Source organism: Rhea pennata, chromosome 3, assembly GCF_028389875.1.
Source record: "Rhea pennata isolate bPtePen1 chromosome 3, bPtePen1.pri, whole genome shotgun sequence".
Classification (NCBI taxonomy): domain Eukaryota; kingdom Metazoa; phylum Chordata; class Aves; order Rheiformes; family Rheidae; genus Rhea; species Rhea pennata.
This window is the reverse complement of record NC_084665.1, coordinates 91,285,638-91,408,134: the sequence shown is the minus strand read 5'-3', so window position 1 is coordinate 91,408,134 and position 122,497 is coordinate 91,285,638. Positions and strand designations below refer to the sequence as shown.

General features: G+C 39.1%; 2 protein-coding genes across 7 annotated transcripts; one reads left to right on the top strand and one right to left on the bottom strand.

Annotated features, from left to right (window-relative positions):
* Positions 1–26,047: 26,047 nt before the first annotated feature.
* Positions 26,048–46,530, top strand: MRAP2 (melanocortin 2 receptor accessory protein 2). Of its 3 annotated transcripts, none has more exons than XM_062572799.1 (6): positions 26,048–26,258; positions 35,601–35,724; positions 36,267–36,337; positions 36,609–36,758; positions 42,296–42,395; positions 46,137–46,530. In XM_062572799.1, exons 4-6 carry the CDS (start codon positions 36,632–36,634, stop codon positions 46,528–46,530), a joined length of 621 nt encoding a protein of 206 aa, XP_062428783.1. In that variant the 5' UTR covers positions 26,048–26,258; positions 35,601–35,724; positions 36,267–36,337; positions 36,609–36,631. The 3 variants fall into 3 exon arrangements, with proteins under 3 accessions (XP_062428783.1, XP_062428782.1, XP_062428781.1); XM_062572798.1 differs by having other exon boundaries at positions 26,048–26,352; XM_062572797.1 differs by lacking the exon at positions 26,048–26,258 and adding an exon at positions 32,110–32,214.
* A 5,299-nt stretch (positions 46,531–51,829) lies between these two features.
* CEP162 (centrosomal protein 162) lies at positions 51,830–99,862 on the bottom strand. Of its 4 annotated transcripts, none has more exons than XM_062572793.1 (26): positions 99,783–99,862; positions 95,180–95,318; positions 86,567–86,719; positions 86,118–86,304; positions 85,081–85,133; positions 82,821–82,888; positions 82,187–82,214; positions 81,685–81,807; positions 80,847–81,035; positions 80,273–80,354; positions 79,112–79,376; positions 74,797–75,061; positions 73,080–73,222; positions 72,013–72,240; positions 71,195–71,332; positions 70,302–70,414; positions 69,344–69,449; positions 66,497–66,623; positions 65,567–65,730; positions 63,725–63,829; positions 62,195–62,419; positions 60,311–60,981; positions 59,407–59,548; positions 58,875–58,973; positions 56,135–56,269; positions 51,830–54,115 (listed from the first exon to the last, which is right to left on the bottom strand). In XM_062572793.1, exons 1-26 carry the CDS (start codon positions 99,840–99,842, stop codon positions 53,897–53,899), a joined length of 4,227 nt encoding a protein of 1,408 aa, XP_062428777.1. In that variant the 5' UTR covers positions 99,843–99,862; the 3' UTR covers positions 51,830–53,896. The 4 variants fall into 4 exon arrangements, with proteins under 4 accessions (XP_062428777.1, XP_062428778.1, XP_062428779.1 ...); XM_062572794.1 differs by having other exon boundaries at positions 73,080–73,219; XM_062572795.1 differs by having other exon boundaries at positions 74,797–75,037.
* Positions 99,863–122,497: the final 22,635 nt, after the last annotated feature.

Sequence of the window (122,497 nt, the reverse complement as noted above, 5' to 3'; positions counted from 1 at the left end):
CATATTTTTGCATCCTTTTGTGATGTGGTGCAGTTGCATGAGAAGGGCGGAAAATGCTCTGTTCCACCTATAACCCAGTGGCCAGGTCATGTCCAGGTGGGTGAAAGATGCCATTTTGACACTCTTCAGATGTATGCTGTTGTTGGAACTAAATCTCTCACATTTTAGGACATCCTCTGGCTGTTAAATTGTGGAATTAAAGGGGATTTGGTCCAGGCTCACTCAAACCTACATTCTTCAGCTGCTTAAGCCAAGATGCTGAGATAGTTTGCTGTAGGAGTGGTAGGCAGAGGGGTTGCATACAAGCATGTAGTTGTGAGCAGTCATAAATTGACCTTTGTAGAGGAGTTAAGTGCAAGGATGTTCTCTTTCAAGCTGTGAAATGGACTTTTTGGTAAGATAATTACTGATTTGATTGTTTCCTCCAAGGTGGGTTCTCAAAAACTTCAGGCACTTTGTGAGATTTTTTAAGATGTAATTTAGGACTGATTATTATACCTCTAAAAGCCTCTGATTTTCTTTGTAATTTGGAATAGACTTGATATTACTCATAACTTGCTTTGCACAGAGTATCTTAGCAACAAATGGCCATTTGACATTATTTCAGCTTTCTAATATAGGTATGATATTATATGTTCAAAGTGGCTGAACTGTAACTTTAAATTTTACTTACAACCTATTGTCCTAATACTTGAAAGACTTGGTTTAGATTATAATTTTAGATTATAACAAATTCCTAAAGCAATTGGCATTGGTCTAAACTTCTAAAATAAAGATTAATTTTTATGAGCAAATGAAAATGTTTTTTGGGCATGGTCTGCCTGACTCCGTTTAGTAGTGTCACAGTCTTATGTGGCTGTTGAAGTTGAGTTACTGACAGTCTGTTTTTCTGCTGTAATTAACCTTCTTTATAGCCAGCCATGTGATCAAAGACACAGTCTTGCAGTTGTTTTTTTTTTACTGTTTGAGCTCGTGTTTTATAAGACACTTCTGCAAAATGGCTTCTGTGACTTTCATAAAACATTCTTGAGAAATGAAGTACTCCAAATCTTCATATGAATTCTTCAAAAACTTCTCTTCTTGAACAGGATTTTGATGAACTATTGGGTGGAACAGCCTGCCCCTAACCCTGAGAGTTTTCAAGATCTAACTGGATACAGCTCTGAGTAACCTGGTCTGATACCATAGCTGCCTCTGCTGAGGTCACTTTGCACTTAAGTTTTTCTTTGATTCAATAAATTTATTCAAAATCTTATTTTATTCTTGATAGCAGTTCCTGTTAATCTGTAATAAGACTCTGTACGAAACTGAGTTCCCGGGTATAACCTACTCATAATGTGTTGAAGATCACATTTTTTTTCCGTTTACCATACTTTTCCACATCTTTACAGAATTAATCTGTTTTGCAGTAAGGAAGACTTACAATAGCAGTAGAGTGCTGCTTTTTTTTTTTTTTTTTTTTTTTTCCTTGAAGCATATAGCTATTGCTGTGATAGTTTCAATGCTGTTGTAATATATGTACTTCTCATAAGTTAAAAAAAAAATCTTATTGAATTACTGGACAACATCTGTAAATTTGGATACTTGTGTCCACAGAGTGCAGAATGTATTTTTTTTTTATAACATCTTTTCACTTATGGTATGGTGGTTAGCCTACTTAGGAAAATTACATTTGCTAATGTGCCATGAAAAAAAGGAATTGTTACAATCTAGAGCTCTGGCTATTCAGTGCTGTCTGTTGTTGCTTTGTATATGTGTGATTTTTATACAAATAAATCAAATTAAGACTATATATATATATATGTATATATTATATGTATATATATATATAAAATAATGGCTTTTAGAGGTAGAAGTAGTTAATAGAAGGTTAACTCTAGGGAAATTTTTGGAAAAAATTGTTCATAATTTAAGTCATGTTCTTCTCTATATGTATAAAGTAATAGATTATAAGTACTGTACATTAGTACAAGAATGTATACATTAAAAACTACAAAATATTGATGAAAGGTTTTTTCAAAAATAAGTTCTAACAGACCTGAACTGGGAGACTGCAGGTGAAAGCTTACAGAGACTGTAACAAGATAGCTGGAAAATGTTCTAGCTTACTTTATATGAAACTATATATTCATGCATTAGAAACCAACGAAGAGGAGGGAACCATATTAGTAGGTCACTGGACTCAGCTGAACAGTATTCTCGTGATTAAACAGTGATGGGTACATTGTGTGCATCTCGGACTAGTATTTGGATCAAAACAAAGATGACTGTTGGTAGGAAACCATGTCATTTAGCGGCAACAGATGAGCTGTCCGCATTTAGTCAAGATAGCTGAGCTGATCTAATAGCTAGCTGTTGTTAAAAGAGGTGGTGCTGTCCCCTGTGCCTCTCCCTGAAAGTGTAATCAACTCTGCTCGATGCTTTGGAGATGGTTCAGCTTCTTAAACTAGTGCGTTTTTGATTGTTTCTTTTTAGGGAATTAGTCTTGCTAGTTTGAGTTGAATCAGCTTGCCTAGAGGAGTGAGATGAGTGTCAAGGCTGACGCAAGTGAAGCCAAGTACATGTGGCTGGGATCACGGGGCAGTGTTGCACAGATTCTCATGGGCAGTGTTTTTTTTTTTTTTTTTTTTTTTTTTTTTTTTTTTTTTTTTGTTTTGTTTTGTTTTGTTTTGTTTTTAAGAAACTAATTTATTGAGAACTTGGCATAGGGTAATGCTTGTGTGGGAACTGGATCTCCCAAACAGGATTGGGTGGTGACAGCAGTTTCTGTTGCGATGATCTTTGCAGGAATGTCTTCAGCTGGATCAGATGAGATACTTAGAACCAGTTCTCCTCAATTCTTGTTGTCTGAGCACTCCAGAACATGCATAACTCATTGCTGTTGATTATATCAAACACACAGAAAATATTTCTAAATATCTTAAGACCAAAGACAGTCTTTTAAATAGTTATGTGACCATTTCAGCAGGAATAGTTTCTATTGATTGCTTGTAAATGTTTTCTTTAGGTACAATCTGATCACTTCTGTAGCAGGAACAACCCATAGGTTGTTAATCAGCACGTTTAACCATACACATCACATTTTGCTATCTTTGACAGAATAATTTTCCAAAAATATCTATAATCTGTTGCTTAAACAAGTGGATGGGATGCCTCCTTATAGCAGGTGAAGTGTTGTCTAGATGCATCTCCTTTGTGTCTTTCTGTGACCACACTTGCACAATGCTTTGAGATAAGTCAGGCTTTGAGGCTTTTTTTTTTTTTTTTTTTGGTGACCATCGTCAAGATTTTTTTTTCTCGTTATTTCTTATTAAAAAAGGAGAAATTTAAATATATTATTAAAGAATCAACAATTTATAGTTTTCCTAGTCTTACTTGAGTAAGTCTTACTAACATAACTGGTTTCACAAAATTCAATCAACTAGAAAGAATAATTTTTTCCTTTATGTAGGTATGTAAATCTACTCAGAGGTGAAGTGACTTTTGTAGGTTGGTAGGGTGAACGTGTGGAGAAACTAGCACTAGGAAGGAAAAAAAAAAAGCCCTCCTTAATTGCATTTCAACTTCTTGAACAGATATTGTAAATATTTAATTTGTCAATAACTGAGGAAAAAAATACTCACTTCATGTTTCAATGGAGCTGTCTTAGCGTTTGTGATCAAAGACTTAACATTCCAGTCAGTCCAAATTTACATAGTAAATATTCCCTGGTTGTCTTTCCACGGAGTCGTATGCATATTTAATAGAGTCTCCTCTTAATTAACTGTCTGATTTTCGTCCTATAATTTTCCTTTTATTGGCACAATTTCATGTTTTAGCAAGCTCAAGTTTCAACACAAGCTTGGATGTTTTGTTCCTATGGAGACAGATAAGTGTCTTCAAACAAATTGGACGTGCTGAGTTGCTGTGGCAACAGGTAGGAGTGTGATGGGCACATAAAATTGTTGAGCCAATGCTGGCCAGTAATTCACACTGTGTTGCTTCATGCTTTGCCCAGAGCTGCGTGCCTCATAGGGCAGTGAAGAGTTCCCTAGGATGCCTGTAATGGTTTTAAACATTAAAATGACAAAATACTCCCCAAGCCCCAGCTCACACGTCCTTACGCATTTAATCATGAAGGAGTGCTAGCCTGTCGTGCTTTGTAACTTCCCAATAGATTTATTCATTCTGTTTTATTGACGGTTTGGCTTGTAGAGGTTTAAAAGAGTTTGTGTTTTGTTTTGAACCAGCCTGCAGGTATTTTAATTGAAATGTATGTGCTGGCAAGCCTGTCTGGGTCTGTCCCTGCAAGGCCCCATTGGAAGCATTTTCTCCTGTCTGAAGTAAAGAACCCATTTAAAATGCAATGAGATGACAAGAGGAAGGTCTGGTCATAGTAAATTCAAAAGCAAGTAAAACAAGAAGTTTGATTCACTTGTGGAAGATACAGATACGTATGGACCTGGAGGGAAAGGGCAGGGGGAGCTGGAGGAAAGAGACGGAGGAGTCTTGTACAGCGTGAAGGTTCCGCCTCTGTCAAATTGACTAGACTGTCAGTCATGCTTTTTTGGTTCTGTATATTTAAAATCAGGTGTGTGTGTTAAAGCACAGTATGATACTAGCTGTCTTCTGTGGAGTCAGAATTGTCTTGCTCGTTCCCTCTAAATGTGCAAGAAAGTTCCTAAACTGATTGAACAGCTCACTACTGGAAGATGGAGGCAGACCTACTTGACTTTCTGCCTTTACTGCTTTCACACATGTTCATCTTGACCTAATAGTCTGAGTACAGTGCCCTCAGAGCAGGAGATGTAAGGTGGGTCCATCCCAAATTTTCAGTTGCTGCTCCAGGTAGTGAGTTGTGATTGTAGACTCACTGCCTGTAACCCAGGTGTGGCATCACACATCACAAAACACTGTTTTAAGGCCAAACATAGGGTGGTATGGAGGAATGTAAAGTAAAATTTTGAGCATCAGCTCCAGTGAAGGAAAGGGGGAGACAAACCACTTTCCAGAGGAGCCAGCTGTTCCAGTGAAAACAGTGAAACTGCTCCCCTTAGTGGTGGAGTGTGCAGGAGAAGCCAGGAAGGTGCTGCTCAGATGCATGCTCAAAGAGGGAAATAAGAGATACGTGGACTGACAGCTCTAAGTGTGAACAGATTGGGGGAGATCAAGGGGGAGAAAAGATGCTGTAACATAACGAGGGTACAGGGCTGGGGGAGTTTTTCAGTGATGCTTGAAATTTATTAGACGAGATTTTGAAAACTTAGGAGCCTGAAGGTAGGTGCCTGAGTGTGGGGGCAAAGACTAATTTCCAGCGGCATGAGTGGCAGCCGAGTGCCACGGTGCCTACTGGCTTTAGTACCTGCCATTTGTGTCTTAAGGAACAGATATCTCCTACGTCCATGGGAGTTTGAACTACTATTCAAAAGTGCTTACAATGACTGTGATAGCTCAGACTGTTTGAAAGAGAGGAGCTTCGTTCCTAAAACCCACAATCACTGAGAGTTTTAAGTCAGGTGGTTTTTCCCTGTCCACTGCCCTTAGCCTTTCAACAAGATAAATGATTAGCAGCAGAAGAGATTATATATAGTAGCATGTTAACGTCCATAAAAGTGTTGAAATAACCTGCTAAAATCCAGCTACAGTCCTGTCAAGATCCTATGCAATTTCTCCTAGGAAAAATAAGTCTGTTAACAGGACTTCTCTAGCACACTTGCTAAATGACCAGTGTTCTTTTTCTGTGCAGAAAATCCTGTGAAATTATTTCTCTGTAAAGAATATTCAGTAATGAAGTCTTAAATCATGAATTTCCTGGGTAGTAGGACTTCTATCCACGTACTTTGAAGCTAGTGAGGAGCAGCATCACCTTCAGTAATTTAACAACTTCCCGGTTGTTCTTTTCACAGACTGCAGGAAATTTGACAGCACAGCTTCACGATTTGACAAAATACAGATATGCCCTCGTCTTGAGAAACAGGTAGGCAGCACTTGAACAGCCATCACAAGCATGCGGCCTGGAAGTGATGCAGATCTGCGGAGGCTGCTTTGACTCCTTTCCGATTCTTAACGGGAGACATACTGGCACGGTAAACGCTGCCTTTGGATTTTGTGGATACAATAAAGATGGGCACTGCAAAATGCTTCTGCAAGCCTTTCGTCTCCACTTGTATCTTCTGAACCGTGGTCCGTTGTGTAAGGACAAGTGCCTTGCAGTCTCAAGGGCCGTGGTTCAGTGCTTACGGAGCAAGCGCAGTGTACTTCCGTAGGAGGCAAGTTGATGCTGCAGATGTCTGGTCCATCACATACTCTAGTTTAAGCAAACCACTTAGTCTTTGAAAAGAGCAGACCTAGTGGATTTTCAGTGCTGTCACTGAAAATAAAGAGTCTTCCCCTAATTCCTTCCCCAAAGGGAGATGATGATATTTAAATTTAAAAGCAGGACACTCTGACTGGATTAGGTTTTATTTCTACCGGACAGCAGTAGGAATAAAAATAAAAAACCTAGGCTTTTTAAGATGCTTACTACTGGTGGCTGTTTGGTTATATTCAGCTTTGGTTTCTCAGTTACTTTGTTGCACAGTGTTCTGTGTGATGCAAATTATCATTTCTAACATTATGTCTGGAATAAGCTTGTTCTGGAATTTATCTTGGTTGATGAGGAAGTAGTTATCAAGCTTTTATCAGGCATTTTACTAACATTTTAAGAAGAATTAGTTGTTTTAAATGTAAGCCTATGAGGCTTTGATGGCCTTTTGAACTCGCATCCTAGGCTCTCACAGGGACAATCTGGGAGAGGGGATCTTTTACAAATTATATTATTTAGCTAATGTTAGGTGACAAAATCTTAAAACTTCAGTAGAAGCCGTTCTTGTCTCCTCACATATACAGGACTGAATTCTCTTAATTGGGTAAAAGCCAATTAAGTAAATTAATTGAGTAAATGAGTTGTTGAAAGTGTTTTATGTCCAGCCTGGGAGAGGAAGCAGACTGAAATGACTCTGCAGTCCCTGTGGTTTTGGAATGGTATCAACCCCTTTGAGGGGGAAAGAGTTTACTTTTTCTCCTCTCTTTGTAGGACCATGGTGCTCTACTCATATTAGGATTTTCTCTCTTTACTTGTTGGTATTTGAGATTAAAAAAAAAAAAAAATCAACTGCAGAATCTTTGGTCAGGCATTCGCAATGGTGTCCTGAAGAACCACAAATAGTCAGTGAAAAGGACAAAGGAGGAAGGGGATTTGAGTCAAATAATTTACCAGTTTCTGCTGGACACCACATTGTCCAGTCAGACTAATCTCTAGTTTAGCTTATCAGTGTTGTTGTCAGAAAATGTCTTTCTATATTTACTCCATACAACTTAAAAGTTCCAACCACTTAACGATCATGAACATAGCTTTTATGTTCCATGGCACTGAGTACCTGTGTATTTCTCTGTCCCCTGTGACTAACAGCGTTCTTACCTCTCTGCTTGTTAGTGTGCTCCTCTGCTCAACAGTACCTACTTTCCTAAAGTGCCTAACTGATGAGCCTAACTTGGACCAACTGTTTCAAATTTCAACTTAAAGTCTCCTATTTGAAACATAAAGCTTGTGTACCCTCATTTTTTTTCTAGCTATCTCAGTTCTTCTAATAGAAGAAACAGTATCTCCCAACAAACCATGCCTTGTTAAGATTAAAGAGGGAAATAAAAGTCTGTTGTGTAAGAATGTGAAGCCTTGTGTGTGTAAAGGAAAGGCTTACCAGTTTCTCTTGGTAAGGCCTTATAATGAAGATGCAATTAACCCTGGTGAACACTTAAATCTGTGTAGTTCCATTCCATTCTCTTAATAACAAAAAAAAAAAAAAAAAAAAAAAAAAAAGAAAAGAATAAGTTTATGATAAAATGTGTCAGCATACCTACTAAAGAGCTTTTGATAGCACAGTGGATTGGGATTTTTTTTAACATTTGTAAGTAATAAAAGCTTTGTTATCACATATTTAAGTAGCAACCAAACTTATGTAGTCTCTTCCTGATTTTTATGACTATTCCAAAGTAACTGCAAAGAAAAATTGAGCGTGTGTCTCCTCTCCCTTTTTATTCTCTGTAGGAAGTGAAGAAAGCCCATTATACTTGTGCATAGTTGCTTATTTTTCAATTAGAAATTCTAATTTTGTCTATTCTTCAGGGCAGCTGAAAAAATAGTGAAATTTTTATACTGTGAGCTGAAGATGATTAAAAATGATTAAGAATGCTTGAACTAAAAATGATACGTGGAGAAAACTTGTGATGGACCCTACTTTGATAGCCCAAGGTGTCCTCCAGCAAAAGCAGGTATCAGACTTAATGCTAGTCCTTTTGTCTGTATTGATTTGTGGTGGCTGGTTTTGTGGTATCCTTTTATCATAGTTGTTACACTGAAAGCCACAAGCAAAAATACTTGGCCAGCTTTGATTATACTAGCATAGAATCTAATGGAAAGCCAAAACGTATATCAGAGCAAGATGGTGAGATGTCCGATTTGATAGGCAGACTGTACATACAAGAGCTTTTTGAAGGTAGCTGGCTTTGATCCTCAGCGTTGATTTCTATAATCCAACCCTGATACCAGCTTGCTGCCATAAACCTGGAAAATGCATATAGCCATGCCAGTGCATGTAACAGAGATCCCTTCTGATAGCATGTGCAGATGCTGGGGGGATGCATGTGGGATGTGTGTTTCTTGCACAGGCTTTTTTGCTTTTGCAGTCATGGCTATATAGAGGTTCAGTAGTAGAGAGAATATCTATAGTCCTCAGAGCCTAAGTGTATGTAGTCTTATAAGCAGAGTTTCCTTGAGCATGAGGAAATTAAGAAATAATTGCAAAAGTGGTTTGCTACTCTAGTCCTGTAATAACTGGATAGTTACCACTGTAATGAAATAGTTCATCATAACAGAGAACATAGCCAGAGTGTGTCATGTGTGGTTTGTACAGCACCCAGAAAAACACTTATTTTCTGTACTTCACGCTAGGAGTAAAGTCATCAGAAAAATGTTGTGCTCTGTAATATGGGCACTGCTGAGATCAGAGTATGCCTCAGGTGGGAATAATCCTACAAAAAGAGGCACATAACACAACTTTTGTCTCTACTCCATGCACAGTTGTATTTCTAATGACATGCAGTGTTTCTAGCAGTTCAACCAACTGCCTAAAGGAAAGTATGTTTGCTTTTACTTCCTCTTTCAAGTAGACCAATGTTGTAGCAGTGTTTGCAAATAAATTTTATGCATTCACAAGTGTGTCAGGTAAGTTCAGAATGTATATTCCTTTAAATTATGTACCATGAAACCCAAGATAATAAATAATGACTATATACATTTTTATGCAGTAGAGTCTCCTTGGTAGAGCCATTATAAGTTTATCTAATTTTGAGCACAGCAAGAAAACTTATGAATTGAGTTTGGGGACATGCACAGAACCTGAACACAAGAAAAGGAGCTGACAGAACAAGACCTGGGAAAGAGGGGTTATGTAGGAGAACATCTCAACATGTGCTTATTGATAGATGAGCGTGTGCCTCATGAAGGATAAGTCTAGCAGTAAAGCAGAGGACTTGTACCTTTCCTATTATACCTGGGAGGTACACGATCCTGCAGCTGTAGAAAATCCCCTCATTACTTAGGCTGAGGCTCAAACTCTGAGTCTTTAGGAGAGCAACGGCTGAACCCTACTCTGCATGGGTTTTCTGTCCACAGTGCTCTTACATGAGGGCACAAACAGCAATGCTGGCAGGACATTCCTGTTTCATCCCCAGGCCTAACCTTCTGCCCACCTCTGATCTTTGTTTAATGAAGCTACTTCAGCTGTCTTATACTTGCCTCCTCAAATCACCTATCCAGTTCTCAGAAAACAGAAAATTGCTGGTGGTCCCTTGCACAGCAGATACTGGTGAACTTTGCCAGGATGCAAGAATAAATTGGGATGAAAGGACCCTTTGGCAGCATGCAGAGTGAAAATTGTTATTCTGTCAGTGAAGTTGCACATCTTAAGAATCAGTCCCTAGACAAAGATTTCGATAGAAAGATGGCTCAGCCTTTTGGGAAGGGGATCCTTGAAGACAGCCCTGTTGTGGAGGAAGCTTTTCCCCTAGGCTTGTTAAAGTTTGTTTCTGTTAGCCCACAGGAAGATAGCTGATGTTGTTGCTAGTGAACAATGTTGCCTGTCCTGCTTGTGCTGGAGATACAGGTTGGTCAAGACTTTTGCTAGAGCAGCTATTATGCCCGTTGCTCTGTATGATGGAAGGTTAGGCTGGCCCATATTTCTTCTCTGGCAATGTTTTCAGAAGGAAAACACTTTGTACTTCAGCAGATACCTTAGCTTCAGATTCCTGGAAAAGAAAGTAGGTATAATTAGCTTAGCATACATCTATATCCACTAGTCGTACATCCCTTTGGACCTAAAAATGATGCTTCTGACTGAAAAAAAAGGTTGAGTGAACTCTCCTTTCTTGTCCCGGCTTGTGTGTTGCGAGACTGAAAATTGTTTTGGTGATGGTGACATTACCAACGAGAATGTGAAGTCTTCGGCGCTGGAAAAAACTACTTCTGGCTGACCCTATGGTCATGCCTATCCTAGTACATGTGGAACTGCTTAGTTTCAAAATGCTGCTTCTTCAGGGTGATAAATCTATTGGCCACTAGAGTGCAGCGCACCATCCTTACATGTGGGTGGATGTCAATCAGTCCCTTCTGCTTGTGAAGGAATGGGATTAGCATATGCTCGTTCTCAGAGCAGCTGTGACTGCCAAGCTGTAGGACAACAGTGACTAACCTGTGACCTTAAAGTTAAAATTAAAAAGTTCAAATGTGGCTTCTGCCCTGCGACTGTGGGGAGCGAAGTTCAGGTGAGGCACCGTGTTCGTGATTCCTTAGGGGAGGTGGTGTTCCCTTACGTTATTCATCTTTTGGTGCCTTTCTGAGAGGGGCTGCCTCAATGTGTCTCCATGGCACTATCAACGCATTTCCTGCTGAACACAATGATTTTGGTGAATCCTTTTGGAGAAACACGTGGCTGTATGAAGAACCTTAGGCGTCTGTGCTGGGACTGGGATTTTCACCAGCCTAGTTGGTACATAAAGGTAAAATAATGCAATGTTGAGAGCTGCAGTGCACTTCTCTGAATTTGGCTTAGGCTCTTCTGTGTCTACCACTTCTGAAAATGTGCACTTGCAAATATTTCCTGCTGTCTTGTTATTAGTTTGGCATGACTTCATGTGCTAGTGGAGGGGAAGGGCAACAAATACCATATTCCTACTTTCTTCTTCCTCCACCACAGCCTTGATTACAATGAAAGAATGGTGATATGTAATGAGTAAATACAAGTGTTGAGGAAATTGCAAACCTAATATAAACCCCAGTTTCAATATGCCTCAGAGCATTTCTCTGGTTAGCTTGGCATTTTTTCTAGCAAAAAACTGAGACAAATGCAAACATTTTAATCATTGGCTATTATTTTGTTGAGATGTTCACAAAGTATTTAGAGATGGGAATGTGATGGCCTAAGAAGTGTTTGAAAAATAAAATGAAATTGGCGTGAAATACTATACTGTCTCTGCACAAAATCTGTGAGTGACTCCAAGGTGCAAAACATTAGATTTTTTTTTCCTTCAGTATCAATGAGCTTGAGATCAGGCCCTGAATATTCTAGCACCTCCATCAGGGCCTCCAAGTGCATGTTTTGGTGAACATAAATAAATAGATGCCTTCTCTTCCTCTTTTTCCCATTGTGGAAAATTTTTTTTGGTATGACAGAATTTAATCAGATTACTATTTCTTTGAAGTCTCCTCTGCTTTTCTTATGTAAGAACAGCATTTTTTAAAGTCTAGGTTGTTATTAAAAACAGATCTCCAAAACTAATTTTTAACAAAAAAAATACCTTATCTGGAAAAGCAATCTGTTCTGTACTGCAAAGCCATGTAACCACCTGTGATTACATGTAATTACACTGCCAGAACTGCATAATTTAAGCCTTATTTCACGGACCAAAAGGAACTAATGATTACAAGCATAATATTAGGAAGTGCAGGCTTAAAATGATTTTTGGGGGGTGGGGAGGTGGGGTGGGCAACTACTGTCATCCTAAGGAGCATTGCAAAGCATAATCCTGAGTGTGTGCAGGAAGCTCAGGGAGGAGCCATCAGCAGGTACAGACTTCATTTCAGCTTTACCAGCAGGTAGGTGCAAGGATCTAACTGTATATAGAGGATTTTTCCTCTATATAAATGAATATATAGAAAAAAAGGGGGCTCTTCTACATCATCTTTTAAAATGGAGTCTCTGCTAGTGCAATAAGATCGTAGTATACAATATGTTCAACTGCGTAAGAGGTAGTAAGCAATCTAGGGCCACAGTCACTGGCAAAATATGCTTGCCAGAGAGATGGAGGATTTCTTTGTGTAACGTTTCACCTTACTTTCAAATCTAATCTTGGATGTTCTGTTTTATTGCCGCTGTCAAGAAACCTAGATCTATTAAAAGAGCCTGGCAGTTTGAGATGAATATAACATTTGTGTATTCTCACTACCTGTAGTTGTTCTTCAGCTCATTTAATCAGCATTTGTGCCTCTTCAAGAGGCTAAAATCCAAATGTCTTGATTTACTCTGCAGAGTAGTTGCACCTTCTGAAAAGCTATTTTATATTTATTCCAGCACATATCTCTGTTATGTTCATCTCTCTCACTGAGGTCCTTAACGTAATGTGTCAAGAGCATGTTTACATTGCTCTTTGCCTCTGTAACCCCCTATTACAGCTTTCACTGATGTTATGCACCTATTCTCATTTTGGTCTCTGGTGTGGGTTTTATTCCTTGCATGTGAAGTCACTTTCTAAAACATCTGGTAAATAAAATTACTTGGCAGGTATTGCTGCTAGTTCTGTCCAAGAAATGCCAACTTGATATTTATATTTAAATTGCCATATCTGCTGTGCAGTATGATTTAATAAACCAGCCTTTGATCTGCTGCTGCCTAGTGAGATCGACAAGTTTTCTTTTAGCTAATTTCTTCTGTCCTTTTTCACATTGAATGTTTTTTTTCCTCAAAGTGACCACAAATCTACAGCATGTGCTATTGAAAATTTGCTTATTTAGTCTTGCCAGACTGAAGTGAAAGAGTTCTAGCAGTCTGTTCCTTAGGGAACCTTCAGTGACAAGGTAAGCCTTAGTTTGGAATAGATCAATGTTTCCCTGGCACTGACCGCTATTGCTTCCGATTTCCATCTTCCCATCTATCTTCTACAACGTTTCAATGTTCTACACAGGAAAAAAAGGGTGAGCACAGAACAGATGAGTCTGGACAAAGAGATGGGAGGTTGGCAAGAAAAGGTACAAATAGTTAAAATATACTGAATGCCAGGAAATGCACAACCTTTTCTTCAGCTAGTTTTCAGACTGTCCTGAAGATGTTATTTATTATAAATTGTATGTCATAGTTATTTCCAACAGTTAACATTTGTAAATCTGCTATTGCTACATGATAGGACACCATCCATTAACTTGGTTGATAGATAATCATCCTCAGCGAGCAGACAAGTGGACAACTGCTTGTTTTACTGTTAATTGGAGAGAAAATGTTTGTGTATGAATCTACAAACATCGGGACAATCCTCATACTTAAACATGTTGAAGGAAATGGAGGTTTTTCTTCCCCCATGCCACCTGTTAGTGTTGCTCTGCCACAACTTCTGGCTTAAAAAAATTATCAATGAAAGAAAAAGTATTCTCCCTTTATGTGTAGCTAGTGGTGACAAAGGTGAGAAGCATGATTCACCTTTCTTAACTAGCTCAAAGTCAGGGCTAACATGTGCAGCTAACCTTTCCTTATAGTCTTGGGTGAAAGGAAGGAAAACGACACCTGCAGAGAATGATTCACCTAACTGCCAAGCAAGATATTCTGTCTACAATCTGTCCCATGTGTCCCTCCCCTTTTACCTGTAGAGCAAACCTAAAGGAACCATTCAGACTAGTTAGCTAAACATAGGATTAGGATGAACCACTTCCAGAAGCATTAGTGCTTACTTAGATTATGCCAGTGTTTCAGAAACTTACACAACTCTGCTTCAAAGGTATATTTTATATTTACTTCATAATTTTATTGTTGTCTTCTGCTCTTGTTAGAGCTTAGACCCACACAGAGTAACATTCATCTTCCATGAGGAGAAGACTAAGGACAGTTAAGCGTATGTCCACATGTTTATTGCATACAAATAAGACCATGTTCTACCTGCTTAACCAATCAGAAATCATTCAACCATGATAGAAAATCAACGATCTTGAGCTAATAAAGATATAACTTATATGAACAGTTCACATGCAATCTTCTGGACTTGTTAAGCCCTTGTTAAGAACTAGAGGTCAACATATATGTCAATAATAGATGTAGAAGTTTGAAGTATTCGTTTGCAAGAGCAGAGAGTTCCGTCAGTTCTTAAGACATATTCTGTATTCAGCTGGGGTATTGCTGGTTACAGAATCCACTGATACACTCTTGCACTGAGACCTGATTTGTACTTATTCTTGTTTTCCATGATTTCATCTGTGTGAGGTTTTTTTTTAATATTTTCAAATCTTGCATTTTGTCTCATAAAAGAAATTGCTGAAATTGCATGCTGAAAATTAGGGGGGTGGGAGTGCAAAGCCTATTGCTTGACTGAGAAGCTGATGAGCCATGTTGTAATGACTTCCTTTCCTTTTCAAGTTAGCATACTCAAAGATTTTCAAGGCTGATAGAGAGCTCATGAAAGCCATTCATAAGCAAATACTAGACAACAACAAAGAAAGATTGAGAAAAGATTGCTAAATCTGGGAAGTACAATGTGTGCTTTGAGTTAAAAAAACAGCAGTGAAGAGAGCAAGTGAGTCAGACAATAAACAAGTGATAGGTGAAACACTAAATAAATTTAATCATAGTAAAAATCATGACAAATTTTGAGAAAGATGGGGCAAAGGAAAGTAACAGGAGGCTGGAAATGAACTAAAGCTACTGAGTGAAAGTCATGGTTTAAAATTGCCCTAATTTAAAAATGAAACCATAAGAAAAAGATTATTTGATTGGGGAAAAGATAAAGATCTATCTAACCTCCTTCATTCAGCGTGCAACTTCAGCAAGTCAGCTTCAAACTACAGGACGAAAATGATTTCAAGTCACAATGTGTCTGACTAAGCCTAATATTAGGCTTTTCTGTGGGACTCTCCCACTGTCATACCATTGGAGCAGACTGTGTGGAATTGAGGCAGAGTAGAAGCGTCTTGCCCAAGTAGTCCATGGCAGAGCTAGGAGCGGAAGCCCACTGGTACTTGAAATCATTCTTTCCTTCGTGGCCTGCGTTGACATGACTGGAGGCTCATACTGGAAGTCAACCAGGGCTTTGTAAGTCAGTGTTTATAGCTGCGAGTAGAACCTAGATCTAGGCGTTATGTGCCTCGACGCCTCTGTCCGTTTATTTTCAGGAGCTGTTTTCCATGACCCTTGCCAAAGACAGCTGCTTTGTGTGTGAACTGTCTTTGTACTGGAAGGTTCCAGTCCTGTAAGAACTGACTGGCTTCACTGGTGGGCTTTACTATCTGCTATAGTATTTTTACATGCTAGAGATTAGCATCTAATGTTGTGGAGTGCATTGACTGTTAGGTGTGGAATGAGTTACGTCTGGGACAAGGAAACATCACAGCCATGCTGGTCCGGTCCTGAATGAGGACTAATGAGCCTTAGTAGGAGACATGGCTAATAAGTCAGGTTTAGTGCCATGATGATGCAATTTTGGGGATATAAATTAATGCTGTGTATTTCTCAGCTCGGTGCTAGCTGAAATATGCTTATTATGCGCATGTAGACATACTGATGGGGGGCATTTAAATTTGCATAAACATTGTTTCTTCAGATAAACATTTATTTCTAGTTTTCTCACTGCATAGGGGTGTACAAGCAGTGCTTCAGAAAATCACATACCTCGTTTTGAAGCAGAAGCTCTCATTTCAATGCAGTACTGTTGACAGTGAAATTCAAGTGAGCATTTGGTAGGCTTGTCAAAACTTTCATAGTCAAAACATCCCCAAACATTAAACTTGGCTTGCAGCAAAGGGAATTTATGTGTTATTCTTTAGACGAAGGAGAGAGACAGACAGAGGGAGAACACAAGTAACTTGCTGTTCAAGACTTTTAATGGTAGAAGAGGAGGTACTTGAAGCTCTGAGTGGCCTGTCTGCCCGAAAAATCTGAGATGTTCTTAAGCATGGGATTGTGCTGGTATCTTCAGTCTAATATTCTCCCAATCTGTCTTGTTTTTATGTTCTTGTTACTTCCTTAAAGATAGTAATATAATGAAGTTTAAATATTGTATTTCTGTATTTGACTTGTTCTTTTTTCTCCTGGAAAGACAGAAATATTTGGTACCATATGAAACCAATGTGTGTAGCACAAAGACGGGATATGTCTACCAATAACTCACTGGTATTCACTTGCACACTGGAAGATTCAATCACACTCACAAAGTAAGATTTGGAAAAAGACTTCATAGTGCATATTTATACTTCCCATTTTGGACTGATATTTGGCACATCTGGATGTTATCCTGGCTTTCTGTGGGCACAAGGTTTTCTACTTTGGGTTTCTCTTTCTTTCTTTGGGCATCACACTATTACTCCCTTCTTCCCCACCATTTAACCTCTATGTGCTTCAGGGCCTGCCCCATTGTATGGACTTGTAGTATGTTTAGTACAATGAAACTCAAATATCTGGGGCTACTGCCAGGGTTTAACAGAAGCTCTTCAATTACATTTGGAGTTCCATAGCTGTTTTTTTCCATAGATGTCAAGCTTTTTTATGGATATTTTACTCTTAGAGCTCATAGAGGACATCAGTCACTTCTCGTTATTATCATAATGAGCTTATTAAAAGATGATTACTACTCACCAGGAACTTGAGTCATGGTGGGATTTAGGGATATTATCAGTTTTGTTTTCATTCCCTGCCATGTAATCCAGAAACTATTTTTCTTAAAGATATGCAAAAGGAGGAGGAAGTTAATAACAAACTCTTTTTGGAGACAAGCACCTCAACCTTGATTGTCTCTCTTGTGAAGAGACTTCAGGCATATTCTTTCCACCCACATTAAACATAAAACCACTACTGTGAATTGCCTCACAATTGTATCTCTGTCAAGCTGATGCCAAATTGAATGCTATGTTCTTTTAAAGACTTAAAGGCTGATTTTCTTTTGATGAATACACATGAGGAGTGTTAGTTTTGTTACTGTGATGTATAGTACGATTCCCTAAAGCTGCCTATTATTTATATTATTGAGTTGTTTGAATCACACTTGCAAATTTCCCTCCTCAAAGACCAGTCTTGCATGAGAATTAGCATATTATGCCTATGCCACTAGAGGGCTTTTTCATGTTTGAAACTTTAAACAAACCTGGTACTTAACTGTTAGACATGATTTTTAAACCATGTGCTTGACTATAGTATATTCCTGTGGTGATGGGTTTTGTTTTGCTCTTTCTTGGGAGTGGTCATGAATGTGTTTGTCTGGAGCACGCAGAGTCCTAAATTGTTTTTGAACCTCATGGCACCCACCTCTGTCAATCGCTCTTCTGTTACATTAAGTTCCCTTATAGAACAAGTTGCCAACAAGCATCTCAAATGTAGTATTAACATAGAAACACAGAAGTTTTGTTTTTAGTAGCTCTGGCAAAGGCAGTGGACTGTTTTTGACTTCAGTGAGTTAGAGAAGTGTATAGTAGGTATCCCTCCGAAAGCAAGATTTTGGATGGATGCAAAATCTCCTTATTAACTATAGATCTATACGCTGTGTACTTGTATAGCCTCTGACACAAAAGAGACTAACTGAAATGAAGCTGCATGCTATCTCTTGCACAGCGGGGTTTTGAAAGCTGTGGGGCAGAACTTTTCCATTCTGTTAAGTAATATTTGAACATTTGGATGATTAAAGTACTAAGTTCCAGTGGAGAAAGGCCTGCAGATTAGCAAGTTTAACATTTTGCATATAGTGAAAAGCATTCTACAGTGGAGCCAGCCCTGTACAAAGGAGCAGGAAAGACTGCTCCTCACTTAGCTGCTGGTAAAAAGCTCTGTCCTTATGTTGGCTAGCAGGATTTCCTTGATCTCCATGTTCTACACCTGCTGTGAAGATTTTGCCTCTGGAGCACATTAGTTCTCATGATTTAGAAAATAAAATACTATCTTATCTCAGAGTCTTATCTCTGATGTGGTAGCTAGCTTAAAAAAAATACTCTGCTGAACTTAAGATTGGATTTGAAGCAGGTCAAAATGAAGCCTTCAGGTGAAAGGTACTTTGCTGTTCAGATAGCGCTTACTTAAATATTAACAGTTATTTCTGAGACCTGTTCTAGTACAGGAAGAAAGATTTTTTCTTTTCTTTGAGGAAACATGACTCACTGGGATTAGAGTTGTGAAAGTATTTCTAAAGTTGTTTTATCAAAGAAAACTTTTCATAGCCAAAGGCGGCTAATAGCCAAAAGGTTTTTCTCAGATTTCAGTAAGCTGTGGTATTAATACCAACTGAGGATTTGCAATGATTTTTTTAAAGCAGCAAACTGGTTAAAGAGCAAAATTCTCAGTGAAGATTAAATACGATTTAAATTATAAAATCATGCCGGGAATTTTAAGACCCTTACAAAAATGGAAACTGTTAAAAATTTTAGGAGTGCCTATTAATTGTCTTGAGGGACAAAGGCAATTTCTTCTAGTCTAAGACTAATTATTAAAGGTTCTAGGTACCTAAAGTTATATGAGAAAGATTCAAAAACTGGACAAATTAGTGGTAAAAAAAGTGAGTTATTAACATAATATCGACATTATATTAGTATTCATGAAAATTAAAATTTTTGATGTAGGAAAAAAGTATTATTTGAGATTTTTTTCATCATAGCCATGTTATTTGGCAAAGAAAGAAGCAAATTTTATTCAGTGATGCCATGCATGTTTATATTCTGTTAATATACATTCTTGGAGACAGGTCCAGTCCTTCATCTTCTACATATGGAAAGCGTGGAAGACATTATAACTATTCAAAAATAGATTGCTTTTAAAATTCATTCTTGCTATAGGACCTAAACTAGATGACCTAACAATGTGAGACTCTTCATATAATCTGATGTTTGTGTTGGGGGAAAAGTTTTGTTGCACTCTTTGTCAGTTTAATCTCCTTCAGTTCATGATTTTTGTATTCATGCCAGACAAATTTGATAAATCCTCATGATGTCAAGAGATTGGGACTCCCTTTTTTATGTTAATATGTCAAACTAGCAACATAGCAGGGAGTTCTCATAGAGGTTATTTTACAGGAGAGAGACCACCACGAGGTAGTGTGAGTCAAGCGATATGTTTGTTGAAGACACGTTTCTTCTATTTGATTCTAACCCTCTACCAACTCCGCTACTGTCTGATTCCCGCTTGTGCTTCAGTAAGGATTTACCTGATAAAGTGACTTTTAACTGCTTTGTTAACTGTGGTCAGGGGATAAACCTTACAGAGAACAGTACACAGGTCTCCCTGAACTGCTAGCTTTTGATATTATTCACATAAAATAGAAGTTGGTATTAGTTATATAATGTCAGTGACGCAAGGAAACAAGAGAACAAGACAGCTGAAAGGTAAAGGAGAGTTTTGTAACTACTATGGTCTGTGGATAAAAGCATAGATGAGTTTGTATGGGACTGGTAATTTTTTGAGAGGCCAACTGATAAAGTTAGGGAGAAAAACACAGAAACTTTCAGGCACAGAAGACTTTCTCCTCATCTGAAATAGCAGTGGTAACTTTTAAGCTCAGTGCAAGATGGGAACAATTGCTCTGAGTCTCGTTTGAGATTAACCTATTAAAGTGTATGAAAAGTGTTTTGTAACTGTTGAGCAAATCTGGAGGCTAGGAAGGGAAGGTGGTAAGACGAATAGCATTTCTTAGTACATCTGTACAAGTATATTGGCTAGCTGCTGTTTTTCTGGAAACAAGTGAGTTGGTCTATGAATTACGAAGAAACCAAACTGCCACTGTGCACTAGGCTGAGTTTTCAATCAGTACAGGACAAACATTGCTTACTGTCATACTGTCAACATTTACACAAGGAAGTACTCCTTTCACCTCTCTCATGATGCTCAAAGGAAATAGCTTAACCAGATCAGTCTGGCAAGTGCAGTTCAGAAGTGTGGTGCATACTAAACACCACCAACTGAAGAGAACAATCAGTTTTGTGGCATGCTACTGATTTTTTCTACTTCCTGCTCTTGGTTTACTCTCTACAGATCTACAAGAGATTAACTATTTCTCTTGTGGAGCTTTACAGCCTTATCTCTTTCTGGTATCCATCTCTGCTTGTCAGGTTCTCTCAAACCATTTAGTACATTAACATAAATCAAGTTAAAGTCTTGTACTTGCTTGTACTTAGCTTGGAGGATGTAGCTTCTATTTCATACCACAAGAAGGGTTTCTGTGCATGATAGCTTCTCTGTTCTGTCAGTTTATCATAGAATCATAGAACTGATAAGGTTGGAAGAGACCTCTGAAGATCATCTAGTCCAACCCCCCTGTTCAGCAGGGTCACCTAGAGCATGTTAGACAAGGTTGCATCCAGGCAGGCTTTGAATATCTCCAGAGAAGGAGACTCAACAACCTCTCTGGGCAATCTTTATCCAATAAAAGAAATTGCCTCTTGCAGCTAATGGTGCCTCACTGGAAGTTTTATAGTACTTTTGTATGGTGCATTGTATGGTCACGCAATCATGCTATTTCTCAAGAGGTGTAGCCTTGGTTGATGAAGATCCTCCTTACAGCAGTGGAAAAGATATTGTGAATCTTCTCCTAAAAGCAAATACATTTCTGGCAGAGAGTGATATCTGCTATACGTTATGTGCCCTTCCCTACTACAGGAAAAATCAGCAGGAAGGGAAATACTTGCTACAGATTCTAGGCTAAACTAAAGCTTCACAACCTACTCTGAGTAAAATGTGAGCATGAGGTGACAGAGCTTGTATAGGACCAAGGGATGAATAAAATCAACTCTTATGTCTAAAGGAGTGCCGAAGCATTCTCAGGTCCTGTCTTTGCAATGATCCATCTGTCTGAGCACATTGCCATTTATCCTGGAGAGGAGGCATAGCGCTCAGGCCTGCTTGGATTACGCCTTCAGCTGCAACAGGGAGAATATGAACTGAATGGGAAGGTGGGTGAAATAAAACCTATGATAATCTAAAGTTTTGTGTTAGTATTTGCAGGCATATCAATATTAATATGCCAGGCCAGACATGCCTTCCCATCAAAAGTGTAGAATATAGACCTGTAAAAAGAGATTCGAGAGCCCAGCTGGTAAAAAGAGCTGCCCTTGCTAGGAAATCTGGGGATACTGCTAGTGGAAAGACTTCCTCTCCTCCAGCTTCAGAGCAGTCAGTTCCTTACAGCCATTTTCCGGGATACTTGAATTTCAGTGGAAGGATCTGTGAATATTTGTGAGCCTGAGATGTCTGAAGGCAGAACTTGAAGGTCCCCAATTCCTTTTTGATATAGAGTTCCTGGAAAGATGCAACTGCCTCAGATCGCACTGCAGAACGGCTCCTTACAGCAGAATTAGTGCTGTAAAAATAAACTATATATTTATCTATTTGTAACTCTACAAAATAAAGTATATGTAACTTGGAAGAGCTGTTGCCTAGGGCAGTTACTGGTATTTTTGGTTTCTCCCAGTTGCTGTGACATACCAAATCTAGAAAGTGAACGTGGCTTTCTGATAAGGCTTTAAAATACATGCTGTAGCTTATCAAATATCAGTGACAGCACATTTCTGCATTGTTACTTAGTGATGCTGTGCTCTGCAGGCATTGCATATTATCTTGCTAAAGTATGACTGTATCATAATCTGTAAAATAAACTAGGATATAATGCCGGTAACTTGTGAGTAGTTTCTCTGGAATAAAGCTGCTTTGTATCCAACATGAAATTTAAAGAATACATGGAATTCATTGGAATGAAGTACTCTCATCCATACCCCACTTCGCATATAGAAATAAACTGGAAATATTTTGAGTTGTTTTTACCCTACTCCTCCTGAAAACAGGAACTGTGTTGGGAACAAGGAAAGATACTTCATAAATAAGGGTGAAACATGCTGGCTGAAAAGATTTTATTCTACGATCAAAATATCCAGAAAGAATGATGTTATGCTAACACGTTATCAAAAGGGCTAGTTGAAATGATCTGGACAGCAACAGGCTAGGTAGCTGGCCACATTTGCGCAAAATAGTAGAAAGGCTAGCACATGATCCACCTGAAAAAGAATTAGAACATGGACTATATATATTCTGGATATTTAGGGCATTCTCTAACAATTATAATTCAATTTTTAAATTAGATTATAAGTTTGGTTCTTAAAAATAACTGATAAAAATAACTGAAAGTTGCATGTAATAGCTGCTTGTCACATTCAAATGCCAAATAAGCACGTCAGGTGCAGTCAGAGCTGACTCAAATTCTAAACAGCTATCAGTGAGAAGCTGAAATAGGCATGATATTACTTGATGCCTTTTAATTATTAAGAGGTACTTTAGAACATCCAGATTGTAGAGAAAGGAACATCAAATGAAGGTCACACACAAAGAGAAGGAAGTGTATGCTAGAAATTTGTGATTCTGAGTAAGTTTTAGAGGACCAAACTGTGAATATTATCAAAGAGTTATATTAGTTCTATGCCTTACTTAAAAAAAAAAAACAAAACAAAACAAAAAAAAACAAAACAAAAAAAACCCAAACAGTAACTTGGAATCAGTACAGGAGTGATTTTTCCCTCTTGCGTGGTGGAGGCTGGAATAATGCATACAGTTCTCATCTACCTTTACTGAAAAATTGGAAGGGGTTACCAAAAGGAAAAAATCACTCTGAGACAGTGCTGAAGTCTATGTACCTTATCCAAAGACCATTAATTATAATCAAACAAGTATTATAAGAATATACCAGGAGACATCTTGCTCCCAAACAAGGAAAGTAAGCACCAGAAGCTTACACAGGAACTTGAACAAACTCAAACTGGAAATGAGAATGTTTTTCAGTAGTGCACGTAAGTGAGCACTGAATCGAGCTAAAATGGAAGAAGGTAGAGTGCCAAGTGTTGCCGTGGCCAAAGAGTGTCTCAGAAAGCTATTCTACTTGCACTGCATGGAGTTTCCTAATAGTTTTCTGTAACATCAACTTAATAATAATTCAATCTAAAATGGAAAATACAGACAGCTACAAGATGTGAATGTAGCTGATTACTCAGTCACTTTTTATTGCTGTGCTCTCTATATATATGTCTGTGGATTTGCATCTAATGTATACTAACCTTACTGAACTTAAACCCGCATGGACGGGTTCTCTTAAACTTCATTCTCCGTTCATGGATGTTTTGGTTTTGGATTTAATATAAATACTTAGTTTCATCTTTTAAGGTGCATAAAATGTATTTGCTACTATAATACTATTTCTTTCAAAATATGAGAGGTAACAGAACTCAACATAGATAAAACTGATTTCAATTTTTTCCATTTTTGAATTCTGAATTTGTAGGTCTATTTGGCTATAAACAACACTAGTAAGCTCGTTAGGACAGCCTTTCATAGACCTGCAATTTGGAGAAGTTTTTTGAGAATATAGTGCAGAAAAATGGTATGTATGCTGAAGTTTCAGCTATGTTATAACATTTTTACTAACATACAAATGCAACCAAAAACCTCTATTCTTAATAAATGTAGTCCTAGCTGCCGCAAGTGGTGCAGAAAAGTCCCACTGCCTTCCATTTAAAACATCTGAAGATCTGAGAGAGCTGCAAGGCTCTTAGCTCTGACTATAATGTTCCTTTCAAGAATTCTTTCTTTTTGTCAATTCTAACTAAGCTACAGTGAACAGTGTTCTTTTTTTCTTTCTTCTCCTCCTTTACTCTTGGTTTTTAGATGACTGCTAAATCCTAGGCTGCTACCATATACACATGAATCTAAAGATTTGGCAATGCAAAGGACTGGTATTTTTGTGGAATCTCCGCTTTAATTGTAAATGGAGTCTCTAGTGTGGGTCACTAAACCCTGGACTGAAGCCCCAGCTGCCGAGCTGTAGGAGGGCAGCTGCTGCAGATAAAGTTCAATCCCCACTCTGGTCAGCTGCACTGTGAGTGCAGCGTACTGCCTCTTCTCTTTTTGCAGCTGAACTCCTTTGCTTTTTTAAAATTCCCAGTGCTGGCTCTGCATGGAAGAAAAGACATTAAGGATGTGTGTGATGAGAAAGAAAATGAAACGACAGGAGGAATGAAAAAAGATACTGCAACACCCTTATTTACACTTGGAGTTTGTGCACCTGCAGAGTTCCCCTTCTCATTAGGAAAGAATGCTACTTCTCTTGTGTTGCCATCTCAACCACGTTGCTATTATTGAGTAATTATTAATTCTACATTTTCATTAATAAGTGTTAGAAACTAACTAGATTAAGAACCTAGAGAAAATGCTACAATTGTTTCACTTGTCTAAGCCTAGTTTGTTTTTGTTTGGCCTCTGCTGCATTTGGCATTAAAAAAAAAAACAGCTGTAAAATCTTTCCTTAAAAGACAAAGCACAGGAGACGTGTTGGAAATGTGGTAGTGACTGTTTGAAGCTTCCCTTTTTAGAGGGAATTTGGATGTTAAATCATTTTTAAGGCTAATGTGAACAAAAAGCCTGAGTCATTCTGCCTTTTCAACAGCAGAGAAATTAGTAGGAGAAAGGAGGTTCCAGACTTTTCATTGAGCTTATTTGCTTTTCTGATTGTGATGACGGGATAAACACGTTTTTTTGATACGAAGATTATATGAACCATAGCTTTTATGACTGCCGCTGGAGAGAGACAGTACTGCCTGAGGTCACAATCTTGCCTTGAGAGGAAGGAAACACAAGATGAAAAATAGTGCCTGCACTGATGCCCTGCCTGGATATAAATGGATATAAAATACACAACGAGAAGACTGATGCCAGTGTCAGAGCACTGGCAAGGGCTCAGTATATAATGGTTGAGGGTGGGTATTGCAGCAGGCCCAAGGCTGTGTTAGATATGCATGTGAGACAAAGTTTACAGGCTTATTTTTGCCTAGTCCTGGATTAAAAAAAAAAGTGAATTATGTCACTTATTATACCCCTTGATTTATTGATTGTCATAAAGCTGATGAAGGGATTGAAGCATCCAACATGCAAGGAGAAGCTTAGCCTGGAGCAGGTAGGGGCAATCTCATCAATAATCAGTGTAACTATCTAATGGGAGAGTAAAGAAAGCAGAGCCAAATTCTTCTCCATTGTGCCTAGGACAAGAGGTGATGGTCGTAAACTGAAATACAGGAAACATGAGAAAACACTTTGTTAAGGTGAGCGTAGATGAACAGTGGAGCAGGTTGTGGAATCTCCATCTTTGGAGATGTTTAACACCTGCCTCGACCTGGTTTGGGGATCCTGATCCTGCTGCAGGTCTCGGCTGGAGATCCTGCTCGGTCCCCTCTACCTTCCCGGGGTCCCACTGCTTTCATCTACTCTCACCCGTCCCTCGGTTTCGGCCAGCCGCAGTTCGCGGCCACGCAGAGCGGGCCGGGCAGTTCGAGGCACGTCTGGGCGCCTCTGCCAGCCGGGCGGCGCCCCGCAGCCCCCGGCTCCGCTCGCGCGCGGCTGAGGCAAACGGCTCGCGGGGCAACCGTGACGCGCCCCAGCGGGGCTCCCTCCTCCCCTCGACGCCAGGACGCCGCGGCCCGCCGCGGGCTCGAGGCACAGGGCGGAGCCCTCTCACCGCGAGCCGGCCCCGCCCGGCCCGCTCCCCACCCGCAACTAGGGGCGGTGGCGGCGCAGGGACACGCGGGGCCGGCTCCCGCCCGCGGCGCCCATTGGCCTGGCGGCGTCACGTGCCCGAGCCGTGCCCCTCCCGGGGCGGGCTGCCGCGCGCCGCCGCTGCTGATTCGTTGGCTGTGGCCGCTCCGGCGGGTAGGGCGCGGCGCGGCGGTTACTGCTCCTGCTCCTGCTCGGCGGCGCCCGGGAGGGCGGCAGCTGCCTCCGCGGAGCCGGGGCCGCCGCTGCCGCCTGGGACGCGGCGCCGCGCGGCCGGCGGGTGTTTTGAAACCGAGACCCGGGGATTTTTTCGCGAGCCTGAAGCTACGATTCGCTTCTGTATTTTTTTTTTAATTAATTTATTTATTTGTGTATCTAAAGGCTTTAGATTGCGGAGTTTGTTCGTGTGTTTTGGGCGTCGTTACCTAGGGAAAGGTACGTCGTGCTTCTCAATTTGTAACTGAGTGATTCCCTCTGGTGTTGCTAAATCCACGTGTCCGAAAGCAAAATAAGCAGCTCTGGAAAACAGGTAATTCGTGAAGCACGTGTTAAAATTGTTTTTACTCCCCCCTCTCCCACCATCGTATTTTTTTTCTGTGGTGATTGCCGAACATCTGAATGACTGCTAAATAGAGAAACTAAAATGCTTGTGAAAAATGCGGAGTAACTCCCTTTTGCAGAGGAAATCTCTCTTTACGCCCCCCAGCTGAGGGGGAGAAGGGCATTCCCCCCTGCAACCCTACCTCAGCCCGCCTCTCCTCGGTCTTGCGGGTTTCTCGTTTCCCGCTGTGCTCTGCTGCAGTCCTCGGTTGACTCCTGTACTTCTTCATTTTTCTCCCTCCGTCTTGGCAATCTCCTCCGCGCTCGGGGTGCTGGTGAGCAGCGTCAGTTGGGAGCGGCTGGTGCGGCGGCGCCGGCCCTTGCCCTGAGCTGCCTGCCCATCTTCCTGCTGGAGAGGCCCACCTCGGTGGCCAGGCCGGCGAAGCTTTTCTCCGGGTGGTGGCCGTGCCCTCCCCTCTGCCTTTCCCATCCCGACCTCTCCGTTTGGCCGGTGTTTAGCTGCGGGGTGCTGGCAGCGGGCACAGGCCCACCTTGAGTCTTCCACTTTGGTTGTGTACGGACCAGTTAGAGGAACGGGACGGCGGTGGGAAAACTGCCTCAAGGTGCCTCAGCGAGGCTGGTCGGAGTTTGTCTGGTGCGTTAAAGTGCTCTTCCTTCCAGCTGTGTTTCCCAACATACTGCTCTGTTTTGGCTCACCATTCCCTCTGTTCCCATCCGTTACTCTCCTTAGAGAGGAAATGCAGGTTTGCGTAACTGCTGTGGAAATAAATAGCTGTTTTTGTTTCTTCTCTGAAGTAATCAGATAATTGCCTCAAATACTGCTTGTTTTTCATGTCTGTATATGATTTTCTATTCAGATTTCTAATCAGAAAATCAAGAATAAATTTTTACTATGGGAGTAAATGCTCGGAAAGATGCCAGGGGAAAAGATGTTAACTCTCTGTTAACAGTCTGGCTCTGTTTTTGCCTAAAGTTGTTGGAAGTTATAGGTATACTGATCACGAGAAAAAAAATGTACAAAAGAAATCAAGATTTTGTAAGAGAAATTCCCCTTCACAAAAACATTCTGTAAAGCCAGGAGTTGGGTAAAAGAGTTTATTAATCTACCTGTTCTTTTACCATTTGCCTATGTAGACTTTGTGGTAAAAAATCTTTTGGGATGAAGCACAGATGATATGCTTGCAGCTTGTCCAATAATTTAAATCAGATTTCCAGTCTTTGAACTAGCAATGTGAGCTGTTGCCAGCAAAATTTTAGTACAAATAAGTAAAGGCTGTATTCTGCATACTTGCTCCAATGTGCTTTGGGCTGGGAGTAGTCTGAAAGTGTACTGCTGTTCTTGCTGTTTCCTCAGCCTCTCGTTACTTATTTAAAGCCTGGCATAGTACAGAGACATGAGAAAATTCAAATGTGTGCTTGTGAGTGGTATACTGCAGTACAGTTTCCTCAAAATTTGTATTTGAGGTACTGCAATGAATTTTTTGCCTCTTTGGCAGCACTGGAGGGAAGAATTAGATCTACAGACAAGAAAACACAGATTAATTACACTGACAGTTCTGATTTGGAAAAATCCCAAACTAATTTGCCTTTTAATAAACAGTTTAATTTTGGTGGCTATTTGAAATCTTTACTGAGCTGATTAAGGCAAAATTTCTGCATCATATTGCACACTAACCATAAAAGTTCAGAAAATGTTAGATGGTCCAGCTCAGAAATTTTTGAGAAAAGCAGTATTTTTTTCCTTTTTTTCTTGAGTGTTGAGGAAGTGTAATACATAATCGACTTTCCAAATTGAAAAGTTGAAGCATTACTTAGCATCAGGACAGACTGTTGCCTTACAGGCCCTGTGTGGATGAGAGCTTAAACTATAGATTTTTCCATCCTGAACACACTCAAACCATGGCTATGAAATATCCAAGTGCAAATAGAAATCCAAATAGATCATTTAAGCGTACATGTGCTGTTTTTTTTAATATATCAGTTAGTTACTCAGAAGTCAATAGAAGATAAACTAAGGAGCAAAACTGTTTTCTGTGGTCAGAATCTCACTGAGAAGTCAGGAGAGGCTATGAGCGATGTGCTATGGCTTATATTTCAAACCAGATGGATATCGTGTGAAGATTAGTCTTGTTTTGTGATGAGGGAAAAGCATATACTTGGTTTCAGTTCTGCCTTTCAGCCTCAGAGCTTTGGTGTTTTCGTTATTGATGCAAAGCCAAAACAGAGCTGTGAAATAAGGCTGGAACACAGTCGTCGCTTTTCTTGACTGTGTATGTCTACAAACAGCTGCAGTGCTTTTAAATGCAGGGAACAGTGAATTGTGGCAGGATGTGACACAGGTTTGGTAAGGGTGGCTTGTACAGCATCACCACCTCTGCTGCCAGACCTACAGCGTCTTCGGGCCCAGGTCACTAACACGAAGGGAACTACGATTGTTTCAGCTGTTAATCAGCCCTCAGTCTCCAGAAGCAATCACACAAGCTCTTTAAGCCTTGGCCTTGTTGTAAATGGTCAATTTAGACGTGGTTATTTGAAATATTCCCTGGGACCTGTGTTCTTGAATTCAGTTGTTCTGTTGGCTACTCTCAGCATCAAGTTTTTGGTGTTTCTGTATGGTATGCAGACTAGTTGATTTGACTGAATCTGTATTCTAGTAGTCTTGTACATGTATTGGCAGAAATTCTCTTCACAGAGTGATTTTTTTTTTCCTGTTAAGTTTTATAACTTAAAAAATGACATAAATCTATAATGTTTGTTTCATTCCTACTACAAGCTTCTTATGTGGTAACTTCTATCCAAGGTATTTTAAAATCAGCTCGTAGAACTAGCTCATCTTACAATGGAACCTTCCCAGTTCCATCAGTGACCAACCTCAGATGGGTTGGTCAGTAAGAGGATGGAGTGCAGGAAGCTTTTCTTTCTTCTTATTCAGAATAGGACATTGGATTGATAGATGTTAAGGCTAGCAAGGAATCCAAAACATCTCTGTTTCATTGCTGAGCTTTCTGTGGAAATCGATTTGATAAAAGAAACATTAAATTAAAGATGAACGAAGGCCACTTTACCAAGCCACTATGCCAATTTTCAATTTTGAAAATTCAGGGAAATATATCCGCTTTTGGGCTACGCTCTTTCTGTCCTTTCACTTGAGGCTTTTCTATAGTCTACCACCCAGAATCATATTCCTGTTCAGTGTGGGAGGCTAAAATTGGGCAGTGTTATAAACAACAGAGGGAAAGGCAAGCCTTTCTGTTTGGAAGTGTGGAATACGGTTATATAAGATGAACATGAATGAACTGCGGTGATGATGCTGCCATGCATGCACGTGCGAGAGGGAGGTGACTTATAGTGGGAAGGGGAAGATCGGCTCAGCTGTACCCAGAGCAGCCTTCTGACTGTAGCCTTGCTGTGCCTGCCAGCACACAGGCCTCCAGAAGCAGTTTAGCAACAATAAAATGCTGTGATGTGTCTCGGAAATTATTGCTGAAAGGATAATCTTCCCTCCTTAAAAACTGCTCTGACATTAGAAGCTATTGCTCAGATGTAGTTTTATGTATTTGCTTTGTCTGCAGAAAACTACATTTTTTCTGAGGAAGAAATTTAGTTTTGCTTTCTGTTATAATAACTGTCATGCTTGAACAACTTAAGTGTCCAGTGTTTCTAGACAGTCTTGTAGAGGCATATTTAGGTGGAAGTGTAAATGCTTGCAGTATGTCAGAGTTTGCCATCCTGAATGTCAAAATGAAATGTTTTCTGAGCTCCGTTGAAACTCAACTTTATACAGTGGAGCCTAAGGATAGATTGATTATGTAATCCTGTCCTAGCTGCAGGAAATAAATGGAATTATTGCTAATATTTCTTAATTATCTGTAGATAATACTGTCTTAAGGCAGTATGTCTGGCTGTAATTAAGGTCTTTAATACTCGAGTTATACTAAGCTACTTACTTCAATGTGTTCTGGGAGCAAGTCCTGGCAACTTTATCCTAGCTGGGAAATGAACTTACCATGGGGGCTTTCCCTTTATTGTCAGTGCAAGATTGAAACTTCTGAGAGCATAAGAAATGTATTGGTCGTGTGAAGTCACAGGAGGTATAAATCAACGTTTTTCTCTGCCAATACCGTGTCCGCTCAGATCGTGGCTTTTCAAATCCATATAGCTGTCCAGAGGAAGTGAACTCGTAGTACAATGTGATTTCATACTAGTTTCTGTGTAACTATCAGAGAGCCCCTGTGAGCTGAACTGCTAAACAGGTACTAGTGTTTACATATATCATCACTACCCCTTACTTGGCAAACAAGGTAGTTTTTTACTTCTGCTTTTTACTTTGGAGTAATTGTTTTTAAATGAAGTGCAAATGGTAGCTAGATTATTAGCCTGAAATTGTATGTGCGTACCTCCCTTAACACAGCAGCAAAGCAGCACAAAACAGTAAGTGATGGCACATGGAAAAGCCATTTTCATGAGAATTTATACACATAGCATATGAGCTATTTGTTGTTGGAGTCTAGTTTCTGTCAGACAGTTGCAGGGGTAATAGAATGTATGTTATGTGACATATAACATGGTAGTGTCAGGCATAGATACTATGGTGTGTATATTCATCACTTCTTGTCTTTAGTCACTGCTTATCCTAGCAACGAAAACAGCATTTTTCCTTACTATTATTACAAAGGTGATCTGTGATGAATCCAATATCATTCTTGCTGTTTTAGTGCACATGCAGATGATGCTGTTAGTGAGCTGTTAACATTTGTACTCTCTTCTCTCTCCAAGAAAAGTCTCAGATTTTGTACACTCAAGTTAGCATGCGTGATTGATTTTTAAATTTACAGTCAGTTTTCAATTATCTTGCTGTCTCTTGTGATAAATTTCACCTGATTTATATTGCTTTACTTTTTCCTCTTTCACTGCAGGAGGGAAGATTGTATGTTCCCTTGAAAAGACCAAAAATTTGCTCTCAAATCCTACACATCTAGGATCTTTTGAATTAGCAAGGACCACCTGGCTGAGTATTTCCTGCAGATTCCTTTCTCATCAGTGTTTGGGAGTGGCACAGCTTGTTTGAAGCCCTAGCCATGTGGTACAGTTGTAGAAAGATGGGGACAGCATTACTTCAGGCAGTACAGATTGTGTTTGTTTTTCTCTTTGACTTCTTTCCTTCTAACCTCACTTTATAGTCCTTGGGATAGAATAAAAAGGAATGCAGGGGTGGTGGTGGCTGGTTCCCTACCCCACCACCATGCAGAATGTTGTTGCTGCCATTGAGTACTCAGAGGAACAGCCTGATTTGCTAACTTCTCATTGCCAGCAGCTCCTGGCTTGTTTGTACTGCCTGGCCAATGGAGCTGATGCATCAGACTGCACTGCTAAGCTTTTTCAGGCTAGGACTTTTCACTCTGCGAAGGTTTACTCCTTGATGCCTGGCTTTGGGGACCTTCATGGTTTGCAGGGGGCCAGTAGTTTGTTTATTCTATGAAGTCTGTTAAGTGCTCAGCCTCATTAGCAATAAGCAGAATGGAAGTATGTGGAAAACAAATGTGCTTTTTCATTTTAAAATTTAACATGTAACTTGTGTCTACCATATTGGTAGTTTCTTTTGCTCCAGAAACAAACCATACATTGATCAGTCCACATGGATTTGTTCTTGCGCATGCAGGTCAGGACCAGAGGTGGTCATCGCTGGTTACGTGCAAGGCTAGTTCCAGATGGACACAAAATGACACTTGCTTTTGTGGTCGCAGTGGCAGTTTGAACTGTGAAGTTGTGTGGCAGCTATGACATACGTCTGGTTTTGCTCTTAGTGACCCAGTGTCAGTCGGTTTGGAAGGTAAGTGGTAGTGAGCATTTTGCCAATGTTTTGATATTCAAAGTGGTGCAAGTAGTCCAACTGCAGGACTGTTTGATGCTCTGGTGCTGTAGCTCAGAGATGTGACTTTTGTGCAAATACAGCCAGGCAGAGTCAAACTAGCTTGCTCAGGTACTACTAGCGGGCAAGCTGTGACCTTACAAACTTTTACGCAGATTATAAACAAGTTATTGATGGACTTGGATGTGAACCCTACACTGTTGCACAAGGACTGTTGCCTGTAACTGGTAGTAACCAGCTAGCTTAGAGGTGGCTTTGCTGTCACCCCAGGAGTTGCGGTCGTGTCTTCACCGTGAGTGTCTGGGTATCTGTTGACATCCTTTAGTCTGCAGAGAGACCAAGCCAGTGCTCCAGAAGGAGCCCATGAGCACCTGTCCCTTTTAGGTAATGGGAGGCTAACCTGCCTCAATCTCCTGGTTTGCAGCACTGAGTGCAGCCCTGCTTTGGGGTTTTTTGAATGATCAAAGTGAAGCTTTTCATTGCTCACTTACTTGCTCTTGAAGGAAATGAGCCAGAGTGAGGAAAAGCTGTCTGTGTCCATACACATCGAAGTCAGCAGAGGGTCTTTCATGTTTGCCTTAAACAATCCCCAGCCCCTCCAAGAATCACCTGACAAGGCCAATTAGAACAGCTTCCTGTCATGCCTTAGAGCTGTGGGATGAATCACTGCTGTCCAGTCACTGCGGAAAGAGCACTTGAGTGTGTCCCCTGGGGGAATTCCTTCCCAACAGCTCTTAGCTGACACTTGGAGTCCTTTCCTGACCTGCTGCAGTCTGGTGGATGCACAGGGACAGACTGCTGGCCAGCCATTGTGCCAGTTCACCCTGCTTTAGCTCTTCCTGAGGAGACACAAGGTCTCTGTATTCACTACTTTCACTTTACTGCTTGTTGTTTCCCTCTATTAGGCTGGCTTTTAAAGTAATATAAAGGCTTGTTTTAATATGTTTCAGGTTGAGATTTTAGAGGCATTTTGGACACGCAAAGCTTACAAGTGAGGTCAGAACTAGGATAGGATCATGCTTACGCTTACCTTTACTGGATCATTTAGAGACATATCTTAAATGTCACCCAAAGCCGGAGGCACAGGTTAGCCTGGGAGCTGGAGACCCAGGTTTCCTTCAGCACCTCTCCTTTGATGGTGGCTTATCTACAGCTGAATTGAATCTTGTATTTAGCTTGTATTTAGCCCTAATCTAAGGGTAAAATAGGACAGATTTTTGGTGTTTTAGGAGCAACTGTTTTCTTCCCCAGAGATCATAAATGAATACTAGTGATAAGACTGAGAGAGGGATCTGCTTGTGGCCAAATTAATAACATCTACTCATATATGAGGTGGAAGAAGGAACATTTTTAGGGCTTTTCATATACATTCTGAACTTTTCCACCAAGAGATTCGTATTCAACTTTCTTACAATATTAAAAGGAAAGTGACAGCACTGGTGAAGCCATATAAGAATATTTAAATAGCCTTCTAGATGAATATTCTGTAAAAGAAAAAAGCGGCCCCGAAAGAGGAGTGTGCTAATTAAATTTGATAAGAAACAAGTTATCAAGACAGCATTGAGGAGAAGGAGAAAGACATGCTAGGAACCCTGTACAGTACCATGAGGTCTCTGAGGGCTCAGTCACAAAAATGAAACAAAATCTCTTAAGAGACGAGTGACCGAGCTCCTGAGCTGGGAGAAAACTAGGACAGGAATATTACTTTTCTCTGTGCCATTTGTTCCTCCCAGGAGACAGCAGTTACCTTGGCAGATTAAAAACAAAAAAACTCCATCTAAAGCGTAATTAGAAATTCTCTCTTATTCCAGGAAAAAAAGGAAACAAAAATTTTCTGAGTCACTGAAAAAGCCAAGGAGGAACTTTACTGTTAACACAAGTGCTTAAAATTAGACTTACCTTTTACTATCATTTTCTTTAACAGTTGGAAGTAGAGAATTGAAAACATCCTCAGCCATAAGCTGAATTGTCCATTACAGCACCAAATCTACTTTATCTTCTCCCTTTTCATGCCTCATGCTAGTTAGCCCAGCTGGGAGCTTTCTGAATAGCTGAAGGAGAGTGGGTGTGATGTGAAACACCTTATCCTGTCTCCCTTTTAGGCTTCTCAAAGACTGAAGTAAAAAGGGGGCAGGCTCTCTCTCTCTCTCTCTTTTTTTTTTTTTAAATACTGTTAGTGAGTTGCAAATCCTGAAAACTTGCTAGTCTGAGAAAGAGACTTGTGTAATTTTAAGGCATGTATCGCTTTTCAGCTTTTGGTGAGTATAAAGTTTACTTTTTCAGGTATACTTCAATATGGTAAAATAGTTGCAGAAGCACACAGCTGGTAAGAACTTTTACTTATGAATTTGAAAGACTGTTCATATTCTCCAGGTGAATATGTTCCTTGCTTTGTGCCTGATTCCTGTTCTTTATGCCTTGCCTTCCTAGCACTTGAACAATGTACTTTACTTGCACAGCCTTATTAAATTTAATTATCCCTTAGCTAAAACTTCCATCCTTCTTGTTTTGAGTGAAACTGTGAGTGAGACTGTTTAGGGCCCTTCTGTTCAAGAAGCTTTCTTTGACTTTGATTTTGCATGCTGAAAAGTTCCGTTGTCCCCAGAATAACTAATCACGGTTTTGTGAGCTGCCTGAAGTCTTCAACCTGCTGGCTTTTAATTGAATGCAAAATTACCCAAAGCTTAACTTACTTTTAGAAAAGCATTGCACAGTTTCTCAGAGAATGTTGTTTTGCCAAGCGTTGCAAGTTAGATGTTCTGATTCCGGCTACTACAGCAGATGTGTATGTAGAGATTCTTTTGTTGTGCATGGAATTGTCTAATATTTTTTAAAATTACTCTGCAAAATTCAACTCCCTTGCGCAGTGTTGTGGTAGACAGAAATATCTATCAAGCTAATTTTAATGATGCTAGTGTTGCATTGCTCTTTTTGTATTCTTAATCTGTGAGGAAAATGACTTCTGTTTTATTTTCCTTCTGTAGAAGCATATTGAAACTTCTTATCACAGAAAAATTTAGTTTGGAAGGGACTTCAGGCAGTCATCCGGTCCAACCTCCTACTCGAAGCAAGTCCAGTTAGATCAGGCTGCTCAGGGCCTTGTCCAGTTGAGTTTTGAGCATCTCTAAGAATGGAGATTTCGTAGCCTGCTCTAGTGCTTGACCCTACCCTTACGGTGAAAAAAATTTCATCATCTCAATGAAATTTCCTGTGTTATATAACCTGTGTCTGTTGCTTCTTGTCCTGTTACTGCATCCCTCTGAGAAGAGTCTGACTCTGTCTTTTCTACACCCACTGACTGTAGCTGTAATGTCAATAAGGTCTACCCAAAGCCTTTTCTCTTTCAGGGTGAAGAAACTCAGCTCCCTCGGCCTCTCATGTATCCTGACCGTTTTGATGGGCCTCTGCTGATTTCGTTCCAACATGTATCTTTCTGATATTGGGGAGTCCAAAACTGGACACGTACTCCAGGTGCAGTCTTACTGGTGCTCAGTAGAGGGAAAGAAACACTTCTCTTGACCAGCTGGCTATGCTCTTGCTGACACAGCCCAGTATATGATTAGCCTTCTTTGTCACAAGGTCCTTTTCTGCAGAGCTGCTCCCCAGCCTGTGCTGTTGCTTGTAGTTATTCCCTTCCAGATGCAGGACTTTGCGTTTGCCTCCATGATCCTCATGAGGCTCCTGTCAGCCCATTTCTCCAGCTTGTCCAGGTCCCTCTGAAGAGTGGCCTGCCCTGCGGCCTGTTGACTGATCACCCCTGTCATCTGTGAACTTGCTATGAGTGCACTCCATCTCATTGTCCACGTCTTTAAGAAAGGTGCTAAACAACATTAGCCCCAGTATTAGTTCCTGAAGGACACCACTAGCTGGACTTCGTATGACTGAACGTGAACCTTTGTGCCTGGTAGTCCAGCCAGTTTCCTACTTAGATTTTTATCCAAATATCCATCCTAAGCTGCTGGATTCTGAGGCTGGTAATCTTTGGTATTTACTGTGTTTGTTTGTTTTTCCAGATGTAAAAACTATATTCTGTCTGAGGACCCTGTTTTTGATACTTCATACATTGACAGGAATCTCTGTGAAGGTGAGCATAGATTCTCTGTTTCCATTGAAAAGAAATTTGGTGTTGGCTGGTGGCTGGCCAGCAAGGACTCACAAAGGAGGGGGAAAGGATGTGATGCCTTATCTGATGAGGCAGTGACACTATTTTTTAAAGGAACAAGTGAGAGAGCCTCTGGAAGAGTGAGTGGTTCTTCCTTAGAAAGATGAAGAGTGAATCCCATAAACAAGGAAGGAGTCCGTGCAAAATCAGAAGATGTGCTTGTATTTGCTATTAATGTGTTTTGTATCTGCAGGTATATATTTATTCTGGTTCAAGATGTCTGCCCCAAGACTGGTTTCTAACAGAACCTCCCAGCAGGCCTTGTCTAACTCGGATTACACTTGGGAGTATGAGTACTATGAGTATGGACCAGTGTCATTTGAAGGACTGAAGGCTCATAAATGTAAGTTCAGTAGAGACATCATTTTAGCTGAGCTTTCACATCTTAAAGTTTCTGCTCTGTTCATTTTTCACTGTGATTATTCTACCGAAATCTCTCTTCTAATTTATTGAATTCATAACCATTAGAGTTGTTCTTTTTTTTTTTTTTTAGAGTATTATAATTCCTTTTTATTCTGTGTCTCTTTGTTAACTGTTTTTCTTATGCATAAGAGCACACTGGAGCTCTATGGGTTTCTTTTTTGCCCATGGTACAGATTTATCCATACTGAAGAATCTCAGGCTATTAGGAGCTGTTTATAACAGCAAGTGCAGCCCCTGCTGCTTCTGGTGACTGCTTTGTGTAATCCGTGCTGCTTTGTCAAGCAGTTCTGATAAATGCTAAAAGAGCAATGGTGAACGGCGTTACTGTTTCTTGTTTTTTTTTTTTCTTGATAGAAAATGTATTAAAAACTTTAAAAAGATTTAAAACACAAGCAGGAATTTCTCTTTCAAGAGAAACTTACCATTAGGTTGTGCTTCAGAGGAGACATGCTAAATTCAACATCCTGTTGATACTGGAGCTGTTAAGCTACGGTACAAATAAAAAATGGAGGAGAGGGACCAGAGATGAAAAATATGGTTAGGAATCAAATGAAATTTAGCTGGGGCAAATTAGTACAACTGCAGTGGTATTCATTTAAAAGTTTAGACAATGGCTTTGATCTTTAGGAAATTTCTTTCCTAAATTCATTCCTTTGAACATTTAAAAAAAAAAAAAAAAAAAAAAAAAAAAAAAAAACAGTAATAGAGATGAAGTCAAAATTAATGACTGTTATTTGCAAGCACTTTGTCAAAGAGATACTGGCAAAACAGTTTGCTTCTCTGTTTCTAGGCTGAATACGCTGGGAGAGAGTGCTAGCACGCTCTTTGAAGAAGTGGAGAGGGGCCCGTCCAGTGATGGAGCCCTGATTTGGGGAGGGATAGGTACTTTCTGCCTCATTTGCAGTAAGGATTCAGACTGGGGAAAAGGAGCACTTTCTGTGGCAATTGGTAGCCCCAAAAGGCTCATCTCCCTCGGCCCTATAAAGAGGCTGGGGCGTTTCAGGGAGTCGCTAGAGAGGGTTGGAAGAAACTTCTAGTTCTTAACACTTTTAAAAGACAAGAACTAGAACAGCAGTTGGTTTTTGCCTTGAATTATACCTTACCATTCCAGATTTTACAGAAGTCTGCTGATTACTGTCTGTATTTTTTGCGAACCTTACGAATTTGAAGAAAGTGGATTAGCTGTTACAATGTTCCTCATTTATATTCCATTCTTCCACTTAATCAGAGACCAAACCTGATTACAGAGGTTACTGATTACAAAGATTATGGTGTTACATATGCTACTACTTTTTAGCTCATTGTGTCAAAGTGTGATAGGAGGAAAAAAAAATCCTAGTTACCTTTGGATCGCAGAAAGTCTAGTGGCAAAGCAAATCTTGGGCTGCCCTCAGAGTGCCTGTCATGCTGGGCATAGCAGCTCAGTTTCACCATCTGGTTGTGAGCAGGAAGGGTCTGGGTGGCCCTCATCAGAGAACGAGACAGAAGAAAAACGGCCTTTCAGGTGGAACTTGGTGCCCTTATGAGAGAGAAAGGTAAACAGCAGTATTGAATCAGTGACCTAGGAAATCCCTTTTAGTTGTTTTTTTTTTTTCAGTTGATTTTTGCAAAATTTTTCAATTGCCAAACCTACAAAATTACTTCAGCATGTTTAGAGATGCTGTAGGGTTCTGGACTAATTAAAGGCATATAGCAACATCCAGGCTTGTGTTAATCCTAGTTCAGATGTTGTAAGAAGAGTTTTCTTTGTTTTGGTTTTAACTGATAGATGACTCTATTCACTTCGGTGTTGCTGTGTCTGTTCTCACAGGGTAGAGATAAATCTAGTAAAGGTACGGTCTAGTTTTGTCCTGAGTATATGGTGATATTTCCGTGTTTCTTGCTGCAGGCTGAGTTGGGACTGTCGAGGATCGTGGAAGGAATGTGGTCGGACAGTTAACTTCACTGAGGCGATACCCCATGGGAAGGAAGGAGGAAAGGAGATTACGTTGGAATTGCTTTGTAACGGAGGCTTTCTGAATGCTGACAAGTCTCCATTTTTTGATTTGTTGGCTTTTTTTTTTCTTAAGTCGTGTAAGAAATCTTTAATCTCTGTCTTTACAGCTGTAGGTAGGCAGATTTTCAGCTTTTGTTAGCAAAAAGAACTTGAAATTTTGCAGAGACAGCAGACTGAGGTTGGGGCTTTGTAGACTTGGTTGAATTACTCTGTCCTCTTTGGCTGTGCTATTGTAATTGTTTTCTAGTAATGACATAATTCAAATTAGTGATGTGAACTGAAGCAAAAGCAGTGAGGAGGAATCTGTTTCAGTGATATAGCTTCTAGCATAAAGTTAGAAAGGTGCTGTTGGCTGGACTGTGCGTTGTGCAGTGAACAGTAGTGACACAACATGAGGGAGCCCTGTTCTGAATCATGAGGTAAGATATATCTTGCAAGAGAAAGTTGGAGGCCGCTTTGGGATGAACACTGACTTAATTAACTATAGGCAAGTGAGATTCTTAGTAGTTTAACATATATACAGAGAAATTCAGAAGCTGAAAAAAATATGCAAATTGATCTCTGAAGAAAAATTTTGACAAAACAATCCAATACACACAAATCCACATAAAAAAAAAATCAGGGAGTGAATCAGGGAGCCATAATGTCTCCTGTAACATATGAATGCAAAAAAAGAAAAAAAAAAAAAAAAGAAAAGAAAAAAAAAGAAAAAAAACAACTGTCTTTAAAGCCTTTTCTGGAGAAAACAGAAATTGGAAAATCCAGAAAGGCAGACATTTGACTGTTTTGTAAATTAAAACTTTAGAAAGTAAATAGACAAAGCCAGGAAATATCTATGACTGGCAGATACATGAACCATTTTTTTTGTGGATTAGGAACAGAAGAAAGCGGGGTAACATTAGAGAAAGAAGAAGTAGGAATAATTAGGGGGAGTCAAAGTGTTAATAGGGTGTTACAGGTCTGTATTAGGAAGAAAAGGTGGCTGATGTTCTTGCATCTTGGGAAGGTGAAGAAATATTTCCCCACTCTATTTGTAACTTGGGACTGTATTGTAAATGTCTTACCTACTGTTTAGTTTGAATAAACGTAGTCTTACGTATCGTTTATTTTGAACACATGTTTAGGAATTGGTAGGTTTTGGATAATTTACACCTAAATGGATGAGACCTAAGAGAGATCTCTGGCTTGCTGCTTTAGTTCTAAAGAAATCGTAGGAATATCATTGATGTAGCAGACAGTTGGAAATGCATCAGCAGCCACAGTGGGGCAGAGGAGACTTAGCTTTAGGCCAAGTGAACGTGAGAGTCCTCAGTTAAGGGGGCAGAAAAAACCCGAACCCCAGCCCTGTGGCAGGCTTCTTATTCATGAATTACGGAAGCATATGCCAGCAGATGTGATTTTTTTGAGAAGTAGTGGTTTATCAGACAGTCTTGATACTTCCTAATTGGTGAGTTAAATTTTGTTGAAAGATGTAACCTGATCAATATAATCTATGTGCATATTTTATGTTTTAAAACATCTTACTTGATCAGACTTTACCTTCTGATTAGCGAAGCTGCATATTAATGAAGTATGGCAGGCTGACTGTATTTCTTCCAAGATAAAAATTTGTAGGTAATGCAAAGTGGTAGGATGGTAAGAATAATGATCTGTTGTGTATTAATAAATCTAAATACATGATACATCTTGAAACACTGAGTGCACACTATGCTTACAGAACGAAGAATTGTATTTCTGGAAGACAGTGATTTTTGAAAAGAATTTAGGGCTCATAAGGCACATAATTTTAGGCATACACTCTTACCACTGTGCTTCAAGCAAAAAGGAGAGTTATGAACTTTGACTAAATAAGAGAGAGAGAAGAATGAGTGTCAATGTTGGGCGATTTATTTATTTATTTATTTATTTATTTATTTATTTTCCTCATCATGGAGACCTATACTTGAGCCCTCCATTCCCCCCCCCCCCCCTTTTTTTTATAAAGGATGTTGAGAGGTGGAGATGTGGTGACAGAAAGATGGAAAAAACCTTGCAGTGAGAGAGCTGAAACTTAACCTCCTTAGCTCATCAGAAAAGGGATTAAGGAGTGACTTGATTATGATAAAGTATTTTTACAGGGAGAAAATGTCAAGTTGCAGCAGGCACTTTGATTTCACAGAACAAGAGCAAATGGTTTGAACTGATTTCCAGTTTCCAGATCTGCCTTTAATATAGAAGATATTTCACCTTGGGAGTATGATTAACTATTGGTGCCAAGTAATAGGCAGAATAGCTGATCCCAGGACATCTTTAGTCCTGTACAATACTGAGTATTCAACATGCTACCTAAAGTCCTGCTGTCTGCCTGCCACAGAAGTCAGAGGGTCAGACAGATCATCAAGTAGCTTTAAAGCCAATTGGGGGTGTCTTTGAGGTTCAGAGGTGGCTGTGTAATGAGTGATTGAGCATGTGAGGGTAGTTTGGGTACCTGTCCAGACCCAGATGTGTCTCTTGCATGTCTATATATTAACTATTTGAAATTCTGCAGTGCAATTTTTGAGTATTTGCATAAACAAAAATAAAGAGAATTGGTGAAAAAGCAGCTGTAAACTCTGAATCCTAGACTAGATCGTGTGTTGGGCTGGCGTTCTGAAACTTTGGGGGCATTCTCATCAATTGATCATTGTCCGGTAACATGGCTATATGTCTGCTTTTGTATTGTTACACCATCTCTTGTATTCTTACTCCAACTTTGGCCATTGCATATGTGATGTTTTTATTTTAATTAGTTGTTTTTCTTATTTTTTGTCAGAAACCATTTGACTCCTTATACTATTGTATAGTGATTTTCTGTATGCAAAGTGTAAACTCCAGTTAAAAATGATTTGAAAGCATCTTACCGATGTTGGTTATTGATATTTGTTGCAACAGCAATTTTTTCTGGTTACATTTATTTCAGAACTCTCTATCTTATAATTGAAAACAAAGTAAATCCTTCCAAACCTGCAATGTCAAAGAAATCCATCAAAAAGCAGAAACCTAAAGGGCTCAGATGGGAGCCATTCACAATAACAGATCAGTTCTGTAGTGCTAAGGGGGTTCCACTATAACCAAATAACCTTCTCTCCTAAGCTGTACCATTTCAGTTGGTTCCAAAGCAATATTTGGACACAGGTTGGGCATCTCAGAGGAAGCTACTATCATTTAATGAATCAAGATAATTTTGTCCCTTCCCTCCTTCAGGTAGTTTCCGGTTTGTTCATGAGTCAATAAAATTAGGATTCAAACTAAGAACTCCTTCAATGGCAGCTGTTTAAAACCAGATGAGAATAAATCTGATTATCCTTATGCTTTACCATCTGTATTTTTGCCATGAATAAAAAGCAGAGTCTTTAGGAATTTGTAGTCATACTGCATGTGGAAGGCAACTTCCTGCAGGTGCATGTGAAATACTGATCAGTATGTTTCCTCTTTTTCACCAGATTCCATTGTGATTGGATTTTGGGTCGGTCTTGCAGTTTTTGTCATCTTCATGTTTTTTGTCCTGACCCTGCTGACAAAGACAGGAGCCCCACATCAAGAGTGAGTCTGAAAACTATGCCATTACAAATCCAGCTTGTGAAGCAGAACATGTTCTTTTGCAGCCCCCAAACAAGCAGTGAGATTGCTGACACTGCATGGCTCAATGCAAGCTTGTTCTACACTGATTTTATAAAAGGATGCAGTGTGTCTTTATTTCAAATAATCTGTGTTCCAGGTGTTTCTAGGAGAACAATTTTGTCAAGTGTATATTAATGTGTTTCCCATTCAGCAAATTGTCAGCAAACGTGCGGAAAGAGAAAGGACTAGCCAGTATGTATGTGCTTTTGTGCTAAAGAAGTTGGTAGGCAGATCACCAGACACAAATGGTTTAAGATTACTGCTGCTTCAAATAAACAGGGTCATTCTGGGTTCATCTTATGATGAGAATAGAATGGAGAAACATGGGTGTGGACAAAGTAGATACAAACACAAATAAAACTAAATGCAGAAATTTACATAAGGAAGTTGCAAAAACTGCCAAACCCTTCAAGATTTCATGTTTATGTGTACAAGTCTAGAAGTTAGGTATCAATAGTATTTAGAAAATCCTCCCTTAGCCTTGCAGTTTCCCTAGTTTCCCTTAATTTCTGTTGCAAGATTCATACTGATGCAGAAATCCATATCAGCTCCACACTTAATTCATACCAGAGTCCCCTGAGAGTCACAAAGTAAGTCTTTCTCTGCTTCTGTGTGGCTGATGAGTATGTGCAGGCCATGCTTTACCCCACCCTTTTATCTCCAAGTCTGGGAGATAAACCACTGGAGTAGCATGCAGATTGTCAGTATCTCCCCTCTGAGACGGTTTGAACCCACTTCTCTCAGGTTTGCATCTCACAAACGAGGAATGTAAAGGTCCTCTCTGTGAGGTGAGATTGCTTGCAGGCAGACAGCAATGACGAGAAGCTGATGGCGAAAGGCAGTTGTTTGTGCTTATTGCTTTCTAAAGCAACCTGCCCTTAACTGATCAGTCACATGTAAACTGTGTCTGAAATATATAATAACACATTCCTAGAGGCATGGCTATATTAGGGTAAGACCTACATATGTCATGAGCCCTTTATTTGCTCCTAAATTTTTACTTCTGTGCAAAGGAAAGAGAGGCAAACAAATTTTGTTTCCCAGAATCAGCTTACTGAATCATTTTATAGATAGGATTTTTGCATTCCTTGTAGCAGCTAGATCCTGCTCCCCAGTATATTTACAATCTGTTTAAATGCTACCTTTTCTGCATTGCGCTCTTGTTTGTGATCTGAGTATCTGTGAGTTTGTGTCCCATGTGAATAATAAATGCGGGGAAGAAGTAATGAAGTCAAATATATGACAGTGAGTATTTAATAAGGATATTTGTCAAAATGCATGTAAAGGTGTACTTCTAGGGAGTGGAAAGCTGCCAGATACTGCTTGCTGTGTTTGTGTGTTCTTCATTAATGTTCTTGGAACAGGTTGTGTAGAGAGTTTGTGAAACCCTCATCTTTGGACATGCAAGTCAACCAAACAAGGCTCATCTGATCTCATGTGTCTTTGAAGTTGGCTTTGCTTTGAGCCAGGGCATTGGACTAGAGACCTCCAGAGATTCCTTCCAAACTATTTGCCCAAATACTGCAAAAGGGATTTGTTTGTCCAAGTATCTGCGCTTCCTACAGCAGTTCTCCAAATGTAAAACTGGGTTTTCTGAGGCTCTTCTTCTTGTTTTATGGATGTTGTGAAAAGATACAAACTAAGTTATACCTGGATATTGCAATGAGCAAGACTATGGACGTTTATAGTCTAGTTTAAAAAAGGAAAAAAGCCTCCCCAAAACTCAGAAAGATAGTGGTTGTGAGTTTGAATCTGAAAATATTACTGCATGCTAGATCATGTGTTCTATACTCATCAATTCAGAAATATGCTCTATAATACATACTCAAAATCTAGGTAGTCATATTTCTTTGCATCTTCTATTCCATTTAAATTAGGTTGCCATTGTCAGTGTTGTATGCCAATCTGGAAGATTTCCCATATGGTAAGCCTATGCTCCTTCATAGCTCCAATTGGCATACAGTGGTTTATAAAGCACTTTACTTACCCATGAACTAGTTTTATTTCTCTAATCGATGCGTTTTACACTTTTTCTTAAGTCATTCTGCTTAGACTTTTAATAGCTGTTTTTTCTTTGACTGTTCATTTCACAGCTCATTCACCAGCTTCCTTGTCTGTGCCACAATACTGTATAGTAACTCCTGATGACAGATTTGCAAAACCATGTATGCAACTTGCACTGAGTGGTACTTTCTGTTGCATTATAAATATGTAAATTTGTCAGTCATCTCTTCTGAAGGTTACCACAGTATTAGTCCTTTTTTTTTTTTTTTTTTTGCCTTCTTGTCTATATATTATTACTTAGGTACTGGTCTGTCTTGCATCAATTTAAATGATGTACTTCTACGTGCTCTGATACGAAATATAGAAAGAGCTGAATTTTGGCTGTTTTTTTTTAATGGCAGGACTCTATGTAACAGGCATTAGCATTTGACAAACTAGAGGACTGTTAAGATTTGAAGGCTATGTGTAAGTAGCGTAACTGACTTTGTTAAGAGATAATCCTCATATAATGTAATGAAAGTTAATTAGCATTTGAAAAGCAGAGATCATTATGATTAAATATAGACTGAATGACTATAATGGTAAGTATCCTCTGAACTCCAAGCTTTTAGGGATTGATTTCTTTCAAAAGGCTTGTGGAGCCAAGAGTCATTGCTGTTTCAGGTGCATCTGAAAGGCAGTAGAGGCATTTTGAGATAAGTAGTGAAGAATTTGAACATACTTTCAGAATATAATGGTTTTGATGGAGTAAGTAGCTTGTACAATTTAAATGGGAACATGTAGTAGATGATTCTTGAGCTGAATACTGAACTCCTAAAGGCACATACAGCACCTGCAAAGATTTCACAGATGTGTTATAACTTCATTCCCTACAGCCTGCAGTAGGAGTTACATGCCTACGTGTCTTTGTGTGCTCTCATCACAAAGCCAGCCTGACAAAAGAGTGCGTTAGTGCTCAAAACTTTTGTTGAGCTGATTCTTTTCTCATCCGTAGTTGTTCGTGATTCATGCACAAATCTGGGTAAACTGAAGCTATTTTGAGCTAAGAGCTCTAGAAACCTCCAAAAATATGTGTCAAGATGTTGTTCCTGGGCTATGTTCCTGAATTCTTAATCCTCTCAGTCTTCATAGCAATTCTTTGATCCGGCTCTTGTAACTTGGAAAAATGTATGTCATTGAGGTCAGTGGAAAGGATGGCTTGATGCCTGGACAACCAACCACTCAAACTATGCTTTTAGTGACAGCAGTGCTGCCCTGTGCCTCTAAAAGTTTTCTTCTATGAAAGATTTTTTTTCCAAAGTGTTCTGCAAGCCATTTTTTTTAACGTGTTACTACTCCCTAAGGGAAAATGCTGAAGAGTGTTTCTGAGCTCATTCAGTGAGCTGAGGTGATTATTATTTAAAGGATACTGATTACTAGAAGTTCCATATAAGAGTGTGGGCATTGGTAACTTATTCTCACAGCAAATTATCACTACAAATCCAGATTATAATAGTTCTAGCTGAAAATCTAAAATAGCATAGGCTTTTTAAGCCTATTGTAGATAAACTATTGGGTTTCCTTTCTTCCTGATTAAAATAGTTGCTAAAACTCCATTTACTGTTGAGAATGACAATAATTCTACTCTCATGCTTACTGTATTTTTTTTCCCCTCCCTAGCAATACAGAACCTTCTGAAAAAAGATTTCGCATGAATAGCTTTGTGGCAGATTTTGGAAGACCTCTAGAGTCAGAGAGAGTCTTTTCTCGTCAAATAGCTGAAGAATCTCGGTCACTTTTCCATTTCTGCATTAATGAGGTGGAACATTTGGACAAAGGAAAACAAAGTCACAGAGGTATGGGCCTGGAAAGTAATATGCACTTCCAGGAAGTTCCCAGGAGCAGTGGAAGATTTGAGGAGGACCTAAATTGTCTTACAAAATTTAATATTCCTAATTTTGTGAATACTGAGCAGAACTCTTCACTAGGTGAGGATGATCTTCTCATCTCAGAGCCACCTATCATTTTAGAAAGCAAATCTGTCATGCAATCTTCCCATCAGATCCTTGACTGAAGTTTTTTTTTTTTTTTTTTTTTTTTTTTTTTTTTTTTTTAATACATTAAAGTAAAAATTCTCATAATCCTCCAGTTGAAAGCCCTTCTAAGCCATTCGGCTTTTTTTGACAGAAGCTATTTCAGATCTGTGCCCATGTATTGAGCTTTTTATTGTGAATACTGGCTGTGCTGGCAGAACTCAGTTTAGACCAGAAGTAAAATATTGAATGTTTTATTCTGATGTCTTCTGTGGTCCGAGCTCCTTTCTCAGCATTGTTTTTGCTTCCTTTTTTTTTGTTTTTGTTTTTAAATGACTGTTTATATCCAGCTTTCTTAATACCATAATGATTTGTGGTGACTGTGAAAGCTGGAGCCTGGCTTTGAGAGGGATGTGAAAACTCTCCTTGGTCAAGAAAAGTGCAAAATCAAGACTGAAGCGCGGAATAAACAGGCAGCCCTTGGGGGTGTTCTGTGCCTTCTGCAACCCCCCAAAAGGATGGCTGAAACTGTGAGCAGCATGATACTATCTGTCAGGCATTAATCTCTCCTTCTGATTCCTAACTGTATTTAGATGCAGCTGAAACTCAGTTTACAGAGCATCCAAAGAGACTACCTTGCATATTAAATTGTTTGCTTACAGTGTTTACAAAATGCTACCACCATCTGCTGCTGAATAAAAGCAAATTGGTGCCTGTAGTTACGGTACTTCAGATTGAAATTCTGATAGTTGCACAAAGATGACCTGGAATTAGTGCTCTACACAAACATTAATTTGATTTTATTGCCTGTATGAACGTCTGATTTGGTAAGTGCAGGATTTAGTAACAAAGTCATAAGAAATCAGATGAAAACTATCCCTTTTTTGCCAATAGAATTATTGTGTGGAAGTGGTAGTGGTTGCGTTAAGCTGGCATTACACTTTGCTTGTAATAAGACTGGGCCTCCATAAGCTTTTTGACTCTGGAAGCTGCCCCTTTTTTGACCAGTTGTCCAGAGAAGAGCTAGCAGGCCTTTGAGTTGTTTTGAGAGAGCCAGCTCCAAAAATGTAGTTGAGCTGTGCTTGTTCCGTCATCTTTTTGTACTCAAGTTAGGATGGTATTGCAACCACAGCTGTTCTGTTAGGGAGAGGGCTGTTAAAGAAATGAATAAATGTGGGGTTTTGTTGTTGTTTGTTTGTGTTTGGTTTTTGTGTATGTTTTTAAGACTAAAGTTCTGAACCTTAGTGAAGTACTTAAAAGTACTCTTCAGCTTCCTGCTGAGCTGTGTAGCTGATGCCCAAATGGTTTTACAGCAAGCACCTGGGATGCAGAAAAAACAGGTTCAAAGTCTTTGCTGGATTTGGAGCAAGTGTGCTGCAGGAAGCTCCAAATCAAACTAGTGAATTCATAATACTGTACCTAATCTGATTTTTGTGAAAGTAATCTGCTTTGTACATAACATGTTTTGTGTTAGAGAGCCTGCTGGTATGTGCTCTAGACACTTGATGAATTCTTCCTTTTCCTTCACCTGACAAATAGAAGAATATGCCCAGAGAGGTTGTGGAGTCTCCTTCTCCGGAGATCTTCAAGGCCTGCCTGGATGCAACCCTGTCTAACATGCTCTAGGTGACCCTGCCTGAGCAGGCAGGTTGAACTAGATGATCTCCAGAGGTCCCTTCCAACCTTACCGATTCTATGATTCTATGAAATAGCAAATGAGTTGTGTGCTTAAGGAATACAGGGGAAAGAAAGAATAACTCCTCACTTGTTTTAATGTTCTGTGCCTTAATTAAAAATCACTTATTCCTAAAACTTCTGTTTTCATATGTAATTTCCCGTACCACTTCCTTGTATTTAAAGTAATGGGATTATGGTTAAAGGACAGCAGAGGCTGTTTAAAATGAGCAAGTTACTGTTGAAAATACAATTCCCAAGAGGAGGCTGAAGCCAAATCTTCATGGATTGCAATGCATGGCGCTGCTGTCCTTAGAGTATAGAAAAGGTTGTCTTTTACAGTAAATAGCTAACAATGAGTAAAAAGGATGTAGCCTCAGGCTTTCCTTTTCTCTCCCCAGATTAATCCCTGTCCCTTTTCTTAGCACTTTCTGTGTTTTGGCTTTTGTAGAAACCTGTTGCAACACTTGCTCCCTTGGGCACTGTACTTTAGCTTTAGTACTTCAGATGCCAGAAGGCATCGCGGCATGGGAATTGTCTCTGTGCAGTCAAAAAGTCCATCTCATGCACGTACTTTTAAATAAAAGCATTTTCCAGTGAAGTCAGAAAGTCTTCATCCTCCCCTGTTTGACATTCAGCAGATCAGTTCTCTCAATCCCAAACATTTTAAAGTGCAGTTTTGGAATATATCAAAAGTTTTCATTATAGTCTGTATCTGTGGTGTGGGACAAAATGATGACTCATCTTGCCACAAGCATCTTACAACCTAGGGCAGTTGTCTTTGTCTCTGCAGAAAAATCCTGGGTGGCTCCAGCAGGTAATTCATCTTTGCTCAAGTGTTCAACTCCAGAGAAAAACACTGCCTTCTGAGCAGAAAAACACTGCTTCTACTGAGGGAGCTCAAACAAATGTGAGTTATTTCATGGTTAACCTGAATTAAAGATAGTGTGTGATAAATACTGGTCTGACAAACAAGCTCTCTGCTACTTCTGCTAAATGCAGCTTTTACAGACAGCTTCTGTGCAAGCAATCTGCATTGTGATGTGTGATCTATTTTTTTATTCTTCCTTTTCCATGGTTGAAAACAGAAATACTGCTTAAGTTGGAGAAAACCTGTGCAGAACAACATCTTTAGCTGTCTCTGGATATCAGGGAATGAAACTTCTCATTTTTAAAGCATTATTCCCTGTAGTCTAACCAAAAGTTTTGTTCCTCCTTAGATCTTGATGTTTTTTTCTTTTGGTGCATAACTGCTACTTTTGGGGAGAAAGTAAAAGTATTAATATATATGAATGCTGGTTATGCTTAATGCCTAGATGAAAAGTACTTAAAGTCATCAAGGCATAATACCAAGGCTAAGCCTGCAAAGGTACTTAAGCATTCAATACCTATTTATTTTCTTCTCTGGTGCATCTTAGTTTCTTTCTTTCACTTTTTTCCTCAAATTTATCTTTACAAATTCCTTCAAGCTGTTTTTTATTTAAAGAAAAATAACCTAGCAACCCCCACACTTCCACACAGGTCCCCCAACACTTCAGAACCCTGTAACAATCTGCATTAGAACAGTAGTCAAAGGCAAAAGCAGAAACTTTATGCAATTTTCAAAGCAATTATTTTAAAGCTGTGCTTACCTATTAGTTTGCATAAAGAACAAAAGCTAAGATGCTTTTATCTTACAAAGGTTTGGGGGGGGCTGGTGTTTTGTATAACAGTTTGGAAAAGATGCTGAAGTTCTTTTAAAAAGAAGCCAACAAGAGGCAAAGTAATGAAAAATGTTTTGAATGGTGCAATCCTTTGAAAGTAATATCAGAATTTAACGATGTTCTTATCTTCACCCTTAAATTGATTATTGCAGATTTTCTTAGTTTGGGCTGTCTGCTTCATAGCCTCCTCTCAAAATTCTCTAGTTATATCACCAGTGCTAGATTTAATGCATTTAATATGTAGCTGCAACATCTGTGCCACATTTAACTTTAGGTAGATTTTCCCTAGTTCAGAGTACAGGATGCTACTAAATTCTGCATGTAGGATACCTGTATGTGTTTGTCTCCATAGGCACATACTGTATTCCTTAAGAACACTTGTTAGGTCAAGTTACATATTCCAGTTTTCAAAGACTTTTATTTATTGAATGTTACTCTGCATGAACGAGTTTTACCTGTGTACCTTAAAAAAAAAACAGTACTGAGAGACAAGAAAGGGAATGGTTAAACTGTGAACTTTGTTAAAATCTGGAGGTGTATAGTCTATGAGGTTAAAATGCACAGTGATGTATATTTATCCTGCCTCTGAGCTTTAGAGCTTGAAGTGCTTTAATACTGACATTTTTGCTACAGTGTGATTAAAAACTTCACAGAAAACCATACACACATCTGTGCCACAAGACAGGGGCAAAGGCAGAGTTAAAAAGTGCGCTCTTCCTTCTCTGCTCAGCCGTAGCCCCTGGCGCTGAAAGAGGATTAAGCTAAACAAATCAGCTGAAGGCACTGCGGTCTCGGAATGGATTTACTCAGTAGCTCTGGCACTGATAGACAGGAAGGCCAGCACAGAGCTGGTGCCTTTCACCAAACATGCTGCATGTGTTTGAGGCCTGTGCTTTTTTATTTTTGATAGACAGGTATTTGTATGAAAGGCTGAATGTTACTACTCAAAGTTACCAGAGAACTTTCTGAAATCTCTTTCGAGTGTCATGCAGTATTTATTTGACCCATACTCCTTCCCTGCAAAACCTGAGCAACACTGGATGTACGTCTTTTAGTTAGTTCCTTCTTTTTCAAGATGGTTAAATACATGCCTTAATGGCAAGCTTCAAAAATGTATAATAGCCTATCAAATAAAGCTTTCCTCCATGTTAACATCCTCTTTACTTTGTTACAGGAATAATTTTGATATAAACATTTTGGCAAACTGGAAAGAGAGCACTGCCTTTACTTCTCTGCTGCCACTTCTACGATGAATCTTATTTTCCTCTCTTGAAGCAAATAATAGCTTCTCTGTAATCTAGGTCAATGAGTCACTACACTAGATGCTTGCTAGTATTCTTAAAACCTTCAAATATGACAAATCAAATCACTATGCTCCTAATGCTTACAACTGTGTTTTAAACAAATGACTTCCAGGTAAACACATGATTCAAAGGAATAATTTTTCAGGGTTTTCCACATCCCTTCACAGTAATGCTTTTTGGAAATGTATAATGAAAGTATGGCATGCCAAAATGGGGAGGAAAAAAGTATGGATTTTATAATAAAAATGTATGTTTGTAAAAATACAACTGAATTTCAAGAGGGATTTTTCCAAAGAATCACACTCTAAAACCTTGGGGACCTGTTTTGTCAGCTTTTGCTGTTTCAGGGTATTTTTCCCCTACTACTGTAGAGTCATGTACTAATAATTCCTTTCTTGAGTAGGTAAGTTAAAATTAAGACTTTACAATCTCTGAAAAGTAGCTGTTTAAACACCTACAGATACTCCATCAGTTGTAGAGTGGCTACTTCATGGTAAAGTGCCTTTTTAAAACACAAAAAGCATGCTTTGGTGAATGTACAACTAAAAATGTGAGAAACAGTATAGACCAGTTTTGTATTCTTATGGTAAAGATAAAAAAACACATTATCCCTACTTGGTAAAATAATAGACTGAAATGAAAAAACTTCATTCAAGCCCTTTAAAATTCACCACCATTAAGAATTTTTATTAAACAGTGTGCAAATGAAGTAATGCAAGCAATCATCCTCTCTTTACCTAGGGATTAGTACACTCAGGAAACTTCAGAAGTGACAGTTTGGAAGGATGAGAGCTTCCAGCACCTAGAAATGCTTCTACCAGGCCTAAACGCCTGCATCCAGGCCCTGCATCCCTAAAGATGCACAGTGTGGCAGTGGTTCAAAAATCCCACTTTTGCTTCTACATTTTAACACCACAATACATATACTGTCACCTCTACAGGAAATAATAAATAAGCTGATGCAATTTTTCTTCTTCAGGCATAGAACAGTCCCAAATCTTTGTTCATTAAGAAAATACAACATACTTGCTCAGAGCTGATACAAAATGTAGTTGCATTTACATACTTTATGAATATACATGATACTTCATTATTTGTGAACAAAAATCATTCATATTAAGAATACTGAAAGTAGCTGAATATCAAGCAACCAAGATTAATATATTAATCCTAAACTGACTACCATGACACACACACACACACACACACACACACTATATTTGCACCTTTACTTTCAAAAAAAAAAAAAAAAAAATCTTGCAGTTAGCTACTATCTGTCTGTACCTAGAGGGGATAATCTGGTATATTTTTATTCTTCATGCATGCTCAGTCATATGCTTATAGATACATAAACTAAAATGCATTTTTATTGCTGGGCCTTGAAGAGGCACAGTATACAGGTGTGTGTGTGTGTGTGTGTGTGTGTGTGTGTGTGTGTAAAATGTACACACAGAGCGATCTGGACTGTAGTTCACTTTTGACTTAACTCTAAGCATCAAGTACAACAAATGATATAAAATACAGTGTGAACTGTACAAAATTACAAAAAAAAGATGGGACCTCGGATTACATTTGTGCTTCACCTTTGCCTAATACAAATATAGTTTATTGAGGTTGTAGCACAATATATGCTTTCTATGTAATGTTTAAGGTCTTGCAGTGCCAAGCCTTCAATCTAGTATTTGAGCTTAGTGTTAGAAAACCTGTCCTTTCAGCCACCAAATAGCTCTATTGAATGTACCATACTACAATTTGACTTAGTACCTGTCCTCTTAGCAGCAGGCATTTCATATAAGAAAACTTAACAGCCATCTTTTATCTTCCCTCTATAGTCTCCTTGCCGGAGCTGAGCAGCCCCGCTGTGTCCATATCCTTTTGAAACAAGGAAACAAAAGCTCACCACATAGAGCTGCACCTTAGTGATCCCTGAGGAATTCCTCCCAGGCTGTTCAGTAGTTTGCAGGCTGTACTTAGGTGTATATGTGCCCGTTGGAAGAAAAACAAACATACATACATAACAACACATCCTTCTCCTTTAAAAGGGTACTGCTAACTACTCACACTGTATTTTACAAGCTTTTCTGCATCCATCCCATAACAGGTCAGCCAGACTGCTCTCCCCTCATCCTTACCAGCAGAGTTGGGACTGTCTACAGAGTAAACAAAAAAATTGTTTGGATTTGAAAGTCACCAGAGAACATCTGCTCTGCTCAAAGCCTTCAAGCATTTACAAAGTTGGAGGGGGATCTTTAAAATAATGGAAGGAAAGTTTTATGGATTAGAGGGAGAGAAGGAAAATGTTGGTAAAAAGAGGATTTCATGCCCTACACAATGAAAAATATTGGAAACACTGTATATTAAAAATATGTTATAATGTAACTTTTCTTTAACACAAAGCGATAAAGATAAAAGTTAATCAATCAGGCATGTTCCACAATGTCTGAAAAGCATAAAATGGAATTTTTCAATGGTAACTGAGGTGATGGATTAAGTTCAATATTTGTAATATTTAACAAAGTTTTGCACCGAAACTCATTACTAACAAAATAGAAGACATACATACAGTATGACTGGGAGCATTACTCAATGCGAATCTACGTTTGGACAAACAAGATTTCAGACAAAATCAGCGTGTAATTCAATTTACAAGTATTATATTAATGACTTTCAATACTGTTCTCTATACATAATGTTGTATTCTGCTTCTCTAATCAACTCATATCTAATCATGTCTTCCAACAGCTGTCTAACATGCTGAATCCACTGGAATTAGGCGCTGGAATAACCACCCCTTGTCTCTGCAGTTCCCGTAAAACATCTAGTATTGAATCCAGTTCCACTCGAAATTTCTCCAGTTCTTGATTCTTCCGCTGTGCGAGTCTTCGCCACTTCTCAACTTCATGGGTTTGCCGGGCATCAGTAATATGTTGTGTTAGTTGTGTTGCCTGCAAATTGCAAGCAAGTCAGTAAACAGCAGTATGCAATTTTTAATCAAGTATTTGCTCTTTAGTCAGTGCAGTCCCCTTGCAAAAATATACCACTTCATTATATTTAATGCTCAGTCCCAAAGCCCAGTGCTGATGTTAAACAGGAACAGTTTGTTCAGAATTCAAAAAAGAAATGTTTTGATCGTAGATATAAATCCCTTCAAATATTTGCAGTAATGACAGCAGGGTAGAATTCATTACTGACTAAGGAGCCTCAGAAGAATTTGACTTATTCTCTCCAAAGCAGCACTTAAAAGTTTGAATATGTAAGACAAAGCTGAGCATGTAACATGAAACTGTCTGTACTCCAAAACAAGCCTTTAATTAAAGAATACTCTGCAGCAGAAACAAACCAAATCTGAACTATATATTCATGTGCAAAGGTCCTGTGCAATTTAAAAGCCACGTGAGTTCTATGAATAATCAGAAAATACTCTGTTGTGACAAAGGTCCTGGAGTTACTGCTTATTTCAAATTGTTCATCATCATTAATTTTGGGAAGTGTTCAGTGCAAATAATTAAAGGTGCAAAACTAGAACAAACAAAACCCAAAGCTTTATGCATAACAAGGCTACTATAACACCAGAGAGATGAGATTACTTAGTAGTAATTCTGTTGCTTAGAATATTCTTCCCCCCCCCTTTTTTAATACTTTACAAAAGTATTAGTAACATGGTAGTAATACAGATTAGTATTAGTACTATTATTAGTACTAGTAATATGTATTAGTAATATGGTACTGATACGGTATTATTAATACTGAATAAATATGGCATGGATTTCAGTGGAGCTAGATCACAGGCTAGGTAGCAGCAGATACTTCATGGAAATGTTAGAAAATCATCACATTATGCAAATGCGAATCAAAAATAAAAAAAGCAACTGTTTTACAGTTGTTTAAGCAGGACAGCATGCTAACAAAGATAAAATCATCCATGGCAGCAGGCACAGACTTGTTTTATGCCTGTTTTTTTTTTTTTTTTTTTTTTTTTTTTTTTTTTTGGGGGGGGGGGGAATTACATGTCTGATAGAAAAAGCTGTTTCTGTATCAGATTGAAACCTACTACTATCAATAACAATTCTGTGCAGAAAACTGAACTTCCTTGAGATTTAGTTCAGAATTGCAGAACAAGCTCCACAAACTAAGAATTGCAGCAAGTTAGATCATCTCCCACTCCCATTGCCCTTTTTTGACTTCATCTATTCTATTTAAATAAAACAGAAGTTAAAACTATGTTCTAGAACTAATAGAAGAAACTAAAACATTTTAGTGATGAAAGCGTTGAGAAAACCTACATGAAATGCAAAACTCTCTCTAGATGATAGAAACTGCCCAGAAAGAAAATCAGGATGGAAGCTGTAGCAGAAGATGCAAGAATTCATGTAAAATTGTTTTACCTGTTCAAGTGATACAACTTCTAGATACAAGCAGCTGTGTCAAGATCCAACTCTCAAACAATCATTAGACAATTTTCTTTTTCAAAATTTTTAGTTTATAAGGGATAAAGCAGTTACTTTGTTTAGAGCATTAAAGACTGTGTGGCAAACTGTTGCAAGATGTTTGTCTAAATTTAATGCAGCTTTTCTGAATGAAGCTTCTAGGACTAAAAATTAAAATTACAACTTAGGAAATATATCATAGCTTAACAAAATAAGGTTAGAAGGGACTTCTGAAGGTCATCTGGTCCCTGCTTGAAGCATGGCCTCCTTAGATCAGGTTGTAAGGAGAAATACAGGTACATAAACACCTGATCTGCAAGTCATGTACACATGATCTTCCTTGCCACAGCAAGGAAGTGTTGTTTAGGACTGCATCTACATTGATTTGCATCAGAGCACCAAAACAAAAGTGTAGCTTTATCAAAAAGTCTTTGGCCCCTCAAGCGTGGGATGAATGAATTTGTGAAAGTACTGTAAAACTACAGTTCAGCCAATAAATGACACTTGAGAAGTAAATGCAGATGTGCTCTGGTTTACCTTTTGAAGTTCTTGTTCTCGTTCTGCATGTCTGGTCTCTATATGCTTGATTTTCTTCTCTAGGCACAAGAAGTGTTTCATTTCAGGACTCTGGCTCTCCTTAGCCTCTCTCAATTCTTCTAACAGCTTTGCCACCTAAAATTTGAGATAATCCATGAAAGTACTGATCATTATGTTAACAACTGTATGAAACAGGCTCCTTTCAAAGCACATTTACATTGTTCAGTTATTCCATTCAGAAGGGAGATGTGAAATAGAAACCTCATATTTAAAAGCTTAAACAGGGGCTCATGGATTTAGATTAGGATCTTTCATTTGTAAAGAGTGACGTAACCTCTTATTTTCACCAGGTAACGAAGATATGAAAAATCGAGGCTGTTTTATTAAATCCAGTCCTGTTCATAATATATTATGAAGTGATTATTCATAGTTTATGAACAATCACTTTATAAAAAATTGACAATTTGTATACTTCTAACACATACTCAAATTCATTGAGAACATTGCAACTGAGTGTTCTTATACAATCCCTTCATACATTGGATAAAGATTGCATGCAAAATGCATCAGTGAGGCTCATTTCTAAGGAGTAAATTAAGAAAATACATACTGCAACACACATGATTACAAATTCCTTTCGTCTAATAACTTGCAGGTTAAATCAACTCAACCAATGAATTGTAATAGATTTCATAATCCTCCAGAAATTTTTACAAAGTTTTATTGGTTTATTCTTATTCTTTGCATATTTTAAATAACTTGATGTTTCTTCATTTAAAATCTTAAGTATTTTTGGGGCAATTTCTTGAATATGTATAGGTAAATTAGATACAAAGCTTTGAAATCTTTAATCCTTTACCACAACCCTTAGCTCTCAAAATCCATTGCTGTTGATTACTGCTGACTTTCTTCAAGTCCTTAGCCATCCTTGGCTCTTTGCTGCTAAATTCAAGTAGCTGGAAACACTGAGTCTTTGTAAGATGCTCTCACTTTTACTCAGAAGTGACTCCAAGGTGGCTTACTATTATTTCTACTTTGAAACTTTGTTTTCTAGAATAATAAAGCCTATGTTATTACATTTTTGCCTCTCTTTCTCCAGCAGCTTTGAGCCTGTGGGCCAGTTTCAGTCACATTAGTCAAAGGAGCAGAAGTCTTAATACTTCTAGGTTTTGTAATTTCAGTGAAAATAACTCACTGCTCCTCCTCTGCTAAGCTACCCCACTGAAGGAAAAGACTGCTGCATGAGCTCAACAACATAACTAGACACAAGAAAAATGCAAGAGAGACATTATGATGGAAAAAAGCCTCAGGAGAAAATGTGCTTCATATATTCTGCTACCGACAGAATGCAAAGCTGTCCTACGTGCGAGCTGAGATCTGTTATGTAAGTGCATGCTTAATGACACAGTCCACGACAGCAGTTCTGAGATTATGTTCAAATAACTGACCTCCAGTGAGCCACTCAAAAAAGTTTGCCTGTGCCATCATTAATAATCTGTAAAGCAAACAGGCACAGAAGAAGCAGAACAACATTTGTCTCGTATTCTCACCCTGTTACCCCAGGAGGAAGTATACACACATAAAACAATATACAAAGATCACTGGATTGAAACAAGTTCTGTATGGAAAGGCAGCAGCATTTATTATTAGATTCATAATATGAGTCTTTATTCACTAAATACAGAGCTTATTTAAAGATCTTCCTTCTCTCCTTGCAAACCCTGACTTTACTATAGTAACTTTACACAACAGAGTTAGAATTTTGCATGAATAAGAAAAATACTGAATAGGCTTACTGAGATTCAGATTAATGATATTAAGTATGTAGTGAATGTAGGCTGATACATCTTTAATTTGTTCTAAAGGAGGATACTAAATGAGATTAAGCATCTGAAGTTCTCTGTTGCTTACAGAAAATAATTCATTTTAGCAACACTTGCAGGATAACCGCTACATTATAAAAATAAGTTAGCAGTATTCATACATCAAAGAGATGCTAAATGAAACACGCACAATTCTAGTACAATCTGTATTGTCCTCCTGAACAGCAAGCAGTAAAAATAAGATTGGCAGCACCTCAAAAATGAAACAAGTATAACCAATAGGTCAAAAACCTTGAGCTAAAGACTCAGGAAATTTGAGCAATATTAACTCCAAAATGAAAAAGTGAGCAAGTGTAATTTTTAGATTATACACTATCAAAAGAAGTAGAAAAATAGGAAAGAATAGATTCCTGCTTTGAAAACAGAAGCGAATTTCAGAAGAACTGTGACAATTAAACTTCTCTTCTTAAAGGATCAAATTTCATAGGCAAAGGACAAACCATTTTGCAGCAATGAAGGATGAAGGAAAAGGAAGACTTTGTTCTGTGTCTTTGTGTTCAAAGAATAATGAAATAAAATATCTTTTTAATAAAATCCTGTGGTCTGTTTCTTACCCACCACAGCTCTCAAAGAAGCTGTGAATGTTTGAATCAACTTACTGATCAATTTTCATACAGATGTCAGATACTTTCATGAAAATCAAAGGAGATCAAAGTACTATTGTCTGTGATCTGTCTTGCTTTCCTGTCCACAGTAGAAAAATGTATTGCATTTTCATATTTAACTGATCTAGGAACAACCAACAAATATACTGTTTTTAAGACCTGTTTTACTGTATAGTATTTGAAACTTTAAAAGAACAAAAAGGAAGAGGATTTCTATCAGCATAAGGCACCCCAAGCTAAATTTAAATATACCTCCTTTTGTAGGAGTTCCTCTCGCATTTGTGAAACTAGAAGGGCTTCTTGATTTCTCTGTTGCTCATTGATTTGTTCTTGGAGATGTTTTATTAATATCTACAAGATTAAAAATATTCTACATTAACAGAAATATGCATAACAACATTTGAAAACCTAATCAGGAAAAATATAAAATATAATCAAAGCTGTAGGACTGCAGGTATAAGCTATGTATGTATTAACAGTACTACCTCTAAAGTTTCCCAAATTGTTAAGTAGTACACATTTACACATATAATATCTGGAGACAAGTCTTGACCTTGAATTTATTTCCCTCAGTTAAAGAACAAAAAAGAAAAATCCAAATCTAGTAGCTCTGACTACCTTCATACTATGCACATTTTCTCCCCAAATTTTAATGCACAAATATACAGTGACACAAGCTCATTTTTGAAACTATACATCCTACATCAAAGAGAGGTAAAGTAATCCAGAATCTAGAAACTTTTAATGATTGTGGTGTATAATGAATGTCATTTCTGTATTTTACCTCTTGTGTTGAAATCCTGCTGTGTAGCTCAGCTACTTTAGAAGTAGAATGCTCCATCGCATGCTGACAAAGAATCTTCTCTATTTCCCTCTGATGGGAAGCTTTCAGAGATGCAATGTATTCTGCTGTGTCTTCCTGCATCCTGGACAGGAGGAGAGGAAGATAACATGCAGTGAGGCAGGTACAGATGGTGCTTTCTCACCTGAACACAAAATAACCAGAAAAGTTAAAGGTGTCATATCTTGAAAATTTCATAACCCCACCTTGCAAGGTAACACTATCATTAGTTTTACTGCACTGGAGGGTCAACAGGGTAGAAAGACCACACTGGATATGCATCTCACCTAACTAGAAGCAACTAGCAAACAGGTAACTGAGCTAATCACCTTTAAGGAAATCAACAGACAGAAAATAGGTGCTTTTAAATCATAATTCAGCAGTCATATTTCAGGTATTTATTTTAGGATAAAATGTGATCCAGTCTAAAGATGCTTATTTCCTCTGCTTTGACTATAAAGGGAGTTACTAGAGACCAGGTGAAACAAAATTTCTACATTTGGTCAAGTAAATTCCAGGAAAGAATGTCCCAGTTTGGAAGAAGGCATGGATACCAAATAGTAACGCTATACAACATATGAACATAAAGCATCTAAGATGCAATATTTATACTGAGATGCTTTTGCTCAAAACCGTGACAATTTGTAGCGTTGATAAACAGGATTACTATAGGTCTGCCTGGAGGAGGAATTGTGATGGCACACTGCACTGAAAAAAAGAAAGAGCAGAAACAAAGTTTATAGAGACCATTGGCCACGTATAATGCTAGCTTAACACATGACTCATTACAATCCTGTATCAGCCAATACTTCAACAAGCTTTTTAAAAGAACCCATCAAGCATTTACCTTCTTATATTATTTTCAGAATAAGCCAGTGTTGCTTGAGATTTTACTCTCTGCTGGTTCATTTCTAGAGACAATTTTTCCAGGTCATCTTTTAACTGTTTATTTTCTTGCAGAACTTCTGATATATTAGTATCAGAAAACGTACGTGGCTGGTACGCTTTATCATCATTGAAAATGCCTGGCAAGGGTTCGCTCTTGCAGGATTTCCTTGTATCTCTTGCTAAGGTGTTCTTTTTCAAGATCTCTGCAGAATTTTCCCTATTATCCGTTTTATTTCTAAAATTATCATCAGACAACATCATCATCCTTTCTTTTTGAAGTTTCTCTACAGTTTTTGTAAGGTTTTGTATTTCTCTATTTTTGGTGACCAGTTCTTGGTTTAGTTTTAACACTCTCTCTTTTGTATTAGCTTGTTTCTCTTGAGAGTCTGTTGATTGCAAGTCTTTAGTATCCTTTTTACTTCCAAGTGCTAATTGTGAATTTTGACTTTTAAGGTTTTCAATTTCTGTCTGGAGGTTTTTAACAGTGATCTGATGGCTCTCCTTTAGATTCTGAAGTTCCTGTTGAAGTTCTGTAAAACTGGCTTTATCACTGTTCAGTTTTGGTGATTCACTCATCCATTTATAGGCAAGTAGTTGCTCAAGCTCTACAAGTCTTTGTTCATACTGTACCTGGGAGAGGGGAGTGGGAGAATGGAGAAGAAAGCACTTTCCTCAGCTGTACATTTATTATTATTATTATTAGCTCTTTTTATTATTCTTAAAAAGTACTGCACCCTTGAAGTAAGGTTTCACAACAGAAGATACATATCAGTATTACTAGCAACACTGTGCTCAATCAGTTCAGAAACTAGTGAGTTTTAGTGAATAAATTACATTAAACAAACATATGTCAGCTGCAAGTTTACTACAAGTTCATTTTCCACTCACAATGAATACAGTAGCTATGGGAATGAAAAATTAAATTAACAAGAAACCCTCCCTTTGATTTTTATATAATTGTCTGTTCAGATTGTAACAACTTAGGCATGCAAATTAGCATCTGATTTTAATATAAACAGAAATATCAAAAGAAATCTTTGTCTTTGTTTAAAAACACCATTATGTATTTGCCGGGTGTCAGTTTGCAAATACTACTGTCACATGCTTCAAAATTACACTTCATTTTTTAAAATCATCACAAATTCTAACAGAACAGCTTGTGTTTTTTTGTTTTACCCACCTTTCCAAAAAGAGAAGTATAAGTTCAGGGAAACACAGAATCTTTCTCCCTACTTAACAGAGGAAAAACTGAGAGGATTTTAACCTCTTATTAGCCTGAAGAGCCTCTGGGGAAGGCATGAGAAGTTATTCACATGGGAAGCAAGAACAACTGACCAATGCTTTCGTCTTCTGTTCATTAAACATCTGTGCAGTTTACCTTTCCATAAAGTAGAACGCCAAATTTCAATGCTTCCCAACACAAAGGTTAAGACCTGCTATCATTTAATTTTTGGATAGAATGATTAGTGCTCCTAGGCATTCCCCAGAGCAAAGTAAAGTCAGATGAAATTTGAAATGAAAACCTTTGATACAGCAAGGAAGTAAGCAAGCAGCTTCTCTGATCCACAGAATGAAATCCACATACCCTATTTTAAGGATGGAATTATTAATGCCCCAGGAAAACGTCCTCTCAGTTTCAGTACTAAACTAACAATTTCAGCGCTCTTTATGTTTCAGATGCCCAAGTCATTAATATTCCAGTCATAAAACTTTTGAGCATTTTTTTTCCCTTGAATATGGTCTTTGCATTCAATTTTCACCACTGTTCTGTATTAGACTCCAGTAGCCTTATACCATTACTTGTGGAATAGAGTATGCTACTCATCAAGCATCCAATCTTTACCTTTATTTTCTGAAATTGTTGTTCCATAGCACGGAGACTTTTTTTAGCTTCATCATCCTTACCCTCAAGTTCTGTTTCTAACTTTTTTATTCTTTTCTCCAAGAAGTCAACTGTGTGTGTTTTAGCTGAAAGATCATTACTTTTCTCAGCAGCAGCAGCAGCATAAATCAAAGCAGGCAAAGAATTTGGGTACCTTCTTTTTAGAATCCCTTCCATTTCTTTGATCTACCAAAAAGAAAATTAAGTCAAAGTCAAAAAAGAAAATTCTCATGAAAAGTGAGCTAAAGTACAGTGACAGAACGTTAACATATGTAATCCACTTAAAAGCTGCGTGAAGAATGAGAACAGGAGATACATATTTTAAGGCTTTTCGATATAATGCTTTTTCACATTGCTTACATTTACATTGTAAGAGGAAGATTTTAAGATCAACTTTTTAAATTAAAGTAAACGAACAAGTTCAGAAGAGAGTGGTAAGACTAATCAGAGTTTTAGAAAGTGTCTTATGAAAGTAAGATTGATAAAACTCAGACTGTTCAACATAAAACAGACAAGACTTGCTAACTCTGACTTTTACAACATCTTGTATTTAAACAGAATACAGCTCTAGTCTCTAGACTGTGCTATAACAAATGAGTTTTTATTTACTTCTCTGCATTAACAATATTAAGGGCCAAATAAGACTTAAAACATTTGCTATTTCCTGGACTTACATTCACTCTTCCACATTCCTCTCTACTTTTCAACTATGCTACAGAGATTTCGTAACATTATTGAAATTACTCTCCCAATAACAGATTAATCTCTTTTTTATTTCACTGTATGCTTTAAAATAAACAAGCATCCTGAGTGTAAGGCTAATAAAAGCTCTTTCATCTATGAATAAGATACTTTCTACACTCTCCAAGTTAAAATACTGCAGAGGATCATTTGCATGTCCTGCACCCCCACAGCTTTCCCAACATAGCTCTCTGCTCATACTTCCTAACCATTTGGTTAGGCAAGAATCAGTATGAATAATGAAAAATTTGGATCAAGTGTTAACTGGCTGCCCTCTCTTGAAAATTCAGGATGGCACAGTTCCTCTTGTCTTTTCCTCAGCAGGAACATGGATTTTAAGCTCTCTACTCTTCCAGTGTTCATGAATCTTGTAGGAATTCAGTAAAATTTAGACTCCTATTTTTGAATCATAAGGTTGAAGGGTTACTGAATACAGAGAGCGGAGACTCAGAAGACAAACAGCAAGCTTCTGTGTGCTTTCTTCCTCATACCTTCCAAGGAACTCTATTTTACAGTAATTTAGCATTCAATTAATTTAAAAGGTGTATCAGTAAACTTATCAGAACACAGTAGCAGGAGGACCTTCATAAAATAATTGTAGCTTACTGTGGCAAAAGTGTCCATAGTATAAAAGTTATTTTATCAAGGGGCTTCATTCAATGTCTTATCCTTACAGGAAATCTGGTATACTTTGAGAGAGACCTTATCTGAAGTAAAGGTTAAGCCATAAAGAGTTATATTATTGCATACTTGTCGCTCAAGATCCTGAATTCTTTTAGCATCTGCCGCTCTGTCCCCTAAACGTTTCTTCTGTTGTGCACTCTGATTTCCAGCTTCAGTTCTCAACTTCTCGACCTGTCCAATTTATGAGAAAAACACCTGAACTATATATTCAGAGACTTTTTCCATTACAAGAGTACCAAAGTTTCAAATAAATGCAGTATAATAGAAGCATTCTACAACTTAAGAACTGGTAATAGTAACTTCTACGTTCATTTTTTCTTCAGGTTCCTAAATTAAGTTATAGCTTCTTAAGATCAAAGTATCTGAAACTAGCCACAGGCTAGAAGAGAACTTCAGCTCAAGGGCACTCTTATCTGAACAACAGTAAATCTTGTGCTTCTTTCTCCCATCCTCCCAGTATACAGATTTGGTTAATATGAAATAATATAATGGACTACATTGGTCTTGCACGAATATAGCATCAGTTAAGGAAATAGTTTGTGTTTTGCAGAGCTGTGCTCTGTGGCGAGATACAGAAACAGCCAAAAAATGACATTATGTTGTGCCTACAAAATGACATTATGCTGTGCTGACTCTTGGTATCAGGGGAAGGAACTGGATAGCTGATGTTTCTGCTCTCCCCATAAAATCTGGCCATGAAGACTCAAAGCTTGAATCTAAAATTGGATTTCCTACCTTTATCAGCCACTGCTTTCACAGTATGTTACACCTTCTATAAATGCAAATATACCCATCTTGGTTTCTCTCTGAGCAATCACAGAATTAAAAGAGATCATAGAATGGCAAGGTTGGAAAGGACCTCTGGAGATCATCTAGTCCAACCCTCAGCATAGCCCCGTACGGGGATTGAACCTGCAACCTTGGCATTAGCAGCACCACGCTCTAACCAGCTGAGCTAAACTTGCCATCTAATGCTATATTGGAAATGTGGTTATGAGCAACACTTTTATGCCAGCATAGAGTTTTTGATTCTTTCAATAGTTTCTATGACAGTAAAGCTCTTCACTGTTTTTGAACACCAGCCTGTCCCAGGAAAAAATGCAACTAAAAATATTTTCTCTCACACTAAGGACATATTGTTAAGATTTTAATGTGCACCAATCACATGTTGATAAAAGTTTGATGTGTGGTCTTCAAGTGATCTCCTCTCCTTGGCTTCCCTTTCAGAAACACCTCCTTTAATCTGATCTCATTAATAACATGCCATTAAGAAACTTCCAAGATCAGTGACATTTTATCACTAAGTAAGATTCTTTATTTCTGTGAACCTTAAGTCAACTCTACTAACAGGCAATTCTAATCTCAGAACTATTAAACATTAATGCACTAGTTTCACTTGCTTTGTATGTTGAGCGTTTTTTTTCCCTCCCTCAACCAGAGATGGTTTACAAGAAAAGGAACTTAGAACTGATACTTGTGAGAAGAAAAAATGTTGCTTATGCTATGATGAGTAAAGAGGAGGAAAGAAAAATGACAAGAGAGATGTTCCAAGCTTAGTGTAAAAGTGTACTTGCTCTTGTGAGTCTTAAGGAATCACATTACAATTGTTTCCAGAAGCATCATCAAAACAACCAACACAAGCAAATCAATTCTAAGCATTATGCCCTTGCAATTCTGACCACATAGGCAATAAATAACCATTTTGAATATAAAGCCAAGCATGTTTAATTTGAAGGTTACAGAGAATTCACATGCTTATTCTTGAAAAAGATGGGAGCATTGTGAAGGTCAAAGTTACGTTGTACTCATCAATAAAATGGAAATAATTTTAAGTTCAAACTTCTTAAAAACAAAAAAACCAAGCCCCCACCAACAAAAAAACACAACCCCCACACTTGATATTATTACCTCTAATTTTAGTTTCTCAATTTCCTCTCTCGCCTCTTTAAGACAGGCTGCATCTTTATCCAAAAGATCCTGATTTTCTGCATACCACTGAAGTCGTCTTTTTAAATGAGCAATTTCCTGTTTGTATGAGTCTTCCATAATTTTAAGTTCATATGACTTCTCACCTACAAGGTAAAAAACACTCTCACTATTGTTTTATTGAAGAATTTTTAGAAGCAATTAGTCAACACTATCCTTCTCAGGTACTTTTCGTATATTTATTACTTCGACAAGTCTATTAGTAAAATTTTAAAACAAAACCAAATTAGGATTTTTAATGCAAGTGTATTTCAAAAAAAAAAAAAAAAAAAAAAAAAAAAAACTCAAAACAAACAAACAAACAAAAAAATCAGTGGTTCACAGTTTACCTTGAAAGGTATTTAAAGTAGCATCCTAGATGAACTTACCTTTGGTCAAGTTCTAATAAACAAATAACATGGACGACAGAGTACACACTTATGTATGTATTAACCATACACCTTCCAGTTTGAGATCAAGCATTTTGAAAAAAGTCAGGAAGGAAACTAATACAACTTTAAGCAGCTGTGATGCCTGATACTGGAAGCTGAAGGAGTCCAATTTCTGTCTGCCCTCTCATTAAGAAAGCTAAAGTCAAACTGGAGAGAGTTCAGAGAAAAATACCAAGAAAAGTGATGAAGCATAAATTATAGGTTAAAAACTTATCAGAAAATGTTTTCTAATAGATTGCCAAGGAGATACTATGGCTTCTCCTTCACTGTATGATTTTTTTTAGAGGTTTAGATAGCATTTGGAAGGTCTAGATATATCTGATTCTGGGTTATATTTTAATAAAAAGCAAGTTTTAATTACATATTTATTTAAAGAAACACAGATAAGGCATAATTATTCAGCAAAATAAGGGTCCTTTACCTGATTTAGAAGCAATCTGGACTTTGGCTAGATCTCTCTCTTTCTTTGCTTGTCCCAAGTCTAACTCAAGAGCTTGTTTGTCTTGTTTAAGCCGTTTTATCTCTTCATGTAATTTAGTTTCTTCCTTCTTAAATTTTAGAGAAAATTTTAAGACAACAAAAACTAAACATGATTTTCATATAAAAAATTTTGAACATACCTCTCCATGAAAAGATTAAATCACAACTGTTGCATTGGACCCTGGCAGCAATGAGGTTTCTAGGTTTGGTATTACTCTCAGTGCTTGCTACAGCAGAGCACAGGAAAATTCAAATTAGACACAGAAAAACCTGTAATCTCTTATAGATAAAGCCTTACAAGTCTTACATACCTCTTGGAAGTGGAAAATATTCCAGATCTCCCCTTCGAAAAGGTCAGTAAAAAAAAAAATATATATGTAATTTTGTTTATTTCTAATACTAAAGACTACAGCTTAAATGGTTGGATGTACAGTCCACACTTATTGACAACATACAGTTCATCCCATCTGTCCAAGTTACTGTATCAGTACTACCTTTTCACAAAGCCTCAAAACTAAATTTAAATGAAGCTTCTCTTTCCAAGCTTTTTCATCTTTCCAAGACTATACAAAACAAGTCAAGTCTCAAAAGAGCTGTTGTCTTAAAAGATTTCTGCCTGCTTGTCTTCTCCTACAGCCAACACTATTCTTCGATTTTAAGTGATCCTTCTCACAAAATGAGAAAGTTTTGCCTTTGGAAACATGTGGCCTTATTCTGAGTACAAGACTGAGTTTTGTTCTTTTAATTGCTTAGCCCTGTAAAGACAGCCTAACCTAGCTTCTACAACTTTGAAAGCCTAACCTAGCTTCTACAACTTTGAAAGCCTAACCTAGCTTCTACAACTTTGAAAGTGTAAGGACAGACACCTCCTCATCTCTACCTTTATTTTAGAGAGAATATCTTTACCAAGCAGTCAGGAGTGGCACACCTACTGCACACTATAGAGGTAATTTCAACTACTGATTTGTAAAAATATCCTTAATCAGTTTACCAGGGAGTAGCTATGAACACAGAGTAAGAAGAGAGTGAATAACATCTGCACGAGATGAAAGCAGGCACAATGTTAAGGTGTGCTGACAGATGGCTAGGTCTTGGCCTGAGGTTTAACTCATGAAACTGAAACAGACAGACAGGACATATAAAATTAACAGCCAACAAGAGTGCAGATAAGTCTGGTGATTCATTATGGTGCTAAGTGGTTAAAGAGAGTTATATCAGAAAAGGTCTAACTTGCAGAAAATTGGAGAGGATGTTCGGGAATCTTTTGGGGAATACAACATTGCAAGACCGGCCTTAGCTAGATAATCATGCCAGCAATAGCATACAAAACCAAGATGACCTATATAACGTTATCAGAAATACCAAACTTGGGTACAGATATAGAAAAAGTGGAACCAGTGGGAAAAAGTAATTAGCGGTGTGTTGTTTTATCAGAGAGGAGACAAGGGCAGTGAAAGGGATGAATCAAAGTGACAGTGGAAGAACAAGCATGGGAAAAAGGAGAGAAAGGGCGATAAAGTGGTCTAGTTGAGTGCAAGTACACTGCTGGTCAGTATACTTGGCTGAGCCCTGTGCCCGACTGCAGTTTATCCTATCTTATTATGCTCTATTTCTCAACATTTTTTCTGTGCATCCTCTCTGTTCTGCGTATAGTTGTATAACCACTATCAAACTACAAGTCAGACTAGCTGGTGAGTAGGAGAAGAGATCCAGGTGCGACTGTCTGGAGTTGGGGGGCCTTGGGTCATAGGAGCCCATCAGTCTAGGGACACTAGTCCTTACAGGAGGACTGGGAATTGGGGGCCAGCCACCAGACAGATCAGGTGTGCAGGGCTAGTTGGAGGAAATGCAGGGATCCATATGCCTGCCTGTGTGTGACTGCTAGGAAACCCCTATCCTGATTGCTCAGCAGGATCACGTTGTTTGTGCTATTTGTGCTTCTGTGCATGTCAGCAAATGCACTGTGCTCTGCGTTATCTGATGTCAGTCATGTTAGTGTTACCTGCATGCATGTCTCCATCTTTGGAATATGCCTCAGCCTCACTACTGGCTGGACCTAAAGACAGGGAATTCCAGCAGCAATACTTATTTGGCAGGAACTGGAGAAGCCCTGGGGTTGTACAGCCTAAAGTTAGCTCCATCAGACCAGAAGAACTCCCCTGATCCCTGAAGCCCACTGCAACTGGTTCCCTTTATCGCACACCTTACCATTTAGAAACCAGCTTAGCTTCTGGCCTAACCCTCAGAGAACTGCGTGCCAGAACAGCCCCTGATCACAGTAAGCAAAACAAAAATCCCCCCAAACTCTTAATTTTAACATGAAGCTTACTAAGCACTTTCCCTCAAAAACAAAAGCACCTGTAGGACTACAAAAGAAGTGACATGAGCGAGTAACAGTAGATTCTCTCCACTCCCATGTTTTTAGATAAAACTTATTTGGTAAAGAGTAGTGATAAGCATTCTCCAAGATCTGTCTTTTCAGGTGGAAAGTTATAAATACCTGCAGATCACTACTTTTTGCAAGCTCTCACAAGATATTTCAGAACTGCCACTGAACATGGCAACAGGACACTTCTTTCAGTGAATTTATGACTTAGGGGATTACTTCTGAGAGTCCATTTGACAAGACATTCATAATATTTAATAACTAAGTGTGGCAAATGATTAATATTGTAGAAATAGCAATGTGCTCCACTTTTTAAAATTTACATTATTTACAATACTACTGTATTGATGATTATGTGTTGTTTATATGAACAAGTGAATGATGGGTTTGGTCTATACCTACCTGTGCTGTTCGAAGCTCTGAAATCAGTTCTGTGAAACTCCAATTTCTGGCTGGTTCTGGACCCTGCACTACATGTGACTGGATATAAGTTGTATTCATCTTTTCTCTAAAAAAAGGACAGCAAAGACAGTTATGCAATGTGGCAATTCGGCATACTACAGTTGCTTACTGAAAAAAACAAAAAACAAAATTGGTGTTATAAAGTTAATCTGTGTAGGCTCAAAACAAAGTAGGAAACAACTTCACAATACAGTTTTAAACAAACAAAAATTTTGATCAAAATATGTAAAGTGAAATCTGTTCACCTTACACAAGCTAACAGACTTGTGTGTTGTGACTACTCGACAGCTGGAATCAAAACCTACTCGGCATCAGCAAAACTCATCTAGGGCTTCTCACAAGCAAATATCAGTAAATTAGGAATAAAACAGTTGCTAGGTTTTTTTTCCTAACTACTGGCATTGAATGCAAATTTTTTGGGACCTAGAGCTCTCTTAAGTATCCTTTCATCCTTAAGTGTAGTGAACCTGGTGCTTCCTCCACTGCCAGGATCTGCTGCGACTCCTGATCTACCATACATCTTAAAACAATACCAAGACATTTTGATATGTGAACAGAGCTGTATATCAGCTGTATTACCAGACTGTACAGTACACATATTGCACTCATTCTGATACAAATAGGGATGCTTATATCTTGGTACTGAAATATTCTCCCCTATGTAAGAATGTAGCCTTCCCATGGTCTTCTCACTGATCTTACAGACCTAAGAATTAAGTGCCTGTAATCAAAATAATCAAATCTGAAAAGAAAAAACAAAACCATAAAACCAAGAAGCAGTATGAACAACACCATACTGACAGACTCTATCTGTAGTTAGAGATTCTTCCTAAACAAAAATAAATAAGCATGAATGAAAACTATAGAGACTTTAGGCCAAATATTTAAATAAGCCTACCTTAGGGCTATTAATTCAGACATTAAACATTGATTCTCCTTAAACATTTGTTCCTCGTTTATCTTGTTTTGAATTTGTAGCTCTTTCATTTGTTTGTATAACTTCTCATTTTCCTAAGATGAGACAGACAAAGAATGTTCAGAAGTTATCCTTTTAGCCATTCAAAAACCATTGTCTGTGATGTCTACAATTTGCCTTCTGAAACCTTCCAGTAGTGGAAGCAAATACTAAAAGTTTTATTACCACATTTATAAAATGCCTATCTACTTCCATTAGCTTTTTCCTGAAATATTATAAGGTAAACTCTGCAATCTGAGTGTCTGCTCACTGCAGGAGGGAGTTGTTCTCCTAGGGCAGCTCCTCTGCAAAGCTATCTAACTATACTCTAAAAGCACATACAAGGATGGGTGCAGACAGACCACAGCTCAGTTTGCCCATGCTCCAGTTCTGTGGACAAAAAGCTTCACCAATTTGGGAGCTCCACAGCCATGCTGGCAAGATTTTGTGCTTTTACTACTGAAAGCTGCTGAGCACTACACTGAAAGCTGGTCAAACTAACCAATCTTATTTTACAGCTGTAAGTATTCAAAAAGGTCATTGAAGCTTGCACTATTTCTATATTTAACTGAATGAGTAATATTAGGCATACTAATATGGTTCCTTGCAGTCAATTGCTCTTAATATATGAAACATCTTAAAAAATGGAACACTCCAGAATTATAATATTGCTAAGAAATACTATATTTTTCTACTACATTTTGGACAAAAAGGTTTTGGTTCTTTGTTGGCCGTAAAGTATCTTCCTTTTCTCAACTGAGAAGTCACCTTATTTTCACAGTTTAGAACATTTGCGTGTAATTGGGAAAAAAATTATAATATGCTGTGTAGCATACCTGTTGATAACCTTGAATAATGACCTCTTGATCTTGAATTTCTTTCTGTATTTGTGTCAATTTTTCTTCAGTGATAGGAACGGTCGCTGTATCATGGATCCATCTCTTTCCTTTAGTCAGCTCTTCCACGCTTCTTAACTTTCAGAAAGAAACATACACACAAGCTGTATTATCAATATAGAATTCTCTACAAGATTATACTTTAAATTCAGAGTATGTTATAAATAATTCAATATACATTAAGACCTGAGCCAATAACAACACTGGCTCTTTGTTCTGCTTTCACGCAAAACAGGAATACAATATAGTAAGGTTGGAAAAAATTAACAATAAAATTATACTTCCCTCTTTTCCATTCTTATGTATCTAGACAGGCAAGTATAGTGGAATAACCCTGGGAATATAATTATGCTATATAGTCAGGACACAACATAGAAAAATGCAAAGTAACAAAGGAGGTATAGTATTTACCTACTTCGCCGCAACGAGTGGTACCTCTTAAACAGTTATTCATTTTTTACATAAAATGGGTTAAATATTTGTGAAAAGTCTGCTGCAGAACTCTGAAAATAGCTAAATAAGAGAATCTGGGATAACATAACTATCTCTGTAGAAAAAAAGGTCATGTCTTATGGGCAATAAATGTAACAGACAGTACACGTACATATTTATGCATATATTGCTGATTTGCATTTTCTTCTCATTAACAACTCATCTCAAATAACATCACTGAATATTCTGGACCAATGCTTCTCCTGTTCTACAGTAGCAGAAGACAAGCTTGGACAGAGCACCTTACTCTACTCTGGATAGAGCACCTTACTCTGAAGGACATAGTTTTCTTGACCCAGCTGAGAGAGCTCTTTTTCATGCTGTGTTTTCAGTTCTATTATCTTTGCCTCCATTTCTTGCTTCTTTTGTGAAACTGTGTTGGTCAGCTGTTGAATCAAATCACGAGCTGTACTCAACTCCTCCTCTGCAACTTGTGCTCGTCTTAGCAAATACAGTTCTCTCTCACATCTTTTGATAGGAGAAAACGCTAAGTCCTAGTAGACAGAAATTCAGGGAAACATTATGCTCAGCCAGGTGTTTACTGAGGATTCCCAACCCCTTGCAAACAATTTTGACTGTCTTGTCCAACTCCTGGCAACTATATAATGTGCTCGAGGGGAAAAAAGACCTCACCAAACAAAACCAACCGACCAAGCCCCCCCCACCCTTTCTAACAGCAAAACATCTTGCACGTTTTTCTTCTTAATGAGCTACTTTCCCATTTCCTAAACACATATGTGGGAAAAAAAACCCAAAACAAATAACAAGAAATAAACACCCCTTGGAGACTATAACCACTACAAAGCTATTAGAATTATTCTGCTATACATCTTGCCGATTGAAAAGCAGCAATGATCTAGGGATTCATTAAATAAATGTTTTTAAAATTTATAAGACAGAAGGAAAATGCATCATTGTGCTGCAAATTCAGTCATCTTAGAGTAATCAGAAGATTTTTTCAAAACATTCAATGTAACAGAAGCAGAAAAAAGAAACAGAAGTACTATTTAATAATCTTGACAGAATACTTTTACTTGCAAGTTACATTTAAAATTATGCCCCTCTCAAGATAATTGGTTTTAATAAGTTAAACAAGCATCACAAGTATATAGAATCAATGTAACAGAATTCTCCAAGCAACTGAAAAGCAGTATGATTATACTTGCACATTTTAAAAGCAAAATAGAATTTGATTAAAAAGAAGTCTTTATTCAATATTTCAGCATTTGCCAATCTTGCAATAATTAGATACCTATCAAAAGATCTTGACAAAGTAGGCTTGCAAGCCAAGTTCTTCATACTGTAACTAGGAGTGACACTAATTATCACTTACATGCGGAAACTGCCTGCCAGAGTCCACAACCTGCTGCACATGACTACTAACAACCGACTGGCCAGACGTAACTTTGTTAATACTCTCCTTCGAAGTTGGTTCTTTCGTTGCAGATCTTATAATCCTAGTAGCAAATAAGCCTTCTTCATTTAGGCACGAGGTAAAATAGGATAAAGTTATATTCAGAAGATTGCTCTTTATAACATCCTTGTAAAAATATATTCACCTGACCCATCCCTGTGATCCCTCCCTTGAGCATACAACTAAAGTATTCTGCAGCCAAGATTTTGAATTAAATATAGAAACGTGAGAGCAACGAGGCATCATGAAAAATGTAGCAGACATCAGTTACTTACTAAAAAACAAAATAAAAACAAAGCAAAACAAAAAGATAAAACCAAAACCAAAGTGAATAGGTGCATAATAAATCCTTCATGAAACAAGATTAGTCAGATGTCTGCTCTAAGAATGGTCAACTATTTAAGTATACACAGATACAACATATTTCAAGTTATGGTGAAAATCTGATGCAGCAATTTTTGAAGTGGACTTTGCAGTGGAGATGCTATGCAAAGGGACAGAACACCTACTTGTTGCATCAAGTAGCAACCTGAGTGGAATGTGAAAAAATTAGGAAAGATCACACCTCAGAGAGTAACTAACACATGTAACCATTTATAGCTTAGTCTTCAGAAATATGGATACTAACTACAACTGTCATTTCACTTCTGCCTGCAACAATACAAGCTAAGACTTCCTGCTTAGAAATACCTTACCCTCCAAAACAGGAAAATGATCGTTTTCCAAATTTAATACTTTTTACATTTCTTACACTATCATCTCACAGAGCTGCTCCCTTCATCCTGGCAGTTAAGATCTCAGTTATTTGCTTCAACCCCATTCCCTTCCTAGCCCTAGGGAGTAGTAGTGTCTCTAGTTTGACAGCTGTCACGTTGAAGCATCTCCCTAGGAGGGGTATATAATCCTAAATTGGTTTTCCCAACACTGCTTGCAAGGCTTTTAAAAGCATTACATGATATTGAAATGTGCTAAAACCTCGACACCTGGAGAGTTATTTTCTCATGCTTCCAAGATAGTAAACATGGCCCATGAATATGCTGAGTGGAATTATCAAAAGCAATCCTTAAAGCAAGAGGTCAATAATCAAAAAATTAAAAAGATGAGTCATTTACTTGCAATTCACCTTTCACAAGGCTACACTGGTGTTTTATTATTGTTACAACAATGGACATGAACTTAAGGTTTTTTTAATGCTTTCTTTGTATTCTAGGAAAACAGATAAAAGGAAGAGGCCGAGAACAGGAATTAGAGCATCACGTAGAAGTGTTAATAATATTTGCATTTACTAGAATGAAAAAAAAATGTAGTATGTAGATACTTATTCCTGAACATCAGCTTTTCCTATTGTTTTAGTTCTACTGGTGAACAGCAGGAAAGTTTCGTAGGTAGTGGTGACACATGACTGCAAATCAAACAAGACTACAGTGCAACAGCTTTACTCAAAAGCCTCCTCTCCAGCAACTTCATGCTGATATACTTGGGAGAGTGGGAGGAGGGAGAAATCAACACCTCATTGTGTTTATTCCTAGATTTCTCCAACATTTTGATTTTTTTATTTTTTTGTGCGTAGGAAGCATGAACAGCAAAGTTCTCTAGCTCCTAAAAGTAAAACTCAGACCTTTTAAGACAGAATTACCTTTAGATCTTGCTTTATCTGGTGGACTTTTGGCTTTCACGCTGGTCTTTTTGAAAGTTTCTTTTTGTGTTTTCTTTTCATTAGATGGAAAAGGCTGTTTGGGAAGAGAAGTGGACTTCCTGTATCCAGAACTCCTAACCAATCCATGAGAACCATGTGAAGATCTCTTTTTATGTAAAGGTGTACTTCTGACATTCTTGTACAATGTTTGTTTCGTTGTCATTGATTCCAGTCTTTCATCCTTCAAAGAAAGAGAGTGAAGTGCCTGTAACATAACATACTTTTTTTAAAAACAAATTTTAGTTTTTAATGTTGTCTGAAGGTAACTTCCACTAATACAGCAGAATACAGAACCAGTTACTAGGATTACACAACAGTAAGATTCTAGAGCAGTAGAAAAAATATGAGAAAAAAAAATACTTTTCATCAAATGAGCAGTATGTTTTTTTGCCAAATTTCTTATCCTTTCATACCTCAGGAGTATGCACAATATAAACCAATACAAAATACTTTTTTGAACATTCCGGGAAGTGGCTTTCTACTATAGGGGCATTAGCCTTTAGTCATGCAACCTGACAGCTAATCACAGTGAATACAGAGACACAGCAGCGATCAGCAGAACAGCAAGAGGCAGAGAAAACACCTTCACCTGGATCAGTGAAAACAGAACACACAGCTCTTAAGACAATCAAAGGAGAATGCTGAGCCTGCTGTCCCTGGTGGGAAAGCCACTGAGTTCAGTCAACCAAAAAGGATTCTCCCTGCAATGCCTTGTGAACTGAAGGGATGATTGTCTAAAGCGGCATGGGGCTTTTCATGCAATGCAGGGGGAAGAGAATTTGGGGATTGTGCAAGTCTGGTTATGGGATGCTTTGACAGGATTGTGGGAATGTGTGGAAATTATGGGACATCTAGGGAAAGGGAGGGACTAAGGTTGATCAGGAAAGACCAACTGTGGGGAAACTAAAGGGAAAAGGGGATAATAGTAGCTGTCCACATGTAAATAGGTTGCTGCTCCTCTGACTAGGCCCTACCCTTGATCACTGCAGTCTATCCCGTATTCTTATTGAATTCCATTGCTAACTATCCTCTGCGTGGGTGTGCTCTCCAACCTGAGCCTCTGTATGCTCACATGAGCCCCTTGCACTCTGTTCTGAGCCTTTGGGTGTTCACACAAGCCCCTTCGCAATGGGAGTACATGCTCAGCTTTGCTACTAGCAAGAACTGTGGCAAACTTGAGTGTACAAAGCTGAGGCAGGAGAACCCTTTTGGTGCCAAATTCCACTGGATTTTGCTACCTCTAACAGCAACAAAGGTAACTTTGGGTAGCTGCTTGCTTGATTACCTCTATGAAACGCCTGTACACCAATGCACACAGCACAGGAAGTAAACAGGAAGAACAGAGATCTGTGTGTGGTTGCAGAGCCGTGATCTCACTGCAATTACAGAGACATGGTGGGATAGCTGATGTGACTGGAACGCTGTCATGGATGGCTATGTGCTTTTTAGGCAGGATGAGGTGGAAGACTTGCTCTTTATGTGAGAGAGCAACTGCAATGTCTCGAGCTCTGCCTAGCGGTGAATGAAGAGTAAATCAAGAGATTATGGGTAAGGATTAAAGGGCAGGCTAACATGGGTAACACTGTTGTGGGTGTTTATTAGAGGCCACCTGATCAGGAAGAGGAAGTTGATGAGGCCTTCTACAGACAGCTGGAAGTAGCTTCATGATTACCAACCCTTGGTTCTCATGGTGGGGGAGGCTTCAACCACTCTGATATCTGCTGGAAGGACAACACAGCTAGGCACAAACAGTCCAGGAGGCTCCTGCACAGCACGGATGATAACTTTTTGACACAGGTGGTGGAGAAGCCAGCAAGGAGAGGTGTCCTGCCAGACCTGGTACTAACAAACAAAGGAAGACTGGTTGGAGATGTGAAGGTTGGGGGCAGCCTTGGCTGCAGTGACCACGAGATAGTGGAGTTCAAGATCCCCTATGAAGGAAGCAGGGCAATAAGTAGGATCACAACCCTGGACTTCAGGAGAGCAGACTTTGGCCTCTTCAGGGACCTACTTGGAGGAATCCCATGGGCTAAGACCCTAGAAAGAAGGGAGGGGTTGTCCAAGAGAGCTGGTTAATATTCAAGCATCACTTCCTCCAAGCTCATGGGCAGTGCATCCCTATGAGTAAGAAGTCCAGCAAAGGGGGCAGGAGACCTGCATGGATGACCAAGGAGCACCCGGCAAAACTTGGACAGAAGAAGAAAGTACACAGAATGTAGAAGAAGGGACAGGCCACTTGGAAGGAATATATGAATGTTGTCAGCATATGCAGGGATGTGACGAGGAAGGCTAAGGCCCATTTGGAATTAAATCTGGCAAGGAATGTCAAGGACAACAAGAGCTTCAAGTACATCGGTAGCAAAAAGGAAAAATGTGGGCCCGCAGCTGTGGATGGGTGCCACTACCACCTGCAGGGTGGGTGCCCTGGTAATGAAGGATACAGAGAAGGCAGAGTGCCTTCTTTGCTTTAGTCTTCTTTGCCAAGGTCAGCCCTCAGGAATCCCACACCCTGATGACATGAGAGAAAGGCTGGAGAAGGGAAGACTTTCCCTTGGTTGAGGAGGATCGAGATCTCTTAGGCAAACTTGACACCCACAAATCCATGGGCCCTGATGGGATGCACCCATGAGTACTGAGGTAGCTGGAGGATGTTGTTGCTAGGCTATTCTCCATCTTTGCAAGGTCATGGAGAGCAGGAGAGGTGCCTGAGGACTGGAAGAAAGCCAAAGTCACTCCAGTCTTCAAAAAGGGCAAGAAGAATGACCCAGGAAACTACAGGCCAGTCAATCTGAGCTCCATCCCTGCAAAGGTGATGGAACAGTTCATCCTGGATGTCACCTCTGAGCATGTGGGTGAAAAGAAGGTGATCAGGAGTAGTCAGCATACAGTCACCAAGGGAAAATCATGCTTAACCAACTTGATAGCCTTCTAGGATGGAATGGACTGGCTGGGGAGATGAGGGGAGTGCAGTGGATGTTGTCTACCTTGACTTCAGCAAGGCTTTCAACACTGTCTCCCATAACATCCTACTCCCATAACATAGGCAAGCTCAGGAAATGCAGGCTAGATGAGTGGACAGTGGATTGAGAACTGGCTGAAAGGCAGAGCTCAGAGGGCTGTGATCAGCAGCACTGTCTGGTTGGTGGCCTGTAGATAGTAGTGCCCACCAGGGCTCAGTACTGGGTCCCATCCTGTTCAACTTCTTCATCAATGACCTGGATGAGGGGACAGAGTGCATTCTCAGCTAGTTTGCTGATGATACCAAGCTGGGAGGAGTGGCTGACACACCAGAGGGCTGTGCTGCCATTAAGAGAGACCTGGACAGGCTGGAGAGCTGGGCAGAGAGGAACCTCATGAAGTTCAACTAAGGCAAGTGCAGGGTCCTGCATGTAGGGAGGAATAACCCCATGTACCACTACGGGCTAGGGGCTGACCTGCTGGAAAACAGCTCTGCAGAGAAGGACCTGGGAGTTCTGGTGGACAAGCCGACCCTGAGCTAGCAACGTGCCCTTGTGGCCAGGAAGGCCAATGGTATCCTGGGGTGCATTAAGAAAAGCATTGCCAGCAGGTTGAGGGAGGTGATCCTCCACCTCTGCTCAGCCCTGGTGAAAACACATCTAGAATACTGTTTCCAGTTCTGGGCTCCCCAATGTGAGAGAGACATGGAGCTACTGGAGAGAATCTGGCATAGGGTTGTGAAGATGATTAGGGGACTGGAGCATCATCTCTCCTATGAGGAAAGGCTGTGAGAGCTGGGCCTGTTTAGCCTGGAGAAGAGAAGAATGAGAGGGAATCTTACCAATGTCTACAAATACCTTGAGAGGTGTCAAGGGGATGGGGCCGGACTCTTTTCAGTGGTGTCCAGTGACAGGACAAAAGGCAACAGGCACAAACACAGTAAGATTCATCTTAACATGAGGAAAAACATCTTTCCTGTGAGGGTGACAGAGCACTGGCACAGGTGGCCCCTTTGGACAAGGTTATGGAGTCTCCTTCTCTGGAGATATTCAAAACCCGCCTAGATGTGATCCTGTGCAATGTGCTCTAGGTGACCCTGGTGGAGCACAGGGGTTGGACTAGATGAAGGACTTTTCCAACCTCAACCATTCTGCTGCTTAAGGGTTTCAAGAAAAAACAAACAATTTCTCAACTCCTAAACAGAGTGTAATCTTCAAGTGATAGTTGATCTGAAAATACATTAAAAAAAAAAAAAAAAAAAAAAAAAAAAAAAAAAACACTGTTTGACATTATTTACCTGATTAGTTTTGCTGCCCTGTTGTGAAAGCAGAGAGTCTTGTACCATCTTTTCTCTCAGTGAACAGGGCTGTATTTCATTAGTTTCAGCCTCTTTCTCATTCGTCCCCTGAAGGCTGTCTTCATTCACAGCTGTCTGAGAAAAGATGCTCTCTTTGTTAGATTTTTCCAATAAGTTTGTCTCCCAAACTGTGTTATTCTGATGCTCTTTAAACAGCAAGTGGTTGACAAGTTCATTTGCTGTGCTGCCTGTCAGTTTCACAGGACTACAAAAGAAAGGAATAAAGTCAGTTATAACAAGACTTCTGTCCTTTGCATTTCTACCACGGTAGAAAAAAAAGGGCAATTTTCCCTTTAGGTATCATCTATAAAGACTGCTTGATTTTGAAAGAGACGCTAGCTACTTAAGAACAACATTCTATCTGATTCAGTTAAAAAGCTAAAACGACTACGATAAAGATTCACTTCCACAATGTGGAAAGAGAACCATTTCGCAGCAGTGATGGCTTTTGTGGGTACTGAACTGGGTTACAAGGTGAACACCTGCAAGCATAGAATTAATGCTAGTGGAAACGATGAATGGTAACATCTGCTGGGTGCAACTGCACGTTAAACACCCCAAACTCATTTGCAAAGCATAATCTATTCTTGACAGCTCCAGGGCCTGCACTTTATGCTCTAACATAAGAGCTGGAAAATACCAGGAGGAGGTATGCAGCACACGTTAGCAGAGAGTCACAGTGAGTAGAAGAAGAGAAAGTGATGATTTCACAGATTGTGGAAACTGGAAAGCTATGCTAGAATGCGGCCTGAATTCCAAATATGGAGAACCACCCCCTGATGATTAGCAGAAGGCTGGGAACGCAGTAGGACTGTAGAGAGGACACTCTTCCAAATGATTTGACAGAGAAGACATTGCTGCCACCATTTCTGCTTATCACACGAGGCTGTTTGGAAAAATCTAGTCTAAACAAATTAATACTGTATATTCATTTTACAAGTCACCACAAGCACCATAGTGTCATTGTAAAATATAATGAAATTTCAGAATTTAATTAGTCAAAATGACAGATGAAGTGATTTTGTGAGTTGTTGTTCACAAGGAGTTAATGGATTCAAGTTATTACAATCCTTAAAAAAAAAAAAAATCTGAAATAAATACCTTTCAGGCTCCAAATCAAAACCTTTGGCATTACATGAATCTCCTTTAAAAGGTTTCATCAATTCTTCTACAGTAGGTAAATCTAGTAAGTGCAAAATAATAAATTAAAAAGATCTTATAAAACGCACTTGTAAGAGGTGAATATTAAAAATATTTAATAAAAGGAATATTAAAAGGTACCACTCCTTCACTCATTTTACATCCTTGTATGATGCATGTCTTCCTTCTAACCATTCTGAGACTGTTATTGCTAAAATATGCACTCATTTTACATGCTTATATAATATATGTCATTTTTTCAATTTTCATGTAATACAGAGAATGGAATCAATGTACTGAATGTGAATGATTTGCTTGGTTTACTTTCAAGATTTTTTTTGTTTGATACCTATTTCATCATCACACCTCTCCAGTGTGTAAAAGCTATATATTTTAAGTGAGAAAGCCAGTTCAAAGCTTATTCCTGCTTCTGTCCTTAGTAATGTAATTGAAAGTACTAGAGCTCTTTAACCTAGACAAAAGAATATCAGAAAACAGCTGGGAAATCACAGCTTTGTCTTCCTTTGAGACTTACCTGATTCAGTAGTTGACATATTTTTTGAGTAGATCTCATTTTGTGAAACACTTTGCACTAAGCATTCTGAGACTGCCATTGCAGAAGCATGCACTTTTTGCTCATCGGTGTCTCCCAAAGACTGATTGATGTGATGATACGCTTGGTGTAACGCTTCAGTGTCGCTAGTAGTTTGTCCATAAGAAGTGCCTGCCAAAAAAAATGCAGGCTCATAAGAGATGCTACAGAATTTTCTGTTTTGGGAAGCAACCCACTGCAGCCTATATTATCAGTTACTAGCTCTGACTATTATCAGGTGAGAAAAGCATTTTCAGTTCTGAGAAAAACAACAAAAAAAAAATCCTAGTTTCTACTATAAAATTGAACAGTTGTCTTGTTAACCAGTACATGCTACAGTACCTTAAATAGCCTCATCTACAGTTTGCATGCATTTGTTTACAAATTCTCATTTCTAAAACTAACAGTATATGAGATGACTATTTTAATAGATCCCACAGAGTCGCATTCTGGATGTAAATAGGGTACATTCTCAAACTGATCTTCATACAACAGTTTGATTGTGTTCAACGCTGTCAAAGCACAGTTTTAGCTGTGGTCAATAACCCAAGGAAAGCACATTTAAGTCACCAACAGATTACAACGCCAAAAGCAAGTTTATGGTCATCAAGTATAAAAAGGTAGCGTTCTGGCAGCCTATAGGAACACCGATTTTCCCTGAAATATTTCCTTCTCAAGATTTTTTACTAAAAACTAAACACTTTATGTTCACTGACAATATATGACCTTATTTCACATCTGTTGCTAAAATACGTTTTTTTTTAAAAAAAAGCAGCCTCACCCGTTTCATTCATTTCAATTCCAGTAGCTTCTTGAGGCTGATAATGTTCACCTAGAGCTACATCTGCTGTTTCAGTGACCTTCTGAATTTCTGTAGTTGAATCTTGTGAATCAAGTAATACAACTAAATGCAAGAAGAAAAACGTTAAAAGTTCTCTCATTTATACCTTGTCTACAATGGAAGTAGGAGCATATCAAAGCTCATCTTGATACTCTAATCCTGGAAAAACATTATTGTGATGCCATTAAAAGCAGTAACTCTGATCGCAAGCATCAAAATCTCAGTACTAATTAGATGCAATAGAACAAAAAAACACATTGATGATAACCACAAAATCCTGACATGCAGATTTATTTTTAACCGCTTCAGTCCAATGGACTTTCAATAGAACACAATAAAATTAGACTCAAAAAAAAAAAAAAAATCAAACTAAAAAATCAGATAAGAAAGTTTCAGTACAGTACAATTAGTATTCTCCTACTGACTGAAGTTTGTATTTTACCTTTAGCCAGCATGCCAGTGTTTGCTTCCTAAAGAAAAAAAGAAAAGGAATATTACTTTTTGAACTTCCAGAAAAAAAAAAAATCCCTAAACTTTAAAAGTTGCTCCAAAAACTAAGAACTAATGCAGCTTTTAGTGCTCCAAGAATTTGCACTTCTCTAAAACTCTGCTTGGAATGCCAACAGGTCCTCAATACTCTATACTCTGTACTCTGATACCCCCCTCCTGATGTGTCCAGTCACCCAAAGGTGTTCACTCCAAAAGACCAGACTAAGCTAGTCTGTAGTAATATCACCAAAGTTCTCACAGCGTAAATATCAGGTTCTCTGTCCCAACTGTTTCTCCCTACAGCTTCTATCAGGCTCTACCACTTGCTGGTAGAGATACCACATCACTAGCTCCAAAGTGAGAGGTTAATCATCCCCATCCCGAGGCTCCAATGAGAGCTCCTCGTTTCTGTGCTACCCTCTCCAGTTCTTAATGCAAAGGATGAGTAAGCAGCAGTCCTGTGAAGAACTTAATCTTTTCAGCATCAGATCACTAGAAAGTGTATACTTTTTACAGAACAATAAAGTCTTAGGAAAGTTATACCTATTTAAATTTAAATCTGCTCTTGATTTCGTGTTCTGATTTACCTGACTTTCTTCAGTTTTAAAGGCAGGATTAACATCTGTCTCCTCTTCAAAATCTTCACTGTAGCTGCCTGAAAAATGAAACGAAGCATCAAATAGAGTGAACATTTAAAGAAGATAAAGCAATAAAAAGGCAAGCTATTTCCTCTTGTTCTGCAGTCCCTCCACTAAGAAGCTACTGCTGCTACTATTCCTTTCGTGAAGACATCAGAAGGGTTTTGAGATTGTGTGTGGCATAAAAAAACCACCCACAGTAAAAGTCACACACAATACCTCTACATTCAAATGAAATTTGTCCTATGGTCAGATATACCGTATCTCTGAACCCTCATGGCCTCCTTGCATTGACCTCTTTTGTTCAGTAACTCTCAGTTTAGGGTGAAATAATGCAATTTCCCCACTAGCAGATGAGGTATTCCATGTGTACCTTGACCACTCCAGTATTTTCAGGCACTGTATCTGTAGCTTTGCTCCCTCTGATCAGCTTCAGTGGCCAAACAGCTGCTCTCAAGAGTTAGCATTACTTAAAACCCAAGCATATCAGAAGAGGAATTTTACGAACAAACCAAATGCTTTTCCTACAGTTACCTAGATCCCTGACATCTCTCCTTCACTAAGCTCCCATGTTCACTGGCTTCACTGTCTGTAACCCTTAAAACTAGTGTTGGGCAATGCTTCTAGTTGTATAGCGTATTGGTGTCAAAATGCAGGAGGAAAGCAACTGACCCATCATCCTTCAATAGTGTATGTAAACGCTACACTATGAAGAGGCACTTATTTCAGCATTTGCTTTGGTTTTGGACTGTGAGAAGTTTGATTAGCGTGCTCACAGAAAGAAAAAGCCTCAATGTGAAAAATAGCTCTTTCACAGTGACTTAGATATACATGGTGCTTATACAATTCCTGCACATGTATTTTTATTAATTTCATTTCTAATTCATGAAATCGCAGTTTAGCAAGGCCTCGACCCACCCCCTCCCCAAAACAAAAAAACCCCACCAGACCCCACACACACACAAAAAAAAAACCAAGCTGATCATCTCAGGTATTTAACAGAAGCAAAAATGTTTTCCTAAAAATCAAAAGTATCAGTTTCACCGTACTGACCACAACAACCTCCAGTCATTTCAGCTGTTTCATTTAGAAAAAAGTTGTTGTGGTATTTCTGCTACAACGATCAGAATCACTTGTAATCTAGACAGCAATCAGACTTCAAGAAGAAAAGATCTACTGTGATCAAGGTTTACAACTATAACCTTTCAAATGTCTGGGAAATTCAAGACTGACAACAGGATTTCTTGAAAATGCAGCTTAATTTATGATTTTGAAAAGATTATTGCTGTAATTTTAAGCAACAAATTAACTCTTTAGCATATATTAAGGAGGAGTGGTATAAAGAGAAATGCCAAATGAAAGACAAAGAGGGAGGATGAGAGTAATGCAGTGTGTGGAGAGTAGAGGAAAAAAAAGGACCATGAAATACGGGAAAAGGTCAGGTAGAGTAATGCTGCAGACCACAGAAATTAAACCCAGGCATGAAAACAAGGAACAAAAATAAGAAAGGTGACAGACTTAAAATACTGGAAACCCCCAAACACTGAGAAGTGTTTCAACAACGCGATCATTTTTCTTCAGTTTTTGTTGGACAGCTTTTTTGCTGTTTGTCTTTTAGACATGAGCCAATAGACTAAATATTCACTCCACAAAAAAACTCCCCCCTCCCCAAAACACCATTCTGTCTGCACACCAACTGCACAGTCATAATACAAAAGCAGACAAAATCTGATAGAAGAGCTGCAGATAAATGCAAATCATTAGTGTGAAAATTATATTAGCACTGAGATGGTTTCACCCTCCGTGGTCATAGTGATAAGGGAACAGAAGTCAACTGGTTGAAGTATTTCTCAGAACAGAAAACTTCAGAAAAATCAGAAGTTCAGTAACGATACTATACTGTTTTGTCATTCTGAAACCCAGAAAGAATCAAATTTCCAGACTAGTTCCATAGGCAACACCAAGTAGAGAATACCCTATCAGACTGAGGGATGATTTTCCCTTTCTAGGCCTTCAAATTACATTGAACCATGGTGTACCCTCTGATGCCCTGTTGTAAAATTTTCTAAAGTGTTTGCACTCTGACTGGAGCACTGTTCCTCAGCTTTCTTTTTTAATTCAGTATAATGAAGTTCTTCCAACTCTTAGCATAAACGTGCAAGAAATAGGCAAGAATTTTCAAATGCATAATTTAGAAAGATAGCATTACCAGATTTCTCTTCAGGTACCGATTCCTCTTCTCCTTTTTCATTTTTTTCATTTCTGAGAGAAACAAACTTAAAATGTTACTGTCCTGGACAGCAAATAAGTATTTTTTTTACCCCACAAAATTTTGATATTTCTTACAGTTAGCAATAAAAATAAAAATGTGAATTTAAAACATGATTTCTTCCATCATATCAAATCATAGGAAAAAAAGGAAGGTAAATGTCAGCAGTGATCTAAAAAAAGAAAAAAGTATTGATGTTTTTACAACTGTCCATAGATAAAATTGTCAAAGCAAATCCTAAAGCCACCTCCTTTCTCCATTCTCCCTTACATGTACATTAGCTTCTCAAGGAAAGTTTAATCATAGGTTTGTTTCTGACTTTCTCTCCTTTATCTCTCTTTTTCTAGTAGAGTTAAAGTTTTTGCCCTTATTTAAAACTCTCCAGAACTCTGACCCTCCAAGTACTCTCATGTTGGATGTTTCCTTCATGGTTTTAGCCTTTTTTTTTTTAAGTGATGACAGCCTGAACTGTCTGTTTGCCCATTATTCTTGCAGAAGTTTGAATACAATTACTGGTTATACATCAACTGCCTTAGTCTATGAAGATTATTTTGTATTGTTCTTCCAGATTCATTTGTTATATCATGCCTTAAGGGATCTGTAGCTTGACAAAGCTTCCATTGCTTCCAATATTCCTAGAAAAACAGAATTCCTCCTGATCTACTACCTAGTTACTACCAGTGGATAACTCTTTTTATTTAGTTGCACCTTATAATTAAGAATAAATATTGAATCAACTTGACACTATTGAGTTGCGCACAAGGCTACATAGGTTTGTCCAAAGAGTCACACTCTCACCTTACTCTTTTCTCTTATTTAAGATCACTTCTGTCTCAAGTTACAGAAATAGCAGCTTTACCAATTGAAATTATACAAGATCTTGTCCCACAAGATCTCAGTGACCACGGCATTCAGATGCCCAAATCGCACATGTTCATTAATAAGAGTCTATAACTTCTCTTTTCTCTATACATTACCGTACAAATGGTGCTAGTATTACAGAATCGTTGGAATCCAGCTCTTTATTTAATCTTGAGTAATCAATAGTAGACGATGCTTCTCGTTCAAGTTTGGCAAAGAACGTTTCTTTTTCTTCTTGTTCTTCCAAGGTATCCAATCCAGCTCCCATTATACTTTGATTAGGCCCAGAAGCTACAATTGAATCTAAATTTCAAAACACAGAACAAACTAGTAATGACTGTACAGCACATTTACATAGAATAGCCATAATAGTTAACTACAGCTAGATACAGCTCATAATATATTAGTGGCATGAAATACCACCAGCATCAGAAGCCATCAATTCACTGGATGCAACTGACAGAACTGAAGAATCCTGACTTGCAATGTATTAATGAAAATGGTTTGTAATAAAAACTTGCCTAGGTCTAGCTAATCTCATGAAACGGTTGCTCTCAGTTCTCACCATTTGTCTCCAGGCTGTCTATACTTAAAGAGATAGAAACCCCATTGCTTTTCTGAAACAGCATCTTTTCTGCATGCGTGTTCTCATCAGCTTCCCCCATAGGCTGTGAAGTCTTCTGTAGCTTGACAAAGCTTCCATTGCTTCCAAACATTCCTAGAAAAACAGTTGCAATATTGCTGATTGTACATCTTTGCAGTTGCAATATGAGACTAAGATTGAGGGTTCTGGAAAATGACTAAAAGACTGACATGTCATACAAATAGCTTTTAGATGACAATCTTACAAATCACATTCATTTAACTTTTGTTTCCTTATGAGACATGTATAACCAGTTTAATTACAGCATTCTTAATGTTACATACATTTTCTTTTTATTCTTCATATTTGCACACAAGACTAAAGTTCAGCATGCGGCAGGCATAACATTTGGGAAAACTGACTTGAAGATAACCACACATACAAACTCTGCACAGAAATTAGTATTTCTTGTTTGAATGCAAATTAAACAACCTAAGGAGAAAAACAGTAACCAAGATTACAAGCATACAACTTCAGCTCTTCGAAATTACAACGTGCAGTTGCTTCCAAATTACAATGCTTTCTTTTTGCAAGGGTTCAGTATTACCTTACTAAATAACTCTGTGAATGAATTCTACTCCCAATCAGAACACTGTCTTATACACTTCCCTTAGGAAAAATTACAAATCAAATATTGCACTAGTTAAATAAACACCACCAAGTTCCTTTCACTTGCCCCCAAAACACACACTTTTAGGCCTGAATTCTTAGGAGAATGGCTGGAAGAAAAGATGTTCATGCATTTTATCCAAAGACTTGATTTAACAGTTCTCACAGAAGACAGCAGACACCATCTTTGCCTTCTCCAAGATGAATCTCCAGTCAGTAAAATAAACTCAGACTTGTTCTTGCTCTCTGATCAAGTGATGTTTGGATTGATATGTTTTGCGCAAGGACATAGCTTTAGGAGGAGATACTGACAAAAGCCCATTTCTCGGCAGTAAGGGATTGCAGAAGATGCACATAATCAGTAAACCTTCAAGTGAAGGAAACTAAATCGGTCTTCCACATGCTGGTCAAGTGCTTTTCCTCTAAGCTATTACATACATGGAGCACAACTACTTTCTCTTCCATAGTTAAGCAGAAGTCCAACTCAGTTTCTTTAAACAACTGTTTTATTTGCCTGTATCTTAAGAATGAAGGGCCCTCTTGCTGCAGTACTGAAAAGGTACCCACAGTAAGGGCGAGGTTAAAAGTCGCAACACTTTTTCTCCTTATTTTTCCCTAATGGCCAATGCTTAGCACATGCATTCTAATTAACAGCCTCCTCATTAAGCAGCAGAACAGCTTGTTTCTTGACTTGCAAGCCAATCCTTTACAGTCAGGGTCCCTTAGGCCTACTGGGAGCCTAAGTGCATAATATTTAACATTTTGTAAGTGATTTGCACGTTGCTGTATCTAACATTAGCTTATTCCCCCCACAATAGAGCTGAACTCACCTATGACGCTAGAAGTAAATATCAAAGACTTAAGATCCAGTTCCACATTTATACAAAGCTAACAGTTAAACAAAAATCATTTTGCTACTACACTGAAAACTATGAAATGGAAAGCTCGAAGTGCTGTACGAAGTGAAAAAGTGGAAGTAATTAATTTCTGTGATGGCTAAATGCACAAAATAACATCATTTGAGTGCTATTTGGATAAATTAAGACAGCAAACAGGAGTCTGTTTTCAGCTGGGTCACAAGTTCCTTTCAGAACTTTAAATGAACCAGAATCCTGCTGAACCTTCATCACACTCTCTTTAAACAGGAATATATCAGTGGAGTCTAAGATAAGTTGACACTGCCCTTCCACATAAGATTTACAAGAAAACAGATGGGAATATGATTCAGTAACAAAGATATCCAGAAATTCTAATAGAACAAGATTTTTTTTTTTTGGGGGGGGGGGGGGGGGGGAAGAGGGGGAGGCCAAAGAAGTGAGGAGACACTTTCCATGGGATTTATATATGCTATCTAATATTTAAGTATTTTTTTCCAGTTCCATCAGATTACAGCTTTCTAAAAATAGTATCTCCAACAACAATCTGAAAATGAGAAGTTGTTCTGCAGCCAGCTCAGTCAGCTGAACTAATGAGCCACTCCTAATTCCTAGATAAACTATCCTAAAACACACATTACAAGTGATACTACTGTTGCTCATGAAGGCAAGTCTTACTCAACCTGAACTCTGAGAAATCCATCTAACCTGGAAAAAATATCAAATTAGATGGATTGTAGCATCTATATTTTCACTGTGTTTTTTGGCTATTAGGATGGTCCTACTGACTTCTGAGTGACTTAGAGCGGTTTATTTTACTGGGATATTTGTTACTTATTACAAAAAAAAAAATTCTTGAAGCAGCAGTCTCCTCAAGCTCCAAAGACTTCACTGCCCTTTCCTTTACTGTCAATTTTTGCAATACTTTGTAAGGTTCAGCATATATGTTATTCTTCCTTAAAGTCTTACCCCTTGAAATCAATTAAGAGCCTGATTTTCATTTAGAAAGATATTTCTAACCATCACAATTCCAGAGAAAAGTTTAAGAATGTGAATACAAAAGAACTCAAACATTTAGATATGACAACAGATATCTATTTAAAAAGTAGCTTCCCCCCTCCCGACTTGACCAGAACCTTCAGAATTGAGCAACTGCTGTTTTGTAATACTATAAAAGACACAGTAAATATGTTACCCTCAGAATTGCCTGGACTGTCAGTGAGGTTTCCTTCTTCTTTGTTTAAATATGCATCTTTCTTGTCCATATGAAATTTCTCCAACATTTTGAATTTGGACAAAGCCTTGCTGCGACACGCACTGGAAGAAGGTTTAGGGGGAACTACTTTTAAGCATACATAAAACATTTATGAATATTCATATACAATGGACAGGGAATAAAGAGAAAAATAAGATATGAGAATGCAAATGACCACTTCTCAAAAAGTGATACAATCTAGTTTCTTGAAAATTGAATTATCTACAATTTTGTAGCAAAACTAAAAATTAAGAGTTAAAAGGTTATTGTTATTCTCAGAAGTGATAATTATTTTTAAAGATAAATTACTTCTTATTCCATAAATATCTTGTGTCCAAATACATTGTTCTAGGAACTCAATGTATTATGTGAAGACAAAAATAAAACTGATACAACTACTTCAACAATAAAAAGTTCTGTACTAAAATTTTTTGAAGAAAGCATCTAAGTCGGTTCAAATAAAAGCAGAAAAATTTAGGTAGGTAAGATGTGAATTACTACTGTCTCTATCACTGTCATTTACAAGAACAGCATATCGCTCCCTTAAATTCTTGTTAGGGCTTGCTTAATTGCCACTGCAATCAAATACAGTCCATTCATATTAGTGGAATGTAATTCCAGATAACAGTACCTCTGCTGAGAGCTGCTTTCTCATGGGACCTAGATGGTATTCCCAGCATACATTCCACATACGTTAAGCTGGCCAGTTGCACTGAAAGAGGCTTTCCATTGTTCAAGCGTTAAAGTCGGGGCGGGGGGAAACACTTCTAAATTGGCCAAATCAGAGCAAGCTCTTAGTTACAGACCACCTGAATTTGCCTGGATATGGGAGAGAGCAAAGAGTGTACAGGGGACCTAGCAAAGTACTGCTGCTACCTAGAAACAGGACGAGGAGGAGATATGATCAGAAGCTAATACAGCTCAGAAACACGCAAGATGACTGAAGAAGCTGATAATCATATGGCAGATGTGAGCTGAAAGACAGAAAGAACAGGTATGAAATCCTGCCCAATCCAATACAGGTGTGCTTTATTCCTTTGACCAACACTCAAGTCCATCAAGTGATGCATCGCTCATGTGGGAGCTTTTTATTCTGCCACATTTACTGGGAAACTAAAAAGACTGACAAATTGCCTTTCATTAAAAATAATGCAAACACCAGATCACCATATTAAAATGGTAATTTAAAAGGCAATTCCAAAATTCCTCTGATTGCTAATATTCCAAATGTTAAGCCTAATTTGAGAAACAAACACTAAAACTGAATATATGTCCCAGACTGAGATGCTTTGTAATTATTTTATGTGAAGGAAGCTTATGAAAACAGGACAGCACATACTCTCTAGAAAGCTAACACAAGGGAAATGTTCTATAGGCTAGGGAGTCATCAACATTACTCTAAAGACCAAGCGCCAAGTATTTCTTTGTCATAGCTCTCCAAAATATTATTGGATCTGCTCGACTTTGAAACCAAAGCCACATTTAACCTGGTACCTACTAAGTTAATCATCGATGTTACTAACAGGTTAGTATTAACTAAAATTACTCTGCAGATTGAACAACTTAATTTGTCATTACTACAAGTACTTCATTGTTTCTATTTCAGGGCAGCAGGCACAGAGCAACCTAGTGCTCAACAGAGGGAAAAGAATCATATCAATAATAAAGAAAAAAAATACACAGAACACTTGTCTGACTGGAGACTTTGAGCTTACACAAACAGAACAAAAAACATTAATACTTCTTAAGTTTGAAATACAGAAAACAGATTTTTCTGTATAATAGTTTGTTAACAGTATTGAGCTTTTTCCAGATTTTCATGATTTTTCTCCCCACATTGGCTGACGTTTGATACAGTCTATCCTCCTGCCTCACTAGAGGTAAAGATGATAGAACAAAAGTTTACGTGGCTATTAGTTTCTTTCAGAAATGACAAACGAAGTAAGTGGCAGCTTGCTTTTATAAGAATATTAGGGTTAAATGAACTATGTAAAAAGGATTTTGTGTAAGAAACAGTCGTAATATCACGCTGACTTTAAATAAATTGAGCTAAACATATTCAATCAAATACCAGACTGGAAATCTGAATGGGGAATCTTTTGTTCATTATTTTCAACTATTTCAGCATGGCTTCTCATCATTTTCTTCTTTTTTCCCAGTTTAACAAATCTGGTTTGAAAATCTTGACGAGTAAGACAAACAGCAAGAACAAACAGATAAGACAGACAGGATAGGAATTCTTATTATCCAATTTCTTTTTATCATTTAAATGAAGAAAGCAAGTAGAAAGGATATTAGTTAGAGGTCAGTTTTTAACCTATCAAATACGGAAGACACTATCTTGAATCATAATTTACACATCCTGATTTAAAGCTGAAGAAACAGGAGTTCAAATGTGCCTAGAATGCCTAGAACAAGTTTAGTTAAATTGTGCTTTATTTTTCTCAGCCAAACAGATGAAAATAGCCTCTGCTGTTTACCATTAATCTACCAAACCAAGTGAAAACTGGCTTTATACAGAATTCTCAGCTTCTGCAATAAGATGCACTGGAAATAAGAATCAGATAAACAGATGTATAGTATATGTTTAGTCTTCCGCTCATCTGTCTTACGTTGCTGAGAAAGCACAATACAGATTACGAGGTAGGTCAGAACGAGAACCTCAAACTAGAAACAATTTAGCAGCACAGTGCCTTGTTCAAGCTAGTTAGCCAGCCTTTGTATCGCATTAATACAACTGAGGTAGGATCTCTGTGCAATCCCAACACAACAACTCACCTACATTCAGTCCAGATATATCTAATGCAGTGCTTCACTGGAGGTAGAGGTAAGACTTACACATTCACATGAGTTTGATTCATGATGACAAAACACTTTGAAAATAATAGTTCTATTAGCCTAGAGCTTGTGGTACTAGAAGATAAATGTTGCAGATCTGATGCAGAGAAAGCCTCTGCAGGCTTTAATAAGAATTCTGTCTGCAACTGACCTAAAGGGTCAGGCCTAGGTGGATAAAAAAATCTGCACAGAATTTTAAATATTGCTGATTTTAAACTTTTTAGAAATTAACTTTAGCTTATTTCCATATTTGCTACTACCACAGCAATATTATTTATTTTTCAGCAGGATGCATTTAATAATCTTACCAAAAGCTAAAAAACTAGATCACTTTTTCTTTTTAATTCATCCCTGGACTATTTTATATTGCAACGATGCTCCACCTTCATCTATTATTAAGACATCGCAGCAATGTACTATGTAACTATGTATACACACTGAAGAATATTAGACCTAGCAAAACTGTATTTTACAAAGTACTTACAAGCACACAAAAGAGACTCGCAGGGAGAGACTCGCAGGGAGAGACTCGCAGGGAGAGACTCGCAGGGAGAGACTCGCAGGGAGAGACTCGCAGGGAGAGACTCGCAGGGAGAGACTCGCAGGGAGAGGAAGAAAAGGCAGTTCCAGAGGTATAGATACAGTTAATTACTTGCAATCACTTGAGCCATCTTTCTAAAATATTGCAGGTGTATCTACATGAGTTTAAATCACAGCATGGTTGTAGTGTGAGAACACGCATATAAATCCTCTCTTACGTGTGGGATTCGTCATTCTCAACTATAACCACATAAAAGTCATCTATTCTTATAGCTACAGAGGGAAATTCAGTTTACGCTGAAGAGGTGAAGCTGGCCTGTGCAAACGGCTCTCCTGACTATAAGTGATCTGTGTGACAACTATGCTTTAGTTAGCAAAATGGCATTTGTCATACTACTGGTTGCCTCTATACTACATAATTCCTAATCTACCACTGTACAAATTAATACAAATGGCAATTGCTGCCACTTCTGAGCACCCAGTTTGACAAATATAGCCCTTTCCTCATGGGATCCTGCAATCAAGAGCTCTGCTTCACACCTCAGAGTCATCATCATCTGCTAAGACAGCACCTGGAAAGCCCTCTGGGAAGACTTAAAGGCCTCTTTGCTCCGAGGTTTCAGAAGTACTGGGTAGGATACAGTTCACTACGTATGTCACACAAGCGTGGAAGTCTATGCACGTATGGGTAATGAACAGAGAAGTAGGTGAAGTAAAATTAAATCTGGCTGGCCAAACAGTGCTCAGCGGAACTTCAGAGCCAGTTCTAGCATACTGACTTATTCCTAATGGTTATGGATATGCTCAGTTTTATTACGTCAAACTGGCAAGACATAGTGGACCTTTGATTCAAAAAGCTTCACATATAGGTTATCTTCAACTAAGTTCTAAAAATTAAATTTATGAACAGGTTATCTTCTTTTGCAAGTAAATGGATCTTTATCTAGCAAAACTGGTAGCCTCACCTTCTAAATATTTTCCAGTTAAAGGAGAACGTTGTTTAAAAAGACACCATAAAATTTTACTGGAACTGTTTCTATGTCAATAAATTGCAGATCAAACATATTTCACTTCTAATAGCTTTTCCTCTATCTGCCAGTCCTGGAATTTAACTACTCTTAGCTTTAAAAAAAGTGTTGGAATTGGTTTGGAAATGAACAACCTGGAACGTTCACATAATCTCTTCTGATTCAACTTTGTGTTGGTACTTAACTCACACAAGCACTGTGTTCTATAAAGTCTATTTACCCTGTCCTTTAAGTATCCACTCCAGTGTTTGTGGATAAAGTAGTATGAGCTGTTTCAAAGGGCTTTATGGGTTGCTTCAAGCATCCCAGAAAAACCACAGGCAGAAGGATGCTGAACTTCTCAAGTCCCCAGGAAATTTTCCTTGAATTCTCTCAAGCTTCTACCATTTCAAAATAAAATGAACAGAAATGAGATCATGCTAACTGCTTAATACTCACACTTTGCCCAGCAAGAACATTCTATCCTTCAGTATTTTGAAAACCTGTAAGGAAATCATAGCAACCCACACCTAGTACATAGTTGCACTGTCCGATACTGACTATATCGTGTCCAACGGAGTTTTCTAGCACCATTTTACAAGCTAGAGACAGATGAGCAGTCCAGACAATACCTGAACACCTGTCAAGCGTATGCCTACATGGCACAATTGCTGATTAAGATTTGGCTCCTAACTGTGACAACACTGACAAGACAGAGCCTGTCTTAAAGTCAGGGACTACCAGCAGTACCTCTAACTTCACCATATGAAAAACTGACTTCTGAAACATAAACTTTATGTAAGTCATGAAAATAAGATGCCACCAGTTATTGCAAGAACAAGAGGTGATCAGCCTGTGGAAAAAATAGCTACTAGTAGGGTTACTAGTAAATAGGGTAACAGTGAGGAAACGGAACTGGAAGTGGAAAGCTTGCAAATATTGTATTTTCTTCCACAACTACATGAGCAAATAGACACATTTTTGAACCAGCTGCTGTTGAAAATATTTTCTTTGCTTTCCCAACCTAATTATAAATACAGTGATTAGCATAAGACTATACAAGTTGTCTGTAAGATTTTTTTTCTCTCTAGTTTTTAAAACGGATAAAACAGATTAGTGAAATATTAGAAGCATTTTTAACCAGAGTTTACACCTTACATTTTCTAAGTAATTTTTATTATTTATAATGTATTCACTTTAATAGCTTGAAGGCTTCAGAAAAACTAGCGGAAAACTTGCTTTTATCTTGATCTCTTTTAGATAAGAGAACCACATTTTATAATTGGCAAACCTGCAATGTGCAAAAGCACTTTGTTGCATTGATTTAACCTGAAAGCAAGCACATATGAAGCAAGACGAAGAACTAGTCTGACACCCTGTGGCCAAAGAGTTACAAGACTATAGTATTTACCACCATCATCAGAATCTTCCTCAGATATCCACCATGGCACTGAATCTTTTTTCTTTGATTCCTTTTTCCTGGGCTGTCCCAATGTTTCAAGAATGCTGGATTTTTTCTTTGAGCTTCCAACTGAATCATCTGAAAGAGACTGAGCAAATTGTACACAAGATTAAAGACAGTTTTTACATTTTCATATTAACTGTCTTTAGCTGTAATTGTTGAAACCAATTGTCCTAAAGTGTCTTAAACAACATAGTAATTAGTGTTAACAAAAAGCCATGAAGTGTAAGACTTTCTGAAGAATTCACAAATGAAACGCATCATATTGGTAAACTTCAGAAGCTTCACTTTTTAATAGTCACAAAAAAGAAATATAACAGTATAGTCGGAATACTAGAGGCATCAGAACTGTCTTTTAGCCACTTCTGAGATCAGATGCTTGTCTTTATTCCCCAGGACTGGAAATGTCAGACTTCCTATGTACCTTGATCTTAACATATCTCCTACATGAATATATTCTCTTATTCAGTGTCTGAACAGTTAATTAACTAAACCTACTGTAAGTGACATAAAACTTTATAGAAGGAGAGGAATAGCAATTCTTTTTCTGTTCTTCTTTTTAAAAGACTTTTTATGGCTTCAAAACAGCCCTGTTGTCATATGAAGTGTCCACAAGTCTTTCCCTTACTGCTATTCTGCAGTGACTTAAATTGATAGGATCTTGTAGACCTTTTTTTCCTCCACAGTTGATTCTGACTGAAGACTTAACATGGATGACTAACAAATACATATGAAAGCTTAATAAACAGAGCCAGAGAGGAATGCCTCTGGCATTTACTATTAATTTTCATGAACACAAAATATAAAGTGAATTTCGGAATTCTGACTTGCTGGGAGCTGGAGTGTTGCTTGTGAAGGTTTACTTTTAGAATATTCGTAATGTTGCCCTCTATCAAGTCAGGCCAAACAAAACAGTTTCTGCTCTGCTGTGTACTTTTAAGGGATGTAGTCGGGATTTTGTCAAGTTGTTACACACTGTAACTAACTGAGAGAATAGAGTAGGCGTTTAAATGGACATACACTCTACTGGGTGGTTAACTTCTAACACATTCAATTTCAAGCAGCGGTATTATTGTCAGAGATACCATCTCTTGCACAACTTTGTCATGAATGTACAAAAAAGTCAGAGAGTGGGGAATAAAGAACTGTGTGTACTTACTGTGTAAAACCCTACAGTATGTTTTATTAGTACAGTCCTCTGTAGTCCATTGCCCAATTACTGTTAAATAGCAATCGTTAACATAAAAGTTCACCTCCAGTTTCAATCTAAGCTTAAGTTGTACATGGGCCTACCAGGAAAGCTCATAAGTCAAATATGGGTGACATAAACTTACCATTTAAGAAAAGAATAATTTTAAGGAAATAATACTCTTGCTGATAGCTTTGACCAACAACATCTTCAGAGTTTATAGTTACACTTATAAAACTAAATCCCTGTCATAGAGCCTCAGAAAGAAAATTAAGTGCTCTAAACCTTTCAATTTAATAAAACATAATTTTAGTAAATTGTGAAGCTGCTAGACAACAGGATATACTGCAACTTCTTTCTGCAAGTTGGCTCAGTAACACAGAACTGTTTTAGTTTTACATTTTTAATACACGTTCTATAAATAACAATTTCCTCACACTGCCTCCAGCTAACTAAGAGTACTGACAGGTGCTGGGTGCAAGTTCTTTTATCACTTGCTGTACCTGTTATGACTAACAGCATCTCCTGCTTTGCAAGCAGGACTTAGATGATGCTTATACTCCTTAGGGTATCATAATTAAAGAAACCGAGACTCCAAGATGTCGCTCTCGAGTTCTGGAAACTTTCTACATCCAGCACCTTGTCAACTGCAAACAGTAAAGTTGCAGCAGCTGTGAAAAAAAATGCTGACACAAGAATACCAGCATGTTTTTCCAACAGGTCAACTGTTTCAACAGTAAAACTTGTTTTTTTCTTCCTTAAAAAAAAAAACACAACTTTTTGGCCTGGTAATGGCTTTTCAATGCTTCAACAAGTGGCTTGGACTTCTTCCTTTCTCTCCCCCTCAGACAAGAGTCAGTCTTGCTTTTTAGGAATAAACAATTGACACCTTATTTTTTGTCTAATCTCCAGTTAAACAAAAGCAAAAAGAGTCATTTTTAGGACTGAGATGTCAACTATTTGCTGATTGTTATGGCACTTCAAGCAGGACAACCGGAGCACTGTACATCAGAAAACTCCTCGCATAGCATCTCTCAAGGGAACTTAACAGCCAACACTCCGAATACTCGTATGAGCTATATAGTACGTAGGATGATACTTAAAGGAAATTAACGTGGACAGTAAGGGAAGTACAGTATGGTAAGTAGATTTGGGCAAGGGGGGAAGTAGAAGGATCACAGCTACATGAACAACAGAATAGGAAGAGAATTATAGATGACAACAGACTGTACTGGTAAGTGTTGGGGAATCATTAGAAGACCTAGTCTATATGCATGAAATGTTTTTACACAGAAGGAAACCCAAATGACTAATGACAACAGCTTAGAATATTCTTTTCACTGACAGTTTCTAAAGTTTAATGTATATGTCAAAAGACTTCCTTTTCATTCTAGACATCTAGTCTTTAAGTTTATATATTTTCACCTCAAACAAACATACAACCATCCTTCCTAAGCAACAGCAGTTTCACTAACAATAAGAATGAGCAATTTAAAGGAGGAAACCATTCTGCTCCTTTTCTTCTCTGAAAGATTCACTTAAATAAGTCTTCCTCAAGTTATTAAAAATGTTTTTTGCTGTCCTCCCCCAATTATAATCTCACCACAAACATGACATATACAACTATGCATTTCAAGCAGAGCACACCACCTTCTCATATTTCTAATGTCAAAAGGTTGCACAATTTCTATTACATTCTATACATATATATATATAAAATATTATATTATATAAAAGCAAGGATAGATACAATGGAAGATGGATGCATGTAAAGCAACATGGAGTAGATGATGTCCCTGTTATTTGGGTCTGTATCTAACTAACAAATCATAAAACAATTTCTTAAATATTTAATGACTGGATGGACAGTATATGCATTTAAGCAAGCTTAAGCACTTTACAAAGTTTTTGTTTGAAATGAGGAAAAAAAAATTAACACATTGCCTGTTAAAAGCTACATTCTCTGAAACACACCAAATGTAGCTTAAGATAGTTTATTACAGTTATTCTGATTTTTTTTCCACTCATACATTCTCAATTTGGTGATAATCGAGGAGGGAGAAGAGCATTTCAAATGAAAAACAAAATACTAGAAGTTATCACATGCAGAGTTTTGTCAAATGCAAAAACAAAAGAATAGACCTCTCCTCCTCCCCAAAGCAACTGCCTTCAGAACAATAATAAGTAAAATGCTTTTGAGAGAAAAGTAGAGCCAAGTGTTCCATTTTTACTTATATTAATATAATTCCAGTGAATTCAAGAACATCTTAATCAAGAATGTCAGCCACTTCAAGGCCTACCTCTACCTTTAGGTTACCAGTGTATCTTAAATTTCAGGTGACATTATTATTCTATTCTCTCAATTTAAAATTGCTCAGTGAAATTACACTTATTCTGTATCTGTAAAAAACACCTCAATAGGTGCGTGTTCAAGGCAGAGCTACAGACCGATCTGGGAAAGCTAAAAACTTTGTGAAAAAAAGCCACCTCAGGTTACTAGAGTTCTCTACTACACAGTAGGAAATGTGAAATTTTTATAGAAGTACATTTTTCACAAGTAATGAAATTATAGTACAGTCTTCATGACCCAAAACTTTTAGCATGCTTTAATATAGCAGAGACCCACCTACACTCTTTACTACCTTTAACTATGCTTATATACTATAACAGCATCCAGTAAAGGTCATATATATATGTTTTTTTTTTTATCTTAGGTTTAAGTTCCAAAATTAAAAGTCTATATCCAATGAAAAAAATTTATCAAGTTATGGCATTCTGGCCATTTCTGATAATTGCTAGCTTAGCCACCTCTTTGAATGACTTTGCCTTTACACAAAGGCATCATGCACCATCAGCAATGAAAGCATTCATATTAAATTTTTCCAATCGTTACAGCAAACTTCATTTGGTTAGGATTAAAAAGAATATTTATATAACTCAATTAAATTAGGTATTTCACAGAAAAATATGGAAATTCTTTCTGTAACTTGCAGCTAAATACAGAAAAGTGTTTTGATCTCATTACCTCTATTTTCAGTTATTAACTCAATTTGAAGTCGCTGCTACTGTTACTGAGAAAAATACACATGCCATCAAATTAAAACAAAATCAAGGAGGAAGCGGTCTTTCTGAAGATATAACCTAGCAATAACAAAACATTCACATTTAATCACAGAATTGTCTTCTTGATTTCAATACAGCTAAATAGTAAGACTTAAGATTAGCAATTATGTTATGACCCACACAGATGACCACTGTGCGAATTAAAGATGCAGCTGTGCTTTTATATATTTCATACTCTCTCATAGTCAATGTTTTACTGGAGAAAAGAGTGAGAAAATATAGCTTTCTTCAGAAACATACCTCTTTCAGGAACTGTTCAAACTGCTCATCTAATTCTTCTTTTGAAAATCGATGGGCCATAACGTGCAATTGGATTTCACCTTCTGAAAAAACGAGTTTAAACACTAAGATTTTAAATAAAAATAAGGTTAATTAAAAGCATTCTGAAACTAGAGGCAGTCTAAAGATTTCCTGCTTCCACATACAAAACTGTATGAAGGATACCAAGTTTCAGCCCCTTTTGTAATTCCCTCCAAATCTATATCATTTATTGAAGGAGACAGTCAGTGCCTGGATTGTCTAGATTCCTTAGAATCAATACTAAATTCCAAAACAACAGTGTCAGTATTTTAACTTTTGAGGATAAAAACAATACAAGTCTACTTACCATCTTTACATTTTCCTTCAAAAGACAGCTCTTTTACTCATTAACAATTAACAGTTTTGTCAATAATCAAACAAGAATATTGTAGAGATACTTCCCAAGCAGTCTACAGGTTTTTAATGCCTTTCTGTTTCTTTTCCTAAATTGTGAGTATCTGGCACTATAAGTTTTGTCTCTCATTCTCCATTATGTTTAGGGCTCAGTAAACAAAAAAAGTAAGTCTTTAAAATTAAAGAATTGTATTCAGGTTTGATCTGCCCTGCTACGGAAAAAAAGCCAGTGGTCCTTGCCTTCTTTCCACACCCAAAAGTCTGTACTGGTTATTCAGATATCAAATACAACCTACATTCATAATGCTCCATAGCTTTTTGCATATCACAATGCTCAACATACATGGCTACTTTCAAAAATGCATACGCACAGCAGCATTAAACTACTCTTGGATCTTCCAGGCTGAGAAGTGTTATATACACATAAAAGGGCCAAACATTTGCAGAAATGTTTTTACCATGAAAAAAAAAAAAATCTCCCAAGATGGAGCCTTCTCAGTGCACTGGGCTGTTACCTACCTTGTAAATTGATTTTGACAAGCAAGTTGTGACAACTGCTTCCTGTTTTCACTCTTTACTCATCCATAGACCACCCAACACTGGCAGTGGGGGGGGGGGAAGCAAAAGGTTATAGCAGACTACCCAGACTTTTAATTAAATACGATATCCTTATGTAAGTACTTGGAAAATATCTCTGAAAGCATGGTAAGAAGATTATGAATGTTACCTCTCATGACACACATAATCCAATATCCTTTTATATTTTTACAATCAAGGAACACTGTAAGCACTGACAGGTTAACAGTTTACTAGCCATGCCAACTACTTAAACAAATGGAGAACATTAACTCCAGGCTTGACAGAAAAACAAACCTGATTTTCTTTTTACACACTTAAATGTCTACTTTGTAATCACAGCTCTTGCAAAAATTAATAATATAAAGCTTTACCTATTTTGTTCAGAATAACAACTACATGTCAGCTTATTTCTGTAACAGAAAGTCATGTATAAAGTTATCATTAGTAAATATACTTTCAGTCTTACTTTAAAACAGGAAGCTCGCAAAAGACTTTTTAAGTCATAAAGTGAAGTCAGCTGCCCGGGTATTTGTATTCTACCAGAGCGCAGAAAGCAACACTTTTGAGAAGGCAGAGCTAAACCACGGGACTTCAGGACAACTCCCACAGCCTCGCCGCAGTGTGGCACAGTCAGCGCCTTCCCCGGCAGCTCTGACCTGCCCCCGCCTCGCGCACCAGCCCCACGACCAGCCGCGACCCGCGGCTCCCGCTGAGCCCCCTGCAGCTCTCGCCAAGGCGGCCGCCAGGGGCCGGCCCGCCTCGCCACCCCGCGGCGCGCTCCCCTCAGCCGCGCCGCCGGGGCCTGCCCTCGGGCCGCGGGCTGAGCAGCGCTGGCAACCGGCGGCGAGGCGCCGGCCCCGCTCCTGCAGCTCCCCGCCGCGAGGTACCTGGGTCGGGCCCGGCGCAGCCACCTACCCACCCGCGCCCGGCAGCCGCCGTCGGTTGCCTAGGAAACCCGCGCGGCCACCGTACCGCCCGCCCAACGGTGACCGCGAGGGGCGGGAGGTGGGGTGGGGGGGGTGGGGAAAGACGGCCGGTGTCACGTGACGCCGCCAACCCCGCCGGCTCTTTGCTCGCCTCCCCCGCTGCCGCCGATACGCGTGGAGGACACGTGACCTGGAGGAAGGGGGGCGGGGAAACGCTCCCCAGCGGCCATTGCTACCGTGGCAAAGGTCGCTTGGGTGCGCGGGTGGAGGCGGAAGGCTCCGCGGGGTCACGTGGGGCCGCGGCGCGCCCCTAGCGAGGCGGAGCGCCGGGCGCGTGCGCGGAGCGGCGGCGCCACCTGCTGGGCAGCGGCGGGAGAAGGGCGCGGCCGCCGGGGGGCGCCGCTCCGCTCCGCGCCGCCGCCGGGGGAGGTCACGCCGGGACAGCGCCGCGGCGCCCCCCGGGGCCGAGCGGGGCGGCCTGGGCCCCGCGGCCCGAGCCGGGACGGGCCCTGCCCTGCCCTGCCGCGGGCGGTGCCGGTGCGAGGGCGCGGGCCGCGGGGCCGGGCGGCCGCAGAGGCAGCTCGGCCGTTGGGCCGCCTCGGCAGCGGGAGCCGGGCGGCGGGACGGCTCGCTAAGTGTAGAAGCGCCGCTCTTCTCTTTTTGCTTCTCATTTATTTATTCACTTATTTTCCTAGGAATCTATGGGCAAAGGAGAGGAACAAGAAGGTGCCGCCTGTGTTTGCCTGTGGTGGCAGTGCCAGGCCCTTTGTGGGGATCGTCTGTGCCCCGTTCGCCTCGGCCTTTGGGGCTGCCGCAGGTGATGGCCACCTGCGACCCGAAGCTGCTGGCCGAATTTCTGAATTGGGTGAATTTTCTGCCGAAACTGTTCAGCCAGTATTTTGCACAAGCAAGATGGAAAGAGAAGTGTATAATGTAAACTCTGCAACGTAAAGGACAAAACCGACCTATCCGTTCTCACTCTTGCCCAGAAACCCCCCCTCTCTAACCCTTCTGTAACGTTTCTGCTTTAGATGCCGGCTGCTGCTCATCTCTGGAAATGTTTAAAATACGCAGAAAAATTAATGACCCCTGTTTCCCTGACCACTGTCTCTCAAACAGCCGCAGAACAATTGCGGTCTGTGCTTGCATGTGCTCTGCAGCGAGGGTCTGTCGGCTGTGTTTGTTGTGAGAGTCACGTTGCTTTAGGAATTTTTACACCAGCATTTAGTAAATGGCAAAATAAAACAAGCTCACTTAAGAATACAAATGAACATTGTTCGCACACGCACATTCTGATTCTCTGTTGAGCAGACTTGGAATAAAAAGATTTGGAAGGGAAGTTTTCTTCAGTAGGTATTGGATACTTATTCCAAATGAGAAACGAGTTAAAATTCTGTTACTGTCTCTCATTTCCTGTTTGGTTTGAGAGATAAGGACTGTACTTCCAATATGGCCTTTATATATCCCAGATTGTTTTATACAAGACTAAAGTTTAAATTAAAAGAAACAAAGAAATATGGGCTCTCTGTAGTTTCCATTGAAGTCTATAGAAATTACTTTGCTAGAGGTGCTGCTGTACCTCTTTGAATCAGACCTTTTGCCTGCACATGGGGTATTGTATTTCCATTTGCAAAATGTGGGTTATTTCATTTTATCTTAGTGTGTAACTCCTGCTGCTGTCTATGGGAAATTGGGAAATGTGGGAGCTGATCAAGGACAGGATGCCCATATAAACTAATATACTAGAACAATTTGTTAAGCATGACAGCCTAATGCTGGTGAAAACATCAGTGTCCAGCATTTGCTCTTTTCTCTCATCTCATGAAAAAGCATAGAGTGAGACGTGAGCATTTAAAGAGAAAAATGGAAATTAATTATGCGATGTCAGTCTAATGCTGTATGCCTTGATCCTGTTAAGATTTAAGCCAATGCAAATTTTGCTATTAACTTCAAAGTGATAAACAACATCATTCATTGATCGTAAGAATTGCTTCATATATAATGAAATGATCACATCAAGGGCTCAGTCCTGCAAGCTGCTAAAACACTGTTGCATATTGAAACTTTTCTGTTTGCAGAAATATGTTCAAAGAGGTTTGTACAAGGTATAGAAAAATGTGCAGAGGGATCAACGCTGTTGGAAGCCTCAGTGCCCATATTGGGTGGGGGGAACCCAAACCATTCTTGATGATTGTGGAATAGAGAAGGCATTGCCTAGTGTTGAAATGTCATCCAGTGCATTCAGATGACGTGCACAACAGCCACTTAAAATATTTTCATTTCTTTCTAATGCCAACCAGTTGTAGCAGTTTTCTCAAGAGCTCTTAAGAGTGGAATTAAAAAAAAACCTGAGCGCCATGAAGTTCAGCCAGGAGTGCGGCAATTGGTGTGTGGGTGTTAATAAACCAGAAGTGTCATTACAAATTCTGAAATAGATCCTGCTGAATAGAGAACCTTAATTATGAGGTGAAATTCTGGCCCTACTGACATCAGTGAGAAGCCTTTCTTGACTTCTATGAAATCACGTTTTGCCACTGTAGACACTGGTTTCTTATTTAGATGTGTGGCATGCACATATTGTACACACATGTATCCATTTTTTTCTCTAGCTAGTAAAAATAGAAAACTTCACATATTAGTACAATAATTTCAAACTATTAATGGTAAAATTAGAAAGGATAAAATATCCATATTTTTGTTTTTGCATGTCTTATTTCAGATTCATATCATCCATAAATGTCAATGGGGAAAAAGACATCAAATAAAAAAGAAACAAAACGTCTGCCACATCCACTTTGGCTGAGGCATTGCATTAGATAGTATTTCAGTACTGAACTTGCAAATATGTGAAATACGAGATTATGATAATAAATATTTAGCTATATTCTTGGTTGTGTTTTTTAAAGGTTAGCAGTTTCATACTGAATGAAAAGCAAACAAACAGTGGTGAATTAAGAAGTTTCTTTAAACTGCATTCTCTATTCATGCCCACTGTGATAATACTTCCTTACATGACTATGCAATAAAAATACTGTTCAGTATATTCACCAGAAAAAGGAAGAGAAAAAGCTTTTCATAAAAGTAAGAGCTGCATAGAAAACAGAAAAATTACATAGAACTCCATTTTTTTTGTGAGAGGAAAAGAGAATTTTGCTTTATTAAATTAGAATTAGTTGTAAAATAGCTGACCTGGCTATAACTTCAGTTTAAAAGATCATTTTTAATGCTTACACTTTGGTTTCACTGCAGATCTTATTTTGCTCCACCACTAATTAACCGTAGTCCTCAGATCCCGAGGGCCGTATTTACGGTCGACGGCATTATTGTAGCTACACTGAGCTCAGCCTAGCGTCGCACCCGCCGGGTCTTTCCCAGCATGCAGTTTCTCCACTAGTTAAGAAATAAATTCTACACAGTGTTTTAAAATTATTCCAGAAGCTTAGACTGACGCCTATTCTTATTCCTGCTCCATCCACACGTCCCCTGAACTGAGCTGCGCGTTTAGCTGGTAGTCTGTCTTCTTGCTGACTATTAGGGACTCCCGTATATTGGCCATTTTGCGGGTTCCCAAGTTTCTGTACGTTAGCAGACATGGTCTACTGCACGGTTTCACAGAGTTTTTGAAAATGAATCGTCTTCTCGGCTTATCTGTCTAAATACTTAATTGCCTTAACGCTGTGCGCTGTGCTGCCAACGTTGCGGTTCCTCTGGAGCGGGGGGAGCCAGAGTGGCTGCGATTACTGGCTGCAGGAATCCGCATTTCCCCCCCATCATGGAGGAAACAACGCTACTGCCGGCAGCTATAAACAGCTAAAAGTTTCTTCAGAAGGATAAACGTTTACATTCAGTAACGATAGCTGCTTTTCACTCTCTCAACTTAAAAGAAGTGCATTTGCCAACCTCTAACACTGCTTTTTCTACCATTTCCCGATTCTCCATAAGCCTGCTGGGAAACATTGCTCTACTGGATAATCTGGCCAACGGAGCAGGATTCCCTCCTCTGTGAAAGCTTTCACATTCCACAAATCCCAGGAAAATTATTTAGCAAGGATAGATGCAAATATGGTTCATCTGACCAACCGTAGCACCTTTACACTAGACTAACGATCTTGTCCTATGCCTATTGCAGCTCCCTCTGCCAGTGAAAATTTTCAGTACTTGGCATTAGGCAAAACACCTAAGACTTAATATTTGTGGAGATTAGAGGAACAACTTCTGTTATCTTCCCCCACAGGTTGTTTGAACTGGAAACCCTCATCTATCACAAATATTTTCCTTTGTATACAGAAAGCTATAATGAAATCTTCCCTTTGCATGAAGACACAGCACATATCTTTGGTTTGGTAAAAATGAAGGTAAATATTTTTATAATAAATTCTTAGTGGCTTAGCAAAGATTAAACTCAGAAAACTCATCGAGGGGAAAGTAAGTGCGCTCACTTATTCAAATTATTCAGATCTGTAAAATCTCTTCGTTAATCCTGACAACATCGCATCTTAACACTGGCAAGAATATTAGCTTTGCATTTCAGATTTTCACTCGGTTATTTTTAGTTCTTCTGAAAGCCTGGGAAATAAAGAAATGTGACCGCTTTGAACAGGCTGAAAGAGCCAACTCTAGCAGGGCCTCTGAATCTGATTAGATAAAACAACAAAGAGGTTCTGTTAGGGCAGCGGCAGGAAGAACTAAGGTGGGTGGCAATATCTGTCATAACTCAGGGGAAATGTAGCCTCAAAGCGCTCAAAAGTGGGTGAAAAAAATAACATAAGCAACAGACGACTTTCCCACATCTTCGGTCTGCCTCCAAATGCAGTTTGAAGGATTTGCTCTGCGCTCAACTTTTTTGGTATTTTTCAAGTACAATAAACAGCACATGCATATGTGTTTATCTTGAAAAAGCTTATTTAGGGAACATCACTTCTCCGCAGATAAGTATCTGAAAAGGCCCAACATGGCAACTGCGATTACATTTGTCAGTACAGAAACAGCATAAAATCTTAAGTGATATATTTGCCATTTTAAACAATCTCCCTCCAAAATAAGGTTGCTTTAGGATTGCTGCAGTAGATTTCTTCACAAAATATAACTCCTAAAAACGTGGCATTTTTGCCTACTGGCTGAAGAATGAGGAAACTGTTGTGTTTAATGCACTGGGAGGTCTTCAGGTTTTCCGGGCTTGATTTGAAAAGGGCCGTGCGCCCGCGCGGAGCCCCGCCGGCAGCCGCGTGCCGCGGTTGCGTTGCCGGCGAGGTGCACTGGAGTTCAAGCTTGGCTTCCTTTCTGCCACCGAGCCCGGGGGGTCCGCTGGCCTCGTGCAACCTGGGGCAGAAGGCTTGTTGCCAGTCCAGGGTTGGCTCCACCAGCTGCTCCCGGGCTGCCGACGTGGACGTGCAGGAAGTTTTTTTTTTTGTTTGTTTTGTTTTTTTTTTTTTTTCCCCAAACAGTGCTTTAGGTAGGGATATGACCTGTCATTGCTTCGAGATGTGGGGCAGCTGAGCGGTGGATGTCTGTCTGCCACCCACCTAGGACCAGAAATGCCACCAAGAAATCGGCTTGTTGAAGTGCTAAAATAGGCTGTAAAGCTTAGGCTCAAAGGGCTACGACACCTGCTTTGCTGCGTCTTCTCTTTCTCTCCCCATCTATCCCACTAATCACCTCTTAGCTCGCAAGGTATAAGAAATAAACACCAGCAGCCCCAAGGTCCAGGCAGTGTATATTAAGGCCTGTGAAAACTGCCTTTTGCAAGCATTTGTCTTGAAAATAATACCTAGCTTAAGGATTTAAAACCCGGTGAAGATCTTTGTTGTTTCAGGCTTTCGGGAAGTGTTTTTTTCTTTTTTTTTCTTTTTTTTTTTCTTAATGTGATAAGAAACTGAAATGTTTGCAAAGAAAGAAGAAATTTAGCTGTGTAGCCTGCATGCATTAGTAAGGCTGGAAGCTACTGTTACACGAATCCCTTCATTATGACAAACTTTCTCTGCTGAGCTACTATATTTACTTAATAAAAAATTAAGCTACTGTTTTTACATGTATCCTAAAAGTATTTAGGTGCCCCTGTTTTCTTGTGGTCTAATAATATTTGATTCGATTTGATTTAATTCAAGTTTGGATAGGCTGGGACTTGCTTTTAATTTCCTCAGTGCTGAGGGATAAACCAACGGGGTGCTAAAGCTTTTTGAGAGTCACCAGTGCTGTCTGAGCATGGCATCTGCAACTAATAACACGGACTATGAAACCCTGAAGGGAAATACGTCTAATCATCATGGCACGGGGAAGACGGTTGACTCATCTGCAGCAGTGTGGATTACACGTGTGGGCTTGTGTTTTGGACGGAGCGCTCCAAGATAGCAACACTCCATCAAAAAGACAGTCTTACACCTGTACTCCAAATGGCTGAATAAGGCAAAACACATGCCATAAGAGCACTGTGAAAGAAATTAAAAAAAAAAAAAAAAGGAGAGAGAGAGAGAGAAATGAAAGCTGGAAGAGAAATAAAGACAAGCACTATAACATGGGTGTGTGTGAAGACTTGTTTCTCTAAAGCTCCCTGAGTGATTTATTTATCGCTAAACCTCTGTTCGCAAGCCATGTTTGATTTTGCTTGATGCTGATACAGACACTGCAACCGGATCTTATGGAAAGGGCTGCCAGCGACTGTTTGATCCTGATAAATTACAATAACAGGCACAATTTACAATGAGAAGCTATTGCTGCTCCTGGCCCTAATGTGTGATGAGGTTTAAAACATGGTGGGCCGAAACGCTCGTCACCCTGTGGCCCCCTCAAACCACGTACAGAAGAGCGTAAGAGAGCCACAGAGCAGGGGAAAATTACATTCCCAGCAGGAGCTGGGCACTATTTTATATCTAAGGTATGCATGCATATGTGTGCGTGCGTGTGTATGTATGTGGAGTGAAAGAGATGGTCTGGGGGGGAAAATAGAGGTACAAGAAGAGTCTATAAGCCACGTGTTTGGAAAGTCGTGTGTTAACGGAGCAGTCCATTCCCCTGATTCCTTCTACACGTGTGCTTACACACACTCACACACACACACTTTCATGCAGACGTTTATGCCTGCAACACATATGTGTTGTGAATATTGACATTTTCTCTTTGGAAAGTTAATTGGTGACTGGCTGCTTGTTTGATCTTCACAGTGTCGAGTTCAAAATGTAATAAGCTATAAAAAACACCCAGCAGTTGAACATGTAAGAGGTGCAAATTCAGAAAGGGATGTGAAGTGATACAAATTAGACCCCGGTGTGTATTTTCTTTGCAGTGGCATTGCAGGACACCTGTCCCTGATTTCAGAAATGTATACAAGCTGCAGTCTGCACCCAGAAGAGTAAAGCCAGATTTCTTAAGATATTGCATTGCCTAGAAGCTTTTGATAATCCCCTCAGATATTTCTTTGCCTTTTTAGAGGGTTTTGAGTCTAATTAGACTAACATACACATCCTTACTGACATGCTAAGAATTTGCTGTCTTGGAGGTCAATTGTTAATAAGCCAAAATAGAGGCAACTGAAAGAATGAAGTGGAATGAAAGGGATGTCACAGGGAAAAGAGGTACAAAAAAAATTAAAAAAGATATAATCCAAGTGTGTAGAAACTTGTGCGCCACCAGAGCAGTTCATTGTGCTCGTTCCTCCTGGAGGAAACTGTACAAAGGCCAAAGTAACAATTTCACACATTTTCATTAGTGAGATGCCAAGAAGAACTTTACCACTGGTAATTTCCTGAGAGAGGCTTCTGAAAGTCTCCAAAAGGGGTGGCAAAATCAGGAGTGGCTCAGGATTTGTTTACTGTGCTTCTGAAAGCCTGCAACGTGCTTCTCCCACCACTGGATTTTAGCCTCCAGGAAGCATCAAATGAACCAAGCCCATACAATAGCTCTCGCCTGACCGTGTCTGCTGCTGGTTGGCTCAGCCAGCCGCTGCCAGTTTTATACAGGCTTTGTCCAGAAAGCATGAGGAGATGATATTTTCTATTTCCAGCATGATTCTCCCTTGCTCCCACATACATGCATGCTTGCACGTGAACAGTGGAAGCCGTCCCAATTTCTCCTACAGGAGAACATCCCCAGACTCAGTTAATAGATGCTCTGCGCCCTATGCAGCCTTTAAAACTTTGAAAACTAAAGAGGCCTTGCCATTCCTTTGCTTCTGCTCGCTCATTCTCCATTAAGATGTATGCACTAACCATACCTTTTCTCCTCTGAAGAAATGTAGCTATATGTGCACCCGCCACCCTCTGCTCCCCAGCTTTTATGTAGTATCAGTATCTCGCATGTCATCTAGGGGAGAGAGGGGTGGAGAGGGCAGGCAGAGCTGCTGTCGGTATTTGCGATGTGAGAGCCCATGCATGCACACACATGGGTATAGGTGCACCCCATTGCTGGGAGTGAGGAGGGAGAGGGGAGCATGGAGCTCCCCCTCTGTAGCACGTGGGCTGAGCGGAAAATCTTGGAGGGTATGAAATATAGGTCTTGCATGCATAGAGAGGGAGTAGGGAGAAAAAAGATAGAAGCTTCTGTAATTCTAAATGCAGACAAACATTTTATGACAATGTCTGCCTTCTTCACGTTAAGGTGCAGATATCTGAAAAAAAAAGAGGGGGGACTGTGAAGAAGAAGCTGAGAATCATTTCTCGAGAGTTGCCTATATGGATTAACTATTCTGTAGGGAACTGGGGAGCCAAAAACAAGGTTGGATAATTCCAGGCCGGATGTCTATTAAGCAGGCACATATTAGAAGATGGATTTAGCCATGACAGATAAATCATAGGGCAAAAAACTTGAAGTGAAAACAATCTGACAGAGGGATCGACCTGAAATTATGTTAATGGTTGTAGAGAGTGGTTCAACTGGAAACGCCTTAAATGGCTCTCGTTTTCTGAGAATGGCTGCTCAAATTGCCAAAAATGAGACTGGTTTGAAGAGGTTTTAGTTGGAAATTGCAAAACTGAAGTATTTCAGCTAGCCACTTTTGCAAAGGTATTCCAGAGTTTTTTATTCCGCAGGCTTCTCCTGCACTTACGCCGGGGAAGCGCTCGAGTTTCGTGGTCACGTGTACCTAGGAAGCCGTGTGAAACGCTCCGTTTCCTCCCTGCAGAGCGGAGTGGGAGTTCCTCGCATCCCGGCGTGGAGGAGCAGCCCTAATTGCCATCTTTCTGCACTTCTGTGGAGCGTAAGTGACGTATCCCCCGGGCTGTGGATTCCCTGAAGACAAACAGTGAAGGACGGCAGGCTGTGTGGTCTGATCCGCTGCCTGTCCAAAGCCATTACTTTTATCCCTTATTGTGGCACTGGGACTCGTAACTTGTTTGACTGCGACCTGCCTTCAAGAAGACAACCATAAAGACGTCACTTCCTCCAGTAACTGGTTCCAGTCAGCAAGAATCGTTAATCCTTTTATTAAAAAACATCCAGTTTATCACCGAAATATGTTTGGTGTGAGCCTTCGACTGGCTGGACCTTTCTTTGCTAGATTCTGGAGCCCTGGAGCACGCTCTATTTTGTCGCTGCCAAAGTACTAATATGCTGAAGCCAAACCACTTCTTAATCTCCTTTTTGACCACTTTTTGACTTGAAGCAAGTAGACACGCTTCATAAGACTACCCATGCCTGTTCAGCATTTTAAAACAGCATCTATGATAGTGTTGGAGCAGGATGTGCAAGGAAACAAGGTTTACGTTTCCACCTGTTGGTTCTGACTCCGGGCAGCAAATACCAAGGATGAGAAAGTTGATGATCAGAGAGAGCAGTGCTGGCCACATGCAGCCCCCTTACATCGGCTTTGCTTCAGCTGCGCTGGCATTGCTACACGGGATTTCAGACGGCTGAAGAGAGGCTTTCACGTGTCCCCTCTGCCTTCTCGGTGCAGTCGACAAAAACCAACCTTACATAGTTCAAGTTTCACAGTGATTCGTGTTCACTGAGTTGGCAAAGATAAACCCAGCTCTTTAGGCACATGTTAGCATGAGGAACAGGAATGCCAGCAGTGAGCACATACGGCACTGTTCTTACTCTTAAATTTGAAAGAACTAAACAAGTTAACAAATACAGATGTTTAAAATCAGTAAGAGTGTTTAATGAAAACAAACAAAATACTGTAGTCTATAAAGCAAAACCTGCTTTTCTTTTGCTCCTTTTGACCAGCTGGGATTAGTGTTTTCTGAGCCTATACCCTCCTTTGACATATGGGACGTTTTCAAGGGACATTAGTTTCAGCAGATGCTGGGTGGCGCTTGGGTGGATGCCTCTGATTTTTAGTTAGTTAATAAATCAGCTTTTACAACCATGTGTATGCTATGATTTAACAGATGCACAACAATAATACTGGATTAGGAAGAACAAACTGTTTCTCTGCAAAGGGTATTTTATTTCTTAGTAATATTGCATATAGTATGAGTTTTTCTGCAAAATAAACAAGGATTCATGCTATTTTTTTTCATTTAGCCAATGTCCTTCATCCCCACGGGTCAAATTGTGCTCGGAATTACATTAGCACAAATGCAGAGTACCTCCGCTGAGTTCAGAAAAACTCTTTCCATTCACTTCAAAGGACACTGCTTCAAACCTCATGTAGACTGCTTTCTTTAGGCATCAGGAGACGCTTCCTGCCTAATGAACTCCTTAAGCGACGTTCCTTCAATTAAAGAGACTCGCGTAATACTTTACCTAATCAGAAGGTTCACTGCGGTGTCATGTTGGTTTCCTACAGAAATCTATTTTTCTGTGTATCCTGGGCTGTTGTTTTAGTCAGTAAGACTTTCTTTTTAATCTTCAAGCTCCCGCTTCAGATACGTGCTAAAAGACTAGAATAAATGACATCATCCTTGGCTCCAGCCTTTGCAAGTGAAATGGTATTTAAAAATATGAAATTCTGGTAGCAATGTCACACCCGACATTGAAGTTTAAAACAAAACTGACAATAAAATCAACTGCCAGGAAACTGACTATTTTTTACATTCGACATCTATCATGTCAGCTTTGGGTTAATCTTTGGAGCCAGCTCAAGGATGGATGAGGTAATATTTGCACATGTTATGGATAAGATAGAATGGAAATGGATTTCTTTTTTTCTTTCGAGTAATGTGCTACAAAGATTATGAGCCTGATGGTTGGAATCAGTACGAGCTGTGATTGAGGGGTTATGTGTGAAGCAGCAGATTAGAATGGTTTTAATATGGTGCATGATGGCCTCTGAGAGCCCCAGGCGATGTACCGAGTGTTGTGAATGGGGGCATTTGCAGGAGGTAGGAAGATAAGTGATAAGTGGACAGTTGACACAATCGTGGAAAAAGCTCTCAGAGCCAACACATTTAGCGGATAAGTTTAAGGACTTGGTCTCACACTGCTTTAGTTGGGAGTGTCGGAGATTGAGGCTTCAACAGGGAGTCACAATTTGGTGACAGAGCCAGCTAAAGGAAAGCTGCAGGTAACTTATAACACATAAAAGAAAATGAAATGTTGAATCACAACCTGCTATAATGGCAACAATTTGGGGATTACAGAAACTATCCTAGAATTTGTTTTTGTCTATGTTTATACATTTAATGTGTTTTGTCTGTGTAATAGTGTCTAAAACACACACAAATTACAGCTGGAGAAAGGATTCCATTAATTCCTACTCTGTGTGCTTTTTGTGAAAGTTTTTCTTAGCTTTGTCCACATAGTCTCTAAAGCACATTCCTGTCACAGGCCAACATTTGATCAGCATTTGCACCAAACTGCCTGTGAAAAGTTGACATGTGCTGAAACTCTTAAGAGGCAGAGCTTAGAGAGTGTTGGTCTCAGGTGGCTTCAATCTATCCTCTTCCTTCTTTTTTCAGTGGCCTCAGTGGTTTGTTGCACAGTCCTGGCAGCTCTGGAGGCCCAGTTAAGTTTCGTCAGTCTTTTCTAAGAACCTGCCCAGAGTTTCATGCTGCAGCCTTGCTCCTCACAAACTCCCTTTCACTCTTCGGAGTCTGCTAAGGGTCATTTGGAGCATGGCCCACAATTTGGGTAAGGAAATGGTTCTTCTTTGAGTGCACCAAAAGCTTTTGGAGGCACCTTCTGTTTCTCTGATGCCTTCTGCTGGCATAAAGGGGTCCAAGTGGGAGCAGGAATGTCAGTTGTTTCTAATACATTTCCACATTTTAACCTGCATGCCCCTGAATTTTAATGAACAACTATGAATTGTTGGCCCTTTTGGTCTGGTCCCCAGTCCACTGGAGCCATTTTGCACCTCCTGAAAGTGCAAAGGAGCAGGAGGCTGAAGAGAACATGTAAGGCAAAAAAAAAAAAAAAAAAAAAAAAAAAGAGTCTTGCTGTAAGGCAAAGAAAAGAGTTTTACTGTGTCTTTTGTGCCCATTCTCCTTATGTCCTCTGGTGGAAGAGGGCTGAGGAAATGCAGAAGGCAAGGGGAAAAAACACAAGTTACCTCTAGAAGATGAGTGTCAGAAGAATAAGTGAGATGGGCATCGCTCTCTGAATCAAAGAGTCAAAGGTCTGTCCCATAACTATCTCCGTTCCTTTTGAGAGTTATGTGGACAGGAGGCAGATTAAAGCCTGGAATATCAGGTCTGCAGGTATAAGAGTTGAACTTGCTCCCAGTTTTTTTTTTCACCACGGGCAGCCACGAGTTGAATTTTTTACAAACTTCTTGTAACTCAATAGTCAGGAGGGGAGGGCTGTAGTCTTTACATGTGACTAACTATTACATATCCAAATACAGCATTTATATGGGTAGTGTTGTGTGTTTGTCCAAGAAAGACATACCTAGTGCTGTAATACATTGTTCAAAACAAGACAACGATGGAAATGATGGACTTTCTTGTACATCTTACCTACTGTCTTTATTTCAATCTCTCAACTGTAAAGAAATTATAAGAGTTTCCTTTCAGAGCTGTACTTGATGTTATAAAGTTATCATCATCATCACAGGAGATTGACAAAAATCCCCCACTGGGCATGGAAAAGTGAGAGTTAGCCTGGACAGCAGCAGGACTAAAGCCCACATTTTAATGTCAACAATATGCATTCTAAGAATCATATGTTTTCTCCATCCAGCTGAGCAAAGGGTCTGAAAAGCAGTTACAGTTAGTTGTATTTGGGGCAAAGGCATGGAGCTACAGTATGGTCATGACATCGTTCTCACCGGGCAGAAATTCTTGCAGGAAGCACAGTAGGACTTGTGCCCCACAGGTGAGGAGAGGCTGTGGCTGTTCCCATGGACATTAGTATCTCCTTTTCTCTGCCTCATGAAGATATCTTGAGGAATCAGTGCTAGCAGAGGTGATGACAGTGCCAATTTCCTTGCTGAGATGCTACCTCTTGTCTCCTCACTCTGGGGCATTCACATGTGTGGTTGGAGAAGCCTCTGTCTGAAGGGTTTGTGCTGCTTAAAAGCATTAGAGGATGCTCAGGTGAGAGTCCGGAAAGGGTAAAAAGACTTACGCAAGCCTTGGCTGCAAACACTGCTTGACTGAAGAGCTCAGCTTTCCCCTGAAAAGAACACGTTGCTAAGAAATAAAAACTTCTTATAGGACCACACAGAACAGGACATGACACAGACCATTTTCACAGCCAGCAGCAACTCTGCAAATGGGTAGAGAAGTAAAATCATAAATGGAAAAATCAGTTCTTGTGAAGTTGTTGGGCTTTTCGGTAGAATGTATGTTCCAAAACGCTATTTCCAAAAAGACAGTAATGCCAGAAAATATGAAGTAGTCACAATTGGGGTGGGCAGTGGATTTTAAAAAAAGATTGCTCTTTTCTATGTTTTATTTTCCTAAGAATCTCAGCTTCTTCTGCATTCATTTTGACTGGTGGAAAGCTGTTTACATGTTATTTATGCTGTATACCTCTCTACGAAAAAGTTATACTTAATGTGCCATCAAGCACATCATGTATAGAATGGGCAGAACAATGTTACTGACAATAGCATGAGAATTATTAAGAAACAGATGTGAAACAAGACAAATATTAGCAAAAAGAATACTTTTCATCTAACCGAGCATGACAAATCTTCATCAAACACTTTGATATTGATTGGATTTGTAATAAAGATAAGTATGTGATACTCTGGTTGGAAGCTGTAGGCTGAAGTTCTGGATGAGCAATAGCTCACTAGTGACAGGTCATCTGTATTAACACTAACCAAATGTCAGTCACCAGGTTTGAACTTTTCTTATAACTCCAGAATGCCCCATGTGGGGAAGAAGAGATGACATCCAACTCGGGGGAAAGATGTCATCAAACCCTCAACTGTTTTCTGCTCCACGATCACAGCTCTCTAATGCGTGTGCACAGAGCCTGACCCCGAAGTGGCTTAGCAGGTTCATACAGCAGGCAAAGAGGGTTTGATTCAGTTGCTTGGACTCTGGTGTCTGGGACAGGCCACGATGCTGCAGGGTGTCCCCTGGGTGGTCGGTTGCCGCTGGAGAAAGGCACAGGTCTCTGGCCACACGAGGACGCGGGGTGGTGTAGGTCATGTGCCACATCCACCAACCCCTCGTGGATGTTGCAGGCACTCGGGCTGTGTTGAAGGACACCGACACCTAATGTTATGGAGCTGAATCATGCCCTAAAGTGTCTCTCATACCATTAAAAGGTAGCCAGCTCTGATACGAATACGAACAGCAACACTGTGCTGAGAGTTATAGCAGAAGGTAGAAAACAGCACGACCACGGCATTTCAGAAACAGAAGATAAATTTTCAGGTTGGAATTTACCAGGATACTGGTGCAAGCGTATATAATTTGTTATGCAGAATAATCACATTTTATCTATTTAACTACAGGTAGATTTTTTTTTTTTTAATCAACAAATGAAGTATTTACCAACTGATCAGGTTTCTATTGAGAACAGGCAAGAGGAAACTGGTCTGATTACAATCTGACACTTTTGTATTTACCACTTTTTTTTTTTTTTTTTTTTTTTTTTTTTTTTTTACTTCACATGAGAACTTCAACAGCCCATCTGGCCTCAACTGGTGGTTTTCTAACTTGCCAGCTTTACTTAGGTGTATTGTGATAATATTATTTCAAAATAGCGACATCACTGAGCATCTTTCAAAATGTTTATAAAAATATATACCCTTGTTTTAATTTATACAGTCTTTGTAATTCCTTAACTAGCAAAATTGGGGTATGAAGCTTTTATTCCAATATTAAAAGGGAGATGTAAAGTCATGTGGCCACACTATCACAAGCTTCTGCCAGCTGTAAACCTCATCACAGTTCCTGTAAAGTACATTTCCACAGATCAAGTTACTGCCAGGGAAGACTTTAACAATCTTCTACCCTACTTTCAACTAGCAACAATTAGTATTAGCAAATGGTCCAGGCCACTGCCTGGAATCACATATGATTTCTATTCAAGAAAGACGAACTTTTATTCAAACCAGACCCATAAGCTAAACACATGAGTTTCCTCACTTAAAATAATGAATCTGAAGTAGTTTCTATCATTCATTCTAAAAATCACTCTCACATTTGAAATCAAGTTGGCTATTTTCCCTTGTCTGTATTAGCCATCTGGTAAGGGTGACTTTTCTAACACTGGTGTCTAGGGCTAGGATTTATTCTTTTTTAAAAAAATATCTTCCTCTTCACACTTTTCCCCCCACTTTTGGAGCTTGCCCTTCCAATATGGGTAAAACTCATCCTATCTTTGAAAACAGAAAAAAACCCACACATGGCATAACTTCCTCTACAAGATTCTTAATATATTTTACAGTCAAAATGTAGTTTTGTATGTGATGATTTAAGAAGGCGCACACATGCTTTCAGGTCATTAAAGCTCATTGTAAAAATAATAGAGACACAAAGGACTTATTCTCAAGTAACAATGCACACCCTCTTCGCAATGGAATATTAAAGATCTGTTTCATTTTTCAATATAAGGCAAGTTCATGATGCTGTTTCCTTACCACATACCTCAGCAGTGCATGACCCCAAAAATAAAAAGTGAGTGGATTTATATGCAAAAAAAAAAAAAAGAAGAAAAAAAAAAAAAGAAAAAAAAAGAAAAAGAAAAAGCTTGGCACTTCTTAACATTTTACTCCTCTTCCTAAATAAAAGACCTTGGGAACATATCCTTTTTCTGCTGCTGTTACTAGGTGAGGAGCTTATTGTATCTTAGAGCATATACCTTATCTTCTGTGAATGCCAAACTGAATGAGTCAGGGAGTTTAAATATGTTAGATGCTTCTTTGCAACAAGTGATAGAGATAACTGATAAGCAATTATCCACCATGAGGATGAATATCAAGCAAACACGTAACAGTGAACGGTTGCTGATCACAAAACTCATGTAAATATGGAGTATGAGCCTCTGAGTTAGGAGGCACATAGAAGACAAAACTGAAACCAGTATGAGATGGAAGCACCTGGTAGGTCCCAGAAAAAAAAATGTTTTCCAGGGAAAAAAAACTCCACTTAAGGATAGATTTGGCCCACAGCTGTCAAAGCAGCCAAGTAAAAGAGTGGGGTAGAAGATGCTGTGTGCAGCCATGTGCAACAAGGGGCCTGTCAAGGTCCCTGAGGCTGCTACTGGCGTTTCTTCTCTGTTTTTCTCAAGTGGAAGTGAGGGGTCTGACTAACACCCCCATGCCACAGAGGTTTCATAGGAATGTGGTCTGCCCTGTGACATAGCAGCCACCAGCCTAAGGCTGGTACGCTGCAGAGCCAGGCTAACTCCATATCACAAATGACTGTACCTCTTGGAGAAAACTCCTGTTCCCTATTGAAAGGAGGAGAAAATATAGATATCAAAAGGAAAATAGATGAAAGCAGGCCACTAAGAAGAAACTGACACACTTGCAAAGCTGTGGAAGAGGGATTTACCTATTTTATTGATGGACTAACTCTAAAAGAATTAGAAATAAGATCCAAAAGCCTGTTGAATCAGAGTATTGTTCCAATTAAATATACTGCAAGATCTCTTACAAGGCACATTTTGGCAGAGAGAGGCTGTCTGTATTTTTTGACTTCCTTTAAAAGATATGAAATGTCTTGATACGCAGAAATGGGGACCAATAAATTTCTTCTCTGCTATAGTATATCTTGCATTGTATTTCTGATAGCTGTTGGTCTTGGTTTATTATCTGTCCTTGCAATGGTTCAGGTCTGCATTCTGTGAAGGTGTTGGTTGTCCCTTGAAACAGAGCTCAGAATGAATGGAAAAGAATTCAGTTTATACCACATTACACATCACCTCTGCCTTTACTCCTTGCCTGTTAACAGCTGATTGGTGACATAAATTCTATGTCATATGATAATCCGAAAAAGAAGAACATGATGAAACTTGGTAACAGCAACCCTCGGAGACATTCCTGGAATTGCAGCAGACTGTGAAGACAGTTGGCCATTAGCTCGGATGAGGACCCGAGCTGGGTGCGTGAAGGTGTCTGCAACGGCCCTCTTCTCTGTGTGACTGGAAGCAAAGCAGCTTCAGCATGTCCGGCCAGCTTGGCCAGCCCCCCTCCAGTAATGCCTCCTGGTGTCGATTAACCAGTGACCTCTCCAGTGATGAGGAAAGTAAGAAAAGCAGTCTGGGGCTCACAAATACCTGTGTGCTCCACAGAAGAGCAAGGAAGGGAGGAATAGGTGACCTGACATCTTCGGTGTGGCTGGTGAAAGGCAGCTGGAACCTCGGCTGGGGCAGAAGAACAACGTGACAGTGGCCTCCAGCATGCCGTAAAAAGGATTGGACTCAGAGTCTCTAATGGCCATCTGCATCTCTAACTGGTGCAAAACTGGGCTCTCTGTGCCACAGACTGGAGATAAGAAATTAAAATTTTCAGGCAGAAGAGTGTGACTTTGGTTTCTAGCTAATGATGACATCTCTCTACGGGAGGCTTCAAAACCTGCCCTTCTGATCGGAATAATAAAGTACTGCTGGAAAGAACATTTGCAGCATTTTGGTCAGTCAATGAGGCAAAGTTTGCAAGGGGAGGCAATATCTTTTATTACACAAGTCTGAAAAAACAGGCAAGCTTTCAGCACACAAGCACTTCCTCAGGTCAGTAAAGGCAAGCCTAGAGAGCCATGAAAGTTTTGTTTTTGTAATCACTTTTCTAGTAAAAAAAATAGCCTGAGGCATAAGCAAAATTCAAAGCAAGGTGATCTTGCACAGTGCTCCAAAAGCTTTTCTGAAGCATTTATACCATCTACTGCATTTTTGGAATCCAAAGTAATCACCATTTTTAAACCTTTCAAGAATCTCTGGTTATGTGGAGAACTGTTAACTCATGCATTAGCAAATATTTAAAAAATGTTCAGAAGTATTTAAAAATACTTAAAAATCACGAAATAGTAAATAAATTTAACGGTCATAAAAATAGATGTGTCAAGAGTAGGAAGGACAAGTACTTTCCACTGGTATTCTTCAGCTACACAACGGTTCTTTATTGAGCAGTCATTGCTAGTTGTTTCAAATTGTTTGCTTGTTTATGATCATATAGTCAATATATCCCTACAGGAGGTTACTCTACTGCTATTTTCACCATGATGTCTGGAAGTTCAAGCTCCAGAGCTGTCACAGACTGGAAGAGAGTTGAAGATGATCTATCTGGCACATATTCCTCTTAGACAAGACCTTCTCAGACGGTAACTAGTGGCCTACAACATCTGTCCCATACAGGGAACTATCTTTGACAACACAAATGTATTTGCCCATATCATCTTCTTTGGTCCACTCAGACCTAAGGTGAATTAGGAGGAGGGGGAGAACTCCATTGCACATAATGGCCTATTTTCAGGTGTAGCAGTCTAGACCATTTCCTCATGGCTTTGGCTCACAAAGAGTCTTTCTTTTTAGAGTGATTGCTGGAACATGCATGCAAGAAAGCTGTGCTTGCTTTAAGCGATGCTCTGCATGCTGGTGGTGCACATGGGGGTGTTGAGGATTAGGTGACGTCCACTGGAGTCCCTTTGCTTTGTGCACTGTTGGGGACATGAAGCTGTTTGCTGTCTACCAAGTGGTTGAATTGTCCCGGTATTGCCTCCATGCCAGAGAAGCTGGGACGCCAGGTCCCTGCCAGCCATTGCCCCACCTCGGGGCGGCCGCGTGTGCTCTCTCAGGAGGAGTCAGCAGAGGGGGCTCCTGCAACGAGGCAGCCTGCTCCCTCCCGCATACACACACGAGTATTTTAAGCAATATGCTCAATAGGAAGTATTGGTTTATAAATTATTAACCGTGGTTCTCAGACACACTAGCAGGCTCACATCTGTGCACATTTTACGTAAAAGACAAGTAATGGGAGAAGGTGAGATCTTCAAAGCATCTTGTAACTCAAGAAGGTCTGTATTATATAAGCGCAGAAGGCAGCGAGGGATTAGAAGAAGTTGTGTTTGGGCTACGGCACAGAGCCTCTGCTTTGAGCACTGTTGTTTGATTCCTGGGGCCAGTGATGCCTTTGTGAGCAGCGAGTTTCCTGATCTCGGTGCTTAAGGGAAAACCCCGGAGGGGATGTTTTAGTCTCTTTCTCTCCTTTTGGGTGGGCAGGCTGAGTTAAGCCACTGTGAGCTCCTGCTCACTGGCATGGCCAAAGGCCGCGGGACGTGATGGGGAGGGACGCACATGTAGCCAGAGAAGGCGAAGGGTCGCTCTGCACTTAAGCGTGGACAGGCCCATCGCTGGCGGAAGGAAAACCCGAAAGAATAAAGTGAGAAAATGTGCAGCATCTCCAAACACCTGCTGGCTTCACCACATTTTTCGTTTCATACTGTGATTATTTTTCCAGGCATTTTAAAAACTAAGTAAGCGCCTTGTGTACATATGCAAAGAGGAGGCTGCACTGGCACTTGGCAATGTGAATCCTGGAGCTTGCCATATCGACTTGGCTACTTCGATTAATCCCACCTTGACTACCTGGAAGGTTCATTTCAGAGAGCTGCACTCCAGGTACTGTGCCATCTCATTAAAGCAAGCTAATGTGCCCTCTGGATCATAAATGCTTCTTTCTCAGTGAGGTTTTCTATTTAATTATTTGCAGGTGTCTGAGAGATTGGGAGCTCAAGAAAACAAAATTTTTGTTTCTTAAATAATCTGTCCCATTAAAATTCTCACTCAGCATGTCCTCCTCTGGTGATGTTGAGAAACCCTAGTACAATTACCAAGTTTTTGGGTGTAAGCAATACAATAAAGGAAAATGAAAGCATTTTTGTACTATCTCACACTGTTAGCTCCTGAGGGATACTCTCGTAACAATGAGGAGGGAAACACACATAAATTAGGCTGTAACTACAGCTGACTAAATAACAGTGAGAGTTTTTTTGTGAAGTAAGTTGTTCAATTAATATTTTTGCCATCCTCAGCAGGAAGAAATTACTTGACCAGCGTAGCTGGTGTTTTTTCCTGCTATTAAAACAACTTCGATAAATACGGTCTCCTTTGTCGAGAGTGACTGGCCTGCTCTGCCTTCATATTCTTTTCTTTCAACCACTTCCTTAAAATACACTTATCCTAAACAGTTTATATGTCTTCTTTTCCAAGAGGCATTTATAGTTCAGGGGGAAATATACTTTGAAAATATCTAAACCAGCTTCCAGACCGTTGTGCTGAGCAAGGCCCGTTCCAGCGCACTCCTATTTCCTCTTCTCTCAACCTGTCTCTCCCATCAAAGGCCTAACTGCACCTTTTTCTGCTCCGTCCAGGTACATCTGTCTCCTCCTCCTGGAGGCCCCTGGCTTTTGGGGATGCTGAGGTGTGTGTCAGAACATGCATCTGCCTTTGCAGACAGGACCTGCTGTTTGAAAGCTATTTCGGCGGTGACCTTCCCTTCTGCTTGGCGGTGAAGCCTCCAGC

What these genes read in the sequence shown, in the direction of transcription:
- MRAP2 (XM_062572799.1), top strand. Translation starts at nt 36,632, where the DNA reads ATGTCTGCCCCAAGACTGGTTTCTAACAGAACCTCCCAGCAGGCCTTG. An exon ending in AGGACTGAAGGCTCATAAAT is followed by an intron (nt 36,759 to 42,295) that starts GTAAGTTCAGTA and finishes CTTTTTCACCAG; the next exon opens with ATTCCATTGTGATTGGATTT. An exon ending in ACAGGAGCCCCACATCAAGA is followed by an intron (nt 42,396 to 46,136) that starts GTGAGTCTGAAA and finishes TCCCCTCCCTAG; the next exon opens with CAATACAGAACCTTCTGAAA.
- CEP162 (XM_062572793.1), bottom strand. Translation starts at nt 99,842, where the DNA reads ATGGCCCATCGATTTTCAAAAGAAGAATTAGATGAGCAGTTTGAACAG. An exon ending in TTAAAACTGAAGAAAGTCAG is followed by an intron (nt 82,215 to 82,820) that starts GTAAATCAGAAC and finishes TTTTTTCTTTAG; the next exon opens with GAAGCAAACACTGGCATGCT. An exon ending in TTCAGGATCTTGAGCGACAA is followed by an intron (nt 62,420 to 63,724) that starts GTATGCAATAAT and finishes TCTTTTTGGTAG; the next exon opens with ATCAAAGAAATGGAAGGGAT.